Raw genomic sequence first — 121,896 nt, forward strand, 5'->3', positions numbered from 1 at the left:
ATGTTGGTTCAACTTGAGGTTGTTTGTCAAAACAGAGGTGGTTAGTAGAGACACAGCTCATCAACTCCTTGTAGACTTCCTTGATATTACTGGCAACATAGTAATCAGTATCCATTTCTTCAATGATTTTGGAGTCTAGTTCACCAGCTAGGTGGTTATACAGGACTCCAGCTCCCTCAACATGAAAAGAGTCCAAAAAGTTTCTATCAGAGAGCTGCACAGCAGCTGCTTGGAACACAGCCTGATTTCTTAGCTTCAAAGTACAGGTCACTGGCTGTGGTTGAAGTGGAGGTAATTTGGGGTGCTGAAGGTCCTTCTGCTCAGAGACTTCTTCCTCCTGGAGTCTCTTCAACATTTTCTGCAGTTCTGTCATGCGATGTCCAGCAGCTGGGTGGCAGGTCACAGCCCCCAGGAGTCGAGGCAGACCTGAGTCCAATGGTGAGTAGTGAGTCCACTCCCATATCATGTTCTTCATCTTCTGCTTCAGATCTTCAGCCACAAAGTCTCTAGTCAGCTCTGTTTTCCTCTCTGGAACCAAAACTAATGGGGTCAAGGGGCGAGCAGAGAGTGGAGGAAGGCCCAGCTCATCTGCTAGCATCCAGCCTTCACGAAGAGAAGGCATGGACTGGCCCCTCTTGAGCTGAGAGCACAGACGGAAGGAGAGAGGGAAAGCTGCACTGGTGGGCGTCACAGAGTGACAGGGTAGTGACACCATCTGTGAGGGACTCAAGTCGACTTCTCTCTCCTTTCTTATGGAGGGCAGCCAGTAAAGATGCTTTTTACTCTTCAGCTCAGGGATGGACTTTAATTCTTTCATTGGATCCAGTTCAGGCTCCCTGAAAAACTCTGTTGGGCGGCTAAGTTGGATGAGGTAGTTCAGATTGAGGTTAGAGCATGGCACTTGGCCGAAGCCAGTGCTGTGAGGCCAGGGGATGGGACACAACTTGAAGGTCCCAGCGGGGCAGACAGGGCGTAGCATGCTTACATTGCCAGGGTCTTGTTTTATCTTCAGCAGGGCCTGGAAATCCTGGAGCAGGTAACGGTAGACATTGGGACTAGTGAGAAAGACCGTGCAGTCCCTAGCAAGGCTGGCAGCCAACCGGGTGAGGGTGGCCGACTCTGTGAAGACCCCCCGGAGGGTCGACATGGTCACCAGCAGATGCAGGTAGCGTAAGAAGAGCTGCTCGCTGCTGAGCAGGACGTAGGTCTCAAGCCGCTTTCGCAGCTTCACATTGTTCCCATAGCTAAGACTAGGTTCGGCAGGAGGCTCCTGCCAACTGCACTTCAGCTCGTTCAGGATGACTTCGGTGAGACGCAGTCGTTCTTTGGGAGACACCTGCGCCGTCAGCCCGCTACTAGCCAGTTGCTTGGCCACTTGGTTGCACAGCGAAGCCACCCTCAGCTTAGCGAGCTTCATGGTCTGCCATCTCGCCTCCTTTTCTGGGCGGCGCTTTTGAGGCTCTGGGGATGTAGCCTTGCGCCGGAAAAGAGACAGCGGACTCAGCAACTGATGGTAAAACTTTTGAAGCTCAGGCCCAGCCTTCTGACCCTCCATCTTGTCGCGCTCGACGCCCGCCCTTTGGGCAAAGGACGCCAAACAGTTGCTAAGGCAACTAGGGCCCGGTGGCCCGAGTGCGCTTGCGCAACCCTGGCCGGTCGGCCAGTAAAAGTCCTCCTAAGACCAGGCTTATGTGTGCGCACGCGCCGGGGGGCGGGGCAAAAGGTGGCTTCGGAAGCTCAGTCTCCCCAGCGTTTGGTCGCTGGGTTGTCCTCTGGACTCTTGTAGAGTTCAGCGTGCTGGTGACTTGGACTAGGATGGCTTCGGATTCGGGGGAGCGCGGGGCCCTGTGCACGGTGAGAATAGAAGTTTCGTGTGGAGCCTCGCCAGGCACAGCCCCGGCCCTTGGGGTGATGTTATCTTGGGAAGAAGCAGGCACCTAGGGAGGGGCCACGAACAGCCGGGTGAAATTGAAGGGCTCAAGCAGCAGGATTCTTGGTGTGAAAGTGGAGAGTAAATGGGAATGAAACTACGGTCCCAGAGTAATCATGAGCGATAATGAAGGGGCTTGAAGAGGGACCTTGTGGCAAGACCCAGGCATTAAAGTGATCGCATCAGACAAGATCCCAGCCCTAAATAGCCGTCTCTACCTCCCTTGCAGCTGGAGTTTGCCGTGCAGATGACCTGTCAGAGCTGCGTGGACGCGGTGCTCAAGTCCCTACAAGGGGTGACAGGTGAGAGCAGAATTAATCTTTCTGCGGCCTGTTCAGAGACCTCTAGGAAGGACTATGGCAGTCTCAGTCTAGCCCTACATCCACTTTCTACACGCAGAAACCGATACCCATAGGGTGAAAGGAATGTTCTTAGGTTTTCACAGAGACTTAGAAGCAAGGCCTAGAGTGGGGGTCTCAGGCTTGCCCAGCTAAGAGCCCTCTGCTGGTTCTGCCTGTTCCTTTGTAGGCCTGAGCCACAGGAACCTTGGAGAGTGAGGAGCTGGTCAGAGTAAAATTCCTGTGGAACACACACAATGCTCTTGATTAGGAAACAGCACAATCTCGACAAAGCAAACAACACTGGCTCTGATTCATGTTAGGTAGCTTCAGGTTCTTAAAAGACCCGCAGGTGTGCAGGGACCTGGCACAATCAGAAAGATCTGAAAGGTAGAGCCATTGGCATGGCACTGAGAACTGTTTACTTCAATATTGCTACATGTTCATCCAGTCATTCAGCAGATATGGGCCAGAACTGGGGACTTTTTTAGGAAAAAGGTTTACCCTTGTGCTCAGGAAAAGATAGGCATGCAAGTATCATCCAGCTGGCATTCATAGAACACTTCATGCAGTTAGAAACATGTAGTGGCTAGACATCTGCACCCTGGAATGAGATCGGTTGGCATTCAAACCACTTACTGGCACAAAGATTGTATGGAAATTACCTTTTGTGCCTGTGCTTCTGCAGTTTAAATTTTGTTTGTTTTTGATATAGGTATCACCAGGGCCTCCTGCTTGCAAGGCAGGCACCCTACTATTGAGCTACCTCTCTGGACCTTGTTTTTTGAGACAGAGTTTCATAATTGTAGCCCAGGACTCACTATGTAAGCCCTGGATGCATAGCAATCCTCTTGTCTCAGGCAGGCAAGATCCTCCGTGCACCACAGGTTCCTGGCAGTTTTTTTCCGTGTAAATGGAGATGATAATAGCTTCCCTGGAGTCATATAGAGACTTGGAGAATAAATTAGTTAATATGCATAAAGTACTTTAGCAAAGTCTTGGGCATGCAGTGAGAGCCCAGTACATCTCAGGGAAAGAATAGAAGAAGGGCTTATAGGAGATCTGCTTGAAAGATGTGAGGGGACAGATCCTGAAGTTGGATTTGTTTAGACAATGTGTTTTAGACTGGTGGGTAGGGGCTGGATGAAGATTGAACCATTCTACTTAGAGTGAAGTGTTCTAATTAAAGCTTTTCTGGTAAAACATTTCTGCTGGGACAGCAGACAGTTGCACTTTTTGTTGGATGCAAGACAGTTTTCAGTCCTCAGCAGGTTTCCTCACCAGAAAGAGACTTCTGGTGACTCTGTTTTGGGTCTGGGTCACTGGAACCAGCTTGGCTTTGTCATGGGCTGGGCAAGGAAGTCACAGTTTCTAGAAGGCACAGAGAGTGAGAATTGCCTGGAGCCTTGGGAAAAAGTTCTTTAATCTTCCTGGAGTGAATTAGAAGAGCTTCCGGATCCAGGTTCCCTCCCTTGTACCCTTGTTACTCACCCTGCAGTTCCTTTGGCCTCTTTTCTTACCAGGCCCTGAGCTAACCAAATCCTGCCCTAGTCACAGTCAGAGGTTCACCAGCTGCACTGAACATCTGCTTCACTAAGGAACCTCTGGCTGAGATGCAGGTTAGGAATTAAGGCTGGGCATAGTTACAAAGTGCTTCCTGCTACAAACCTTCCCACTTCAGGAACAGAGAATCAACGCCTTCTTGCTAAACCCCAGGGACCAGAAACCCACCTTGGCTAAGGGTAGGCCATCTGGAAGCTTTATCTGGTATGTGTGTAAAACATACTCAGACTTGCTCTCTCACCTCTTCCTAGCCTGTCAAAGACCTTATCTGTGGGCTCCCTATTGCCTCAGTTTCCCATCTAATAGTTTTTTCATGTAAAAGTCTTTTTGTTGTTGTTCTTTAAAACCATACCTCAGGTGACATGGCATTAGTAATGTGAGATTTTTGTAAAATTTTTTTGTACTGGGAATTGAACTTAGGACCTTGCCCTTGCCAGGCAAGTTATATGAGATTTAAAAAATTTTTTTTAACTCTGGGGATTTTTTTTTTAAAACTCTGGCCTCAGTTCCAGGCCCTTGGTACTGAGCTACATCCCTCTTTCTCTATTTTTTTGAGACAGAGTCTTACTAAGTACCTTGGCTGACCTTGAACTTTCAGTCCTCTTGGCTCAGCCTTCCAGAGTGCTGAGATTACACTAGCCCTAGCTCACTTTGAATTTGCTATGTAGCTAGGGCTAGCCTCAAACCCATGAATTTCCTGCCTCAGCCTCCTGAGTGCTAGGATTATAGGCACGCCCAGCTGAGAGTATTTCCATAAAAATATGTAAGAATCATCCCACAAGCTTGTGTAAATGGGGTGTTATGGACCACACAAAGCTTCTGCTGTCACAGAGCTATCAGCCTAGCTAGTGAAACAAAGGATTATACAGAGTAGGTCACTCAGAGGATGTGGGAGCTGTGATAGGATAAGTGTGTGTATGTAGAGTCCTAGCCCAGTCAGGAAGCAAGAGCTTGCTTCTTGGGGTGAGCAGAATGTCAGAATTAAGTGCTTACACTCTGGAGCTAGGATACCTGGGGTTTCTTGCTGTGCAACTTATTAAAATATGACTTGGAGCAAGTTTCTTAATTGCTCTGTGCCTCAGTTTTCCCACTTGTCAGATAGAAATAATAGCACCTAACTCACAGGTTTGTGGTATCAGATGAGTCAATACAGTAAAACACGTCAAAGAGGGCCTGGTCCATAGTACCTTTTTTTTTTTTTTAATTTTTTAAAATTAGTCAAGTGCAGTAGTGAGAAAGGAGGGAAAGAGAAGAACAAGGAGTTCAATCTGTACTGACTGTGAACAATCAATTGAGATAACTCACTACCTTCGGACCAGCCCATAGTATTTTTTTAGTTAATGTCAGTTCTCAGGATGATGACACTAACTACCCCCCAACCTGATCTACATAACAGCTTTATTGAGATACAATTTATGTACCGTAAAACTCATTTAAGCTCATGCAGAGGCAGAGGAGGAGGAAGGGGACATAAGATATGTTATGTAGGGCTGGGGATTTAGCTCAGTGGCATAAGCACCTGCCTTGCAAGCAGGTGGTTGTGAGTTCAATCCCTGGTACCGAAAAAAAAAAAAAAAAAAGATGTGTTATGTGCATGTACTTCCCCACAATGAAGGTAACTGTTATATACTGCAAGCATGTACTAATAAAAATAAAGTCTGCATGGCAGTTAGTGTACTCACAGAGTCTAACAGCCATCACCACTATGAATTTTATGTTTTTATCGTTTCTTAAATCCTTGCTGTGCGTGTTGATGTACACCTTTAATCTCAACACTTAGGAGGCTGAGGCAGAATAATTGTTGAGAGTTCGAGACCAGCCTGGGCTATACAGTGAATTCGAGGCCAGCTTGAACTGCATAGTGAGACCCTGTCCCCACCCGCTCCAAAAAAAAGAGATCCTATATCCTGTAGTTAGCACCTTCCTATTCCCCTACCCATACCCCTAATTTATTTTCTGTCTATAGATTTGCCTGTTTTGGACATTTCCTATAAATAGCTTCATATAATATTTGAGGTTTTTTTGTGACTGTTTTCATCTGACTGTCTTCAAGGTTCATCCATCCATGTTGTAGCACGTATCCATACTTCGTTCCTTTTTATGGCCAATACATCATCATATGGATACTACTTGTCTATTATCAGTTGATCAGCCTCCGGGTTGTTTTTACCTTTCAACTATTATCAGTGATGCTGCCACTGATAGCCTACTTTTCTCCTTCTCCTCCTCCTCCCAGGTTTAGTCCACTTTTGTTAAAGCATTTTAAGAAGAATTTTCAATATCTCAAAAGTTATAAATAAGTTAGGCTTGGTGGTGCACACCTGTAATCTTAGCACTCTGGGAGACTAAGTAAGGAGAATCATAAATTTGAGCTTAGCTCAAATGACTTAGTGATTCAGCAAGACCCTGTGTCAAAAAATAAAGGACTGAGGATGTAGTTCAGTATAAAAGTCATGGGTTCAATCTTCAATATTGGAAAAAGAAAAAAAAAAACTCACAGTTATAAATAATCTGTGGTATGTAACAAAAACTCACAAAACTCCTGAGAATGACCTAGCTATTATCCCCACTTTATATGTAAAGAAGCACAGGTTAAGAGGACTCAAGGTCCCACAGCTAGAAGGCAGCTTCCAAGCTTAACTCTGGGTGTAGTAAGATTAGTGTGAATGGGCTTTGGGAGCCACTCTGTCTTTCTTCCCTTTACCAGCACAGAATGCCAACCTTCTGCTGCCCTCTGCCTTTTCTGTCCTTTCAGGTGTCCAAGACGTAGAGGTGCAATTGGAAAATCAGATGGTCTTAGTGCACACTACTCTGCCTAGTCAGGAGGTACAGGCACTTCTGGAAGGCACTGGGCGGCAGGCTGTACTGAAGGGCATGGGCGGCAGCCAGTATCGTGAGTGACCGTCATAACCTTGGCCTTGACCTGTCTAGGAGGGATTAACCTAGAGCTGGTACAGATGTAACCATAAGATTCTTAGGCTCTGGTTTGGAACAGCTTTAGGAATGGGTGAAAGTTGTATAAGACTCTTGCATGGTTCTTCCCAAGGTGATAATAGGGTAGGGCTGGGTGAGGTGGCAAGCCAAACTAATTGTTCAGTACCTTGCAGAAAATCTGGGGGCAGCAGTGGCCATTCTGGGAGGCCCTGGTCCTGTGCAGGGGGTGGTGCGCTTCCTACAGCTGACCCCCGAGCGGTGCCTCATCGAGGGGACCATTGACGGCCTGCAGCCTGGCTTGCATGGGCTCCATGTCCATCAGTATGGGGACCTCACAAAGGACTGCAGCAGGTAAGTTATCTGTAGTCTTCCTTATAGCACCTTCAGCCACATGCTTCTACATGTGGTCCTCACAAGTACCTGGGAGGCAGCAACATAAGTCCAGTCTACACATGAGGAAACTGAGGCTCAAATAGGTCAGATGACTTATGAAAGGCTCCAGTAGATAAAAAGGTAGAGCTGAAATTCAAATTAAGATCTGACTCTGAGTCTCCTGCTTCTAAGCTAGGAGATACCTGGACATAGGAAGGGAAGGATCCCCTTGACAGCATTTCGTTCTGCTACGATATTAGTTGTTTACTCATCTGAGCCTCTCCCATACCAGAAACTCATTGAGGGCTTAACCCACATCCAGTCCAGCTTGGTGCCCTCTCCCCCGGGCCTGGCATAGAGTAGGGCTGTTGAATGAATGAATGAATGAATGAATAACACAGATACAAATAGAAAAGAGGGTGGACTGCCTGGCCTTTGAGCTGCTGTTTGGTTGCCTACCTGTTGCCTTTCCTCCTTAGCTGTGGGGACCACTTTAACCCTGATGGAACATCTCATGGGGGCCCTCAGGACCCTGACCGGGTAAGTGTTGGGCTGAGCTGGGGAGAGAGAGAACCCAGGTTCTCAGACAGGGCAGGCAGCTCTGAAGCCTTTTTTCACTTGCTCTTTCAGCTTGGGGATGTTTATTTATGTTTTCCTTAATCAAGGTGCTGGGAGACAACAATGCATAGCCCAGTGGTTTTCGCCAAGGGCTCACAGTAGGGAAGATCACCAAATCCTGTGGTTGTGGTACAGTATGAGAAGCCTGACATGAACCCTGAGAGCCCAAATTCGTACCTAATCCATTTTGAGGGTCAGAGGCAGAAGGAAAACACCTCCTGGAGATCTAAGGCAGTAGAAATGGAAGTTTTTTTGTTTTTTGAGTTTTTTTGGTACCAGGGGTTGAACTCACAACCTTGTGCTTGCCAGGCAGGCACTTACATCACTGAGTTAAATCCCCAGCAGAAGTGGAAGTTATTACTAAAAACGCCTTTCCAAACACTACTTCCCCAGCTTTGAAGTTCCATTTTTCACCAGAAAATTCTTACCCTATCTTCATGTGCCACCTTGATGATTTTTGTCTTATCTGAGTACAGCTAGTACTGTTCATCACTCAATCATTTAAGCTCGCTCATTTTTTTCTTAGATAAATTTATTTTTTATTGTTTTTAATTAATTGAGTTTATTGGTACTTTTTAGGTATGACCTTAAGTAAATTTAGTTGTTTTTTATTTATTTTTTAATCTGTCATGGAAAAGTTTCAAGCATATTCCAAAGTAGAGGAACAAGTATCATGAACTCCTATATCCTACTCATTTGGTTCAAGTTACAGTTCAAGATCAGTTTGGGTTCTTCTGTGTGGGAGACAACTCTAGTGACTCCCCTTGAATGCAAAACAGTTACTAAACCTTGGATTATTTGGAGACTTTTTTTTTTATACTGATGTGTAGAGAATTGGCTGTGGTATTTCCTTCTCTCTCCAGCTGGCTCTAAGCATTGTAAATAAGGCTTGCCCAGGTAGTGGTATGTAATCTCTAAAGTTGACAGTCTCCTGTTTCCTCACGTAGTGTTCTCCTGTAAAGGATATGAGCACAGCGGAATGTTAGAGCCAATAGCTCCGGGAATGTCAACTGGGTATGAACCTCAAGATAAAGAGGCTATGACTCCCCAGAGCACAAAAGTTTACATATAAAAAACTGAAGCAACAGCCTCCTAAAACAATTGAGTTGCTATCTTAATTGGATTATGTAAATTGCTTTTCTACATATCTTTATCTCTGCATTTTGCAGAGATGCTTTTTTCCCTACCTGGCCAGCCAGCTCAAGTTACTCAGGTAATTCCTGCCATCTTCACTGTCACTCATCCCTGAGCCACCCTTCTTCTTCACAAGATAATAAATTCTGGGAGAGGCCTAGGATTAGGGCTTTTGTCCGCACATCCTCACAGGGTTGGATTTTGGACCCCTTGTCTGCCCTTAACTTGGAATATGTCTTGGTGTCTTTACTCTTGCCGTGGGTTACTTTGGAGGTGATAGATTAAAATTAATTTGCTGAGATTCCAATAATGTCTCAATGGGATTACAAATACAACTTTTTGGATTGTGAGGAAAACCGAAAAAGTGATTACAATACTTGGATGATTGTACACAATATTTGGGATTACAATACTTCTGCATTACCCCTGCACTTGGATATACAGTCCCAGGGTAGGTTTTGATTCTTTTTTTTTTTGTTTTTTTTGTACCTTACTACCATGGGCTTGCAAGGCAGGAGCTTAGGCCACTGAGCTAAATCCCCGGCTAGGTTTTGATTCTTTTTTTTTTTTTTTTGTCTTTTTTCTTTTTATCGGTACCGGGGATTCAACTCATGACTGCCTGCTTGCAAGGCAGGCGCTTATGCCGCTGAGCTAAATCCCCAGCCTAGGTTTTGATTCTTGATGCTGGGCAACTGCCAGCTTCTTTGTATGTCCTCCCAGACCTTGTGTTTATTTTCTGTTTGACTATTTTCTATTTCATAACGGTACGAAATACACCAATGAAACTGTAGTTTCAGATGAGTATCTGAAAATTGTAATTTGAAAATTCAAACTCAGGGTGTTCCAGAATCTGAAATTTTGAATGGAATTCGCTTATAAGAGTTTAGATTTTCAGATTAAGGCTGATCAATCAGTAATGTGTATGCAAAAATTCAAAACACTGAAATCAAAACACTCTGCTTCCAAGCATTTCAGATAAACCATATTCAACCTATTCATGTTCGTTAATTCATGTAACTGATTTTTTCTTTTTAACTTTTGACAGCTCTATCCCATTTCTCATAGTAAAAAGTTTTTGCTCTGTGCTCTGGAAAGGGGTTTCTTTCTCATTCTTGGCACAATTGGGTATTTGTGATCTGTTGCCTCAAATTAAATGATTCCAATGTGAGCTGTATAAGACAACGAACACTCATTATCTCTTAGTTTTTATGGGGCAGGAATCTGGATACCTCTGGCTCACTGTCTCTTGGGGTCACAGTCATTTCAGGGCCCAACATGAGGAAGATTCTCTTCCCAGCTTGCTCATGTTGCTGTTGGCAGGCCTGGGGCTCTCCCTGGCTGTTGGCCAGGCATCATTCCTTTGCCACGTGGACCTTTCCCTAGAGCAGCTCCCCACATGGCAGCTGGCTTCTCTCAGAGTATGTGAGAGTGAGAGGGTGTTCCAGACTGAGGCCACAGTTTTATTGTAACCTAATCTGGGAAACCACACTTACTGCTGCCTACCTACCCTCAAGGGAGGTAAATCACACAGAGTGTGAGTGTGGGAGGTGCACCTGTGGGTTGCCTGCCTTGGGAACTTTGAGAAGTGATGGATGGGAACCAAGCAGGAGGGAAGGTGAGAGTGGGGATGGAAGACCCAGCACAGGGACCCGGCCAAGCAAACCTCGTGAGTTGGGGCGCACAGGAGTATTTCTGAAGGGCAAGAGATTGCCTTCTGATGTGTCTTTTCCCTGAAATGACCAGAGTCGGCAGTTATATTGAATGCAAGCTCTTAGGGATAGACAGAAAAAAATAAGGAAGAAATGAGTGGCCAAGGCCGCCATGATGTCTGGCAGGTTTTGTGAGGGTTTTGGGTACATGGTATTGCCCATGTGGAACTTCATCGAGTATGGGAATTTACAGCCAAGTCTGACCATCCCTTGCATATCTCCTGATGGTCTCTAAGCTTCCTTCTCTTTTCTCTCTATCCCGCTCCAGTCCTTCTTCCTCAAGTGTTACTAGAGAGATTGCTCTGAAACATAGAGGAACCAAGCCATTCCCTGCCTGAAATCCTTATTAGTCTCTTAGAGCCTAAGGGTGTAGATGTGATATTGAAGGCTTCCCTGCCTGTATGCTGAGGGCAGGGACTGAAAAGACTGCTTCCCCATGACCCCCTGCAGGGACATTGCCTCCTGCCATGGCCCTCAGCCTGCTCCCCAGCCCAGCCCAACCAAAGACACACTCCTCCAGGCTCCATCTTTCTATCACTGAAGTCCCCCAACATAGGGTGGCATAATGGAAGTGCAGGTGCCAGCAGCAGATGGCCATCTGGATAAGATAAAGCAGAACCGGTTCTCATTGCGGTTATCAAACCCAGCACACACTGATGTACTGTTATCTTGTAGCATGGGCATATGGATCAGCCCATGCTCGGGAACTTGCTTCTGCCTAAGTGTCAGGTTGGGTAGATTTATTTGCACAGAGCTAATTTCTGTGGCTTACCAGGTTCTGTCACCTAAAACTTTATCATCTGTTGTCATCATGTTATTTCATAATCACATCTGTTCCACATCTCAGGTGCTGGAGAGAGGAGACTGTATGTACTTCTGCCATGTCCGACAGAACGTCTGGCAGGAGGTGCCATAGCACTTTTTGTGAAAGAAGGTGGACAGAGCCAGTTTCTGGGCCTAGACAGGCCCTTTGTTCCCTTGTTTCTTTGTTCCTCGTTGCCAGGGTCAGAGAAGAGGTGCTAGCTGTTGGGATAATCAGGGAAGCCAAGCATGGCCAACTAAAGCCTGAGGAGTTAAGCCTGCCAAAGAGCCCCTAGGAGTCTGGGGAAGCAGGCTTGGAAAGAAGCAGGAGTGTGGCTAAGTAAAGGTTGGAAGTAGGGCCAGCAACAGGCTTATGAGGAGAAGGCTGGCTCTTTCTAGGACTCTGGCATTCTGCCCACTAATTTACTTTCAAGGTGAGAGTGTCCAGCAGCTGTCCTTAATCCAATCAGATTGTAGCCATAGGAAGAAGTTGGTAGTTTAGGGAGACAACAAGAGGATTTGGCTACCAGGAAGCCAGATGATAGCAGCTGTGCCTCATATGGTCCTTTTCTCTCTCTGGGTCTCATTCCAGCACCGTGGAGACCTGGGCAATGTCCATGCTGATGCTGATGGCCAAGCCATCTTCCGGATAGAGGATGAGCAGCTGAAGGTAAGGTAAAATGGAGGTGGGGACCCTTCCCCTGGACAGCAGGCTGAGGGTTGTTGTCTACCCTCCAAGGTATGGGATATAATTGGCCGCAGCCTGGTTATTGATGAGGGAGAAGATGACCTGGGCCGGGGAGGCCATCCCTTATCCAAGATCACAGGAAACTCTGGGGAGAGGTGAGCATTGCCAGCCAGCAGGAGGCTGTGCTCTGCCAGTGGTGCATGGGGAGCGCTGGGGGGAACCAGATGAGGGCCTACTCTGACCCCATATTCTTCCATAGGTTGGCCTGTGGTATCATCGCACGCTCTGCTGGCCTTTTCCAGAACCCCAAACAGATCTGCTCTTGTGATGGTCTCACCATCTGGGAGGAGCGAGGCCGGCCCATCGCTGGTGAGGGCCGGAAGAATTTGGGCCAGACCCCTGCCCACCTCTGAGCAGAGCCTCATCTCAGGTCTGTTCTTCCTCCCAGCTGAGTGCCTTCCTCCTCGCTTGTCCAGGCCTACAACAACAGGTTCAAGGAACACAGGAGTGGCTGTAATGATACCTTGCAAACTAAACTTTTATTTTCATATGGAACTTCGTGTTGTGTCTGTGTCTCGGTGTCTCTTAATGGGCATGGTGGACATACAGGTTTTCTGCCTCTGTTCTTTTCATCAAGGGCAACCCCTAATCCACACATTCCCCAAGGGACCCACTTCTTCCTCAGTGTCATGATATGGGACCATAGCAGCCATGCTTCTGTGTGTGGCCCTCCCCTTCCCTCTCATCATATCTGATTGGAATCAAATGGATCCCAGCTCATGCTGAACTCTACTTCCCTCCAAGAAATCAGGATGGACCCAGTTTTCCATGGTTGAACCCAAACTATGGGAATATGGGAACTTTATTTCCACTTGTTTCACCATCTGAATATCAGAAAAAGCCAGTCTGCAAAGGAGGAAGAGTAAAGCAGACATTCTGAGAGAACCTAAAAGTTGCTAGAGAAGCCAGACATGGTCACATCTATAATTCCAGCACTTGGGATGCTGAGGCAAGAAGATCACCGTTCATTTTAGGCCAGGACGGGCTACCTAGAAAGTTCAAGGCCAGCCTGAATCAGTACAGAGTGAAACTCTGTCTCAAAAAACAAAACAAAAAGACAAAAAACAAGCCAAACAAACAAGTTTGGAGAATTCCAGCTTCCCTGGAGTCCCCTGTCTGGATCCCTACTGAGGCCAGTTGCCTCTTGCCCTGGAATTCAAGAAACAAACCTGTATTCCTCTAATGTATGCTCCCCCATCTTAAAAATTTTAATCTGGCTCGAGTTGATTTATAAGTAAAAGACTAACTTAATTAACTCTCAATTAATAAGTAGGTGCTTGGCACAGGGCCTGGCACATAAAGAAGCAGTGGCTACAGTTCTGCTGCTGTACAGGGGGCCCTTAGAGGCAGTCCCAGCAAAGCACCCCTTGAAGCCAGTTGCTGCTAATCAGGGAATAGCATACTGCTCTGGTCCCCTCACCCTCCCCGACCACATCAGGCATGCCCATACTTGGCAAAGCTGATTTTACAGCAGGTGAGCTGTCAGACTACAACTGCTCCTATACTGCCTGCCTGGGACAAGGTGGTAGTGGCTTTACTGTTAGTTGGCCTCAGCTTTGAGGCTCTTGGCTCTGTTCCTATGCCCCAGGCCTTGTCCTTTCAAGGCTCCTGGCACCGCCTCCTGAGCTAGTCCCTGGACCCTGCTTAATCTGGCCAAACTTTGGGTTATTTCCCAGCTTCCCTTGACCTCTGGCAGCTAACTCCCTGAAGCCTAAAGCCCAGATGTCTTCCTCCACTTTCTGGTCCTTGCGGAAATTCCTGTATTCTGCCCCATAGCTCACCCCTGACATCTCAGCTCTAGTTTGGAATCATAGCCAGGCTAATGACCATTTTATGGCTAAATTGCTTACTGTTCTCTACCACTTTCTAGGAGGCTGGGGATGAGACCTGGGAAAAGGAAGGAAGGAAGGGAGCAAGGGAGGAAGGAAAGAAAGGAGGGAATTGTTCTAACATAGTGAAGGCCTATCTACAAGGCAGAAGTGGATCTGCAGCCACAGATGCTTAACCCTATCCCAGGGCTCCCTCAAAGCTCAAGAGCACAGTTTGAAAATCTTTGCCAAGCCAAGTGAAATAGTGCATACCTGTAATTCTAGGATTCAGGAGGCTGAGGCAGGAGGATCACAAGTTCAAAACCATGTCACAGAGAGACCCTGTTCTCTCAAAGAAAAGGACTTTTTATCAAATAAAGGCATTTTTGTGAAATATTTCAGCTTTTTCCATTTCCACAAATCATCTGTACTCTAGTTTACCAAATACTTTTCCTTAAATTGTTTCACTTTTAAACAATGGTGGCACACAGCTATATAATTTTAGCTGAGGCTGAGGCAAGAGAATCTCAAGGCCAGCCTGGGCTACATAGCAAGACCCTGTCTCAAAAAATAAAATTAAGTAAATCATTTTACTTCTAAACTTATTTTAGATTTTTTTTTTTTTTTTTTTTTTTTTTAGTGCCGGGGATTGAACTCATGACCTTGTACTTACCAGGCAGGCACTTATGCCACTGAGCTAAATCCACAGCTTCTAAACTTATTTTAAAAGAAAATCTTAATGCCTATTATATTAAGTTCCAGACTCTTCCATTTATTTATTTATTTTATTCATTTATAAATTGAACCCAGGGATTCAACCTAGGACCTTTGCATTGAACTATATAGCTTTTTTTTTTTTTTCTTTTTTGAGACAGGTCTTACTTTGCTCAACTAGGATTGAACTTTTGATTTTTTCAGCATCAGTCTTCAGATTTTTTTTTTTTTTTTTTGTCTTTTTCCTTTTTAACCGGTACCGGGATCGAACTCACGACTGCCTGCTTGCACGGCAGGCACTTACACCACTGAGCTAAATCCCCAGCCCCCCAGTCTCCAGGTTACAAGTATGTGACACCATGCCCAGCCAAGAAGAAATATATAACTTTTAAAGTAAAAATAATTTCCCCGGGGCTGGGGATTTAGCTCAGCGGCATAAGTGCCTGCCGTACAAGCAGGCAGTCGTGAGTTCAATCCCCGGTACCGATAAATAGGAAAAAGACAAAAAAAAAAAAAAAAAAAATTTCCCCGAAGTGCCCTAAATCATGTGTAGCTCTAGTAGTTTCTGGGCAATTGTTTCCTTAGTGGTTCTGACAATCAGGCTCATAAACAACCCCAACTCCCTTATTTTGGAGGCAGAGTCTTGCCATATCCTGGGCTGGCCTCAAACTCATGATCTTCCTGTTTCAGCCTTCTAAGAACTGAAATTACAGACCTGTGCCAGCATACCTGGCTTAATTTCCCATTTATTAGGATCCTGCTGGTCTTTTCTGCTCCCTTCTCCCTGGTGTCTTTTCCATGTTTAGTTCTGCCTGATTCCACACTGTGGGCTTGTAAAGCTGTGAATATTTAAAGAGCCTTCTATTTTCCCAAGAAGGAAGCCTTCCCGTGGGCAAATCCTAGCCGAGGGGTGCAGTCAGAGTTCACCCTTTTTTTTTTTTGAGAGTTCAGGCTGGCCTTGAGCTTACTTTGTAGCCCAGGCTGGTTTCGAACTTGAAACGATCCACCTGCCTCAGCCTTCCGAGTGCTAGGATTACAGGCGTGAACCACCAGGCCTGATTTCAGAGTTTACCTTTAAGAGCAGTGGCAGAGCCTTTGTCCAAGGAATGCTGGCTACCAGTGGGTCCTGGGAAGACGTGGGGCTTTTTTTTGTGTGTGTGTGTCTTTTTCGTTTTTCTATTGGTACCAGGGATCGAACTCACGACTGCCTGCTTGCAAGGCAGGCGCTTATGCCGCTGAGCTAAATCCCCAGCCCCTTGTGGGGCTGTTTCTGAAGAGCCTGTGTAAAGCTGACTTATGAAAACACTTCCTTTTTCTTCTTTCTGCCTTTCCTAACCTTTCCATTGCAAGTGGCTCTCCAAATGTGTCCCTTGTGGTCCTTGGGCCACAGCATGAGCATTTCCTGGAAACTTACTTGAAATATGAATTCTGGCACTTCAGATCAACTGAATTGGAAACTCTGGGTTAGGCCAGGCATGGTGGTTCATGCCTGTAATCCCAGTACTCTGGAGGCTGAGGCAGGAGGACAGCTGCAAGTTTGAGGCCAGCCTGAGCTATAGAGTTCAAAGCCAGCCTGAACTGCATAGTGAAACCCTGTCACAAAAAGACCAAAACAAAATAGAAACTAGGTAGAAGTCCACTTCCTTTTAAAATCATTCTTGTGATTTTAAAGCACATTAATGTTCAAGAAGTACCAATTTCAATTTAAGTAAAAAATTTTATGAATTAAGTAAAAATTACAGGGGTGGGAGTGTCGCTCAGTGGTCAGAATGTACTTAGTATGTGCAAGACCCTGGGTCCAATCCTTAGTGTCAAAAGAGAAATCACAAAGCCGGGCATGGTGGCACATGCCTGTAATCCCAGCACTTGGGAGGCTGAGGCAGGATGATCCTTGTAAATTCATGACCAGCCTGGGCTACAAAGTAAGCTCAAGGCCAGTCTGAATGGTGTTAGGGAGACCCTGTCTCAAAAAGATAACACAACAACAAAAGAAATCACAGATCACCTTTATCAGTGATGTGAGCATAGCTTAGTGGTACAGTGTTTTGTCCATTGTGCTGGAGGCCTTGGGCCCTGCAAAGGAATAGGGTTCAAGATCAGTCTCCAGCATCCTCCAAACTTCCCTTCCAATTCTTTTTTCCAGTCCTGGAAATTGAACCCAACATCTCTCACCTGCTAGGCAAGCCTTCTGCCTTACACCTCCAGCTCTTCCCCTCTAATTTAAATACTTCTATCATGTAATTCCAAAAAGGATGTGCTGTATCACAGCTAGACACAGAAGGGGGTTGACACCTACAAACCTAGGTGAGAGAAGCCTTGTAACAGAGAAGACTCAGCAGTTACTGGAGAAAGGAAGTGCCCTTGCATCTCATTGCCTGATAATACAGCCAGCAATTTCAGCAGGAAAGGGCCCTGTCAATATATGTGTTTCTGATGTGCACAGAAAACATGATAAAGATGATTTTTAATTTCTTTTTTGGTGCTGGCATTGAACCCAGGGCCTTGCATAGATCAATTCTCTGCCACTGAGCAATACCCCCAGCCCTATCAATAGACTTTTAATTTAATTTGCAAACTTTCCTATTAGCACAATTTTTTGTTTGTTTGTTTTTTTGAGACAGGGTCTCACTATGCAGTTCAGGCTGGCCTTGAACTTGCAGTGATCCTCCTGCCTCAGCCTCCCAAGTGCTGGAATTTACAGGCATGTGCCACCACACCCGGCTCTATTAACAGAATGTACTGAGTTTAAACCGGGCGTGGTGGCTCACACCTGTAATCCCAGCACTCCGGAGGCTGAAGTGGGAGGATTGTTGTGAGTTTGAGACCAGCCTAGGTTACAAAGTGAGCTCAAAGCCAGCCTGAACTGCATTGTGAGACCCCGTCTCAAAAAAGACAAAAAAAAAAAAAAAAAAAGAAAAAAAAAAAGAAAAAGAATTTACTGAGCTTCTATGTGTTTTACATAATAGTCATGCTTTATAGTATCTTATTGCTCAAAATGACCTTGTGCTTTGTAAATATTTGCCAAAAGATATTATTTGCACAAATACCTATATGCAAACTTTTGTCATAACCTCCAAAAACTGCAAACGATTCAGATGTCCTTCAACTGTGGAAAGGGAAAACAAATGGTAGTGCACTGACACTGAGTCAATCATTGATTAAAAAAAAAAAAAGAGTTGGGGCTGGGGATTTAGCTCAGCAAGCATGAGGGTATAAGTTTGATTTTCAGTTTAAAAAAAAGTTAACTACTGATATAAGCAATCACATTGGTGAATATCAGATGCTTTATGTAATCTAAAAAACACTAGACTCAGCTACTTACTGTATAATTCCACTACATGACATTTTATAAAGGCAGAACTATAATGAAAGAAGATGAGTGTTATTTTATTTTACTTTATTTTTAAAAACCAGTCAAACTTAGCAGTGGGGGGGGTGGTATACCAACTTTAGTGACACTAATGTTAATAAGTTCTGATAACCCATTGCCATTGGACCAGCCAAGATGAGTGTTTTACCAGTTGTAGTGGTGGTTACAGAACTGTATTTGTCAAAACTCCAGGGAATTTTGAGTAGACTAAAACTCAAAAGACTTTTGGGTAGACTAAAAAGGGTGACTATCACTATATAAATTATATATATATATAATTTTGTCTTTTTCCTTTTTATCAGTACTGGGGAACGAACTCACGACTCCCTGCTTGTAAGGCAGGCGCTTATGCCACTGAGCTAAATCCCCAGCCCCTATAAATTATATTTCAATTAAACAAAATTCTGGAATTCCACTCAGGTATACACGCACGATAAGTGAAAGCAGGGACTTAGACATTACTCATATACCCATTTTCATAGCATTATCCTTAATAACCAAAAAGTGGAAGTGACCCAAGTATTGCTATTGCATGAATGGCAAACAAACTATGATGGAATTTTATTTAGCCTTGAAGAAAGGAAATTTGGATACATGCAGCATGGATGAATAGTGAAGACATTATACTAGTGAAATAAAGGACAAATACTTGTATGATTCCATTATATGAAGTGTCTAGAGTAACCAAATTCATAAAGAAAGTAACATAGGGGGCTGGGGATTTAGCTCAGCGGCATAAGCGCCTGCCTTGGAAGCAGGCAGTCATGAGTTCGATCTCTGGTACTGATAAAAAAAAAAAAAAAAAAAAAAAAACTGAAAGTAACAGTGGTTTCTAGAGGCTAGGGAGAGGAAAAAAAGAGTTAATGAGTAAGTTTCAGCTGGGGAAGGTAGAATTTTTCTGGAGATGGTAATGTTTGGATAACAATGTGAATATCACTGAACTATATACTTAGTTTCGGCAAATTTTAAAAAAATCATTACAAATAAATTATAATTTCATATATATTATATATAATTTTATTATTTTTGTTTTTGATTTTTGAGACAGGGTCTTACTATGTAGCTCAGGCTGGCCTCAAACTCACTGATCTTCTTCCCACAGCCTCCCAAATGCTAGGTTTACAGGCTTGTGCTACCATGTTTGGCTGTTGTATATATCTTTTTTTTTTTTTTTTTGTCTTTTTCATTTTTTATCGGTACTGGGGATCGAACTCATGACCGCCTGCTTGCAAGGCAGGTGCTTATGCTGCTGAGCTAAATCCCCAGCCCCTGTATATATCTTTTACTACCTATAGTGGTTGATTATGTCAATTTGAGACATTTAGAAGCTTAACTAAATGGGTTTAGCAACTCTACTCCCTAGGGTATAGAAGACCCATTGTAGGGTGGTTCACCATCTAGAAGTATAAAAGGGAAGGAGCAAAGAATAATGCATTCCATTCTTTGGAGACGCTCCAATCTTTGCCTTTGGTTTGGATGTCATCTCCTGGCTTTCAGTGTAGACTCTTCAGCCTTTCATTGTAGAGCCTTTGGCCTTCTGTCGCAGACCCATCAGCCTACTGGCTGGACTCCAGACTTTGGATTGAATCCTTCGGCCTCCAGCCTCTGCACGCTTCCTCATCCGACTCTGTGGCTCACGAACGTAAGCGAGCTTGTCATTTCTTATACATCTGTATATATCGTGTTATATGTTTTCTCTAGTAAAACCCTAATACACTACCATGAATAACATAATTAAAAAACTGATAAGATGCATTATTTTATAGGTAAGGAAGGTTACACACTCGTTGGTGTTAGGAATTTTGCCAAAGTTCATGTGGTGTGGTCCCTAAAGGCCCAAGCACTGTTGAATTTAATCCCTAGATTCACCCATAATGATTTTTGGATGCGGTACCTTTGGGATTAGAGGTCATGAGTACAATCCATGGTGGGACTAGTGGCTTTGTAAGAAGAGGAAGAGAGATTTCCCCTAGCACACTCGCTCTGTCTCACTACCCATGCCCTGTGCCATGCTAGGATGCAATGAAAAGGCATTATTACATGCCCTGCAGATTCAGAGCAGGTGCTGACACTCTACTTTTGGACTTTCCCGTCTCTAGAACCAGGGACCAAATAACTTCTTTTCTTTATAAAATTACCTAGTGTGTGATATTGTGATAGCAACAGAAAATAGACTAGGACACATTTACTCTTTGAGCCAGGGTAACTGAAAGACTAATTGAATTCGACCAGTTCTATCACCAGCTTAATAGTCTGGGTGGGCACATACTTTCCCTTTATCAGTGCAAAGTGTCTCATCTGTGAAATAACCAGCCTGGCCTGGCTTAGGTGATCTTGAAGAACCTGTTACAGCACTGATATTATTAGATAATTCTGAGTTTGCTATGTGTGGAAGCACATGCCTACAATCCTAGCTACTTAGGAGACTGAGGCAGGAGGATTTCATGGTTGAGGCTAGCCTGAGCAATTTAGCAAGTCCCTGTCTCAAAAAAGAAACAAAAAAAAAAAAAAAAAAAAAAAGAAGGCTGGGGATGGCGGCAGTGCCTATCATCCCAGCATGTAGGAGACTGAGGCAGGAGGATTGCTACCAGTCTGAGGCCATACATACTGGACTACATACTGAGTTTAAGCCCAGTCTGAACTGCGTAATGAAGCCCTGTCTCAAAAAATAAAAAGAAAAAAAGATGACTGCCGGGTGTGGTGGCGTACTCCTGTAATCCCAGAATTTGGGAGGCTGACGCAAGTGGATTGTGGCAAATTCGAGACCAGTCTGGGCTACAAAGTGAGCTCAAGGCCAGCCTGAACTGCATAGCGAGACCGTCTCAAAAAGACAAAAAAAACAAAAAACAAAAAACAACCCATGAACTGCATAGTGAGACCCTGTCTCAAAAAGCCAAACAAAAAAACAAGAGGAACTAGGGATGTAGCTCAATGGTAGGGCTCTTAGCTGGTGTGCATGAGGCCATAGATTCAACCCCAATAGCACATACATAGGCGCATGTGCACACACACACACACACACACACACACACATACACACACAAGAATGTATAATTTACACTTTCAAGTAGTATGTGGCAGTACTTTTCATACTTTCTAGCAATAGAGGTTCTAAATTTTTATTTTTTGGAAATCTTTTTTTTTTTTTTTTTTTTTTTTTGTCTTTTTGAGACAGGGTCTAAAGAGACTCTGTCTCTATGCAGTTCAGGCTGGTCTTGAGCTCACTTTGTAGCATAGGCTGGTCTGGAACTTGCAACAATCCTCCTGCCTCAGCCTCCCAAGTGCCTGGCTATTTTTTGGAAATCTTAAGGATAAAAGATATTTCTCAGGAAACCACATTTCCCTGACTAGGGATGAAGTTTCATATTTATTGGCCAACTGTATCTCTTTTCCTTTAAAACTGCCGATTTATCTCATCTTTTTTCCCCTCAGGACACTCAGATTTATTCTTTCAGCCCAGACCTCTTCCCTGAGTGCCAAACACATACCCAATTGCCTAGTGCTATCTCCACTTAGATGATTTAGAGACCTCTCAAATTTATCATATCTATCATTCTTCTATAACAAAATACCATAGACTAGGAAATTTATGAATAACAGAGATTTACTTCTCACAGTTCTGAGAGTTGCAAGTGGAAGTGCTGGCAGATTTAGTGTCTGGTTAAACATGTTCTGCTTTTTGGTTCATAAATGATGTCTTTCTCTCCTGTCCTGGCTTGGTGGGAGGGGCAAGGCTACCTTTCAGAACATCTTTTAAAAGGGCAGGAACCCTTTTCTTTCTTTTCTTTTTTCTTTGTTTTTTTTTTTTTAAAGACAGGGTCTCGCTATGCAGTTCAGGATGGTCTTGAGCTCACTGGGTAGCCCAGGCTGGTCTCGAACTCCCAACGATCCTCCTGCCTCAGCCTCCCAAGTGCTGGGATTACAGGCATGAGCCACCACGCCAGGCAGGGATAGATTTCAATTGAGGAAGTTGGTCATGATGTTGCACCTCCATAATCCCAGCACTTGGGAGGTTAAGGTGGAAGGATCACATGGACTAGATAGAGTTCAAGCCCAGTCTGAACTGCACAGTGAGACCCTGTCTCAAATGAAAACCAAAAATGATAACAAAAAAACAAAACAAAAAAACCAGAAAAGATTTCAACCTAGGAACTTGCCAGGGAGGGGGGCAGGCACAGATGGACACACATTCAGAACACCAATCTCCAAAGCTCAATTTCAGATCTTCATAGAAAAGTATCAGGAGGGCATGGGGTAGTGCACGCTGTAATCCCAGCACTCTGGAGGTGAAGAAGGAGGATTGCTTTGAATTCAAGGCCAGCCTGGGCCTCAAAGTGAGTTCAAGGCTAGCCTGACCTGCATAGCAAAACTATCTCAAAAAAACAAAAAGAAAAAAAATTTTTCTCTTTTAACATTCCCCATCTTAGTATATGGCAACTCCATGATTTCATTTACTCTGTATTATTTGTAACTCTTTTCTCAGCTCACCTCCAATCACATATGGTGATAACTCTAATATTAAACTACATCCAAACCTGCCCAGTTCTCCTTAATTTTACTATGGCAACCCTATCACATCATTATTATCACTCTTCTGGACTTTCTGCAGTAGTACTATTGTGAACAAACAACTACTTTCACTTGTTTGTACTTACTTATCTCAAGGGCAGCCATAGTGGGGAGGGGAAGAAAGTGAATTGCATAATTTTATAATTATGAAATAAATATGAAATAATATAATAATTATAAAATTATGAAATTGGGTCAGTGAGTTCGATCCTTGGTACAAAAAAGCAAACAAAAAAACCCAAAATAAAATTATGAAACAAACAAAATATTAGAAAACATAGATCAACCTTTTTTGTCCCCTCATCCCTTCTAGCATCAGAAAGTTGAACCCATTTCAATGGCTCACAAAATGGGGCCCCCTTTATTCTTTCCAAGCTCCAGGAGTAGTGGCTTTCTGCTCTTCCTTAAACTGGACAGACCTGCTTCCTGACCCAAGACTTTTTTCTTTTTGGGTGGGAAACATTTTTCCCCAGAGTATTCTTTAGTTACCGTAAGTCATTCATCACTATTTCAGATGTAGTACATTTTACCTATTTATTGTCTGTCTTCCTACCACAATGCCAAGAAGTTTGGAATTTTTGTCACTTTTTGTTGGGAGTTTGTCATATGACCACGCTTTAGTGACTCCTGTCATTCACAAATCTTTTACTTATTTTTGTCTTTTTTGAGATGGAACTCACTATTCCGTTCAGGCTGGCCTCAAACTGGCAGCAATCTTCCTTCCCATCTCAGCCTCCCGAGCGCTGAGATTGCAGGCCTGTGCCACCATGCCTGGCTTCAAATCTTTTAAATTACATAAAATAGTGAAACTTTTTTCACTCTAGATTTTTTTCTTTTTGTGGCACTGGGGATTGAATCCAGGGCCATCTCACTGAACTACCGTCTCAATCCTTTAAAAATTTTTTATTTTGACACAGCATCTCACTAAGTCCATCTGTGCTAGAACTTTCCTTCCTCCTGCTTCAGCCTCCTAGAGTGCTGGATTTATAGGCATGCATCAGCACGCCAGGCTAGGAGTGGTTTTAATTTTAATGTTGTTAAGCTTTTTATTGTGGAAAACTTCAAATATAAAGCAGTTATCTTTATTTCTGGACTGGAAATTCATCACCATAGAGGCGGATTTTCATGTCTTTCACTATCTGCAGTGTTTGCCAGGCCCTCCGCATCCCCAGGGAAAGTGCTTGCAAAGAACGAATTAATGGCACGCGGTCTTCTCGGGGCAGATGTCCTTTAGGTCCCGCAGGTCGTCCCAGCACAGTCCTCGGAGCCCTTCGCTGCCTGAAGGCGTTTGTCTCGGTTTCTCGCGCCAGGCCTGATCTTCCCGCGGGCACTCATGCTGCACCTTCCAGCGCGGATTTGGACAAGAATTTCAGAAGGAAGGAAGGAAGCCCTGACTTCTGACAGAACAAAGTTTTCCTTGGGGCCTGTGGGGCTCAGTTCCACCCGGGTCAGAATCTGCTTCACCGACTAGGCCTCTACAGCCGGCAGAGACGGCGCGCTCACTCGCTCCTCCGCGTCCCTCCTTCCACCTCCCCCCTGGCAGCGGCGGTTGGTCGCGCGCCGTCGTCTTTCTCCCACCCACTCCGCTAACGAACGGGCTCCAGACCCTTTAGGATTGGCTGCGCCTGAGCGCATCTTCTCTCAGCCTCTCTTATTGGCTATTGTCCCAAGGGATGCGGACTCTGATTGGCTTGGTCAGGGCGCCTGCGCGGCGGGGTTCTCAGTAGCCAGCCATTCCTGAGGAGGACTGCCGGTCGGTCGGACGTCTCGCCAGTCGCTGGAGCAGAGGTCCCGGATCTCCGGGAAGGCGGCGGCTGAGGCGGCAAAATGAAGATATTCGTTGGTAACGTCGACGGGGCGGATACAACGCCGGAGGAGCTGGCAGCTCTATTCGCGCCCTATGGCACGGTCATGAGCTGCGCCGTCATGAAACAGTTCGCCTTCGTGCACATGCGCGAGAACGCAGGCGCGCTGCGCGCCATCGAGGCCTTGCACGGCCATGAGCTGCGGCCCGGGCGCGCGCTTGTGGTGGAGATGTCGCGCCCAAGGCCTCTGAACACTTGGAAGATTTTCGTGGGCAATGTCTCGGCTGCTTGCACGAGCCAGGAATTGCGCAGCCTCTTCGAGCGCCGCGGACGCGTCATCGAGTGTGACGTGGTGAAAGGTAACGCGGGGGCGCGCTCGGGGCGGGGGCGCGCTCGGGGCACTCTGCCTGTTAGCCACGCCCCTAACCCGAGGGTCGGTCACTGCGCGGTTGGGAAGGGTGGGGAAGTGCGCGGGAGCGAGCCAGAGGTGTTGGGGACGCGTTGGGTAGAGTCACCCCCTCTCCTGCGGTCCAAGCACTGTTCACCTTGTGGGAGGAAGCCGCTCAGGGTGGGTGCGGCCGCCACTGTGAGCCGAGCCTTAGGACTAGGGACACGCCAAAGCCTTGCGAGTGTACCGGGGGCGCGCCTTCTCCTAGTCTCCTGGGCCTGGCACCGAGCGGAAATTGGGAAGTGACGGCTCAAGCCCGATCGTGGAGCGGGGAAGATTTCGCTACTTCCCCACTTACTCTCCAGACGTCGGTCAGAGCAAGGGGAGAGGGAAAAGGTGGGGGCTGAAGCCCCAAGGCCGCCCTCGTGTTCTCTCCTGATGAATACTCTCGAGTGGAAGGTAACGGGGCCCTTGGACGTTTCTCGGGCTGGGATCTTTTAGTATTGTCTGGCCTGGGTCTACTTGTGGGTACAGGAGGGGCCCCTTCCGAACCACTTTGGCCTTTTCAGTATTTGGTGGGTTACACGTGGTAGGTTTGCTTTTCAGCTCTTTCATACCTGAGTTTTTAATTGTTTCACTGGAAACCTGAACCTTCGGTATGTGGAAGGAGGCCTGTTTTATGAAGGTCGTCTTCTGCGTTGACTTTTGGTGACAAATCAGTGTTCCAGGCTAGTGTCATTCTTTTATAAGTTGGTGACTTTGCAAGGGAGCATACTGTGGCTGAGAGGGAGATGGGCAGGGGTGTTTGAAGTCTTCCATTAAACATTGGCTAAACATGACTTACTTAGTAGTCATTGTTTGAATGTAGTAGTCTTAATTCCCAGAACAGATCCTTAGTCTTTTCTTTGAGAAAAATGTGTCACCATTTTGTTTTTTTCAGTCTGAGTTCTTTCTCCTTAAGCTATTTTTTTTTATACAGACAAGATTTTATGAGAAAGCCCTTATGTGGCCATTTGGTGATCTACTTGGGAATAGATCAGAGTTGACTTTGCTCTTAATCATCTTTCAAGGATGCAACATGGGAGTATCTGGGAGCATGTCCTATACCTGCTTTTGTATCATACTTGATTGTATGCTGTGTGAGGAGTTTTGAGGGCAGAAAATAAATAAATATGGGTGCAAGTACCTGTTTTCACCAAAGATGCTTCATTTGCTATCCTCAGAAGGCATGTCTTTGAGCCATTTCTTGTCCTTTCTATGTGGGGGAAGTGGGTCATAGTGTCCATTATTGAGAACAAGTCGTTGTTCTACATTAATACTATGTTGTATTTTCCTTAACTCAGGTTGTGCCAGTCCATGACTACTCGGAATCAGGCTTTCCTGCTGGGTGCTGTGAGGCAGGCTGTATGGTGCATGAAAAGAAAACGAGGTTTTAAAGTTAGGAATGTAGAAGAAGAGACTGGCTCTGGCTTTGTAATAACGTACTCATTTCTTAAGCTGAGAATGGGCGTTTAATTGACTCCTGGTGTTGGCTGTCAGGTATTTGACTTTTTTTGGTGCGGGGGAATTGAACCAAAAACCTTGTATGTTATGAGTGAGCATTCTACTTCTGAGCTACTTCCTTAGCCCTGCCAGGTTTTTGAAAAGCATTGAAGTTTTATAGTACACAGGACAGCCAGCTCTGTATAATTTCACATGGAAAACTCTCTCTCTCTCCCTCCCTCTCTCTCTCTCTCTCTCTCTCTCTCTCTCTCTCTCTCTCTCCTGTCTCTTTCACAAAAAAACATAGTTGCTTGGTTACTCCAAGAGCTTAGATATGATTTGTAGAACAAAAGTCTCCATAGCAACAGTGGTAACCACTCTCCCCAGCTATATCCTATTGGGTATTGAAAGATGAACAGTTTCAGGAACCACTTACAGACTTGAGGGGAGGTCTGAGAGTGAGAAGAGGAAAATAACATTTTTTTGGTGCGTAGTCATTCTGTACAGAGCTCTAGTTTCAGATTAAATATTTTTAGTTTTCACAGAATGGAAAAATTCATTTTTCTTGATTATCTTTAGCTTTGGTACTGCAGGATTTTTGATGGCACCAGACCATTTGGAGATGTTTGCAAAATACTTGTTGCTGGGTTAATGCAGTGATTTCCATCAGAAAAGTTTCTCTGAACCAGCTCTCTAGGCAAGGGTTCCCTAGAGTTCTTCAGATCTCTGGTTCTTCATTGTCTGAGAGTAGTAGGATTTTTAGGCATCTTTGACAAGGCTGGGTCTGGGTCTGGGATGAGCTTCTGGATATAATTGAGTCAGCTGAGCAACCTAATCACAATTCCAACATTAAGTTTAGAAACTTCTGTTATAATTTAGCTATAATTTTATTATGTTCTCCTACTCCATCAATTACACAACACATCCAAATGGTCAGTTGAATAGTACACGTGAAATTTTAAAAAAATCATCTTGTTTTTCCTTCCCTCCCTGTCTTCTTCCTGTATCTGTGATTGAATTTAGGGTGTTTATTTCTTTCTGTCTGTCTTTCTTTTATTTTTTTGAAGCAGGTCTCCCTGTGTATGTAGTTTAGGCTGGCCTTCAACTTACTATATAGCTCAGGCTGGTTATGAACTCTGATCTTCCTGCCTCAGCCTGTCAAGTTCTGGGATTACAGGTGTGTGCCACCATGCCCAGCTCTTTTATTTTTATGGAGACAGGTTCTCAGTTGCCCAGGCTAGCCTTGGATTTCTAATCTTCCTGGCTCAGCTTCCCAAAGTGCTGTAATTACAGATATTCACTACCATGCCTGGCTTTAGTTTTCTTAGTATTCCAGGCTGACCTCAAACGTACTGTTTATTCCATGTGGGATTCAAATTTTGGCAGTCCTTCTGCCTCAGCCTCCCAAATGAGGCCTTGGAATTATAGGCATGAGCCACCATAGTCGGCTTTTAATTTTCTGTTTTAGTCTTTCCTTGTAATGCTGAGAATCCATTTTCTACTGCTGAGCTACATCCCCAGGCCTGAAATCTGAATTTTCAAGTTTTACCACCTTATCTCTAAATAAAACCCTGTTAGGTAGGCATTAGACTGTGGAATATCCAGCTGCTCGTGTAAACTCATGAGATTATTGTTCCGTGTTTTTCAGAGCTCATTCTGGTTTTAGGAATTTATGGACAAAATGGTCAGGAATATGGTATAGTATGGTTTCCTTAATATCTCATAGTACCTGGAGATTGTCCCCCTTCAATCTTCCTTCCATCTGTACACCAGCTCCAACAGATTTTTTTTACTTTTGAGTGGACTTTTCTGCTTGCTGTTGTTCTCCAGTCAATTTTTGACATTCTGGGGATCATCTCAGCCTTCACTTTTATGTTAGACCACTTGTTATTTTAGTTAGCCTTTCCCAAAGGAGAGAAAAAAAGATCAGAGGACAATTCTAGTACTCTGTGGCTAGATGGAAAGTAGAATGTAGATTTCACAGTTAATAAATAAGGACTTCGACTTCAGCTGTGAAGATGTTGAAGACTGAGATTTGTGATAGTTTATTTTTTTAGCATCTCTAGTAGGTTCCAGTTTTGCATGTATGGATGGTGGTGTGTATTAAAGATGAAAGGTAATACGCTGTAAGGAAATAAACCTCTGGGTGTTCTTGGACTTGAAAAATCATAATTCTCTGTCATTCTGTAGCTGTTTATATCTTAATTGGCACTTTTGTCTTCTCATTTGAATCTTCTAACTTAGGTTAGGATAGAATTTGTCAGATGGGGAAATACACAGTGAATTCCTTAAAATCTTGTAGCAGTCTGTGATACTTGCAATTAGCACTGAATTCTTAAAGTTCCTAGCCTGGGATCCCACATGCTATACCACACTTTTGTCCACTATGTATTGATTATTGTAAGGTTAGTAGCATTGTCCAGAAATCCAAGGAAATTACTTGTTCTATAGGAACAGCTAGAGAGGGCATCCTAGAATGAATGAAAGTTTCTAAAATTTAGGACACTTGTTTGGCCATTGAAGCCATTGAAAGGATTTATTTTGGAGACTGGAGTCTTAGTAATTTCATTCAGGTAACTTTTTTTTCTTAAACTGCTGTGATGGATTGGATCCTGGTGCGTAGATTACTGTTAGAAGTACTCACAAGTTCAAAATGGGGTGAAGTACAGGACATTAGTTCTTATGAGCAGGATGTTTAGATCTTGCTTGCAGTATTGTGGTTTATAAGAATGGACATGAATTTCTTTCTACTTTCCTTAAGTTGTGGTGGATGAGTAGAGCTTTAAGAGATCTTTTCTGTAAGCAGTCTGCTTTATGAACAGAAACCCAAGGGAGTAAAGGTGTATCTATCTCCTTTTAAAGAGGAAATGGTGAAGGATGTAATGTGGTCTGGGTAGTTTCCATTTTCATACTGATCAAGTTTCTTCCCTTCTAAGCCTAAATTTTTATTCACAGTATATAGTCTTGCATTATACATTGACTTCACTGGTAGACTGACTTTGCAAAGGGAGCATAAGAGCTGAGACTAGTTCTAGCATTAATATGCTTTAGTTCGGGGGAACAAGTTACGCAGCAACTCTAGCATGTTTTTCCACTTACACATGGAGATGGTGATACTTTGTCCTGCTGCTTCAGGGGATTGTTGTGAGGTCCTGTGCTTCATGGAAGTGCTTTAAATGCTGGAAAGAAAGTGAATAAAGGGAGATTATATTGGAGGAATTTTGTGAACTGCTTGTTTATTGCAGTATCTCTTTTGCCTTATTTGGACCTAGGCTGAGAGATGGGTCATGCAAAATGTGAGTGCTCATTTTCAGTGTGAAAGAGCTCAAAGATGAATAGTAGAGTTTGGTAAGCTTGGGCTGAGAACAGTGAATAATTTAGTCCTCCAGGAACTTTTGTGTATTTTGTCTGCTGATTTATACTTAAAAGGAGGTGTGAAGATTATTATTTTGCATTGCAGTACATCTTTGCTCTTTCTCTCTCACCAGGGAGTTGAGAGAAGTGGCAGCACTTAAGGGGAGAATGGGGAAACAGCCATAGTGAAGGTGATTGCTTGGGACAGTCAGAAGCTGTCTTACAATGGGAGCCACATTTTATGATATGCTCCTGGAGAGGAGGGTTTGGAGGCCTGGAGGTAGCTGGCAACAGCTGGGTGCTGTTGTGTGTCCAGTTTGGGAACCCTCTGATAGCGTGCCCTGCCCCCCTAATTGCTAACCCTCTGTCTGCTGCTTTATCAGACTACGCGTTTGTTCACATGGAGAAGGAAGCAGATGCCAAAGCCGCCATCGCGCAGCTCAACGGCAAAGAAGTGAAGGGCAAGCGCATCAACGTGGAACTCTCAACCAAGGGTCAGAAGAAGGGGCCTGGCCTGGCTGTCCAGTCTGGGGACAAGACCAAGAAACCAGGGGCTGGGGATACGGCATTCCCTGGAACTGGTGGCTTCTCTGCCACCTTCGACTACCAGCAGGCTTTTGGCAACAGCACTGGTGGCTTTGATGGGCAAGCCCGTCAGCCCACACCACCCTTCTTTGGTCGCGACCGCAGTCCCCTGCGCCGTTCACCTCCCCGAGCCTCTTATGTGGCTCCTCTGACGGCCCAGCCAGCCACCTACCGGGCCCAGCCCTCAGTGTCATTGGGAGCTGCCTACAGGGCCCAGCCTTCTGCCTCATTGGGTGTCGGTTATCGGACTCAGCCCATGGCAGCCCAGGCAGCCTCATACCGCGCTCAGCCCTCTGTCTCCCTTGGGGCCCCATACAGGGGCCAGCTGGCTAGCCCTAGCTCCCAATCTGCTGCAGCTTCCTCACTTGGCCCATATGGTGGAGCCCAGCCCTCGGCCTCAGCCCTTTCTTCCTATGGGGGCCAGGCAGCTGCGGCTTCTTCGCTCAACTCCTACGGGGCTCAGGGCTCCTCCCTTGCCTCCTATGGTAATCAGCCATCCTCTTATGGCGCCCAGGCTGCCTCTTCCTATGGGGTTCGTGCAGCTGCTTCCTCCTACAACACCCAGGGAGCAGCTTCCTCCCTAGGCTCCTATGGGGCTCAGGCAGCCTCCTACGGGGCCCAGTCTGCAGCCTCCTCACTAGCTTATGGAGCCCAGGCAGCTTCTTATAATGCCCAGCCTTCGGCTTCTTACAACGCCCAATCTGCCCCATATGCTGCACAACAGGCTGCTTCTTACTCTTCCCAGCCTGCTGCCTATGTGGCACAGCCAGCCGCAGCTGCTGCCTATGCCAGCCAGCCAGCTGCCTACGCTGCACAAGCCACTACCCCAATGGCTGGCTCCTATGGGGCTCAGCCAGTTGTTCAGACCCAGCTGAATAGTTATGGGGCTCAAGCATCAATGGGCCTGTCAGGCTCCTATGGGGCTCAGTCGGCTGCTGCAGCCACTGGCTCTTACGGCGCTGCAGCTGCCTATGGGGCCCAGCCTTCTGCCACTCTGGCAGCTCCTTACCGCACTCAGTCGTCAGCCTCATTGGCTGCTTCCTATGCTGCCCAGCAGCACCCTCAGGCTGCTGCCTCCTACCGTGGCCAGCCGGGCAATGCCTACGATGGGGCAGGTCAGCCGTCTGCAGCCTACCTGTCCATGTCCCAGGGGGCCGTTGCCAACGCCAACAGTACCCCACCGCCCTATGAGCGTACCCGCCTCTCCCCACCCCGGGCCAGCTACGACGATCCCTACAAAAAGGCTGTCGCCATGTCGAAAAGGTACTGTATGCCCCCCCCGCCTCTGCCCCCAGCTGGGGCTTAGGGCAAGGGGCTGAGGTTGGCATGGGAGGGAAACTGGAGCCATTGGCCCCTCCCTCGGTCTTCTCTACTTTACTCCTGTGGGATGTAAAGAGGCCGAGATGGGTGGTATTTGTGTACTTCTGATCACCAGGGTTCAGGTGGAGCATAATGCTCAGCCTGGGGTGGTACCAGTCAGGCTGGGATAAGTGTCACCAGTCTAGGCTAGTCCAAGTGCCATTGGAGACACTGCCAGTAGGATTGTGGCCCATATCGTTTCCCACTGTCTGAAGGATCCTTAAGCCTCTTACCTGGTTGTCCTGGCTTTGAGGGTGGGCGTGAAAGAGTAGTCCCTTTGGCATTCACTGGCTGAAGGCAAGTTTATGAGGTGCGTCCACTCTGGGAAGTTGGGACCTTGCTTTCGTCCGCCGTTCTGTTGATAAACAACCAAATCTTTCTGTACAGGGCCCAGGGATGAGAATAGTTCGTTTGTGGTTTGGGAATATAGACCAAAATTCACCTTGGCCAGGTCAGACTTCAGTGGAGCCTTGGTTTCCCACTGAGTTGAACCCAGGCTTGATTTCTTGGCCTGGATAGAGTGATGAACCTTCTGACAAAAGGAAACCAAACTGTTGGAGACCAATGTGATCACACCCTCCCTTATCCCCATGGCATCTCCCCCAAGCCCACCTGGAGCCCTCCCCTCAATTGTCTCATTCACCAACTGTCTTCTTCTCTTGACTAGGTATGGTTCCGACCGGCGTTTAGCCGAGCTCTCTGATTACCGCCGTTTATCAGAGTCGCAGCTTTCGTTCCGCCGCTCGCCGACAAAGTCCTCGCTGGATTACCGTCGCCTGCCCGATGCCCATTCCGATTACGCACGCTATTCGGGCTCCTATAATGATTACCTGCGGGCAGCTCAGATGCACTCTGGCTACCAGCGCCGCATGTAGGGCCATCCTGGGGATGGGGTACCACAGGGAGGGAGGGAGAGGAGATAGGGCACAGACCCAGGTTATAAGCACTCTGGCCCATACCTCTCCTGGTTGCGGTTTTTCACCCCCTCCCTCTACCATGTGGGCCTTCCCCAGGAGATAATCCTATTGAGTGTTTGGCAGTAACCTACTTTGTTCTTTCGCCTCAGCAGTACATCTTGCTATTGGCTTTAGATCTGCGGTTTCCCCTGTACCATGCCTCCCATCTCTTCAGAATGGGAATTTCTTTTGTTTTTTTTCCCCCTGGCTCCCTTTTATTTTTGTGCGCGATATTTAAGGTCATCTGGATGGGGAAACAGCCTTCAACTGAGGTCGGCGGCGCCTTTTTCTTTTTAGATGTGAGGGAGGCCAGGAAAGGGTTAGTTTAACCATTTCCTATGCGCCAGGCTATGCCAGCAGTCCAGGGGGCCCCTGGTTGTCCCTTTTGTAAGACTGTTGAGACTGAGATCCTGTTGGGACAGTCGGTATGTGTCCAAATCCCTGCTCACCGCTGATGTTTTAGCTGATGGTGAGTGGCACGGTCCCAATTCCCCATCTCCCTAAGTAGGTGGTGTTAGAAAACTTTAATTTTTTTTTCCTTTTGTATGGACTACAAATAAAACTTGGGGCAATTTGCAGTTTGGAAACCTGGTTGTCATTGTCTTGATTGCACTCAGTGTCAGAGAAGCCAGTTTGACATCCAGGAAGACAACAGCTAAAGGGAAGGCAGGCTTGAGAAACCTAGGGTGGGTGTGTGGAAGGGGTTTGAATGTGGGGATTAGAGTTGACTAATCTCTGGTGCCCAATGGGATTTAGGTCATCGGCATCCGACTAGTATGCCATCTTTAGGACTGGAGAGTCCAGGCCAAGTGATTGGATGTCCTCAGTCCTCAATTTGAATTGATCACACCAAAATATAGTAAATAATGCCCATTTTCTGCTGCCTATGTTACACCATTTTCCCTTTCTCTAGTTTAGAAATAACCTGTGCTCCAGTAGGGTGGTTCTGAGGTGTGGCTTTATACAAGTGGGAAATGGGCTGTTGTATTTATAAGGCTAGTGGATCCTTCAGGCAGTAGGCTCTAGTGATTTCTGGGGCTGGGATCTGGAAGGGAGCTATTGTGGGTGGGGGTAATGTCACTGCCTGGTAATGCCCTGTGGTTGCAAGAGGGCAGCAGGGAAAATTTGGAGCAGTTCTGGGGCATTCTGGCTAAGAGTCCTGGTAACCTCGCCTGTTGAACTTCACCATGGAGTGTCCTTCCTGTGTCCTGCCATCACAGCATCTGAGACTCCTTTATCCCATCTGTTAACACTTTTCAGATGTGTTTTTGCTGGGTTTATATTTGAAGGTGTGATGACAGACTATGGGAAGGGGTGGGGTACAAACATCACCAAGTGAGGGTGCTGGGATTGGGTGAGAATTGAGGATTGTTTTTATACATTTGTTCCAGAGCTGGGAGTTGAGGACCTGGGCAAAAAATATGGCAGTTCCAACCAAGGACAAGATGGAGGCTTGGACTTAATGATGGGTGAATGAAAGAAGATTGGTTGATTGGAGAACAGAAAAATGATGCTCCTTTGGGAAAGGATACTTTAGAGATGATTTGGCAGCCTGGTAGAGCAAGGTGACTTGGGTGTGTGTGTGTATGTATATATCAGTCAAATACAGTCCAGGTGGGTTGTCTGCCTCCATTTGCTTCATGGGAAGTTGGCCGGCAACAGAGTAGTTTGCCCCCATGTCCTCTTCCTTTGCCAAGAGTGAAAAAAGTGATCTTACAACAGTGACCTCTGTGGATGCTAACTGGGATAATCTCAGGGAGGATTGGGGCCATAGCTCTTTACTTTGCTTCCCTTTCTGCTCATTGCTTTGCTTTCAAAGGTGCTTTGCTGTTCTCTTTCTTTGCGGGATTGGGGAAGAATGGGAAGAGGAGTTTAATAGATTTCCTGTTACTTTTTTGTGTGATAGTGGGATAATCTGAGGGCCAAGTTAACAAGCTAAACTGTGATTATTACCCTGGAAAATTGGGTTGATTGTAAAGCCATGATTATGGCCTGTGTATTTTGCAATATTTCTTTCTTTGTGTGGCTTTCTGTATTTTTCTTTCTTTCCAGTGAGGGTTCTGCTACTGCCCAATCTTAAGGTTCTTACAAAAACTGCTTAATGTGCTCTTGGGCTGGTGTTGATGTTCTTTATTGCAACCCTAATTCTTCTGAGAAATCTGGCCCATATGCCCAGTCTTGCTATCATCTTTAGTTCCTGATGTCCTTGCTGCCTCAGCCCTGAGATTTCTTGTTCAAATCAGGAGCTACAAAGCTAAATCATTTTCATTTTTTCTTTTTCTAAAGTCTCCCCTTTATAATTTAAATTACACCATCTGTGTTGATCCTGTAATCCATTCATACTTTGCTTTTTGTCAATTTCTGATTTCCAAAGCCTTATATTTTGGGGAAAGTTGAGTTCAGTGAATGGGAAGACAAATATATAGTATATGCTTTGGGGAAGTAGGCTGAAGGCCCACCTTTGGGTCATTCAGCTTTTATATCATCTCTACAACCTGTCCATTATTTCATTGGAGAAGTTTTTTAGTTGGTTTATTCCATGAACAAAACCACATAGGAGGTGTCTTCCCTTGTTAGCCTGCTGTCTTTTGAGGGTTTGGACCTTGTTTTAAATTTTGTCTATAGGGCAGTGTCTTTTTACTAGAAGTAATGGGACTGTCACTGTTGAGATAGGCTACCTTCCCCGTCAGACTCTATAGATAAGCTCACTAAAAGTCCTTGCACAGCTGTAGGTTCTTCAGACAGTCTGTACTGTCAAACCAAGTCAGGGGACTATAACATGAATGTTGAAGAAATAATTAAAATAGTAGGGCTGGATGTGGTGGTACATGCCTATAATCCTAGCACTCAAAAGGGTGAGGCAGGAGGATTGCAGTGTGTTTTTGAGGCCAGCCTGTGCTACATAGTTCAAGGCCTGGACTACATAGCAAGGCCCTGTCTAAAAACAAGACAAATTTAATAGGTTATGAATTAGTATGCTAGGTAATGGAGAAAATAAGATGGATAGAACATGGAAAATTTATACTTAAATTTTATAGCTGCCTTGAAAAAGTAATAAAGGGTTGGAGTCTAGAGTTTTCCAGAAAAAGATTCTTAAAGTTCAGTTTCAGACTACCTCTAAATCATTTAAAATGTGTATTCATATGCTTGAATGCAGTGCTCAGGAAGGAAGCTAAACTCTGACTGACTCAGGGAAACTGCTAAGTTTGGAAGTCAGAACTACCTCAGTGAAATAGATAACAGTTATAAATATTGTTAGGCCTGAGTGGTAGGTTAGAAGGGAAAGGTAGCAGTCCCAGGAGAGAATATTTTCTAGAGATAGGATTTGATTTAAAAACTGCCTTGTTACTGAGAATAGCTAAGACTTGTCTTGGATTTTTTAGTTTAAATTCTGATTTCCTCTTTTAGCTGTGTGATATTGTATATATCAGGAACTCTGCGCTCCCATTGGTCATCCAGTATTTATCATAGTGATAATACAAGCTCTATACAAGATCCTGTCTCAAAAACAAGTTTTTCATCTATTTTCATAGTGCTGAAATTCATTAGATACTCACTGGGATGACTGGGGCTGTAGGTAAGTAACTTTTTTTTTTTTTTTTTGATACCAGGGATCAAATGCAAGACCTTGTGCTTACCAGGCAAGCACTTGAGCTGCTGAGCTAAGTCCCTGGCCCGGAAAGTAACTTTTCTTAGGGTCACATGTGGGTTTAGTCTATAGCCTGCCCACTGTCTTGAAAAACATCACAAAGTTAACAAAATGGTGGATCAAGGAATTGTACCAGTCATTTGAATCACCCAGGGCTTCATTTGTAATCCTGCTCTTCTAGTGTTGAGAAGGTTAAATGAGAACTTCTGATTAAATGCTGGCTATCTTGTAGAAATGAGGAGTTAGAACCTTCTGAGAAGATTGGGGTGCCTTAGCGGAAGACAGACCTGAGCAAAAGACTGAATGAGGGGGTTGGGGATTTAGCTCAGCAGCAGAAGCACCTGCCTTGCAAGCGCATGGTCGAGAGTTTGATTGCCGGTACCAATAGAAAAAAAAAAAAGACTGACTGAGGGCTGGGGCTATAACTCTGAAGCAACGTCCCTGCCTGGCAAGTGCAAGATTGAGAGTTCAATCCCTGGCACCAAAAAAACAAAAACACCCTCTTCCCACAAAAAAAGACTTTGGATGTAGATGTGCTACACATAGGAAGTTACTGTGTAGGCAGTCAATTTTTGCAGTGAGTGGTGCTGTGTAGAAGTCTTGCTGCCACTACCAGTCTGGCAACTGTGTTCTGTGTTCTGGGATCACATTCTTTTGGGGATGGTAAGGAAAAGTTACTGTATGAGGGATAGGACATTGAGGCTAATTAAGTAGGGGGGTGTGGCTGGCAGTGGGATTGGAAGTCTTACAGGTTGGCCTACTGGCTCTGTGAGCAACCATGGATAACAGTGACTTTGAGACTTCATCAGACCTGTAATTCAATTCTGACCCTGGAGCCAAAGTTACTAGAAGTGTAAGTTATTGAAACTGGGGATCTAGCTCAGTGGCACAGTGCCTGCCTAGCAAGTGCGAGGTCATGAGTTTGATTCTTGGTACCAAAAAAAGAAGTGTAAGTTATCCCTAAAGAGTTTGGGACTAATGCAGATTATTTAATAATCTTAAGTCTTAAGTAGTTTTGATTGACCCTTTTTACCCCTAAATTTGGATTCATCCCTTATTTCTCTGTCTATGCTATCTCATTTCTTGATCTTTTTTTTTTTTTTTTTTTTCTTTTTCCTTTTTATCGGTACCAGGGATCGAACTCACTACTGCTTGCTTTGCAAGGCAGGCGTTTATGCCGCTGAGCTAAATGCCCAGCCCCGATCTTTTTTTTTTTTTTGAGGGAGGGTCTCAACGGTATATAGTTCAGGGTACTCTGGAACTCAGTGATCCTCCTGCCTTAGCTTCCTGAGTGCTTGAATTACAGATGTGTACCACCATACCTGGCCTTCATTTCTTTTTTTTTTTCCTTTTTTTTTTTCTGTTACCAGGGATCGAACTCATGACCGCCTGCTTGCAAGGCAGGTGCTTATGCTGCTGAGCTAAATCCCCAGCCCCTGGCCTTCATTTCTTAATTATATGCATGTAATACTTTTCCATTTTGTGGAAGATTTATACCCAGAATATATCTTTATCCTTGGCTCCAATAAAATGTTAGCTTTCTGGATGACTTTATATGAACTTAAGAGACCGGTCAGCAACTTTTAAAAATCACCAGAATGGCCAGGTCTGGAGGCTTGCACCTGTGGTCCCAGTGTTCAGGAAACAGATGGAGAGTTCCTTGAAATCAGGAATTTGAGGTCTTCCTGGGCAATACAGAGCGACCTTTTCTAAAAAAGAAAAAAAAAAAAAAAAAAAAAAGCCAGATATGGTGCACACCCAGAATCCCAACAGTCTAGGAGGGTGAGGCAGGAGGATCTAAAGTTTGAGCCCAGCCGGGCATGGTGGCTCATGCCTGTAATCCCAGCACTTGGGAGGCTGAGGCAGGATGATCGTTGCGAGTTTGAGACCAGCCTGGGCTACAAAGTGAGCTCAAGGCCACCCTGAACTGCATGGCACGACACCCTGTCTCAAAAAACGACAAAAAAAAAAAAAAAAAAAGTTTGAGCCCAGCTTGGGCAATTTAGTGGTTTAGTAGAACTGTCTCAAAAAGTGTGAAGGGTCAGGGGAAGTACATTAGTACAAATGTCCTGGCTTCAGTTCTCAGGACTACTGAATCATTAACTCATCAAAATGGCACCTACAACATTCAGACAAAATGTATTTCTCTAGTGTCATTTTATTGAGGGCCTTATTTCATTCTAGCAATTTTTCGAGTGTCATTCTCTGTAGGGCAATTATTTAAAAGGACTGGATCCAGATATCTTATTTTTTAAAAAACAGTCTTTAGTTCTCAGTAAAATATATTTGGGTAAATAGATGATTATGAAGCTACTGCAATTATAAACTATAAACTGCTCAGGGTTCATTTTGCTGCATTTATCAAAAATAGTGATCAAAAGGTGTTGGTATAGATTGCCTTTGGCTTTTGGGTACCTGCTCTTCACTTGAAGGAGCCTGGAAAGTTGCAGGTGATATGAATAAGTGTCCAATTCACCTCCAGTTCCTAAGAACTTGCTGGGCATGCACTCTACTGCTGAACTACATTCCGCCTAGCTCTGAGTCCATGTTCTTAACCTAATACTCAAAAAATCGAAAGTCAGTTTTCTTCTTCTTTTTTTTTTTTTTTTTTTTTTTTGGTCTTTTTCCTTTTTATCGGTACCAGGGATCGAACTCACGACTGCCTGCTTGCAAGGCAGGCACTTATGCCGCTGAGCTAAATCCCCAGCCCCCAGTTTTCTTCTTTTGGTTGTGAAGAAATTTACTCATGTATTCCTTCGTTAACTTGGTCAACAAAATATTGGGTATCTTCCACATGCTAGGTACAACTAATGTTGGGGATACAGCATGAAATAAGTATTTGGTAGAGCAGGAAAAGGACAGAAAATAAACAAATAGAATTTCAAATGAGGCCAGGGATTTAGCTTGGCGGTATAAGTGCCTGCCTTCACGTGCATGCCTTGCAAGTGCATGGTTGTGAGTTTGATTCCTGGTATAAAAAAAAAAAAAAAAAAAAGCAAAAAAAGAATTTCAAATGGTAGTATTCTAAAAAGTAATATGCACATATGGGATACAGTTGCAAGGTGGTGTTGGGAGTAGGAGGATCTTTAGGCCAATCAATGAAGGGCCTAAAGAATATACCAATTTGAATGAGCTTGGAACAATATGGCCAATGTGTCTGGAGGGATAGTAACAATTAAACAGATTGGGAGTTTCTAGCAAGAACCAGATTGGGTAGGGTATTATAGCCAAGGGAGAGAAACTTGAAATCTTTCAAATTGTAATGGGTTTTAAAGAGCCAAAGACAGGTATAGTTGTACTGTGCCTGTAAGCTCAGCACTTGGGAGGCTGAGGCTGGAGGATTGCTATGAGAGACCAACGGGCTACGGAAGAGAGTTCAAAGGCAGCCTGCACTATATAGTGAGACTTTACCTACAAAACAAAACAAAAAGCAAGAGATGATTTCATGTGGTGTATTCAATTTGACTGATGGCTTGTAAGCAGATAAAACTACATCTACTGGGTTTTCAGAAGGGAAATAAAGTAATTAGGTTGGGAGGGCGTAAGAAGTCGGTAGTCTTGATCTTCACACAGTGGCATTGACTGATTTTCTAAGATGTATATTACTAGTGTCCCCTGTGGATCTGTAGAGATGCTAGTTTCTTTCTTTTTTTTTTTTTTTTTGAGATGCTAGTTTCACAGAGTAAGTTTTCATGATATCTGGGGGACTTTGGGATCCAAAAAATTGATGAAAAGGTTTTTGGTAGGGATTGAGTTATGATTTCCTGCGAGCCCCTTAGAAAGGGCATGTGCTAACAAAATTAGTTTTCTTCATACTTGCTGTGGCTTTTACTCAATCTTAGAGATGTATGAGTCCACAATGAAGTGGACCACATCTGAGGATGTGTTGGACTTGGACTTTTTATTGATCTTAGTTTTTCACTCAAAACTTCTTGACCAGTTTTCTACCATTGGATCCCTGAATCACGTGAGTTTTGAAACTCCCTCTTTCTAGTGCTCTGACTTTTTACCTTTCTCTTTATAAAACTCCTCTCTCCTTTTTTCCCTTTTGTTCTTTAGTGGCTGCTTTGGGTGGTAGTATGTTCTATTTGTGTCATCTACATTCCTGATGGTTCCTGCTCTCATCAACGGTTCACTGCTTTTTAGCCTGTTTGCTCCTGTTTTAAGTTCTTCCATCCAGCACTTGCACCCTTGCCATTGCCTTTTCACTCTTCAAAAGCTGCTTTGCAAAAGGTCTTGAGGATGAAGTTGTTTTCTCTGAATAGGGGATTACAAGAAGCAGCCAAAGGGTGAGAAGGAGAATGTGAGGGAGTTGAACCCTATGCAGAATGTTCTCTGTATTTGTTTAAAGTTGATTGTGACAATGCCTTTCCCCCTCTAAGGTCGGTTTTAGAGGGTTTAAACCTACAGCTCTGGTTTGATGGCGCCCAATAAAATAAAATAAAACCAAAAAATCTTTGCTGCTCCCGTTTTTTTCTCATGGCAGGGTGGTGGGGGTGGGGTCTGTTTTCAGTCTCCATGATTACACAGAAGTTATTTCAAGTTGGAACCAGAAGGGAAGGAGCCTGGTTCCTGGAGGAAGGGAGGATGGTTTCAGGAGGGAACTTTGCCTCAGTGGCTTCTGGGCCAGTGCATCTTCCAAGGTGTGCCCACTGACAGTTTCAGAGGTGTTTTGTTTTTGTTTTTTGATGCACGCGTTGGGGGTGGGGGGCTTTGAGGCTTTCAGGGCTATAGTACGACCTGGCCAAAAGAGAAAATTGTTCTTTTCCGTTTGGAGGGTCTGGATATTTTTTACATAGCATCTGTGTCTATGTAAACTATTGTCCACAGCATCCAGGTTGCAAGGGTGTGGCATTTAGGAATGTAGAATGAAAAATTTGAAATAGATGGTAAAATGGAGCTCAGAATACTGTCAAGGCGAGCACGTGAAGTGGCGAAATGTGGAAGGTTAACACATTTAGCGCCACGAAGCTAAACACTGCCACCCCAGAGTCCTGGCTAGCCAAATAATGGCGGGCCGCACCTCGTCTGGAAGCCTACGTTTGTAGTTCCTCCCTCACGCGGACCTTTTACCCAATCAGTGGGTCCGGCTTCTATAGGTTGGTGCTTATTGGCTTCTGTATGAAAGCTCCGGGGTTACTGACGTTTCCCCCTCTTCCAGGCCTCTTAGGTAATTGGCGTTCGCGATAGCCAATCAGGAAGAGGATCTTCGGGAACGCCTGCCTTTGACTTTGTTGAGCAGCCAATCCTGTGGTAGGCTCGCCTCCCCCTCTACCCAGAGTCACAGCTGCGGTCGCCGCCATTTTAGCGTTTTGTCGGAAGCGTCCGCGCCGCGAGGAAGAGGCCCTGCAGATATCCGTGCGGTGAGAGACTCCGATCCTTTCTACTGTTTTTCTTTTGTTTTGCTAAACCTTGTCTCATTCCTTTGGGCGTCTGGGGTGTCCTGGTGGGGCCACGGCCTGCGCACCTTCTCTGAGGGCCTCCCTCAGGTCTCCGACATTGCGCGGTAAGCCTGAAAAGCCCTTCCCCCACCACCTCGAGAATTGCTTTCTTTCCACCTAGTCCTCTGCCCCCCTTCACTTTGGCTTTCCGCGGAGCCAACCCCCACTTCTGTCGAACTTAGTTAGCTTTTACAAGCCTGTCTTAAGAATTTCTCAGGCCATGGAACGTTACTGATAAGTGCATCTGAAATCTTCGGTATGCATTTCTCCATTCTACAGGAGCACCCCTAGAGAAGCGTTCCCCACTCCAACGTTTTCTGTGGTCTCCACGCCTAGCAATCTGGCGCGGGTCTCGCGGCCTTAGCTTCAGAAGAAAAAACTTAACCGTAGCTATTAAAAGACCCATTTCTCCGGAAACGGTGTCTTCTAGGGGTTATTACTAGAGGAAGAGTCCGTTCGTATACAATAGTTTAGGCCACCAGAGAGCCCAGTACAGTTAAAACTTTAGAGTTTTGATTGCTCTCAAAGCTCAATAATCCTCAGGTCTTGTATTATACTTTTCCTTTTGGTACCGCGAATCAGGCTCAAGAACTCCCACTTGCCAGGCAGCGCTTGTGCCGCTGAGCTATATCCCCTATAACTTAACATTTATTCATGTTTCTTTTTTGAGGTATCCAGCTCGAACCCTTTGTCTGCTGACAGCCTCCCATAGAACCTCCCGTTAGAAGTTCTGTGACCGTATTTTTACAGATCTCATTTTACACCTTTCGATTCGAATGAACAAGACACAAGTGGAAAAACATTTTAGAGTAAAGGGAGATAGTATTAGTGATTTTAAATAAAAACTTATATGAGACCAAGGTCTTTTGTTAGAAATTTTGTTCCTTTTCTCTCAGGCTGGGTCGAGATGGTGAAGCTGTTCATTGGAAACCTGCCTCGGGAGGCCACAGAGCAAGAGATCCGCTCACTCTTTGAGCAGTATGGGAAGGTGCTGGAATGTGACATCATTAAGAACTATGGCTTTGTGCACATAGAGGACAAGACAGCGGCAGAGGATGCCATCCGTAACCTGCACCACTACAAGCTGCACGGGGTGAATATCAACGTGGAAGCCAGCAAGAACAAGAGCAAAGCTTCAACCAAGTTACATGTGGGCAACATCAGCCCCACCTGTACCAACAAAGAGCTTCGGGCCAAGTTTGAGGAATATGGTCCAGTCATCGAATGTGACATCGTGAAAGATTATGCCTTTGTACACATGGAGCGGGCTGAAGATGCAGTGGAGGCCATCAGGGGCCTTGATAATACTGAGTTTCAAGGTGAACCACTCTCTTTGGATAGAGAACCAAATACAAGGAAGGTTTTGTACAGAAAAAAGTTGGTTAAGTAAGGGCACTTGGTAGAGAAATGTTGGCTGGTGGTGGTGAAAGATTAACTGGGTGATGGGCTAGTTGAAGGATGGATGGGATTTAGAGGTTTTTACTTAGGGCAATTTAAGTCTCTTGAGGAAAAAAGACTACCTGTTTTCATTTGGTCTTTCAGTTTAAAAATTCTTTGCTCTTAGGCCAGTTGTGATGCACACCTGTAATTCCAGCACTTGCATTCAGGAGGCTGAGGCAGGAGGATTGCTGTGAGTTCCATGCCAGCCTGAACTACACAGTGAGATACTGTCTCAAAAAATCAAGAAAAAATGCTATGCTCTTGAAAACTTTAAATCATTTTTTTTTCTTTTGGTAGTAGGGTACATTGTGTTTCACTGTGAGTTTAATTCCTTAGCACAGTGTCTGATATGCGAAGAACCAATTAACACTTCAGTAGTGGAATTCCTGTGAAGCTGTTCAACTTCAGTCAGCTCTTAGCTTTTCAGTAAAGATAACTGGTCTTTAAAAGGGCATATCTCTATAATTTATTTTGCATAGAGCTGTACCAAAAGGTTATATTTTGAAAGCCAGTGTAAAAGAAAGAGTTTGATTTCAGGAGTATGGGGAGAGGCATTGAAATTTAGGGCAGTAATGGTGTATTTTAAAATGGTGTTGGCTGGGTTTGGTGGTTAGGGTTAGGTGATTTCAGCACTTGGGAGGCTTAGACAGGAGGATTATCACAAGTTTGAGGCTAGCCTGGTCTGCATAGTAAGTTCAAGGCCTGCCTAAACCTCATAGTGTGGCCCTCCCTCAAAAAAACAAAACCAAAAACAAATGGTTTTAGGGTTATGCTGACATTAACATCTTTGAATAATTTGGAGGGCATTGTTATCTTGGAGCTTTGATTAGATGAATTGTTTTTTATGCCCTCAGGGGTAGCATATTGTGATGATGTGGATTGTCACTTTAATTTTTTTCTTTTTAAGATTTTAAACTTCCTTGGCAAGAGGTGGTAATTGAGAGTGAGTTGCCAGCTAAACTCTCAATTCTGTTTCCACCCACTGAGTCCCCAGTGTCCAAAAGAGTCTTTTCCCTTTGGTTGTAATTAACTTCTAAATTACAGTGTATCCTTATGACTTAGGAGTAAATTTCAAACCTGTGTTCTGACCATGTTAAGAAGAACAAGAGAGTACCCCTAGACTCCCCTTGTGTTTATAAAGTGCCATCTTTGTTGTTCATTTATCTTAAATAGACTCTATTATGGTCTGGAGGTCTGATCATTTCACCATATAATGGATGCTCTGCGTGTCATGGACATTGCTGTGTGTTACTTTCTTTGAAAGAGTGTCACAGGTCTCTCAGGTCTTAGTTGTTTTCTTTTTAATTGGCAAGTTGATTATTTTGTCTACAACTTAATTGGGAACAACTTAATTGTGGAGGGTTATAGATAGATACTATATCTAATTTTTGGACACTTCCACCTCTTAACCTATGTCGTGGAAGTAATATCTGCTAGTAGCAGTTATATGGGGGTGAGGAAGACAGTGTAGTCTGATTGTATGTTGAGACGGGTTCTCACTATGTAATTCAGACTGTTTTTGAATTCACTATGTAGCCCAAGCGGGCCTCAAAGTTGTGGCAATACTCCTGCCTCAGCATCCCTAGTGCTGGGATGATAGACATATGCCACCACGTCTAATGTACTTTATTTTTGACAGTGCTGGTAATTGAACTCAGGACTTACATCCCCAAACACTTTAATTTTGAGATGAGTTTTGCTGAATTTCCCAGGCAGGATTTAAATTTATGATCTGGATGTGCCACCATGCCCTACTTACAAGGATGTAATTTCCTAATATTGTAAAGTTGTATGTGTGTGTATTGAGCATTGATACATGTGAGACTGATTTTTTCCCCTTTCAGTTTCTCAATGTTGGGTAGAAAGTCTATGATTTGTCCACTTAAAATCTATTTCAGTTATTTTTTAAAGATTTACCATCTCGGGGCTGGAGATTTAGCTCAGCGGCATAAGCACCTACCTTGTAAGCAGGTGGTCGTGAGTTCGATCCCTGGTACCAATTAAAAAAAAAAAAAGATTTACCATCTCTTTCTGGCATTAAATTGACAAGTCCTTAGGCTTTTATTACAGCTTTTGTGCTTTGACTATGTGAAGTTAGTTTTTTGGTTGCACTTGTTTTTTTCTGGATTCATTATGTGCCTAAGTGGTCCCCTAGGCAAATGCCAGACATACGTTAGTCCTTTAAGGCAGTTATGTATTTAATTGCCTTAGTTCTTTTAATGACTTGCAACTTAAATTTACCACACGTGATGTTTAAGATGAGATTTTTTTTTTTTTTTTTTTTTTTGGTTTTTGGTTCTTCTGCTTCCTTTTCTGATTTCTTAGAACCTAACTTCAGTTTCACAGTGAAGTTTAGTACCACTTCTCTAATACTAAGAGAACCTACCTATTGACTCTCCCTTGGTGCTAGCCATCTCTTTGATATGCTAGGTATATTGGAGCTTAGTTTTAACTTCTGAAAAGGTTTCTGTTTTTAGAAGTAATATTTTTTCATTTTCAAAATGTAAACTTTGATTTTCCAAAAATATTAGATGCTTGTTAGAATTTCATATTCTTGAAGAAGAAAAGATGCTTTACTCTTGGTACATAGAGCATTTTTGGTTGACCGAGTGATAGTATCGATTATTCTCCACTTTCCACTCATCCCTTTTATTGAATTTAATTTTCTTTCAAAAAAGAAAAAGGTATTTTATGAGCAGCATTCCTTGTTTTCCTTTGACTTTACTGAATGGTCACTAAAATTAGCAGATTGTATTAGAGTAATTGTTAGAACCAGCTACTTAAAAGATCCAGCTAAGGGAGAAATGCTTGTTTCAACTTGTATTGTGTCCCCCCAGCTTTTCTACTTCATAAGTGTTTTTTCCAGAGACATAGATTGAAAGTTGCTTGCTACACCTTGCCTTGGCTCAAATCCTGATCACTCTTAAATGGTGGTAACTAAAGAGTTTTTTTATTTCATTGTCTTTGAGGTGGGGGAGATAAGACTGTCCTTTACATTTAATGAAGTCAGTTTTGATAGTGAAGACTGGAGATGTCAGAAATTTGTGGAGCATTCTTATTTTTTAATTCCTTTGATGTTGGGTTACCGTTGGGAGATTTTTGCTTAGTTATTTGGCAGTAGAGGAAATGTTTTGAAGCTAGTGTAGTTTTTTTGGTAAGCAGTAAAATGGTGTCATAGCCATAAAATTTCATCAAATTGATCTTTGCCTGAATGAGGTTGTTATGTTAGATCTGTATGTTGGGCTTTTAAAAATTTTCCAGTCTTTTTGGCATTGATGAATCCTGCATTAACAGTTGGTAGGTAAAGCCACTATTTTTACCAGTGACTGGGGTAAGGGGCTGGGCTATGACTAAGAGTGATAGCAACCCTTCTTGCGTCTGTTTCTTCAAGGCAAACGAATGCACGTGCAGTTGTCCACCAGCCGGCTTAGGACTGCGCCCGGGATGGGAGACCAGAGCGGCTGCTATCGGTGCGGGAAAGAGGGGCACTGGTCCAAAGAGTGTCCAATAGATCGTTCGGGCCGCGTGGCAGACTTGACCGAGCAATATAATGAGCAATATGGAGCAGTGCGTACACCTTACACCATGAGCTATGGGGATTCGTTGTATTACAACAACGCATACGGAGCGCTCGATGCCTACTACAAGCGCTGCCGTGCTGCCCGGTCCTATGAGGCAGTGGCAGCTGCAGCTGCTTCTGCGTATAATTACGCAGAGCAGACCCTGTCCCAGCTGCCACAAGTCCAGAACACAGCCATGGCCAGTCACCTCACCTCCACCTCTCTCGATCCCTACGATAGACACCTGTTGCCGACCTCAGGAGCTGCTGCTGCCACAGCTGCTGCTGCAGCAGCAGCCGCTGCTGCTGTTACTGCAGCTTCCACTTCATATTACGGGCGGGATCGGAGCCCCCTGCGTCGCGCTACAGGCCCAGTCCCCACTGTTGGAGAGGGCTACGGTTACGGGCATGAGAGTGAGTTGTCCCAAGCTTCTGCAGCCGCGCGGAATTCCCTGTACGACATGGCCCGGTATGAGCGGGAGCAGTATGCGGATCGGGCGCGGTACTCAGCCTTTTAAAGCTTGAGGTGAGAGTGGTGGGGTGTCCCCTGTTCTGGTTTTGCCATCCCTCCTGCATTCAAAGGGCTCCAATTAGGCTGCCCTGCTTGCTTGCTTTTGCAGGGTTAGGGTGAGGTTAGTAGCATGGTTCACAGTCCAGGGAGAAGTCCTAAATGCTTACTTTGAAGTAAGTAATATCCTTGACCCTCATGGCTATTTTTCTTGGGACTCTTGATAATGGGAGTCAATCTGATTGTGCCTGGAAGAACAAAGAATGATAAGCTGGTGAATCTTAGGTCACATTATATGCTATAATTGAACTGATCTGGGACCCAGACATTCTGTCTTAGATGTGCTGTTCCTCAGAGCCTTTGTTGAATTTCCTAGGGCTGTGACATTACTAAGGTCTTCAAGTTTCCTGTGTGCTTCATGCTGTGTAAAAAGTCTGCTGTGACCTCTAATGATACATTCTGTAACCACAGTTAACTGGTCATCACTGCTCAGGTCCCAATTACTATGAAGAACAACAGCATGGTGTCATCATAATCTTGGAGCGTGTTTCTGATACTCCTGGACAGTTCAACCTTTTTATGTTTTATAGAATTGGTAAGGTGTGGTAGAGAAAGGTACAATACGTCTCTTACAAAGTTCAGTAAGGAAGTCTGGGCATGGACTCCAAAATCCAACTTAGTTGCTTTCCTCAGATTCATTTCAGGGTAGTGTCCACTCTGTTACTATGCCGAATCTGTCCTGTGACAGCCTGTTTGTGTGTGTGTTTTTTTTTTGACTATTCACAGTGCTGTTTGACATACTTGACTTCCTCAAAATATGTACTAAGTGTATATACATATTAGTTTTACTTTGGTAGTGTTGGAATCCAGGGTTGGGAGCTTTGCCATAAGCAGATTACTCCCTTCATCTTTCCACTAGTTGTAGACATTTAATACTCTTGAGCTATCAGCTATACCTTGAGTCCTCTGGCATTTTCCTCTACCAAATGTTTTGAGCCTTGTAATCCTTTTGGCTCTATTTGAATAATAGACTCTATCTGTGCTTGCCAGCTTTGGGCTCTAGGTTTTTGAGGTTTACTTAGGTAATTCTCAAAGCCCTGAGAGTAACCTCCAGTGTGTCCTAGACTTTACCATTAATGGTTCCCTTAATCGTGTAGTAAAGAGTGAAAGTAATTCTTTGTCATCTTTTTAATTAGGGCAGGAATTACGTGACTTGCCTACGCCCTATGCAATAGGAAATGACAATGGGGCTGAAACTGAAACTTGAGTAACTTGCTGTACCTTATACCTGCCCTCCAGTACCTTCTTTCAAAAGTTAATTTCTTCTCTAGGCAGATTGGGGTGTCTTCAGGTCTTAACAATTTACTCATTTGGACAACTAGTTCAGCTGTTTTTGTCGAGACCTTGAATGGATTTTAACTTGGACCTTGGCTGTGACTCCCAGATTGAAACATACCATTGCCTTTTTACTCCCCAGAGTTAATTGGAACCTTTCCCTATCTTCTGTTTTCTGATGACAGTGTGATGTAGAATTACTTTTTCTGGGAAATGCTAGTATTAACACCAAGAGTAATGGAAGGTCTTTGCCTACTCTCATGAAAGATTTGGTACTTAATATAGAGGCCTGAATTTGATTGTTTAGCCTTCCTAGTTCTCTGGCCTTCAAACTTTTGAGAGTATGATGATACTGGGGAAGAGTACAGATAAATTTAAAAGAAGGATCAAATTATCAGGCTTTATTAAGATGTTCTTTTGAAGTTTTACATAGGAAAGCCCTTTTGAGCTTTGCTGTAAAGCCGCTTATTGTGCTCTCTTTCAGGTGGGATGTGTGTGGGCTGAAATTCCGAGCTGCGGTTGTGCATGAGAATACACCCTTCGTTGGTACCCTGTCTCCGGGACGTTTTTCGGCTCTGTGCATTCAGTCCCTCAGGAACCGTGGACCTTAATTTACCTTGCTAAGTTCAGACTCCTTTCCTTTCCTTTCCTTTCTCTAGTGCCCGTTACCCTGTTCTTGCTGTTGTTTAATACTTCTGTAGCTTCCCATTTATGTTCTGTTTTCCCAGCAGGCCTCATTGTATGCAGAAGCTGTGGTGGGGGCTACACTGTCTGCTCCCTGCCTCCTGCCTCCAGTGGGTGTTGGATTTGGGAATGACCTCAGTGAAAGAGTCACCACTGCTCTTGGGTTTCTTTTGGCCCAAAGGCTAGACCTAGAGGTGGATCACTTTTATCTTTCCAGTGAAATAAATGGTTTTTCAACTTAGGGTATGTGTGCTCTGAAAGAATTCTTGTTTGAGCTTGCTTCTGCGTTTTTTGGTGTCTTGAAAGGGGGAGGGTGGAAAGTTTAAGAATGTCAGCTTTGGGTGAATATCACTGCAGTTATTTTTCTTTATTGTAGATAAGATTTGTAATTTCCAAAGCAAAAAGATATGGAGAAAAACCTGGGCAAGGCAGCCTTACTCCAATGAAGGCTTCTTCCACTCGCTGGTACATGTTTTTTTTTTTCTTCCTTTTGAAACGGGGTTTCTAGGCCAGACCCAAACTCGTGGTGATCCTCCTGCTTCAGCCTCCTGAGTACTGGGATTACAGGTGTACACCACTGCATCCAGTTGGTCATACTTTTGATAGAAAACAAACTACAGCTTACTAACAGTTGAGAAACATAGGTCTTTTCTGTTAGAGGAAGTAATCATTGTCTGCTCCTACAACCAACATTCCAATCAACCAGTCAACCTATTTAGCCTAACGTACCCCTAGGGAAAAGGTGTAACAAAAGGAAAGGATTTGGAGAAAGGGAGGTCAGCATTCTCTCATGTTATAAGGAAAAATGAAGCTGTGGTTCCAACCAGAGAGGACATTTTACTGTTTTGTAGGAAATGTCTTGTGATTCCTTTTACCACCTGTTCCTATAGTTTTGCCAAAATCAACAAACAATTGAATGGTCCTGCCAGCATTTCTTAGCTTATCCTAGCCAAAAAAAGACTACTAAACAGTGAGGATGGGGGCTCCACATAAGGCACAAGGAAGAGTTCAGTGTATCAAAACTATGTGGTTGGGTTTGTTTTGGTTTGGTTCTGTACAGTGGATCTCTGAAATTTGTGGGGTTACATTCTTAGAGCACCTGTGAACTGAAAAACTGTTTCAGATAGGGTTAGAAAAAAGGCCTCTTTATAGTATAAACCCTAACTACGCTGTGTCTCCTGCAGTTAAGTAATTTAATAAAACTATATTGATATTGCATTAGTGAGGACATCTTGGTTCATCACTCTTAAGACTAATAATACTTTAGGTAGCTACATACTGCGTAGCAGTACCGCAAGCTGTTGTGATACAGGAATGCTAGTGCATCTGCTGGAAAATGGGTTATGAGACGGCAGCCAGTCAGTAGTGAGGGGAACAAATAACACTTTCATGTTGGCTACTTGCAAGTTTCCCATCAAGAAAGGTTAGGGAGAATACTTGGGGGTTTTGCAAACAGTTACTAAGTTCTAAGGAAAAATTTGCAAGCAGTTGAGGCCTGAGCTCTGAACTGCGACTTTGCAGGGATACTCTGGAGCTTGCACTTTTTTTGGTACCAGGGATTGAACTCTAGCTTGTGCTTACCAGGCAGGTGCTTATGCTGCTGAGCCAAATCCCTAGCCCATTTTTCATTTTCTGATCAGCAATTTTTGTTTTCCTTCTCTGAATGGTGGTGATGTTTTTAGAGAGAATTGTCTCACTTGGCCTCAAGCTTTGCCTCCCAAAGGCTTGGAGTATAGTGGTGAGAGAAAATACATGTCAAAAGTCAGGCATGGTGATGCATACCTGTAAACCCTTGCAAGGCAGAGGCAAGAGGATCATTTGCAAGTTCGAGGCCAGCCTGAAGTATATAGCAAGACTGTCAAAAAAAAAAAAAAAAAGCAAGTAGAAAAACTTGAACAGATGGAGATGGTTAAAATGAACTCTTGAGGCAGGGCTGTATAGTTCAGACTGGTCTTAAACTGGCTGTGTAGCCCAGGCTGCCCTCAAATGCTGAATAGTTCTCTTGTGGCACCCTCTCCCCCGTTACCAGGGATTAACTCCAGAGCCTTCACTGGGCGACATCATCCCTTTTTAAATTTTGAGGTAGGGAACTCAAATTTTCTAGGCTGAGTTGTACAGTATGCTGGGATTACAAGTATTTGCCACCATGCCTACTTAGTGAAGACATGAATTTTTTAAAATTCAAATTTTTGGGATTTATTTTGAGACGGGACTTAACTATGTAGTTGAAGCTGCCTTCAACTCAATATGTAGCCCAGGTTGGCCTCGAACTCCGCCATGCTGCTGTTTCAGCCTCCCCAGTGCTGGGATTACAGGTGTGAGCCACCATGCCTGGCCTGTGAAGGCCTATTTTAAGTTTACCAGAAAATACCCATTAGTGCATGAATGGATAAAGGAAATGTGGTATACACATACATGTGTTTGGGCATATCTGTCCAGCTATACATTGCTGCTTAAGCATTGGAATATTGCTCAGCTTTAGAAAAAGTAAATCCTGTCACTTGCGGCATGTATGAGTATAGGAGACATTGCTAAATGAGTCAATTTCAACAGCATGGTTTCAATTTATTTAGAGTCCAAAAAAGGTAGAAAATTGAATAATGTTTACCAGGAACAAAGCTGGTGTCTGGCCAATATAACCTTTTTAGATGAAGGGCAAGTTCAGTAGATACATTGTACAAGGTGGTGACTAATACATTGTTACGTAAAAGTTGCTAATAGATTTCAAGTATTCATATAAAAATGAGACTGTGTATATTTAACTTAAATATAGTTAATAGCAAATATACTATGCAGGGTATATAGTTTTTGTTATTTAGACAAGTTACTGAATTCAAAATATGTTTGAGAGCACATACTTCATGGGCTGGGGATATAGCTCAGCAGTGAAAGTGCCTTCCTGGCAAGCACAAGGTCCTGAGTTTTAATTCCTGGCAATAAAAGAAAAAATTTTTTTTAATCTTGCAAAACTGAAATTCTATGCCCGTTAAGTAATACTCTCTCCAGCACCTGGCAAGTACCAGTCTATATTTTTATAAGTTTTGACTATTCTGGGTACTATGTATCAGAATCAGTGTTTTCTTCGTAATTGCCTTATTTTAGAGATTGCAAAAGTATCTCAGAGATTCATTTATAGTATACCTGGCATTAGAATTTCTTTTGTAGATAATCCATTGTATACATTTTTTCCCTTGAAAAATTTTCACTTTTATTAGTTATTTAATGAGACTTCATTTTTGAAGATTTGTACATGTACTTTGTTAGCCTTCTCACCCACATCGTTTGAAGTGACACATTGTTAGTAGATGACCTGAGCATGGGCTCATTCAGTCCTCTTGACTCAGCTTCCCAGGTTGATAGAGCTACAGGTACACACCCCATGCTCGACAGTATTTTTGTATTCTAAAACAAGCTGGTAATTTTTTAATTGCTAGGTTCAAAGGAAGTCAATTCTGCTTTCTGCTTTGAAACCTGGTCTGCTTGTAACAGACTACCTTAGGGGCAGTTTTTTTCATGGCTCACTGCCTAGGCTGGATTAATGCTATATTCTGTGGGTTTTTTTTTTTTTTTTTTTTTTTTTTTTTTTTTTCTTTTTAGACTGGGTTTCACTGTATAGTTCAGGCATTCAGGCTGCTCTTGAATTCATGTGGCACAAGCTGCCTTTGAATGTATAGCAGTCATGCCTCAGTTTCCCAAGTTGCTGGGATTACAGGGATGTGCTACTTCACCTGGCTAGAGCTTTTTCTTCTAACAACTTACATACAGATTTGCTGAAAGGAAAATTAAGGATAGTGAGATGACAAGCATGGTGGTACATGCTTACAATTCCAGTTAATTAGGAGGCTAAGGCAGAAGGATCACAAGTTTGAGACCATCCTAGGCAACTTGTCTCAAATAGGGGCTGGGGAAGTAGCATGGTGGCTGATTACTTACCAGACATGTACACTGTTGATTATGTGAAGAATATACGTATGAACTGGGTGTGGTCCCACTTCACTTTGCTTCATAAGTTCATTCCTGTCTGAGTAATGGGTAGGCAAATAGTCGATGTCCTTGGAAGTCAGGTGGAGATGCATAGGATTTGTCCCAGCTTAGTCTTGAGTAGATCATAGGACCTACAGTGGTAATCTGGGAGTTTGATTTGGTGGTAGATCTTTTGTCTTTTTTTTTTTTTTTTTTTCCTTTGAGAAAGGGTCTTGCTGTGTATTTTAGTCTGGCCTTGAAACATGTACCCCTGGTTGGCTCTGAACTTGGGGTAGTCCTCTTACCTTCCAGAGTTGCTGGTATTTTAAGGGCTTGTACCACGCCAGACTTTTGAACTTGAGGCCTCACACAGGCTATGCACTAGACTCTGAGCTACACCCTTAGCCCTGGTGTTACTCTCCTTAGCTTTGACTTAAAAGGTTTTCAGGTATCCTCAAAGTTTGGGTGAATGGTAAATTGAACCTTACTTCTTACCCTAGAGCTGCATCATTACCAAGTATACTATAGGGGATTGAGTTACTGAGAGAGGCCCATTTGCACCAGAGGACATTAACACATTTTATGATGGGGCTGTAATTCCTATGTCTTGCTGCTGGGTTACTTGAACCACCAATGTTACGTACATGAACAGCCCATGCATGACTGTACTACTTTATCATCATGTGTGGGCCATCCAATAGGACAGTAAATGCAGGAATATGTTAAAAGTGCATTTCGAATTGGTGTTAGTTTGCTCAGTGCTTTCAGTCTCTAACACATGATGTCCTGCTGAAGATTTCCCAGGATGATGGTGATAGGAAGTCCTGAGGCTGCTTTATGTACATGTCTCAAAACAAAGGAACTAGGGCTATAGCTCAGTGATGGAGAGCTTGCTTAACCTGCATGAAGCCCTGGGTTTGTTCCCAATACTGAAAAGGGGTTGAGTGGGACTTTTTGTCATTGCGGATTACATTTCTTCCCTCCCCCGCCACCCCTTTCGGGATTGTGGAGAGAACCTGGGGTATTCATATTGAGCAACATCCCTCGCCCTTTTTTGAGGCAGGATCTTGTTAAATTACTAAATTGTCCTAGGCTGGGTTTGAACTTTCAATCCTGTTCAACCTCCTATAGTGCAGGGATTACAGATGTGTGCTGCCATGCCTGATTTAATTACTCTGTTCCGTGAAACAGTTTCTTTGACTTCCAGGACACAGCATTCTTAGTTTTCCCCTCTTTTCCTCTGGAACTCTGGGTATAAGAGACATCAGAACTGAGGTCTTGGTCTTCATTGTGGTTCCTCCCCTCTCAGCCCTCTCTTGGTGAACCACTGAATTCATGACATCTATATATAAAAATTGCAGTTTGTATCCCTGACCAAGATTTCTTTTCCTGAACTTCATGCTCATTCTATTGCTCATTTGACATACATGCTTGGTTGGCTGATTTTTCAAATACACCTCATAAAACTGAACATCTTAATACCACCCCTACCCCATTAGTTATTATTCAGTTATATCAGTTGATGGCAATTCCATCCTTCACTTAACTCTGAAGAACAACTTGGGGCTCACAACGACATCCAATCCATGAGAAAATCTTGGTCCTACTTCTCCACTTTTATCATTAATAACACAGAACCATCATTACCTCTCACCTGGACTGCTACAGTTTTTCCTGCTCCTAACTACCACTGTACTGTCTGTTTTAGAATACAGCAGCCCAAGATGATCCTTTTCAAATCTAAAGCTGGTAATGTCAACTCAGCTTAAAAGCTAGTAAGTTACTTCATTCAAAGCAAAAGTAAAATTTCAGCCAGGGCCAGTAACCCCTGTATAATTGTTAGCTCTTATCTCTGCCTTGATCCTGCTGTTTCAGTCATATAACACTAGACTTTTAACTCAGGAGGCTGAGGCAAGAGGATCACTGAGTTTGAGGCCAGCCTGGACTACATAGTGAGATCCTGTCTCCAAATGCCAAAAAACAGATTATACTGATCTTTTGAGTATATATTTGGTCCCTCTGGCATTTCCATCAGCTGGTCCCTTTAGATATCCCTAGTGAATGCTTGGGTGGTTTTTTGTTTTTTTTTTTTTTTTTGGTGGCGGGAGGGTGGTTTGTGGTACTGAAATTGCTGAACTACTTATCTGGGTCCTCCCACTCCATCCTTTTAAAGATTTAAGACACGGTGTTGTTTTGTTGCCCAGGCTGACCCAGAATTTATAACAATCCTGCCTCAGCCTCCTGAATAGTTGAGATTGTAGAAGTGCATCACCATGTTCAGTTAAAACTCTTAAATTTGTATCTCTAGCTTGCAAACCTCAAGATTCAGGAGTCCAACTAGGTGTGGTACCTGACTTAGTAAGACCTTGACTTAAAAAAGTCTTTGATGTAGCTTAGACTGTGGTGGTGTACTGTGAAGGCCTCAGTACCGGGAAGAAAAGATTCAGGAATCCAAAGTCCTGCTTGATACTTGGTTGTCTTTATACCCCTCATTCTAAGTATCCCCACTCCAAAACCACTTTTTTCCCCATCTCTTTAAATGGTTTACCATCCACTTACCCTTTTCTAGCTAGATTCTTGGTAGTCATCCTTGGTTCTGGTTCTGCAGTTTTTGTTTGATTTTTGAGCAAGGGTCTCCTTTACGTAGTTCAGACTGGTCTTGACCTCACTATATAGCCTAGGGTATCCTTAAACTCCAGGTGATCTTTCTGCCTCAGCCTCCTTAGTGTTGGGATTACAGGTGACTAGCACCATGCCAGGTTTCCCTCATCAGTTATTGAGAGTGTTTATGGTGGCACTGAAACCAGGGCCTTAACCCTGAACTATATCCCCAGCCCTTTTTAAAAGTTATTTTGAGACCAGCTCTCCATAAATAGCTTAATTGCCCAGGATGAGTTCAAATTTGTGATCCAGTCCTGCCTCATCCAACCTAAGTGCTGAAATTACAAGTGTATGCCACCACACTAGCTTTAGTATATATCAAGCCTGTGTCTTTGGCACTACCATGGTCCCTGCCTGACTAGCCTCTTTCTACTAGGACTACTGTAATTACTTTTTCCTTTTTTTTTTTTTTTAAAGCCAGTCAAATTTAGTAGTGGGGGGTGGTATACCAACTTTAGTGACACTAATGTTCATAAGTTCTGATAACCTACTGCCATCGGACCAGCCTTTTTTTCTTTTTCCTTTTTAACTCAGTCTCTGTTCAGCAGCCAGAATGATCTTGTCAGATATAAATTAGATGGCCCCTCTGTTCCTAAGAACCTTTTAGCAACTTCTGTTAGAAAGTTGCTCATCCTTGGGCCGGGGTTTAGCTCAGCAGCACCAGCACCTGCCTGGCAAGCATGAGGTCGTGAGTTCGATCCCCAGTACCAAAAAAAAAAAAAAAAAAGTTGCTCAGCCTTTACCTTGGCCTAAAAGGCTCTAAAGTACCCAGCCTCTCCCCCACACTCTCATCATCTCACCCTACACCCATGCTTTCCTAATAATGTCCCTCCTCTCAAAAGCACCTTACACTAAACTCTTCCCTGCTTCAGAGCTCCCCCCCCTTTTAACCTATAATGATTTACCTTTTCATCTAGATATTTTAGGGTGCACCCCCCATAAACTACATCCTCTAAAGTCCTTCAGATACTTGCTTTAAAAACAAGCATCAGAAGGCTGTCGCATACCACTCTTGCTAAGTAGAAGCAATATTCTTGCCATATTCATCACTGTTGTATCCATTTTGTATATTTTGTGGTACTCCAATTTCTTTATTACTCTTATTTTTTGAGACAGGGTCTTGCTGTTAGTACAAGCTCAGGCTGGTCTTGAACTACATGGTCCAGGCTGGCTTTCCACCCTGTGGCAATGGAGATTATAGATGTGCACCACCTTGTTCAGCCATATTTACACATTTTAAAAATATTCTCACAGAAGTAGTAGAGTAAGAAATTCCTTACCTTACTAATACATACCCTTGTATCTGGAAACAGTGCCTGAAACACATTTAATGGGTAGTGTACTGTGACCCTATCTCAGAAAGCTTGGTGTTGCTCAATAAGAGTGCTGGGTGAAGCCCTGGGTTCAATCCCTAGTACTGCAAAAGAAAGAAACTTGAGTTCAGCCCAGGGCCCGAGTGTGTAATGGGGACAGAGGTGCCATGGGTGCTCCATCAGTTCAGAGTTCAGCCATCTAGAACAAGAGAGATTATGGTAGTATCTCTGAGTTTAGAAAGGCCTATAGCATTGAGATGTCAAGCCCTCACAGTAGTTGGAAGTATTGGTAACTCTTCTTACCTGTTTTCAGTCCCACTAGGCCTGATGTTCCTCCTCCTTCATAGTTGTCAGCATGGATTAGTGTGTATTTGAGGGTCTGCCTTAGTCAGTGAGGGATGGAACACTGTCCTTAGCTTGTCATTGATAGCTTTGTAATGTACCAACATTTATGGACTGCTTTACTGCTCCAGATAGCCCAGAGGAAGGTGTGTCTCTTTCAACACAGGAAGAAGCTGGCTTAGAGAGGCTGTTAAATGCCCAAGACCATAAGAAGAATGGGTCCTAGCATCTCCTTGCAGAGCCCTGATTTAACTGTGAATAGGCTCAGGGCAGCTCCTTCCCAGGTCAGGTTGGGCTCTGGCTTTCAGGCAGGAACAAGACCATCACCAGGAACCCCAGTTCATCCGTAGGGAAAGAGCTCTCTGTTGGGCTAAGAGCTCTTCGTTGACATTCCCAAGGCCTAGAAAAGATGAGCACACATGGAATTTGCCTTGCCTGGCTGGTGGAGTTGTTGATCTAACTCCCTACCATTGATTGCAGTGTGGTTCAGATAGGAGTTAGGAACCTATACTTGGGAGTGTGGCTATACCCAGGTAAACTGACCCCAGATGGGACTCCTCACTGTGTAGCCAGGTATAATTATAAACATGGCCACTGAAGTGCACTGGCTATTCCCAAAGTGGAGTGGACAGTGTGCCAACAGAGCAAGAAATGGACTTTTTTTGGCCACTTGCCTGTCACAGCTACTGTCCTGGTTGACACTAGCTTCTGATGCTAGTGCCAAGGGTCAACTAGATCCTGGCAGCCTAGTTCACCTTGCTGTATGAAGAGTTTGAAAACTTTTTTCCTCCTTGGGTGGATATGGTCCCTTAGGGCTGTGGGTCTGTCCCTTTGCCAGCTATTTAAGTAGTTTTACCTGCAGTATCCTAGAGAACAAGTATCAGGAATCAGGGGTGTTTTATTTTTTACCACTGAAGGCACAGAACATGTAACCTCTCTAAACCTCAGTTACCTTAATTACTGGGAAGGCTAACCATGCTGCTTGCTGGGTTTTTGTAGTTAGTGGAAATGATGGATGTGCACTTTTTGACCTGGATCCTCACATTCTCTGCACTTTTTATTTTCGGGTTTTTGAGACCAGGTCTTTCTAGGTAGCTGATGCTGGTGAACTCACAGCAGTCCTCCTGTATCAGCCTCCTGAGGGCTGGGGTTACAGGTGTGTGCCACTATGCCTGGCTCCAGCATTATTGGTAGGATTCACTGCACCAAACCTTTTGATCTTCCTCTGTTCTTGGAGCTGATTCAGCCATTTCCTCTGCTTTGGTGGTTCTTGGCAGTAGAGCACACACCTCTCACTCAAACGTGCTAAGACTGATTCTGCTGACCTCTCTTCCCAGGAACATGTTTTACTTTTTCTTCCAAATCTCTAAAGACAAGCCAGGAAGTCCTCTTGGGAAAATTGCTTCCCTGAGCTAAACCATCTTGCAGGAATCCAACTATTTTCTGTAATCATGAGGGCCTACTATAGCTCCACTGTGGCTTGAAATGATAGTCACATCATGTAGGATGGAGGCTGCCTCAGGCCTGAAAGGTAGAGGCACAGGTTGTACAACTAGAGCTTTTGCCATGCCTCTCCCAGCAGTCTAGGGGAGGTGTGGCCCAAGTAACCATGGAATTCTCCCACATCACCTAGGTGAATCTGGCTTTCTCCCAGCAGTGATAGTTCAATCAGGCTAGGGTTTACTTTCCCTTGTACGTTTATTGCTGACCTTGCTTGGTTGGGGATGTGCCCAGAACTCTGCCCCAAATAGCTGCTCAGAAGGAAATTTATGAAGGTGAAGGGCTTGCTGTATAACCTCCCACCCCCAAACCAGGCTAGGAACATTTGTCTTCAACATCCTTCACAAACATTTACTGTTTCTCTGTAAGCTACTGATACAGTTCTGATGGGGGGAGTGCTAGATATTGCTAGATTTTGAATCTAGGGCCTTTGCACTGAGCTACATTCACCAGCACCCTCCTGTAATTTTTCTTGGTACTGGGAATTGAACTCATGACCTTGTGCTTGCCAGGCAGGTGCTTTGCCGCTGAACTATACCCCCAGCACTAAAATGAATTTTTGTTTTTAAACTGGGAATGGTGCTTGCCAAACAGATGCTTATGCCACTGAGCTAAATCCCTGGCCCTCCTCTGTAATTTTGAGGACTTACTAACTGCCAGGGTGGGCTCAAACTTACAATCCTTTTGCCTCGGCCTCCCGAAGTGCTGAGATTAACAGATATGTACCACTATACCCAGCTACTACAGTTTTAAGAAATATTTGTAAAGTTTCAATTTTAAGCCATGAAGAAACCCCCTACCCTTTTTTTTTTTTGTTTTTCAGTACTAGGAATTGAACCAGGGCTTTAAAAATGCTAGGCAAGGGCTGTCCAAACCCAAAGTGTTTTAGGATTGTATATATTGCCCATTTCTCTGAACTCTTAACATCAGGGTTTTTGTGGAATTGGAGATAAAATTAGGCTTTACACATGCTAGGCAAGCATTCTACCAGAGCTATAGCTTCAGTCTATTTTGTAAAGGGTCTTGCAAAATTGCCCAGGCTGTCCTTGAACTTGAGATCCTTGTCTTGCCTCCTATAGCTGAGCAGAACTTACAGGGTACATAGGGATTAAGTATCTGTTTTCTTAAAAAAAAAAAAAAAAAAAAAAAAAAATCTAGGAGACATACTTAATAATGTTCTCACTCCTAATCATTAACTGTAATTACTTTTCTGTGTTAAGTGTAACTTCCCTTTTTGAAATCTATAAAAACCATCTTATTCTTTTAGCCAGAATGTTTTAGTCTAGCAGAAGTTTTAACACCTAGGGAAAAAAGAACTTGCAATAGCTCCTAAATAAATTTAAATGATTGTGTTAACATATATAAAAGTACTTTTTGAGCATGCTGGGCACTTTTTGGAGGCGGGGTACCAAAATCAAACTTGGGACTTTGTGCTTGCCAGACAGGTACTGTGCCACTGCTGAGCTATATCCCTGACTTGGATGCTGGGCACTGAATCTAGGACTGTGTCTCTACAGCTAAGCTAGATGCCCTTGCCCCTTAATTATTTTAAAAGTTAAAAAAAAAAAAAAAAAAGATGAGGCTAGCCTTGGTGGGCCGAGGCAAGAATTGAGTTCCAGGCTATCCTGGGCTGCATGGTGAGTTTAGGCTACTTTCTCAAAGACAGACATTGGGGAAGGATGCAAAATAAGCCTCAAATGTATAGTTTATATTGGCCCACCAAACTATAAAGTCAAATTCAGTCAGCCTGGTAGGTCCTCAAGAAATGGTATGGTTCTGAGGCTACATGGCGATTCAGGTCAAGATCAGTCAAAACTATATCCTGAGGTACCCCCTTGCCCCACAACTTAAAAAAAAAAATGTGGTCCAGCCTTTTCCTGATCTTAGGCTTCTTGTGAGGTTTCTCTACTAACTAGGGTTTGCTGGCTTTACAGTGAAAGAACAGCCCTAGTTATTTAGAAAAAAGCCTGACCATCAGGTATAGTGTATCAAGATTCTGACCAGTTTCTTAGCCACTACAGTACTTCTTTCTGAAGCCTGCATTACTCACCTCACTGAATCCTTCCTTCTGTATCTAAATTTTAAGATGTCCATTCATTTGAATTTTGTAGCTTGAGCACGACTGGGAAAGAACTAGAAGATACTGGTGGTAAAAACAATCATGCACACAGAAGATAAAGTGTTAGAAATGTTTATTTGTCAAAAAAAAATTTTAAAAAAAAGTGGAAGCAGAGAAAACAAGGCTAAATTTCAGCTAATGCTGTATCACGATCACAGGTCAGACAAAAAACGAAATAAAACAAAACAACAACAAAACCCCCAATGGACCTAGCAATTTCAGAAAAGTAGCTTCAATGTTAGAGTCCAGAGCTAACAGAGAGAAGGCTGCTTGCCACTACATGGTCATTTTAAAGGGAAAGGAGATGCTGCAGGTAGGCAGGGAGAAGGGTTCAACTCCTACGGAAAAGCAAGATAAGAGGGATTCCACTGTACAGGAAAAGGGATGTCAGCATAATCCTTACCTAGGGCTGCTCAGAGGCTGAGAATATAAGGAACATATTGAAAGGCTATAGACACTAATATCAGAAGGAAAGAAAAGTCAACTTAGAAGAATTAAATTAAGAAAGAAAACATAGTTGGTCACAAACTCCTTTGTTTACTGAAACATGAAGCAATGGAAACATCCCGGCAAAAGGGACCGCGCGGAGCAAGTTCTCATATATGACCGCAGCCCGAGGGTTCAGTCCGCAATTATCCTACCTGAAAGAGAGCACAACACAAGAGGCTTACACAATGCCTGGAGAGCAGCCTGGCTCCGAGTACAAGGGCCCTGGTCCCGTCCTGTATTCCAGGGGGGAAGAAAAAGAACAGAACACCACCAAGTCAGACTACATCAAACTTACATCCCACAACATTACCTAAGTGTCTACTAATTGCTATATATATATATATATATAAAACACACACACACACACACACACAAATCTACTTATAGTCATATATAGGGCAAGATGTAATCTAGCTGGAAGACTGCTGTGTTGGTAATCAACTCTCTCATTTTCTTAACCCTTTTTAAAGTTTTTTTGTGGCCCTGGGAATTGAACCCAGGGTCTTAACAATGAACTACATCCCCAGCCCTTTTATTATTTTGAAACAGGATCTCACAAAGTTGCCTAGGGCTTGAATTTGCAATCCTCCTGGCCCAGCATCTCTTAGTGGCAGGATTACAGGCTTGTGCTATCATGTTTAGCTGACACTTATCTTTTAAGCAAAATAATCTGGGATTGAAAGGTGTTTCACCAAAAAAGGGCAGACACAACATCAAGATCTAAAATTTAATTTTTAGGTCTAGAAAAAACAGATTTCAAACTCATATGGCCAGTTGCTCTTTTATTTTTGATAAAGATGCCTAGGCTGACCCCAACTGGTGGGCTTAAGTGATCCATAAGCCTCCTGAATTAACTGGGACTAGAAGTATGCGCCACCATGCCCAGCCAAACTATTATCATTCTCAGTGTGTTTCATTTTAATCTTCCATATAAACAAACTTACAAAAATGATGGTCACAAAGGATACAGTCTCAAGGAGTGGTCAGTTACTCTTTTTTTTTGGTACTGGGGATCGAACTTGCGACCTCACACTTGCCAGGCAGGCTTAAGCTTAGGCCACTGAGCTAAATCCATGGCCCCATTCACTTATTTGTAATACATCATGTCACACTCGTCACAGATTTAGAACCACAGTTCCAATAGTTCCCTAAACTGACCAATGCTTTCTTGCCAACTGAAAGAAGAAATAAAGCACTGCTAGAATTCTCTAATTCTTCCATTGATGATGGAAACTCCAGACACCAATGGCTGGGGGAAAAAAAAAGTTAACTCACACCAAGTTCCTCTACTTATTACAGACAAAGGGCCAAATCTTGGTCTTGATCTGTGCCAATCGACTTCAAAAGTTGTGACGTTCTTGATCAGTTCTGCTAAGGTGAGACCCGAATTTGGATCCCCAACAGTTGTGTTGTATTTCATCCTGGCAGCCTCATTAACATCAGGCTCCTGGGACTGCAACCAACTCAGGGTTATTCAGTCCATTTGAGGTTCACACCTGGAAGGTAAGTTTCTTTAAAAGTCATCACTAAAAAGAGGTTAGTTGAACAACCACTTGCCTCCCAGTTAAAATTTATTTTTAAAATGCCCTAGCAAAACCCTTAAAAGACTATAAAGTTAATATTTAACTTAGAAACACTATTAAGGAAAACATTATTTAATAGACCGATACCCAACTTCAGAGGCATCCCACCTCATGGTAGATCCAGCTGTAAAAATTAATGGTTTTAGAATTATTTACTTAACACACATGAATACATATTGCTGTACAACGGTCTCAGAATATCTGAAGTCTTGTTGACATGGTCATGTAGGAAATAACTCATCAAAGGCTTACTTCACAAAAAGAGCAAATTCCTGTAGCTTTGTTCTACAAATATACCGGGGGGGGGGGGATCAGGAGCCTTAAAAGTTTAATGGTTGACTCAGGTTAATCTTATTCTTGGGGCTCCAATTTGAGTGATGCTCAGTTTCAATGTAAAGTTGTCATGATGCCATTTCTTACTCATGAAATTTCTGGATGCTAATTATTGCTGCCCTTCCAACATCTTTGATACACATTTCCTGACAAAGGGAAACTATATTTTCAGAGTCACTACCTATGAGTTTTTGATTTTTCTTTTTTTTTGTCTTTTTTCCTTTTTATCGGTACCGGGGATCGAACTCAGGACTGCCTGCTTGCAAGGCAGGCGCTTATGCCACTGAGCTAAATCTCCAGGCAGGCGCTTATGCTGCTGAGCTAAATCTCCAGTCCCTACCTATGAGTTTTTATGCACATCAAAAAAATTATCACTTTAGGGGCTGGGGATTTAGCTCAGCGGCATAAGCACCTGCCTTACAAGCAGGCGGTTGTGAGTTCGATCCCTGGTACCGATAAAAAGGAAAAAAGACCAAAAAAAAAAAAAAAAAAAACCCACTTTACATAATTCCGTAAGTGTTCCTCTCTAAAATACAAAAATTGCTGAAAGAAACACAGTATATTGCAGGCTACATGGGCTAAATGTCCATATAACACAAATGCTCTAGATCTGAATAAGTAAAGGACTATATGGGACAGCATCAAACCATTCATCATTCAAACAAGTATCTTATAACTTAATACTTAACATGTGTAGTACTTCACCTCGTTTGTCACTATGCCATTTGAAAAGCTTCATATATAATGAAGGCTTAATGACCCAATATTAGTTCTATTAGCAAACTGAAAGGCTTAAGTTAAATGTTCTCACTGTGCTATCCATTATGACTTCTGAACCAGTATCATTTCACCTTATCACAGCAACTTTGGAAGTGCAAAGAGCATTCATTTTGGATTCAGACAAGCTTGAATTCAAATTTTGATTTTACTTGTCATTTACTAAATAACTGGGAAAAATACTGAACCTTTAACCTCTGTAAGCCTTAGTTCACATCCCTGTATGAGAAAATACATCTTTTTAATACTTTTTTTTTTTTTTTTTTTGCGTACTGGGGATCAAACTCATGATCTCATGCTTACTAGGCAAGCACCTGACCTCCTGAGCTAAATCCCCAGCCTGAAAATACTTCTTAGACACAGGAGATATCTAATAAATATTAGTTCTCTTATGCTATTTTCTGTAACCCAAATTTATTTTCAACTTACTAAAGAATATTTTCTCTAGCAAAATGAGTTTGTTATGCTCTTAGAAGGACCATGTTGGAGCCACACACTAAAACCTCAAAAAGCCAAATGAATCCATGGCCCAAGGTAGAAAAATACTAAAACTTAACATGTAGTTTGTACTTTCTGGATACAATAGCAAACAGCTGGGCTCTAGCTTCTATGAAGCGAGGTCTCTTGCAAGGGAACTAAAGATAATCTCCTAGCCACATCCACCCCACTCTCACCTCCAGTTTTTAAAATGCTGAATAACGTGCTCGGTCCACATACTGCTCCCGTTCATATCGGGCCATGTCATACAGGGAATTCCGTGCAGCTGAAGCCTGAGACAGCTCACTCTCTGGCCCATAACCGTAGCCCTCTCCAACTGTGGGGAGCACTGCTGCAGCACGACGCAGAGGGCTCCTGTCCCTTCCATAGTAGGAGGAAGAAGTGGCGGCGGCAGCAGCCATAGCAGCTGAGGTGGCAGCAGCACCAGAGTTCGGTAACAGGTGTCTGTCATAGGGATCCACAGAAGTGGAGTTGAGGTGACTGGTCACAGCTGAGCTTTGGACTTGAGGCAGATGAGACATGGTCTGGTCTGCATAGTTGTATGCAGAAGCAGCAGCAGCTGCTGCCACCGCTTCATAAGAGCGGACCCGGTAGCGCTTATAGTAATCAAGGGCTCCATATGCATCATTGTAATACATGGATTCCCCGTAGCCCATGGTGTAAGGTGTGCGTACTGCTCCATACTGTTCATTGTACTGCTCAGTAAAGTCTGCCACGCGCCCTGTACGGTCTACTGGGCACTCTTTGGACCAGTGTCCCTCTTTGCCACACCGATAGCAGCCACTCTGATCTCCCATTCCAGGAGCAGTCCGAAGCCGGCTGGTGGACAACTGCACATGCATTCTTTTGCCTTAAGGAAATAGATTTGAGATGATTTGTTATAACTCATTGACATTCTTTTCTTTTTGGGGAAAAAGGGTTTTGGGACAGTCTCTCACTATATAGTCCAGGCTGGCCTTGAACTCACAATCCTCCTCCCTCAGCCTCTCGAATGGTGGGATTACAGGTGTGTACCACCACCCCTGGCTTCACTGACATTTTCCCCCAAATAAGGTAAACACAAGATACATAAAAATATACTCCTGTAACATTATTTCAGCAATCCCCTCCAAAATGTAGCTGAAATGAAGTTTCAATTCAGATCAGAGCTAGAAAAACCTACATCCTCAGAGACCCAACTTTTTTTTTTACTTTGGTTTTTGATTTTTTGAGACAGGATTTCACTATGTATTTCAGACTGGCCTGGAACTCATGATGAATCTCCTGCCTCAGCCTCCCAAATGCTAAGACTACAGGCATATGCCACCCTGCTCAGCTCCCACATACACTTTTCTGCAAAGAAAAACTACTTTTTTTTTGTCTTTTTCCTTTTTATCGGTACTGGGGATTGAACTCATGACTACCTGCTTGAAAGCCAGGCGCTTATGCTGCCGAGCTAAATCCCCAGTCCCGAAAAACTACTATTTGATCAATGTCTATTAATAAGAACTAGAAAGCTCTTGAAACAGTACCAGTTAGGGACAATATGTTCCCATGTAACAGAATCATCGCTGTTTCATCCTACCACATAGCATACAATTCTTTACAGAGGACTCTCTACTTAAGGCAGCATTCACCTAATGGCCTATCCATGCTTTTGAGAAATGACCAACACTAACAAACAGCAAAGAGAAGAAACAATCTCTGCTTAGGGCTTATGTAACCCCGGGACCCTGACTAGTGAAAGCATCCAAAATCTTTCAAAGCAGTTTAGGAAAAAGGAATAGTCTCGGTGGTAATTTAGTCCCAAACTACTAAAGACTTTGCAGATTAAGTCAATGCTGCTTTAGTGGTAGCCAAGAGGTAGCTGGTACAGACAGGGAGAACAAGGACTTGTCACCACTCTCTTAAAGGCTACTGAGAACAAATCCTCCACCCACCATTAGCAAGTTGCTCTTTTCAGCAGACCATTTACTAGCTGTGCAACAAAAGCCCCATGCTTCACCATCCTGTTGGAAGCAGCCCAGTTCAGGATGGCAGCAAACATACCACCATGCACTGATGGTCAGAGGACGGCAAGTTAGGGGGGTTATATTACTTTAGTCTAAGTCAGTTTTACTTAATGTCTAAATGCCTTACCTAGTTTTCAATACTTCTCACCTTCAGGGTTTTTTTTTTTTTCTTTTGATACAGCATTTTGACATGCAGTTCAGGATGGCCCTGAACTCACTACTATGTAGCTTAGGCTGGCCTTGAATTCATAAGGATCCTATGCTAGGATTACGTGAGTGAGCTACCACATCCAGCTCTGCCTTAGATTTAAAAGTCTTTAGCAGAAACAAAGATGCTCAAATTTTTCACTCAAATTTTTGATCCTGTATAGTATATACTATCACACCGATAAGCATCAAAAGCAAATAGCAATAACTGTTTGAAGACAGTCACCAATCCCACTGTTCTTAAGTATTTAAATACTCCCAATCCTCAGAAATTAGTTTTAGCCATGTGTGGCAGCACACGCCTATAACCCAGCACTCGGGGAACAAGGCAGGAAGATTGAAACTAGCCTGGGCTACAAAGTGAGCTCAAGGCTAGCTTGAACTGCCCGGCGAGACGCTGTCTCAAAAAGACAAAACAAAGCAAAAGCAATTAGCCTGGTCTGGAGTTAAATTCGTGGTGATCCTCCTGTCTCATCCTCCCAAGTGCGGGGATTACCATGCTCAGCTTCTGCCTACATTTATATCTCAAATGTAGTTTTCTGTAGACTAGAGAAGTACAAGCTACATGGCTTACAAACATGCATGATGACATTAAGATACGTGACAGCCAAGCAGGCATGGTGGCACACACCTGTAATCCCAGGACTCAGAAGGCTGAGATAGGAGTTCAAAGCAGCCTGGCTTACTAAGTTCAAGGCCAGCCTAAACTACATGCCAAGACCCTGCCTCAAAAAGAGAAAGAGAGGCAGAAAGAGAGAGAGAGAGAGAGGGAGAGAGAGAGAGAGAGAGAGAGAAAGGCAGGTAATAAGACAGAAACTGTGCTCCAATTCTGACAGTAACCATACTTTACTTTTATAGATTCTGGGTTCCTTTTTTAGAGAAACAAAATCTAGTGATTTTACCTTGATGTTTCTAATACTAAAAATCTTCATTCTTTTATTTAGATGGAGAAAAACTATAAATTTATAAATTACTAAATCTACCTCTGTATATAGTTATGAAAAGGATGCCACTAAAACCAAAAACAAAACCTTTTACCTATAACTAAAAACAACTGTTACAGAAGAAATGATAAGGTGTTTTTGTTAACAGTCATTCCAAAAGTTACAACCAGGCTTCTTTAAGTCCCCTAAGGTTTGGTTGAGACAGGGTCTCCCTGTGGAGCCCAAGCTGATCTTGAACTTGAGAGCCTCCAGCCTGAGCCTCTTGAGTGCTGAGATTACAAACATGCCACAACCAGCTCTCCTAAAGTTCTTATAATTGAAAAGTACTGCGTTCTTCTAGTACCTTTAGAAACCAGGGAAAAGAAAATTAAAAACTGATTAAATTTTAGCAAGCTACATGAAGACAAGCCAAAGCATTCAGTAACCTCCAAGTTATTAAAGTCTGCCAATTTTTTTTTTCCTGCCAATTTTCCAGAAAACTAGCCCACTAAAAAGTATTCTCTTTTGAAAGCTGGAACAGAAGAGAGCATTAAAACACTGAGAGGTGGCAAAACTTGGGATCTTAATTTCTTTGCTTCTATCATGTTTAGATCCTGAGAAGGCTAGAAATGAAGCTTAGACACAATGGCATTCTGACACTGAAGATATGTTCACCTATTATTTCTTTACCAGTTCAGCTCCCTAAATGGCTACCTGGTCCTAGAGTGTGGGGATTACAAGCATATACCATTACACTTGGCTTCTTCCTAAGTAATTACATCTGCTTGATTAAAGCACATTACTTAAGGCTGGAGGTGTAATTCAGTGGAGTGTGTGCTTAGCATATATAAGGCCATGTGTTCAATCCCCGGGATCAAAAACCAAAACTAGGCGCAGCAAGGCCTCTGGAGGCCTACAGGGTCTTAACTGGCCAGGGCTTGGAAGCAAACCCTAAAACTGAAACAAAAAAAAAACAATCACCCTAACCCAACTGCTCCTTGGTTAACTTACTTTCCTTACACATATTTTTGCCCCTTTGTTATTTTACTCAATATGCATTAAAAAGGTAAAGGCAGAGCCCAACATAGTATTAAACATCTACAATCCCAGGACTCTACGAGGCTGAGGCAAATGATCTCAAGTTTGACCTCAGCCTGGACTCACTGAGAAGGTTCTGAGTTCAATCCCCAGTACTGCAAAAAACAAAACAAAACAAAACCCACATACACACACCAAAGAACAAAAATAAAAAAATAACAAAAAAGGTAGAGAAGTATACTACTAGAGTATCTCTTCAGAGTCTGTAGCTGACTTACAATTTGTTACCTGTCAAGTACCTTCCTTTCTTACCCTCCACTATCCACCAATGATCTCCTTCCACATCAAATGAAAATAACACTTTTAAAGCTAGTGTATGCAGGCATTTCAAAATTATATTTAAAAACTAGAAATTTTAAAAGTAAGTAAAAAAAGCTTAATTATTATATTTTAAGTAACTTTCTAAACTGGGTGTGAACATGCATAGCTGTAATTCCAGGACTCTGGGAGGCTAAACCAGGAGGATCATAAATTCCATCTCTTCCTAGGCAACTTTGTGATTTAGTGAGACCATTTCTAAAGAAAAAAAGGTCTGGAGATATAGTACAGTGCAAAGGCCCATAACTCAATCCTCAGTACCCTTAAAAAACAAAACAAAACAGCCCAAGCAAGCAAAACTAAAACAAAAACACCCAATTTCCTAACCAGAACAGGAATAGTGGCCACAATAGCATTCTCCTTTCATCATATGTTGCTTTTATTTTCAAAACACTTTACCTTCTATTACTTCACTTGTTTTACTACCATCCTGTGAGGAAAGTATGGCAGGGATCACTAAGTCCATAGTGGGTAAAATGAAGCACTGAGAGGTTAAAACATGTGTCTACTTTCTAGTTAACAGCAGCACTTACCTACAACTTCTGTGATCTCTGCTTTAAAGAACAGCTAAAGACCAGAATATCACTGGCTAAAGGGATGGATACTTGATGGTGCTCTTCCATCAGTCTCCACTATTTATACATTTCCTTACCCTTCTCTGTTGAACTTTTTCCTTTTTCCCAATATTTCTTTGTATTCTGTTTTCTAGGCTTAGCAGAAGAAGGGCCTTTAAGTATTTTTTCCCTCCCTGGTAGTAGAGATTGAAGCTTGGGCATTCACACTAAGCTACACTCCCTTCCCCTTTTTTACTTTGAGACAAGGTCTTACCCTAAATTGCTAAGTTGCCAGGCTAGGCCCAAGCTTGCATTCTTCTCCCTCAGCCTACCAGAGTGCTAGGATTAGAAGTGTGTACTACCAAGGCTGATCTAAATTCTCGACAACTTTTTTAGTAGCAATCAGAACAAAAAAGAGTGTTGACTTAGGAAAGAGAAAGTGTGGTCTAACACATTGTTAATGTGCTATCCAACAGAACTTTCTATGATAATGGAAATGTTCTATGTGTGCTAAATAGTACCCATTACTTTTAGAACTGAGTGCTTGAAAAATTCACAGTACAAATGAAAATGTGAATTTTAAATTTTAATTTAAATTAATGTAAATTTAGTGGCTACCATATTAGCACAGTGCTAGTTTTCAACTTCCTATAGTATCATGAGAACACAGGTACCTTTATTATCAGTTTAAACAATATGATATGCTCTATGATGTCCTTAATGGAATCTCATCAGAAGACCATCATTCCTATGCAATCTTGAATTTTTAGAAATTTTTCTTTTTCCCCTGCCTCACAAATAACAACAGTTGTTAGAGAATAGTCCATGACATTTTTTTCTTTTTTGGCTCTACTTGTACCCTTCAAAGACTTGAACAAATTTGAGCACCCAAAAGGTACTCCCCCAAATCCAGGTTTACCATCCAGATTTATAATACCCATGGCTTCCTCCAGGTATCTTTTTTCCTGCCACTACCCATTCCCCAAGGGAACAGACCATAAATTCTAAGCATTTAAAACATCAAATAAAAGGCTTTGTTGGGAAGCCACAGATGTTTGACTGCCCTTTTCCCCCGAAATATCCATCTATCTGGGCAAGTTAGCCTTCCAGCAGCACTCAGATCAATGAATGAAGATCACAGGATAAAGCAACCAAGTTTCTGATCCTGCACAGTCATTACATCTGAAATGGGAAATGTTTGCTTTCCCAAGAGTAAATTATACTTAGAATCGATAACAATCTGTTCTGAACTAAAAGAGAATGGAAGAGACTACCCTGGCAACCCCAAGGTCTTGTGTTCTTGCCTCTGTTTGGAGCTACACTCCCACTGAACTCTGCCACCCAGGCCCCAGAGCAGTTCACCTTGAAACTCTGTGTTGTCAAGGCCCCTGATGGCCTCCACTGCATCTTCAGCCCGCTCCATGTGTACAAAGGCATAATCTTTCACGATGTCACATTCGATGACTGGACCATATTCCTCAAACTTGGCCCGAAGCTCTTGGTTGGTACAGGTGGGGCTGATGTTGCCCACATGTAACTTGGTTGAAGCTTTGCTCTTGTTCTTGCTGGCTTCCACATTGATGTTCACCCCGTGCAGCTTGTAGTGGTGCAGGTTACGGATGGCATCCTCCGCCGCCGTCTTGTCCTCTATGTGCACAAAGCCATAGTTCTTAATGATGTCACATTCCAGCACCTTCCCATACTGCTCAAAGAGTGAGCGGATCTCTTGCTCTGTGGCCTCCCGGGGCAGGTTTCCAATGAACAGCTTCACCATTCTGACAAGAGCCTGAAAGAGAATAAACAAGACTTCCAAATTCAGGGTGAGGCAGGGGAAATTTCAATACACTTCATCATTTGAGCTTGAGCCTCCAAAGTTCCTGGCACCTTCAAAACCTTCCCACATACGTCCATTTCTCCCGACAGAGGAAGAGAGGTTTGTTCTTAAAGACTGTGGGGTGCTAACAGGAGGTCAGAGGTCAGCATGCACAACATGGTCAACATCTCCTTAAGATGAGGCGCACTTAAGTAACAAGGTTAGCTAGTTCATGTCTCTGAACAGAAAGGAAAAAGAAGAGCCCAAGCAGGAGGCAAGAAACCTCAGCGTGTACGTGGTAACGCAATTTTGGAGGGAAATCTGTGTACCTCTCCACGCTGCGGTATCACTTTCCAAAATACTCTGAAGAATAAAAACGCTTCTTTGGCCTCAAACCCGGTTCCCTCTCCTCCTCACGGATCAACCTTCGCTTCCTTCACCTCAACAAAGACTCAGCCCGACCCCTGCCCCGCCCCCTCTGGAGACCCGGTCCCGCCTCCTCTCGTCTTCTCCGGACCTTCACCAGCAGGATGAGCAACCAAGTACCTTGGCCATCCCCGTCTACGGGAAGCCCGGCTCAGCCCGCCCGCGGGCTCCCCGCACACCCCCAAGACAACCTCGTACCTCCGGGTAGCGGCGGTGTTGGCGGCGGCTCCCGCGTCAGAGAGAACCTTACAAAATGGCGACGGCCGCTCGAGCCTCGGCGCGACCGGTCCCGTTCTCGCGCGCCAGCTCACGCACGCGCGAGTGCGCACTACCCGGCTTCCCAACCCCTCGCGGGAGGCGACCGACCAATCCCGCGTCCGCACACAAATAGCTGCCCAACACCCAGGTGGGAGGGGGGAACTGGTGACGGCACTGCAGGGCGTATGTTTGCTCGCCCCCAGCCTCGGCCAGCCAATTACAGCCCTGGGAGGGGGTCGCGGTTTAAGCGTCAGAAAGGCTCAGGACGCAACCACTGTCTTGGTAAAATGGCAAGAGTCACTAACCCTCACAATGGGTCGTGCTATTGGGCCAGCCGGGGAAGGGGTGCGGATGACAAAGGGTTATCTCGCTGGGTCTCCTAAAGGACTTTTCTTTAGCAGGCGTGTCAGTTTCTATGGCAGCAGGGGCACTATTTCAGATATATAGGCGCGCCATATTTTAAGCGAACCTAGAGCCCCTCCCCCCCGTGGCTCTTTGAACAATTTTAATTTTTTCTTCATTATTGAAGAAACAAAATCAAGAAACATAAAGATGATTTGTAGCAGAGGTAGATCTAACAGGCATTTTTACCCAAGCTATATAACGGGGCTGGTTTTCTCTGTAGTAAGCGGGTAAGCTCTGATCATGTGTCCATCAAAGTTCCTAGATCGCGGGCCTTTGGGCAAGCCAAAAAAAAAAAAAAATACTTGGTTTATAGACCCAAAGAAAATCCTTGCTGGGGCGTGGGACAGTGTCTCCCCATCAGCACCAAGCTGCAACCACGTCTCGCGGCTCAACATTCATAATTCAGTTGTGGTCCGAGAGCACCTCCTGGTGGCAAAAGGAAGCTATTAGCAGATTATTCACTGTCGCCTATCGAACAGAAGCTTATGAAGATTGATGGGAGTTTACCTCCAAGTGGAGCTATCAGGGTGGTTGTCAGTCACTGTGCCGCCTTGAGATGATACTGTGAGTTTCACTGATACCATCGAGGCTCAGGTTCCTCAAACTTCTTGCCTCCCTCCGAGCTACTTGGCTATGTTGCACTGAATTCTTTTTGTTTCCCAGGCATTTCAGAAACTTCCAATTATAATAATGACATTCATACTTGTCTTCCAGTTAATTCTATTTACCTGTCCTCTGCCCTTCTAGGCATTTCTAGTTTTTCTTTGCACCCAGATAACCCAGACTTTTTACTTTCAGGCACCTCTAGAGACTTCCTTGACCATTTCTGAGATAACTTTCACTAACCTTCACTAACCTTTCATTAAGCTTCACTAGCAGCTTCATTTGATGCTCCAAGAGAGACTTCTCAAAGATGGTCTGCAGTTGCTATTACCTACCTTCGTACATTGTATTTTTAATTCTTATCTAATTCCCCAAATTTTCTGAAATCTCTAAAACTAATACCCCCTTATCAGTTTTCCTCCTTCTAAAACTTGCATTTCGTTCAGCATCCTTTTCTGTTTTTACACTATTTTGTTTTTTCTCTTAGCTAATTTGTGCCATTTTATCTCCTTCCCTCATCTATTTCTCCATTCTTTCATTTAATCCCTTTAATTTTCATTCTTCTTCCTTAATAGGTGTACATTCTAATGAGAATAATATACATTATTTGATTTGTCCATGTTTTTGTAAGTTATGTCTTTTAATGGGCACTTTTTCCTTTCTTTAACAACAAATTATCAACCAAAGAATGGATTAAAAGCATGTTGTATTTTTGGGGGCTGGGGATTTAGCTCAGTGGCATAAGTGCCTGCCTTGCAAGCAGGCAGTCATGAGTTCAATCCCTGGTACCGATAAAAAGGAAAAAGGCAAAAAAAAAAAAAAAAAGTTGTATTTTTATACAATGTAGTACTACTCAGCCATAAAGAAGAAGGAAGTTCAGGCTTTTATAGCTAAATGGATGCAGCTAGAGACTATATTCATAAGTGAAATAAATCAGACTCACATATATATTGTATTGTCTCCCTAGTGTGAGAGGCTGAAATATATATATATGATAATTATACTACTAATTTCTGTTAGTTCATTGAAAAGAAACATTTTTGCTAATATTGTTTGGATAATTAAATGCTGATATCTTGTACTTTGAATAACTAATTTAAAGATAACAATATGTAAGTATTAACCATTGTTATCCTCTAAATATCTTTTTTAAAATTTTTATTTTAAAGAGAATAAAACCAAACAAAATAAAACAGACTAAAGCCAGCAAAACAAAACAGTGTAAGTGATCTCAAGACTTCAAAACATAATAGAAAACCAACAATGGCTAACATAATGCTTCTTTTTATCTTCAAAATTGTTGCCCATACCATCAAATGCAATAAAATCCAACAAAACAGAACAGAATAAAACCAATCCAAACACAACATTGAATAAAACAAAAGCAATGAAAAGAAACAAAACAGAACAATATTGGATTTCAAAAACAAGGCAGATGGAAATTCCCCATATTTGCTACAGTGCATATTGTGACCTTCTTAATAAGTGTTCAAACTTTAGGCTATAGGTCTGCAAAGTCAATCAAACAATACAAATATTAAGTTGTTTTTGTACCTCACTTGCTAACACCAGAGAGGGTTGTGTGGGCAATGTTCTTGTCTCCCAGCCTGCATACAGGTTGGCTCACAGGAAGAGCGAATTGGCTTCTGTTTCTCCTCCTGGAGCCCACATGGCTTCAGCCGGCTCACCACCCTCTATCTTGTTTTGAATTTTTTTTGTCTCTTTAAAGTAAAAAAATAAATGAGAACTTAAGAAACAAATTATGGAAATTTTCACAAAAGGAAAAAGTACAGAGATACTATGATGAACTCCTCTGGGCTCTTTATCCAGTTTCAACATTATCAACATTTTGCTGATCTTATTTTCATCCAGCCTTTTTTTTTTCTTCTGGAGTATTTAAAAACTAACCTCATGCTTTTGAGTATTTCACTATCTGCTTTTTTTTTTTTTTTAACTTTTTATTGGTACCGGGGATCGAACTCACAACCACCTGCTTGCAAGGCAGGTACTTATGCCTCTGAGCTAAATCCCCAGCCCCCCACTATCTGCTTCTAATAAAAAGCATTGCTATGCTTTCTTTTCTTTTCAGTGCTGGGGTTCTAACCCAGGGCCTTATACATGCTAGACAAGCGCTCTACCATTGAGCCACATCTCCAGTCCATATGCTATTTTAATATCTAATATTTATGCTTCAACCTCCCATACATTGTCACAAATGTCTTTCCACAGTCAGACTTCTTCTAACCTGGACCTAAGAAAGGTCCAGCCATTGTGTGGTATTGTGTACAGCTCATTATTTCTTTTTCCCACTAAGTGTGACGTTTCTGTGTGGAATCTAACTCCTGAGTAATACTCCAGGCTGTGCAACTGCGTGTATTGTATGCCAATCTCTGGAAATAAGACATAGTCAAGGCTTAGCTTATGGGATGCTTCCATCATGATAAACAAGGTTGCGAGTAACATATGCATGTCCTAATTCTGTATGAGAATGTGGTGATGGTGGGGGCGTAAATCCAAGGGTGGGATTTCTGGTCACTGGGTCCTAGGGTACACATAAAACTAGCTTATCTAAGCTAAGCAGGCCATATTGTTCCCTGGAAAAGTTATACCAGCCTGCCCTTCCTCCTGCGGTGGGGCATAGGGGCGCTGTCATCACTACTTTTCCAGCTTGCTGGATATCTAGTTTCCTGATTTTTGCCTGCTACATAAGTATAAACTAGTATTTTCTTTTTGCTTTTTTGTATTTCTGGTTACTAGTGATTTTGAGTATGTCTTTGTTCTTGACTTTTTGAGTTACTTTTCTGTAATTTTCCTGTTTCTGTCTTTTGGGTCTTTTTTGTTGATTTGTAGAACTTTTTGTATATTCTAGGTATTACTCCTATTTTTTCAAATATCTTTTTCCATTTCACAAATTATTAATTTTGCCCATTGTGACCTTCATCGAGTGGGAATCCTTGTTTTGGTGCAGGCACATTAATCAATTTTGGTCTGAAAATTTATGCTTTTGAGGCTTCCCTCTTCTACCCCCAAGTCACAAAGATGTTTTGTGTTTTATTACTGTTACAGTTTTTATCTTTCACATTTAGATCTGTAGTCTCATTAGCATAGTGAGGCCCAACAGAAATGTAATGTGAGCCACACTATTATTTACAACAGGCTGGGGACATATAGCTCAGTGGTAGAACACTTGCCCAGCATCCCTGACATCTTGGATTTGACCCTCAGCACTGCAATCAATCAACTGATCAATCAAATAAAAACTTCCAACAGGGCTAAGAGTATAGCTCAGTAATGGAGCACTTGCCTAGCGTGCACAAAACCCCACAGTTAATCCCCAACACAACAAATAGAAATTTCCAGTAAGTACATCAAAAAGGTAGAACAAAAGTTTGAAATCCACTTTAATATTTTTGGCTTAATATCTCAATACATAATCAATATAAAAATGGAGATATTTAAAATTTTTTTCCCTCCGAAGTCCTTGAAATCCAATATTTTATACTTGCAACACATCTTGGTTTGGACTTGCCACACTTCCAGCATTCAGCAGCTTCACGTAGCCAGCAGCTACTATATGGGACAACACAGGCCTAGAGTCCACGCCTGAAGGTAGTGTGGTTGGTGAGTATAATAAACATGCCCCATGTGACTCATCCGTGTTCCCACACTGACCCGTGCGCCTGTGTTGATGGCGCTTTTGTGCCCTGCCTTGTGTTGTGTTCATCAGTGCCCTGTTCCATCCACTGGTATCTTCCCTGGAATTTTTCCTCTTTTCTATCCACATCTGAAAGTGTCTCTCCCAAGACCTTCTGACCCTACATCCATCCTCTTCTCCAGTCTGTCCTTAGGGAATCATGCCCTCAAGTAGTTTCAGTGGCCACGTGTGTGCAGAGACTCTTAAGACCATGTTGTCCATCTTACCTTTCCATTTTCAGTGGCTGTTCTGCAGGACTTGAACTGGCTGCTTTATTTACACGCACATTTTACATTACAGAAAACATGTTTCCAGAAATTTTTCTCCCTCTGTACATTTCTTTCTAAAATTCCCAGTGATTTGTCCTGAGCTCCCAGGCTTGCCACACTGGGCTGCGAACACCCATATTCCCTGAGCACTCTGCTGTGTGTGATTGCCATCATACAGAGGGGGTGTCACAGCCACATTTGAAGCACAAGTGAAGGTGTCTGTAGAACTGATGCATCATTCCGTGATGGGCTGGTGCAGTTCTATTCATCCATGCTTACTGTGGAATACTGAATCTGCCATCTCGAGGGAAAGGGGTAACTGTCCTGTGGCCTACCTGATCTCATGTCTGGAGCTCTTTCTGGGGCTGTGCTGTGCCAGGACCCTTACCCAATTATGCAAAGGACATGGCAGCTTGGCTGAAAAGGGAGTTGTTTATGTAGAGAAAACTGCAAGAACGCTTACTGCAGGTCACCAAGGAATGATCACTTCTCACAACACTTGGGGTCAAATACTATTGCCCCAAAACTTCTAATTGCAAGCCAGAGATGAGAAATAAAACACCTGCTTCTTTTTTAATACCTTGTTCAATCTAGAATATATCACCCAGTGTGCACTTGTGTTTCACATGCTTAGAATACATCTCATGGCTTCCTGAGGTGATACTATTCTGTTGGCCAAAGGATGGGCAACCTGCCATTGCTTTGATCTCTGTGTAAGCTCCCATAATTCTCCTGGGGAGGAGATAGCACATGGGGTTAAGTAATCATTCTCCATGTGTTCAGTTCTCCACTGTTGGCTCAGCACCAGCTGAAACTAGGTTGTGGCAGTGCTGCCTGTCTCCTGTCCCTGCTGATAGCTGAGAGAACACTGAGTGAAGAAGATACACAAGGCAGGGGAGCACCCACTGTCATTCAAGACACACTGCTTATTAACACCTTCTGACCCAGTGAGTGTCTTTGGTCTAAAAAGAGGCTTGGCATCAGTCAGCCCAGCATCCTGGAGGTCACTGCCACAAAGAAATGAGACCGAGCTAGGGGGGCTTTCACAACTACAAGGTTCTTTGAGGACATGGAAGCTGAGGGCAGGGTGGAAACCTGATACGCGAAGACCAGAGCCAAAGGAAAAACGTGGGCTCAGGTGGTGAGGCTGTGGTCAGGAAAGCAAAGACACCCAGAGGCAGTGAGAGAAGCTGAGTTGTTTAATCACCTCCTTGGCCAGACTCAAGGCTGAGGTTGCCCCTGAACAACTCACACCTGGAAGCCACCGGGAGTTGTTGGAGATGGAGCAGCCACTTGAGTCAGAAGACGAGGCAGGATGGGGAGGGAGGGCTTCAGCACCTCCGACTCCATCATCTGGCGCTCCTGTGCCCCCCTGCCCTGCCCTGCCCCGTCCTGCTTCAGCTCTCAGAGGTTTCTGGCTGGTCCTTGGGGGCAAGGGAGCTGGTGGCGGATGGCGTGCCCTGGCTGGGGTGGGAGAATGACCCTGAGGCCAGGGCAGTTCACTTCCCCGTGGCCTCTCAGGGTGTGGCACTGTCCGCACAGGGTGGAGGAAGAGGGAAAAGGGGGCAAGGGAGAGGAAGTGGGAGTTGCCTGGGTCCCACCATCAGTCTGGAATAAATAGCAGAAGAAAAGATTGCTCTTGGGAACACTGGCTTGTCCTGTGCTAGTTCCTGGTGATGGGCTGACCTCGGCAACAGACCCTAGCAGCAGGCAGTTGTCCTGAAGAGGGTGGTCCCTGTCAACAGTCCCTGGCAGTTTCCTGAACAGAGGGAGGGAGCTGGCCTGGGAGTCTGCCCACCCGCCACTATTTGTTCTTCTTGAAGAAACTGAAGCGTTTTTCTCGATCCCGCTCTCTGCCGTCCTTGCCGCGGAGCACGACGGACCCCTCGGTCCCAGCCTGTGATACTGGGGGCATGGTCATGGCCCGAGTCATGCCCCGAGTGCCACTGGGTATTGCTGGCTCTCCCAGCTCTCCAGAGTCTGAGGACGCAGAGGCAATGCCTGCATTCACCACCCGCAGCCACGAGCTCATCTCTGCCTGTGGGCGACAGGGAAACAGCTGCTCAGTGTCGGCACTCCTGCACTGGGGCAGCTGTTGGTGGACAGCAGGGCTATGAAAGGGGAGAGAAGGTTGGCCATTTCATTAGGAAGAAAAGGCCTTTTTTTTTGTAGTATGGAATATTGAATCCAGGACCTTTGAATTGGGCTACATTTCCAAATGAATTTATTCTTTTTTTATTTCAAGATGGGACAGTCTCACTAAATTGCCCAGGCTGGGTTCAAACATATGATCCTCCTGCCTCAGCCTCTCAAATAGGAAAAAGGCTCTCTTTAAGACAGGGGCATGTTTTGGTATGGCCTTCATACACATCCATTTGGAACATTGTGGGCTCTCTTATTACAAGAATGAGATATATAAGAGAAGGAAAAAGAGAGAGAGGAAAGGAGAATTTGCCACTGGAAGGTCCTAAGAATGGCATGGAGACAGAGGAACATGGAGGGTGAAGGGGACAGCTCACCTCATCCTTGGCCTGGAATAAATATTCTTTTCCATCCTGTAAGCTGTTGGGAGACAAGAAGCCACAAAGGCAGTGCTGAGAATCTGTCTGCCAGGTCAGCACGGGAGAGCTCTATTCTCACCCCGAGGCTGGCTGGGAGGACACTGGGGCGCCCTGGGAGCCAGGCCAGGCTTGCTTTGCACATCCTTCAAATTCCTAGGGTTTTGCAAATGTGCAAAATTAAACCCTTTCGGATTGGCTGTGGAGGGCCATGGTGAGCTCACTGGCATCCCAGGATACATGCTGCTGCTCGCTGGCAGGCAGAGGCAGACCCCTGGAGGTTCCTGGTGGCAGGGGAGTGGAGACACCCTGCCCCTACATTTCCTGCCCAGGAAAAATTTTCAGCTTGATATAATCAGTTACTCAGCTTGTTTCTTGATTTCCTCACTTCTTTTTTTGGTACAGGGGCTCGAACTCAGGACTACCGCTTGGCAGGCGCTTATGCTGCTGAGCTAAATCCCCAGCCCAGTTTCCTCACTTCCTGTGAGGACCCCCCAGCTCTCCCTCACTGCAGGTGTCCGTGGTACTGGGTTTGGCGGTTCCACCTGGGTATTCCTTACAGGCAACTGTGCCTACTGCCCTCATGTTAGCACTGACTCTTCCCATCCCAAGAGCACCGGCAGGTTCCTACCTCAGCTTGAAGACATGTTTGCGCTTTCGATAGTCAAAGGCCACACCACTCTGGGCCCTGGTCAGCCGGACGGGCACCTCTCCATGGTATGGCACACCCACACTGGCTGCCTTCGCATCCTTGTAAAAGCCGAGGGTCCCATTCCGCAGGACACAGTACACATTCTGCCAGGATCTGGGCAGGACACGGTGGGGTCAGGAGGCCAGATGGGTGGATGAATGGGTAGCCAAGCGGGGCCTCAGCCCTGGGGCTGCCTTGGACTTGTGGTTCCACTCTTGTCTTTAGGCCCTTCTGGCCCTTCCCAGGGGCCTGCACCAATCCTGAGTCCTACCCTTCCCAGAGGACACAGTAGTTTAGGGTGCCCCTTCTCTGTCTGGGAAGAGGCTCCAGAGAAGCCTCTGCAGGGGAAGCTTAGAGAAGACAGGCACTGCACAGCCAGTGTGAGTACCTGTTGGCTGCCTTCTTGAGAGTGGTCTCCATCTCTTGTTTGCGGCACAACATCCCCTCCATCTGCTCCTGGGCAGAGAGCTCAGGGCCTCGACCGGACAGGGCGGCAACGTGGGCTGACTCGGATGACCTGCTCTGGGGCATCACAGGAGAGGCTGGGCCCTGGGGTCGTGTCTGCCTCTCTCCCCGTGGCCCATTGGCCTCATCCCCTGCACCAGTTCCCTGTTAGGGAAAAACAATGTCATGTCAAAGAATGAGTTAGAGTCAAACATGATGGCATATCCCTGTAATAACAGGACCCTGGGAGGCTGAGGTGGAGGGATCACAAGTTTAAGCCCAGCCCGGGAAACTTAATGACTTAGTAAGACCTGGTCTCAAATAAAAAGGGTTCCTGGGAATGTAGCTCATTGCAAGGGTCCTGGGTTCTGCCCTCCTCCCCAAAAACGGTAAGTTAAGAAGTACTTTACCTGAAGACTGGAGAGCTCTGTGGCCAAGAGCTGTCTTCCAACCCCCATTTCTCTCTCCCTTTTTTTTGGTCCTGGGGATCCAACTCAGGACATGGCTGAACTAAAACCCCATCCCAGTTTCTCTTGAGCTCTTCCCTCCCTTATCCCTAGGATTCCCACCCAGTTTTGTTCTTTCATCTCCCAGGCATCCACACCCACACCTCCCGGGGCACTCACGGGTCCTTCAGAGAAACTGCTCTGCTCGAGTCTCTGCTGCTCCAAGAGAGGCTGCAAGCACAACAGACTGTGAGGGGTGGGTGTGGCAGGTGGTGCTGAAGGAGCTGCCCAGGGATGTGGCGCTACCTGTGAAGACTCCGAGTCCGTGCAGACCCCATTGACGCTGGGTGCCTGTGAGGACGCTGGCTGCCGTGGCTGGCTTCTGGAATGGCCAAAGGTGACACAGAATAAATACTCCCTGGCTTCCACGGGCTCAGCCTCATCCTCCTGGCCCAAGTGTCCCGGCTCTCACCCATCCCATCCCGCCTGGCCGTCTACCAGCTCCCCTGCAGGCAGGCCGGCTGTGGGCTCTGGAGCGGGAGGCTGTTTCCTCCGTTCCTCCTCCTCCCTCTTTCTCTTCCGCTCCTTCTCTCGTTCCTCCAGCTGTCAAGAAATGCGGAGGTTAGCCTGTAGAAGGCCTCAAGTAAGGAGCAGGGTATGGGGGAAGCTGAAAAGTCTCAGCTCTGGTCTGATGAAATAGGCAGGATAGATAGAGAGGGGAATCTGAAGAGAAGGTGTTGGACAAGAAGTCATGGGGAGATGGAGCCTCATGACCCCTAATGCAGTGAGAAAAGGACCCTCTCAGCTCACACTTTGGCGATGCCAGGGCCATGGGAAAGAATAAATGTCTTCTTCAAAAACAGAGTATGCAGGGCCAGGTAGGGTCGTGGCAAGCACCCTGGGGACCCACGGCCCTCACCGCAGTGAGTTTCTCCAGTGCGCTGAAACGCTCCTCCCAGGCAACAGCAGATTTCTGGAAGGCTTCGTGCCGCTTGATGAGGCTTTCTACTTCGTCCACCGTGCAGCCCAGCTCCGCACTCCGCACCAGCGGCTCCTGGCTGCACAGCCAGGCCTCTGCCATTCCTGCGTCTCTCCCAAACACAAGCACTTCCAAAACTGCCAGGATTGTGGGATGCAGAGAGATGGCAGGTCAGAAGGGGCACGGCAGGACAGTGCCCCTAGAAACAGGGATGGAAGAAGGCAGAGCCCCAGAGCAGTGGGTTCCTGGTCTCTCCTCCCCTGGAAACCACAGAAAGGGACCTAATAACCCTCCTCCCAGGACCTAGTATCCCCACAGTGGCTCACCAAGCTGGAGCCAGTCCATCTTCTCCTGCCATTTGTCAGCTGTCTCCTGGCGCCGGGCTTGTAGTTGAGACAGCTTCTCTGAGATCTGGGAGGCAGATACAAGTTAGCATTCAGGAGGGCTCTTCTAGTGAGTTACCAGTTCCAGCGAGTTGTGACTTTTTTTTTGGTACTGGGAATGGAACTCACAACCTCACACTTACCAGGCAGGTGCTGTGCCACTGAGCCATATCTCTGGCCCAGAACTTGTGATTTTAAGAAGTAGAAAGAACTGGGGAGATGAGAGCACACACCTGCCATCTAGTACCCAGGGAAGCCAGGACACGAGAATTACAAATTTAAACTTAGCCTGAGCAAATTAGTGAATTAGTGAGGCTCTGTCTCAAAATAAAAATAAATAAATAAATAAAGATCTGGGACGCGTCTGTGATCCCAGCACTGAGGGAGACTGAAGCAGGAGGACTGCAAGTTCAAGTCCCAGCTGGGCAACTTGGAGAGGGCTGGGGATATAGCATAGTGGTAGAGTGGCCCTAGGATTCATTCCTAGCACCACCAATAAATAAATAAATAAGTAAAATTTCAAAAGGGCCGGAGATGTAGCTGAATGTGAAGGCCCTGGGTTCAAACCTCAGTACCACATTAGGAGAAAAAGAAAAAGAAGAAGAAAAAAGGAAGAGGAGAACTTGAGAAAGAAGAGGTGGTAGTGGTCGTGGTAGTAGCAGACAGTTTGTAAGGATGGTAGGACATCTCTGAACAGCACTGAGGGGTTAAAAAGTGAAAGATTTCTTGCAAAGAAAGAATGAGAGGAAGCAGAAAGAAAGACTCAAGAAAACCCAGCATTGAGCCTGCTCTGTGAGGCTGGCCCAGCCTTACCCACCTCCTCAGCTGCATAATGGTTCCGTGCCAACAGCTCTTGCCCCATGTCAATGCAGGAAGAGAAGCAGTCTGCTCTGGCCTCTATCTCTGCTTTGATGCCTTGTTGGTTCTTGATGACGAGATCTGCAGAGGACACATCCCTGGAGGGATGCAGGGACAGTATCACTCATCGTCCCCAGGCCCATCACAGACACTTGCCCATGTGACCTTCAGAGGCTGTCAGGCACCATGAGTCTCACCGGGGCCGCTCCTGGGCATCCATCTGCAGGTTAATCCCATCCATCCATAGCATCAGCTCCCGGACAGCCTTGAAGAAGCGGAACTTGTCCGTGGTGTCCAGCAGCAGCTGGCGGCGAGCAGCAGAGCTTCCCTGAAGCTGGGCCCAGGCCTCAGCCACAGCCTGCATGTGGCGGCCAATCTCCTCAGCCTTGTCTCCAGCATAGGCCTTCTGGAGCCGATGGCCATCGTCCTGAACCTGCTGGACCTGTGGGGAACCCAGGCCAGAGACAGACTAAATAGGGAGACTCCAAGGAGCTGTAACCTCACTTGGTCCTGGCTGCTGCTGTCTACCTGCTGCCTGTTTCACCAGCCCAAGAGACAGGAAAAGGAACAGAGGGCCAGGGGTGGGGCTGGGTGGACAGGTGAAGACAGGTGCCTTGCTACACTGTGCCCTGTTGGTCTCATCTGGGGATGTGGGCTTAGCCCAGGGATGGGGCTTTTGGAGGCACTAGGCAGCTGAGCTTCCAGAGGCCTGCCTGGCACAAAGGAACCTCAGATTGCTAAAATTGAGACACGTAGCCTGCAGCAAAAACCTGAGTGTAAATGGGTAAAGGATTTACATTATTTTAACAAGGCCTAATCTCTAGCTTGGGTGTCACAAACAAGTAAATTTTAGTATATGAAGAATCTTCCAGCCACTAGGACCACTTGAAAATGTGTGGGTCCCTCATGTGTTGTCATTAAAAGGGAATCTTAGCTGGAGACATTTTCCTGGAATGATTCTTTGGATTGAACCCCAGGCCTCTGTATTGAACTACATCCCTGGGCCTTTTTATGTTTAATTTTGAGACAGGATCTTGCTGAGCCACTAAGTTTTCCACGCAAGGTTTAAACTTGTGATCCTCTGCCTCAGCTTCTCCTAATGGTGGGACTACAGGTATGCGTCACTGCACCCAACTCCTGGAACAATTCTAACCTCCTGGAGCAATTCTAACCTTTCTGAGTGACCTCCATGTTGTCGTCCTCCCAGCATTTCTGAGATTTGTCCCCTGGTTCCTTGGACATCCCACCCCATTTCCTACAGTCTCCTTTTAGCCTTTCCCACTCACTCCATGGGAGTCAGACCTGGGCGCTGAGGGCCTGAATGTCGTGCTCGTAGGCACAGTGCCGACGCTGCAAGGCCTCAGCGGCATTGAGGTCCCGGCCGGTACCATCAGGGAGCTGCTGCTGCTTGTGCTGCACCCGTGCTAGGGCTTGGCGGGCGCCATGCAGGAAACGCTGCAGTTCGTAGGCAGCAGCCAGCACCTGACCCCGCGTGTCCAGGAGCTCGAGCAGGTCAGCCCAGGCCTCATTGAGACTGTCCTTCCACTCGGCCACGGTGGCCCGTGCAGCATGGCCCCCTGCGATGAGCCCGTTGGCCAGAGTGTTGGCACTGTCTACACGCTCCTGACCGATGGTGCTTGTGTCCCTGGAGAACTCACGGAATTTGTCCCGGAGCATCTGGCAGAGGAAGAAGTTGTAAGGACAAAGATATGACATGGGGTCTCTGCCTGACAGAGTCCTCCTCCCGCAAAACTTAGGACTCATCTCTGAGTTAATGAGCATTGCAGCTGCTTCTCACCCCACAGTCATCTGCAATCTGACAAGAACACACACTGAGAAACGGATTTTCAAAGCAGTGTAGTCAGAGTGATTGCACATAGGTGGCTCAGGCATCACTAGGTGGTCTAATCGTAGGGGTCTACCATCGCATAAGCAGTCTGTTCTTAACCAAAATGTCATGATGCAGCTGTGACTAGCTTCAAGGCCTCCTAGCCCTAGCAAAGGCAGCGGAAGTGCTTGGAAACCTTCAGTCCTCAGACAAGGATTCTCTAACTCTGGCTTACATTTCTCCACTATCAAGGTCCAAACCCCCAATCTGTAGGGGGAAATCTGAAGTCCTATTTTATTAAATTCTGCTGAATAAGTGTGGTTGGTAATTAATTTATCTCCTGCCTTCTCCTATCCTCAGCCTGTGTCTCCCTTTCTGCATAATTCTTCAAATGATTCACCTCACAGTGCCTGCTCTGCCTGGTTTTGTGCTCCCAACCCACCATGCACTGCCCTGATAGAGGCCTTAGTCTCCCACGGGTCCTCAGTCCCTCAGCACAGGGTTCCTCCCTGTACTCACAGTCACATGCTCATAGTCCTGGCCCAGCTCATGGGAAGCGGCCACCACTTCGCGCTCCTGGATCCACTGCTCCAGGTCGTCCAGCTCTCGGCGCAGCTGGCACAGCCGGAGGTGCTCCTGCAGGCGCTCACGCCGCTCGCCTGCCAGCTCCTTCAGGCTGGCGTATAGCTTGTCCACCTGGGCCTGGCGGATTGATAGCCGTGTGCTGCAAAGAGGAGGCACTGCGGTGCTTAGGGTACATTGCATTGATGCCTGGCCTGTTCCCTGAGACCCTGTTCCTGTTTGGTTCCCGATTCTTCACCAAGTCCTTGCTTCTTCTGCTTTCTAGAATGTTCTCACAGGAAGTACTACATCCTTGCACCTCCCAGGAGCAGGTTTCCTTCCTTATCCCCTGGGGCCTGGGCTCTTTTGAGGTCTGTGAGCTCACCTCTCTGGATGGTCATGGTCAATCAGATCTTGGCTGCTGGCTGCCAGCTGGTGAATGGTCTGGGCATAGTCAGCCAGGGCTTGCTCCAATACCTGATGCTTCTTTACCTCTGCCTGGGCACTCAGCTCATCCTGGGAGAGGGGACAGAGGATGTTAAGAGAGCTGGGGAGGAAAGATCGGCCACACAGACTGGTTCTGCCCTGGCTCTCACCTTGGCTTTCTCCTGGCCCATCATGTGTAGCTCTTGTTCACCCATCCAGGCCTCAGCCTCGGCGGCATCACGGTAGAACTGCTGGGCCCGCAGGGCTTCCTCCAGTCGCTTCCCCCGGAGCTCCAGCTCGTGGCTGAGGCGTTTCCACATTCCCTGGAGCTCGGCCAGCTCAGGGCCTGCTGCTGCTGCACCCAGAGCACGCTGTCGCTCCGTGAGGTCTTCGATCCGAGGTTCGTGACCCTGGATCTCCTTCTGCAGGGTCTGACCCCACCCATAGAAAAGGATACACTAAAAGCCTTGCAAAGGACTGGAGGCCACATCCCCTTTCTAGGCCCAGAGATATGAGGACGATGCCCCTTCAATCCTCACAGTCCCCTCTCATGGTGAGGAAAGGTGAACCACCATCTCTGGGGATACGGAGCAGTGAGTGGGGTCAGGGAAAGTAGAGGAGGCTCCCAGGAACTTTTCCCCTTAGCCTCTGACTCACCTGGTTTTTCTTCATGAGGAGCTGGACACTGGGCAAGTCCTTGCCATGTTCCATAGAGCTGGCCATGGGCAGCCGCTCTGTCACCCACAACTGAATGAAAAAGAGGTGGGGGTTGTCAACGGAAGTGCAGAGGGCAAAGCCAGCCCTGGGGCTGCAGCCTGGGGATTCTTAGGGCTATGGATGTGTGCAGGGAAGTCATCCCTAGCTCTGGGGTAAAGGGATCTTACAGGGGAAGCCTCTCAGTGCCAAAGCGGGTGAGAGTGGAGTGCTGTTGGCACCTCCCCGTTGTCCAGGAAGGAGGCTTGAGAGCCCTGTGGCAGGGCGACTTGCCCACGAAGACTTTATCCCATGCCCATGGCCCAGGAACTCACAATCTCATCCGCCACATCCCGGTGGAACTGGTGCTGCTCTCGGGAGGCCTGCAGGCGCTGGCAGCGTTCCTTCATGGGCTGACACAGGGCCCTGAACTTCTCCTCCACGGCCCTCGAGGTCCTCTCCACCTCCCCTGCACCCTGGTCTTCCTGGGCCAGTGCCTTTGCCTGAGCCTGGATCGCCTCTACCTCCTTCTCTCTCACAGCCATCTCCCGTTCCAGCATCTGCAAACCAGAGAAGGGTGATGTTAGTGCCACACTGCCACATCCAAGCTCGGGACACACTAGTCTATCTCAAGCCAATTGTGATTTCTTTTGTTTTTGAGACTGTGTCTCCCTATGCTCCAGGCTGGTTACAGACATGTTATGTTGTCCAGGCTGGTTTCGAACTTTTTCTTCTCTTGTCCCAGCCTCCCAGAGTGCTAAGATTATAGGCATTAATGATTTCTTATCTCCAAGGCTCCCCTCAAAGCATCCCTTGATGCTGTGGATCAGTGGATCTTGAACTCTAATACATGTAAGAATCCAGGGTTGTATAATAACTATGCCTGTTATCAATTTACTGTTCTTTCAGTCCCTGTTATCTCTGCTCTGCTTTCAGATGTTGTAACTGGATCTTTTCAAAATCCTTGGGGAGCTGGTGCAATGTCGAATCTTGTCAATAGAGGGCACCAGAGGGCTAACACAACAGGAAGGGCTTCTAAAATTCCAGCATGCTTTTCTTCTTGTGCCAACAACAAAACTGTGTAGTGTGCAAGAGAGTCTGTGGCTCTTTCCCCCTACAGCAAGCTTTGCTGGTGCTCCAGGGGCAACATCCTGCAGGCCATCCTGGGCTTGCCAGCTGCAGGACTGCTGTGGCCCATGATACCCCAGCAAAAATGTTAGGCTCTTCAGTGGGCCTCTGCTTCTGCCAACTTCACTGTGAACTGAAACCTAGCCATCTCACCCCTTCCTTGGGTATTCTTCCTTGGTCCCTTGAGGTAAAGCAGCCCCTGCATTTGCTGTTCAAGAATTCTTAAAATCTTGGATCAGCAGATACAGCCCACTTCTTATTTTATGAAGTTTTATTGGAATATAGTCCCACTGCAGACACAACCCCCCCCCTTTTAATGTACTGCCTATCAAGGTTTTTGTACCCTACAAGGAAAGAGTTGAATAGTTTTGACAGAGACCATATGACTCAAAAATTCCAAAATACTTGTTTGGTCCCTTATATAAAAAGTTCTCTTTACACCTGCTATGGTTTGGATGTGATCTGACCCTCCAAAACATATGGTGAAGCCTGGTCCCCGATGTAACAGTGTAAAGGGGTGGTGGGACCTTTGAGATGTGAGTTTTTGTCTCTTGTGCATGCATTCATTTCCCTTCTTTTCTCCCATGTTATATCACAGCATGAAGCCCTCACCAAAAACCGAGAAGATGCTGACACCATGCTCTTGGACCTACAATGTCCAAAACTGAATTCTTTATAAATTACCTAGTGCCAGGCAGTCTGTTACAGCATCAGAAAACAGATTAAGACAGTATCTTTAATAGTTAGCCACCTTTCACTAATGAATAATCCTTTTAATATAATTTCCCTGTTCAAATTACCATTGTGATCTGCTTCCTGACTTTGCCCTGCCTGGTACACACCTCTGGAAATTCTGATGCCAGTGGCACATAGAAGTTATGCTGTTCACCCTCCCCACTAAAGGCCCACAGTGCACCTGCTGCTTCTTGAGCAGGATGTTGACGCTGGTGAGGTCTTTCCCATAATCATCAGAGTGCAGCTGGGCCTGCAGGCTCTCTAGCCAGCTCTCCAGGGCAGAGCAGCTTTGGGCAAACAGTTCAGCTCGGTTGGCATCAAAGAGGCTGCGGGCCTTGGCCTGGGTGGTGGTCTCCAGCTCGTCCCAGCGGTGGTGCAGGTCTGCCAGCTTCTCAGACACAAGGGCTTTCAGGTCTGGCTTCTCAAGAGACAGTTCCCGCCCTTCCTGGGTGGCAGGACAAAGAAGGTGTAAGTGCCAGAAAGAGACACCACTGAATCCTACAGTCTGATAGCACAGCAGGAGCTGAAAAGGCAGTAGAGACCTAAAGTGTAGGCAGTAATTCAAAGTTCCTGTGTGAGCTCATAACATACCCTTCCCAGAGCTTTTAAACTGCTTCTAAACACCTAGTGCTCTCTGCAGATTAAACTCTATTCTTCCTTCAAGGTGAGACTCAAATTGCACTTCAATTAAAAAACTTTTGTGCAGGTGATGGTTACATATGCCTGTAATTCCAGTACTCTGGGAGGCTAAGGCAGGACATTCACAAATTTAAGCTCAGCTTGGGCAACTTAGTGACTTAAACTGTCTCAAAATAAAAAAATAAAACAGGGCTGGAAGGTGGTTCAGTGTGAAGGTCCTGGGTTCAATCCCCAACACTGTTTTAAAAAAAAAAACCACTGCAACCTTTGTTCAGATGCGGTTCTAGGTCTAGTGTCTGTGCTTTCTAGTGTTCTGCTGCATATGGACTTACATTACTTGCTATCATTTTATGTTTTTCAAATCATCACTCCTCTCTTGAACTAAGGGAAGTGAGTCTGCTTGATCTCCCCACTTTAGTCTTTTGGAGGGAGGAGTCTTGTTTCTGGGGAGGTGGATGTAGAAAGCATGCATGGAAGGCAAGCTGGACACACCAGAGAACTGAGGCCTCAAGAGCAACTCTCAGCCAAGAGCAGAGCACAAAGTGACGGTGCACACATGGTGACTTTGTGCTTTGGCTGAGAGAATGCTGCTGCAGAGCTGCCTCACTGCCTCTTAATTCTTCTACATCATCTCCCAGAGTGCTCTGGTTGTTACCAGTGTAACTGACATGATGATGTACACTGTTCCACCCGTGTGTATATGTGTGTGTGTGTGTGTGTGTGTGTGTGTGTGTGTGCGCGTGTGCATGTGTGTACGTGCTAAGCATCTGGTCTACCATTAAGCTGGTTTCAGGTTCTGCTTCTGGGGCCAGAAATCTAGATACTGCCTCGAGGCCTTTTCCCTGGCTGTCAGGCTATACAATGTCCAAAGCTGTCACTGTCTGGTCACTTCCCAGCATTCTGCACGAGCCACACCACAAACCATTCTTCCTGTGGGCTTACTGGAGCTGTCCTTCAGCTGACCCTAAACATTTCCCCATCTTTGCTCCCCTTTGCACTGCTCCTGCCAGGTTGGCTTCCCTCTTGATCCTCAGAGGCATGAGGGGTGCTTTTCTGTTCATGCTCTTTTCTCCACCTAGAAACATCTCTTCTTGTCCCACATTCTGCTCATCCTGTGGGACTACACTGGATGTTCCTGCTTCCAGAATTCCATGTCTTCTCTGTGTAGCCCTCACTGGACTACACTGAGTCTTTACTGGACTTTTCTGAGAGCATCATGTTCTGCCCTGGATTTAAATTAGCTGTTTAGGGGCTGGGGATTTAGCTCAGCAGCATAAGCACCTGCCTTGCAAGCAGGCAGTCATGAGTTTGATCCCTGGTACCAATGAAAAGGAAAAAGACAAAAAAAAAAAAAATTAGCTGTTTATGCACATATCTCACGTCTTAGGCTCCAGCATTGTTCCTGGAGCGTGGAGCCCACAGTAGCATCACTTTCATTTTATACTCAGTGCTGAAAATAATGTTTTGCATATAGCAGCACCAAGTAAATACTTGCTAAGCAAATGGAAACTCTGAAAAAGTACTAGTGTCCCCTCTCCCCCTAGCCATCACACCCTTAATAGAAAGTGTTTTTATACACCACACAGCATCTGACTGTGCTCAGTACACTCAGAGGTCTCCAGGAATACTTGCTGAGTAAAGTTTCACCTGTCCTCAGCAATGCAGGGAGAGTGGATGGGAGACCAAGTCCAGGAATAGCAAGACAAAAATAAGAGCTGGCAGACTACGGTGGATGGGTTAAGTGTGGCCCACTTCCTGGTTTTATAAATAAAGTTTTATTGGAAGGTAACCATATTCATTTGTGTAAATGTTCTCTATGGCAGCTTTTGCACTACAATGGCAGAGACACAAAGTTGCAGCAGAAATCATATGACTTGCAAAGTCCAAAATATTTTTTCCCTAGTCCTTGATAGCATGTTTGTGGATCCTTGCTGCAGAGAGGCATCCTGCAGTGGATTCAGGAACAGTTAGGGTGTTAAACTAATGCTGAAGTTTGGCTCCCTAATAAGTTGTACCTTCTCAAAGTTCCAGAGTCACAAGGCCTCCACTTTACATCATGGCATTGTGGTCTCAGAGGTCCATGAACTCTAATCCTCAAAGAACCATGTCCTGGAAATAGGCCTCTTACAGCCAGCTTGTGCCCAGAACCCCGCCCAGAGGCAACACTAAAAACTCATTCTCCCTGCTCCTGTCACACTGCTCACCTTGTCCACCTTGTCCAGCCAGTCCTTGTTGGCTGCCAGCTCGGCCATGAATGCCTGGTGCTTCTGCCATTTGGTGTGTAAGTTGCGGGCCTCATCATAGGATACATCCTGGGCTGTCAGCATCTTCTCGTCGATCCAGAGTTTTAGCTGGAGCAAACAAAAGCAGAGATGGAGAAGGCAGAGGACATGTGAGAGGGACAAGAGAGTGGAAAATGAGAGGGGGAGAGCGGGACCAGTAGACATGGAAGATTCGAGAAGAAGCCATGACGTGGTTCACAGGCTTTGCTGATACCATGATGCACTTATTCTAGGTGCACAGCAAGGGCATGTGGGAAAGAGAAGGAAGCTAGAGGATGCCAAGGAATGCCAAGGAACTGAAGCTCACCTCATGAGAGTCCTGCAGGAAGTGCTGCTGCTCTCGGTTGTCCCGAAGACGGCCCAGAAGCTGCTGCACTGCCTCTTGATTCTTCCTGTGTCTGTAATGACAGCCTCTTGTGAAACCTTGAACTTGCTGTGAAAGGGTTTCACCCCTTTAGCTCATGGAGCGGCCTCAGTCTTCCTCTTTGGGGATAGCACCTCCAAGGAGCCCCACATGACTCCCCAGGCAACAGATTTCCAGGCCTTTTGCCCCAGCTGGAGGACAGTCCCTCCAAGACCCTGGCCCAGCTCCTCTTGACCATCTTATCTTTCCCCCTCTAATGTGGTTATCAAGCCCACCCTGTCAGTTCACCTGTGCCACATCTCCATCCTTAAGGCCACCTTATTTTTACTTATTCCTCCCTCTAGCTCCTCCAGCACCCTCCTCGCACCTCCTCTCAATGGAGTCCGCCTTCTCCTGGATCTTCTCAGCATGGATGTTGCCCTCTGACACCAGCTGGCGCCCAGCCTCCAGGAGCCCACGGATGCGTTCTCCATTGGCGTCCATGGTGCTCATGAAGTCTTCCAGCTTTTTAATGGCAGCGTCCGCGGCCTGGAGTGTCCCTGGCATCTCCGTGTGAGACAGGACATACTCCTATGTGGGAGGGTGGTAACAAGCTCACTCTTCAAAGCACAGAGGGTCCACCCCTTCAGAGGGGACCCACCAAAGGCACACGGAGAAGACAGTTCAGGGACTGGGGATTTAGCTCAGTGGCGTAAGTGCCTTCTTTGCAAGTATGCGGTCTTGAGTTCGATCCCTAGTACCGATTAAAAAAAACACACACACACAAAAACGGAGAAGACAGTTCACTGGACTATGAAGACAGAGCAGGAGAGGGTGTCTCATGTTGGGCTCCAAAGTTCCAAGGAAAGTTAGCTGGAGGACTTTTACCAGTCCAGTTCTTCTTCCAATGTATTTGTAGCTACTGACTTAATAGGTACATGACTAGCCAGAGTTTCTATTTCTTCTAGAGTCAGTTTTGTTATGTGTGTTACATTAAAACATTACTAGTACATGTTTGCAGTATATAATGTTTACATGAATCTTATGGGTAAGTGCATGTACTTATCATACCTCAATTCTCTTTATTCCCCTTCTCCTGCTTCCCTCCCCTCCCTCTGCCTCCCTCCATCTCTGGATCACTTTCTGTTTTAGATCTTTCAGATCTAAAAGATCTGTCTCTTGTGTTCCACTATCATTTATTTTTAAAGAATTGTTTATACTGGGGCTGGGGATTTAGCTCAGTGGCATAAGCGCCTGCCTTGCAAGCAGGCAGTCGTGAGTTCGATCCCTGGTATCCATAAAAACGAAAAAGACCAAAAAAAAAAAAAAAAGGTTTATACTTTGGGCTTCTCATATAGCAAAAGTTACGTGATATTTAAGCTTGTTTGTCTGATTTATTTCACTTAACATTATGGTCTCAAGGTGCATTCATTTTTCTACAAATGACTTAACTTTATCTTTATTTATGGCAGAGTAGTATTTTATTATATATAAATACCATATTTGCTTTATCCATTCATCTGTTGATGGGTACACAGGCCATTTCTTTTTTTTTTTTTTTTTAATCGGTACCAGGGATCGAACTCACAACCGCTTGCTTGCAAGGCAGGTGCTTATGCCGCTAAGATAAATCCCCAGCACCTAACATAGGCCATTTCTAAGTTTTAGCTTTTATGAGTTGTGCTGCTATAAATTTTTTTTTTAATTCCATGGTTTTAATATGTTCTTCCTGACCCTCTTGCTTTCTCAATTACTCTGGCCTCTAGTATGGTCTCCCCTGTCTTCCATGCTCCTTCAAACTTCCCCTGGTCCCCATTTTCTTTCTGATGTGCAGGGACCTTGCCCCTGACTCTCACCTGGCTGCTGAGGACACCTTCAGCCTGACGTGCATCCCGCAGGAACCCCTGGAAGCCATGGGCCTGGGCCAGGCGGCCTTGCCGGCTCTCCCACATGCGGCCCAGCTCTTCCCAGCCGGTGCCCAGGGCTTCTAGGCGCTGCCGCAGGAACAGGCACTGGGGGTCAGCCTGGTCTCGGGTCACCTCTTCGCCCAAGGCCCGCAGGCGGCTGTACTCGCTCTTGGCCCGCTCCACCTCTCCCCGCAGGGCTGCATGTTGGGCCAGGAGGGCTTCTGCTTCAGGCAGCGTGGCTGGCCCTTCTTCAGAGGCCACAGCGGTCTGTGTGCGGCCTAACCAGGCCTGGAAGTCATCCAAGCTGCGCAGGAAGTCCTGCAGTCGCCGTGCCTCACCCAGGGACTCCTCTCGACGCCGCATGGTGGCCCGCAGATCCTCCCAGCCGGTTTGTACCTCTCCAAGTCGGGCGTTGATGGCAGGGGCTTGAGCTGGATGGCTAGTGGCCAGGGTATTTGCTTCTCGGGTCAGTTCACCCACGCGGGCAGCAATGGCTTCCAGGTCACGCTCGGTACCGGCCAGCTTCCGCTGTAGGGCGAGCACCCCAGCCAGATCATTGCCCAGACCTTGGGTGGACTCAATGACCTTGGTCTTCTCTCTCATCCAAGCCTGGGTTTCTGTGCATTCTAGATGGTAGTTCTGGATGCTCAGGGCTGATGTCAGAGCCGCCTTCTTGCCATCAGCCAGGGACCTAAACTGCTGCCACCTACAAATAGGGGAGGGGCAGTCTGGAGTTTGGAGTTGCTCAGCTTCCCTGCCCCAGCTAGGTGTACTTGGAGGCTTCTTCCTAGCTTCTCTTGCTTGGTATTTACCCAGCTACATTCTCACCCCACTGGCTACTCCTTTTTTTGACCATTCCCCATCTAGTCACAAGCTTTCCTGGACCTCCTTGACCCTCTCTTTCATGTCATTCATCATTTCTCCACCCCAACATGTAGTCCTTATTTTTCTAGGCCTTAGCATACTCTCTCTCAATTCCCACTCCAGTTGCCTCATTTCTCTCTCCATCCCTGGTTCACCCTCAAGCATACCTCTGGTTGAGTTGCTTCTGTGTGTTAATAATTCGGTCCTTGCCTGGGGGGTTGGCCTTCAGCAACTGCTCAGCAATGTCATTCACAGCAGTAATTCTTGCTGCCAGGGCATTCATTTCGGGTTCCAGGGTCTCAAACCTAAGGGGGTGGAAGAGTGAGCATGAAGGGTGAGCAGCAGGGAGGCCACGGGAATGCTTGTCCTTCAGCCCAAGGCTTTTGTCTCTGTATCCCTGTACCTCTTAGCCCACAAGGTCCACAGTACCTGGGAGTTTGGGGAGGAGCCTCTAACTCCTCCTAAACAAGCATAAAAACTATCTTCTTTAGGGTTGTCCAAAAGATGGTGATGGTTGGAGGTCAGGCACAGTTGTACAAGTTAAACTCAACCCTGGCATGAACAGGACCCCACCTTTACTAAACCTCACTGTTCCTATTGGGGCTCAACCCTTAGCTGCCTATCCAGGCCTCACCCCACTAACATGAGCTAAAAAATGAAGTGGTAACCAAAAATGTGTCTAAGTGATAAAGATGTAAAACCTAATTTAAGTGTCCCAGAGACCTTTTATATTCTAGTAGGGCAGGATCTGTAAAGGGAAAAGGAATAAACAGATTGTGAGCCACAATCTGTGTCATAAATCCTCAGTTCTGTATTATGGCTGAACACAGCCACAAGCAATATATAACTGAGTGGGTATAGTTCTGTCCCAATAAAGTTTTATTTACAAAAAAGCAAAAACAAACAAACAAACAAATGGCAGCAGGGTCTATTTGCCCCAAGGGTTGTTGTTTGCTGGATCCTGTAATAGAACATTGGAAACAAAAGCAAAACCCACAAAAGTTGATTATGGTAGGTTTTATACTATGTGGTATCAAGGAATTGCTAATTTTATATTGTGTGATAATAGTTTTGATGCTCTATGAGAAAAATGTTTTTAAATAAATTTATTGCTTTGTGAATAAAGTTATTTCACAAGAGGTTAATCAGTGCCTCTGCCTAAAAGGCTGATAACTTTAAAGTCTCAGCTATTTGAAGTCCATACACAATTAGAAAGGGTGCTTTCTTATCTTTTCTAAAAGATGCACCCTGAAGAAAGTAGGAGCAGAAGGATAATGTTGGAGATCATTGTCATGGAAAGTATAAAAGAGCAAAATACTGACACTGGTGGAATCTGGCGATCGATATACTGGGGATTTGCTATGAAATGTTTAACATTTATATTAAACCTAAGCATAGATAATGACCATTAAGATTCAGAGGGAAGTAACTAAGGCACAGAGAGAAGTACCAGGCAGTTTGGTGGTGGTGGTGGGGGACCTGCCACCCTGCCACCCTACACCCAGTCCCTAGCTTGGAGGCCATCTGTCCCCAAGGGAGCTGCAAGTCCTACCTCTGCTGTACCACCTCCAGGTCCTCCAGGCGCTCAGGCAGAGCCAGCCCGTTCAGCCATTGCTCCTTCTCCTCCACCCAGAGACCACAGGCCCCGGCCTCACTGAGCATGGTGTAGAGCGCCAGCGCTGCCTCCAGGGCCTGTGCACGCTCGCCTGCCCGGGCCTGCAGCTCCTCGTAGTGCCTCTCCAGAGTGGGCACTCTGCCCTGCACCTCTGGCGTGTGGCTCAGTGCAGAAGGCAGGGCTGCAGCCTGCTCTCTCAAGGCATCCAGGGTGGGCCTGTGGCCTCGGATCTCCTCCTCCAGGGCCCGATGCTGCCGCGCCAGGGCCTGTGTGGAGAACTCATCGTGCCCTAGTTCAGGGCTGGACACAAGACGCAGTGCATCCACCAACCAGGCCTCCATGTCGTTTGCCTCTGCCTGGAACTGGTGGAGGCTAACAGCCTGCGTGAGCTGCTGGGTGCGCTCCTCTGCCAGGGCCTCCAGCCGCTCCCACTGGGCCTGGAGCTCTGCTGCACGTGCAGAGGCCTGGCTAGCTCCAGGATGGCCCTCAGCAACCAGCTGCTGGCCTTGCTCGAGGGTAAGCCTCAGGGGCCCCAGCCGGCCACTCATCTCATCCCGCAGGGCCGTATGCTTGTTGAGCAGGCGGAGGACGCCAGTCAGGTCCCGGCCTGTCTCAGCAGAGGCCAGGAGGTGCTGCTGCTCCCGTACCCAGGCCTCAGCCTCGCCCACTTCCCAGAGGAACCGCCAGAGGCGCCGAGACTCTTCCAGGCGAGCCCGCCGAGCAGCTGCCAACTCACACAGGGCCTCATAGCTCCGTTCCAGGTTGGCCACCCGCTCTGATACCAGCTGTGGGTCACATGGTCTGTACTCTGCAAAAGTCAAGTTGAGAGCACTACAGATCCCCAGCCCTGGCTATAAATCTCTCCATCCAATCCTGGCAGGCCTCTCTTCCAGCTCTAGCTCTGCCATCATCCAACCATCAGTTCTCCTGCTCCCAGGAGACTTCTGCCCCACATCTTAAAGATCCTCTACCTTACTCATCCATTTCCAGGGCTTCCCCAGTTTCTCACCTGTCCCTGGGTCACAGAAGCGCAGGGCAGAGGCACTGACAGCCCGCACCCTCTCAGCCTGCACAGCGATGTCTGCCTCCACCAGCTCATGCAGCTGCAGCAGGTCCTCCACACCGGCCAGGTGCTTGCCCAGGTCCTGGGACTGCAGCCGGCCCTGCCAGGCACATGCAGCACACCAGTCATTCTGAGCACTGCCTCATTCCCTGTTAGCTAGCTATATAAGCCAACCTTGCCCTGTCTTCCTCTAACTTCTCTGGGTGGCTCCAGGTGTCGCACACCTGGTCACTCCCACGCACTGGGACTCTCCAATTCTGTCCTGGCATCCCATTTCCTACCCTCAACTTCCTTCCTATGTAACAGCTTTCTTGCTGAATCCTGCTTCTAGAATCTTTGCTGTGACTCATCTTCTCAGCTCCAAAACCGGTGACACCCTCCTACCATCACAGCTCCGCCTCCAGCACCCAGCAACCTTCCACAGCTTTCCCAGACCTACCCTCCTGCCCACTTCTTAGAGACCACAATAGACTAACTCGTCTTTCTGCCCCCACTCCAGCTGCCCACGAGTCTTCTTCACATTGTAGCCCAAAAAGACCCTCTTAAAATGTTTGGCATAAGCACATTTTTTCCTATTTCAAAGTCTTTTAATCACTCTATTTTTTTTTTTTTTGGTAGCACTAGGGATAAAATCCCTTATTTGACAAGTGCTCTGCCACTGAGCTGTACCCTACCACTCCACACCCCAATCCCTAGCTTGGAGGCATCCCCAATCCCCAACCTTTTAAATTGTTTTATTTTGAGACAAGAGTCTTACTAAGTTGCCAAGGCTGGCCTTGAACTTCTGATCCTTCTGCTTCAATCACCCAAGTAGCTGGGTGCCACTGTGCCACTGTGTCCAGCTTCTCATTCTCCATATTACTTTGAATTAAACCCAAACTCCTTGACCAGGCCATAAAGCCCTAAGTGAGCTGGCCACTCCCTCCTTAATTGCTCCCATGAACCCCCTTCTCTTCACACAGCCCACTGGTCTTCCTTCTCATCCCAACATGTCTTACTTGCACAAGGACCCTTCAGCTGTCCCTTCTGCCTGAACTTTCTCTTCTCTGATCGCTCTGGACTTGGCCCAGTTCCAATGGCATTTTCTTAGAGAAGCCTTGCCCAACCACCCAGTTCCAGGGTCCCGAAAGGTCTAATGACCATCTGCTAGTGTCTCACTGGGTTTTATCAGAGTTCTTCCCACTAGACTGTGAGCTCCATGTGAAGAGGGGCCTGTTGGCTTTGTTCTTCTGAACTGGGGAGGGGCCCCAGCACTAGCACACACTCTACAAAGACGGGCTGATTGGGCAGAGGCAGTACCACAGCTGCACCCCACGACTGCTGACCGTTGGGCACCCCCGGTACCTTCATCTCTCCCATCCAGTCCATGAGGTAGAGCAGGTCCTGGAACACCTTCTGCAGTTCCAGGTTGAGGAGGAGCCGCTCCCGCCGGGCAGCCACCATCTGCCGCAGGAAGTCCCAGAGCCGTGCCACGTTGTGCTGCCGCGCCGAGATGCGCTTGATGTCGTGGTAGCGCTCAGCAGCCAGCTCTGCAGCCACAGCATCCACTGCCTGCACCCGGCCACTGTAGGCCACGATGTCTGTTTCAATGGCTTCGTGTTTCCGCACTGCTGCTTCAACTGCCGCCAGCTCTAGTCCAAAGTTGTCCTGGGGTAGAGGGCAGACAGAAGTTTGGAAACCAAAGAAGAGTGCCTCTGCTTTCCTTAGCTGTGCTCCGAAGTGCCCCAGCTGTAAGACACCAACTGCACAAGGCAGCTCTCAGTTTCTTCCCCATCCCACCCCGCCCCATGCCACCCCAACCCACCCTGCCCCCTCTCGCCTCACTATTCTCTCTCCTGCTCAAGTCTCTGCCTGCTGGCTCCTCGGTTTCTTGCTCTTCCTATCTGCATGCTGGGTTTCCTCTTCCATCATTTCCCCGCACTGCAGGGCTCCTTACTCACCCACCATGGCCTCTCTCCCACTTCTCCCCACCAGCCTGGATGTCCTCAGAGACCCCCACCTCCTGCCATGTCCTACCTGGGAAACCAGGCGCTGGTTCTCGCTGAGCCAGGTCTCCCGCATGGCGGCCTTGCGGTCAAAACGGGCAGCCAGCTGTTCCAGCTTCTCTTGGCGGATCAGCTCTGTGCGCAGGGCCAGCTCCCGCTCATGCTCGGCTTTCTCCAGCCGCTCCCAGGCCTGCGTGGTAGGTGCAGGGTTAGTGTGAGAGGCCAGGGCCGGCCAGGTCAGTGGGGCTGGGGTTCAGGGGAGCCCATGGAAACTTGGTCTAGCGTGGCTGTGGAACACCACGGGTGAGGCCACCTGCCTGTGCGTGGCTGCAAGAGAGACGGGAAGGTACAGGGACAGACTCTGGACAAGGGTGGAGGAAGGAAGATCAGTGGAAACCACTTGATGTGTTTGCAGTGGCAGGGTTGTGGGTGAACTTAATTTAACTAAACTTTAATTTTATTACTCTTCTAATGCTGTTTGTAAAAAACAAAGTAGAAGTAGAGATAGCGAGTAAGCAACATGCCGAACAAGATAACGAACTTAGGGCTGGGGATTTAGCTCAGCAGCATAAGCGCCTGCCTTGTAAGCAGGCAGTCGTGAGTTTGATCCCTGGTACTGATTAAAAAAAAAAATGAACTGAGGAATAATTTCTGAATGTGACCCTGTATGGAAAATAAGAAAAGGGGAACAGGAGTAACACACAGGAGAAGACACCAGAGTCACATCTGAGGGTGGGGCAGTGAGATGAAGTATTTAATTAAGGAAGCAGGGTTTGGTGTAGGTCAAGAAGGCCCTCGTGTGGCACATGGCCATTTTGTGTGACACAGGGGAGGACACACACCTTGTTGATGTCGGAGATGAGCCGGCCCTCACGCGGCGTGTAGACCTTCTGGTTGTTGGCCCTCAGTTTGCTCTGGATGGTGAAGAGCAGCACCTCTAAGTTCCCTTTCTCGGTGAACCTGAGACAGGGGCCCAGACAGAGTGAGAGGTGGAGTGTCCTGTGCTTTCTTTCTTACAAAAGCAATACAGGTTTTTTGTGTGAAAGCAAGAAAATGCTGACAAGTCAAAAGTCATTATTTTAAAGCATCCGAAAGCCACACAGAAACAATAAGCACTGTTACGCCTTAGCACAAAAGCATTAATTTCTTTTTTTTTTTTGTACGGGGGATCTAACTCTCGATCTTGCGCTTGCTAGGCAGGTGCTTGTGCCACTGAGCTAAATCCCTGGCAAGAGTTAGCTTTTGTTTCACACAAACAGAATCCTACTGCAACCATAGCTAACATGATCAAGGACTTACTCGTGCTGAGCTGGGCCAGCTCTCAGCATTCTGTATGCATTAACTCACCTGCTTTGCACCAGTGTCTACAGTCTCTCATTAACCCTCTCCCCCAGGTGACAAAAGTCTAAATAAATTGCTCAACTATCCCAACTGCTAAGTGGCAGAACCAGGATTTGAATTCGGACACTTTGTGCTTGGGAGTTCATGAAAAACTGGTAGCCCGCGTCTCCAAAGGTATTTCATGAACCTTTTCACGTCACTAAATGTATTTCTCTTGTACTATTTTCAGCAATTGCCTTGTGACTTATTTTTCTTTTACAAAGGTCATCATGGTGAACACTTTCAAAGGTGCATCTTTAATTGCCCAGTAAAGGACTTTCTAGGCAAAGGACATACCTCAAATCATTCCCTAGGCTTTATGGGAAGTTATTTTCTGAATAATATTAGCTTGGGAGCTGGCACATTAACTCCAAAAGATCTTGATGACTTTAAAAAGTCACACAAGTTTTAGTGCATATCATACAGAACTATCTAAGAGTATTTCTACACATGAAAACAGTGAACAAAAGTCAAGGACCTCAGCATGGTCATGCTATATCAGATCACAGTGTCGCTGCCTGCAAGTCTCTTTGTATTCTGAACTTTGAGACTGGGTCTCACCCAGTTGGCCTCAAATTTATAATCTTCCTGCCTCAGCCTCCTAGTAGCTGGAATTACAGGCATGTACCAACATGCACAGTCCAACCAGTAGTCTTATCTGATGGATCAAACTGATTCAACACTGCAATCATTTCCAAGGCATGATTTTGTCATTGTTGTTTTTCCTGAGACAGGGTCTCACTATGCTGTGCAAGCTGGCGTGGAATTCACTTGAATCTAAGGCAATTCTTCTGTCTCAGCCTCCCGAGTGCTGTGATTACTGGCATGCACCATCGAATCTGGCAGGAAGGCATGATTTTTTAAAAATGGCTAATTAGTTTTTTAAAACCTATTTGGAACAACTATGTTGTTTAGATGCTTCTGGCAGCTGGAGAAATGAACCTCTGCTGTGTGTATGTTTTGCCAAATGTCCCTCCCTAAAGGCTGCCCTGATGGAGGCTTCCAGGCAGGCATGCCCCAGCAAAGTGGAGCCTAAGGCACTTACTTGGGTGGCTTTTCCACAGTGCGGTACGAATTAAAGGACTGCAGCTGGTTCTGGACCCCACTCAGGGAGTTGGCTAGCTGCCGGTCATTGAGAGTGACAATGGTTTGCTCAATCCACTGCAGCAGTTCGGAGGCCAGAGACTCATACTTCTCCACTAGGCGCTCTGCCTCCATGGCATGGTCCAGCACCTGCATGACAGGAGGCAGACATGTGGGAGTCTTGCCTACAGGGTTCCCTTGCTCACTCTTACAGCTCTACTATGCCCTTGCTTTAGGGAAGTGAGACCCCTGATCAGGCCTCCTCTGACCATTCTGCCCACTATTTCATGGTGGGAGATACCTTGCCAATTCTTTTGCCTTCCACAGCCAGGGCCTTCATCTTGGAGAAGTAGTGGTAGTAGGTAGCCACATAGGTAATGATTGACTTCTCATCTGGTTGGTCCACATTCACATCTGAGAAAAAGGACCATTTGGGTCAGGCAGACATCAGAAACCTACTTCTCAGAAGCAGGCCTGAAGTCTGAATCACCCCATCCCTTCCAGCTCCCCAAGGCAAACATCTTTTTCAGCTCCTTTCAGAGTAAAGTGACAACATTTTACACTAAAAGGGCATGATAAAAGCTCATTGTTTTCTCCTCCTAGACATGGCACTGGCCCTCCAAGTAGAGCACAAAACTGGAAGCCTGGAAGCTCGAAGCCAGTGTGCCTTCTGGACACTAAAATTAGTTGTTTAGAGGAAGACAGAAAAAAAAGAAACGATGCCCATTTGGGAATGGATCATGGACCTGTAGGCTGGGAAGATTCCAAGCAGTCAACAGATTCAGGGATCATGGGACAGAAAGTACAAACTAAGGACGAAAAGTGCTGTAGGATAGAGGCCAGCTCCTGCCACCAAGGCCATGGCTGTTTCCAACCTTAGTCCCAAAACTTAGCCATGGGCCTACCCAAGGGGATAAGCATCTCTTGAGCCAAAACAAGTTCTACTACGTGACCTAGGAGGATGATGACTTGAGATCCCTTAATTAGGCCAGTTTTATCTGACCCACAGGTGAGACTATGAGCCTGGAAGGCCACTGGACCACTTGCGAAGACACCCAGGCAGCAGGAGCTGCAGAAGTCACCTCAGAACACTGGTTTACTCTAATGTTCCACACTATGCTTCTCAAATGCTCTCCAAGAAGCCATACATTCAACCTACTTCTGTCTCTAGGTAGCTGATGCCTGTCACTCTGGCCTGAGAGGGCACAGGAAATGGGACTACATGAGGGTTGGAAAACAGGGAAAAGTGACCAACACCAACCATGCCAGTCAGCTGAAGAAGGAGCTCTTCCAACAGGCCACCTCTTCATCTGGATTTATCCCCGCTCTGCAAAAGCAGCTGAGGAAACCAGCTCTGGAGTCAGGCTGTCTAGACTCAAGCTTCCGCTCCACCAGCTACATGACCTTGGGTATGTCGCTTAACTTTTATAGGCCTCATTTTCTCTGCCATAAACTGAAGATAATAATGGCACTGATTCCAAAAGGGTGTTGTGAGGATTCTATTAATTAAAGCATGCTGTGCCAGGTACAAAGTTAAGAGCTGAGCTGCCGTTACTGATCTCATTGGCGTTACAACCAGAAGCACAGGAGCAAGTCAGTAAAGCCAGCTGACCACGGCCAGTTCCTGGCCAGACCTCAAAGGATTTATTTATTTTTGGCGACCCTGGAGATTGAGACTGTGGTAGGCAAGCACTCCACCACTGAGCTGTATCCCTAGCTCTTTTTAAACTTTTATTTTGAAATAAGGCCTCGCTGGGTAGGCTAGGCTAGACTCCAACTTATGATTCTCCTGCCTCAGCCTTCCAAGATTGGAATTACAGACTTGTGCCACCCTGCCTGGGTGTAGCTTAATTAAGGACTCTAGAGTTTTAGAGGAAGGAGGGTTCTAGGAAACCACGTGGACCAGTCCTCTCAATTTAGAGATGAGGAAACTGAGTCAAGGGCAGCTTAAATGACTAGCTCTATGTCACAGAACTTCTCTGTGCTGGGCCAGCATTGAACCCAGAGTGACAAGGTCTTTCTAATACAGGGCTCCTGTTCTTTCTACAGATCTTTAAAAATTGGGATATAATTTTCATACCATGAAAACTACCCTCCTGAGGCACATATAGTTGGTGTTTTGTGTATTCACAAGGTCACACAACCATCATCACTGTCTTATTCCAGTATTTTAATCCTCTCCCCTCCAAAACCCAGAACTAATTGGCAGCTACTCCCAGGCATCCCTTCCCCCAGCCCCTGGTCATCTCCAGTTTGGTTCTGTCTGTGCCCTACAGCCTGTGTTATGGAGCTCTGTCCCACCTTCTGGATCCAGCAGCTTGGTTAGGCCCAGCTCCTTTTCAGCCAGATTGAAAGCATTCTGCAGATTGTAATGTGCATTACACTTCTTCAAGGACTCAAAATCCAACAAGTCTGGCCTGGGGTAGAAGGGTGGGAGACAGACACACATGAGATCCTAAAGAGGAAAAGTCAGCTCACTCCCATCTTTACCCCTAAGTCTCTGATTCAATTTTATCTGGAAGAGAGCACTCCAGACCCATTCTGTACCACCCTGTGGTTCTCATTACAAGTTCCTTGTGTGGCACCCCCACCTCCATTTCAATTCCTTTTATAGTTGTGATATTGCTTATCTCATCTCTTGGTATGTGTGTGTGTGTCTGTGTGTATATACATGCCCTGGTCATCAGCCTATGTACTCGCTATCCCTGCCTGCTCACCGGTGTTTGTGCACAATAGCATTGAAGGCCAAGCCATCTCTCCAGCTAGTGGTGAAGTTGTGCACGTTGACATTGGGATATCTGTAAATGGAGACCCAGAAAAGTGGTGAGTGGGATCCAGCCCTCGTCTGGAACAAAAAGACAGTCCTCAGGTCGAGATCCTGGAGCCCACCCTTCCCATACTGTGCAGCCTGGGAGTGGCCCCCTCTAGCCAGGGCCTTCTCACCCTGCAGTCTTCATCTGGCACCAGAGCAGCAGGGCGTCCTTGGCTGACTTCTTTTCTTTGTTGTCTTCCGTCTCCACACTGATGTCTTGGATCTAAGAAGAAAGCAAGCAGGGCCCTCACTCCCTGGTCAGAGACTCTTGATGTTATCAGAGACACTCAGAGAAATGACAAGAAAGGGCACTTTAGATCGCTGCCATACAGTGAATGGCCCATAACCTGAGTGACAGTGAGTGAAGATACCTGGAATCGAAGGATGATGGTCCACACTAACCCAAGGGTCAGACGGTGGTTCCCGTCCACAATGTCATGGGAGCCCATGTTTTCCAAGTGTACTTTTTGCTCCTTTAGGAACTGCAGTGCTTTATCCACATTTTCCAGGCAGTGGATCCGCATGCGGCCCTTCGTGGGTTTTGGCTGATAAAGAACAGAGGATATGATGTTGAGGGACCAAGTCTCCTCCTTTTTTCACCCAGGCTTCCCAGTGCCCTACTGTGTCGCAAGATCTCCCTCAGGAACACAGGGACAACCTCAAGGCCAGCCCAAAGGTCACAGAGCTGAAGCTGAGGTTACAGATGCAGCTTGGGCAGATTAAGATTCCCAAGGGAATTAATTGCACCCAGAGTAGGTGGGAAAGAAATGTTTTCAATGGGGCCACTGTTTCTGTCTCCATGTAATCCATGCAGCAAAGCCTCCCAGAATGAGACCATCCTCTGGGCAGAGAAGGCTACCAAGCTCCGCTCTGCCCTGTCAGTCTTTTCCCTGCGACATCTCCCCTTGGTCAGTTTCTGAGGCTCCCTTCCTGGTGCCCCCATGACGGCAGCTCACCAGCATCTCTCCTGAGAGCACCTCCAACAGCCGCAGCAGGTTGCGCCCATCCCGGAGGTCGCTGTATAAGTCCCCCACTCGGCACGTCACCCGGGCCAGATGGGAGTTCACCCACTTGGTGAAGGTTTTCTTCTGTACTGCTTCTCGCTCATCTGTGGTAGCAACGTGGGGTCATTTCCGTCCTTCAAGTACAGAATGCCTACTTCTCAACACCAGTTAGGGTGTGTGTGTGTGTATGTATGTGTGTGTGTGTGTGAGAGGAGAAGAAAGTTCTGGGGGGGAGGAGAGGTAGGAAGATGGCTGTGAGGGAAACCAAGAACGTAAACGGATGGAAAATGAAGAAACTGGAATGAGCTGATAAGCAAAGAAAAGAACAAAAAAAAGGAGAGACAGAAAACAGGTTTTCAGAAGGACGAATGAGAAAAACTGTCCAAGGAGGGGCTGGAACTGAACACCATTATGTAACAAGTACGAAACCTAAGTAGGTTTATTCCATCCATCACAGCCTCGGTTTTTTCTTCTGTAAAATGGGCACATTATTTTCCACTTCAACAGGTCATTGTGAAAATTAAATGGGATCCTGGACATGAGACACCTAGTCAGTGCCTGGTATAACATGGTTTCGACTGAGTTGCTATGGAAAGGCCTCTTCCCATCCTCTTTCAACTGTGGACAAAGGGTTGGGTGTGGCGTGAAATTATGGCAGCGGCTCTTCCAAGCAATCATCAAGAAGACTTAACAGTGGAGAGGCAAAGTCCTCTGAGTCAGTTCGCTGTCCTCAGGTTGTACCCAGAAAGAATGAGTTACTCTACCTCTGGGAAGGGTCACTCAGTTAAGCTGCAGGGAATCCAGTCCCAGGACACCAACATCCCCAGACTAAACACAGAAACAAGATTTTTCAAGTTGGGAGATTCAAGGAACCAAGCTGGAAGGCAGGCAGAGTCAGGGGCCAATTTAGGAAAAGATAGGAAAAGCCCAGCTGCCTATTTCCCAGGGGTAGCCCTGGAGGGGGGCATGCTGTTAAGTTGCACCGAAAAATAAAGATGAAAACCCGTGTGACTGGAAAAGCAAAGGAAAAGGCTCAGGCAACGGGAAGTTGCTCTGGTGACAACTCAGAAAGCCCAGCACGGGTACCCAACCCAAGTAGCCCGGCATGAAGAGTCACTTTTGTTTCCAGCTCAGTACCAGTATCTCAGAAACTCCCTTAATCTCACATTCCTGGGCACCTCGCCCGTTAAGAAGCAGCACGCCCATGTCCGGTCCTGTCTTTCTCATCCCCATGCTTGTAACACATCTGGGGTTCTGGTGACTCGATGGATGTTCTAGCACCTGTGGAATAGGCTGGCCCTCGTCTCCTTTTAGAGTCCACAGGCCCTGCCTGAGCTGGACATGGCTTGTGTCATCAGGAGGACTGTCCTGCTACCAGGCACACTGGAGCGAGGCCACACTGGCACATAGAATAAAGGGGAAGATGTGCAAATAGGGGTAGCTGGAAAAATGCGTAAAGCGAGGCACCAGGATGTAACGTCGGAAGACATGCACAGTATGCGCGCACGCGCACCCCACGTAGAGAGCAGGAAACTCAGTGACTGCCCGAAATATATTTAAATATTCATAGCAGGAGGGACACGCCTGTTCAGACGTGTATCTGACCTGTGCGCTCAGACTTCTCCTTTGCATGTTGTCCTTATTTTCCACACACGCCCCCTCACACACCTGCAGACACCCAGTGAGAAGCCCAAGGAAAGAGACACACTTGGGTCGCAGCTCCTGGCCCCTGACTTGGTCTCCCCTCACCAGATGAGCACTGTTAAACCCCACAGCGAGCCACGGATGAGGCTGCTAGGAGCTGCCGTGGGCCCACAAGATCCCAACATCCTCATGACCTTTGTACCCAGCGGGTTACCTCAAGGTCACACCCTCTCTCAGTGTCCCCAACTGTGAATCCAAACCTTTCCGGATTCCAACCACATCCCTACATTTTCCGGCCACTTGTAACAATTCCCTGGAAGTCCCCATCACAGTGTCTCACAACACAAATCTCACAAAGCTCTGGGTCACAGAGAGCGTTCAATTCTGGCTTCTGGGCCCTGGCAGCCCCTCCTGGTGAGGCCCCTCTGCAGGCACTTCGGGTTCCCCTGGCTGGGGACTCACCTTGAAGCTGTTTGAAGCGTCCCTCCAGCACGCTGGCATACTGCGCAGGGTTGATGAAGGCAGCCGGCGAGAGCAGGAGGCCCCCAGGGTTCTGAGATCCTTCCACCGCCTCATAGTAAAACTCACTGGCCCCATTCAGGCCGTTCCCATGCACCCTGCCCACTCCGTTCCCACTCATGGTGCCTGCTGTCTCCTACACAGCCCAAGGCCCACAGCCCATGCTCCCCGGAGCCAGGCAGGGCAGCAAGTGTCTGTCCCTCCCCAGAGCCTGTGCTAAGGGTCCCAAGAGACTGCAGTCTTGCCCGGTGCTGGAATTCAAGGATGCTGGGTTTCAAGGAGTGGGAAAAAAAGTTATAGGATGTCTGAGCTCCCGGAACAAGTGAACAGGAGCACACCTATCCCCGGCGAGAGAGGAGGCAGCTCCAGACAAACAGGTCGGACAGTGGCGGGGGAGGGGCGGGAGGCTCAGGAGGCGGAGCCGGGCTGGGGCAGGGCCAGGCCCTGTGGGGGCGGAGGAGGGAACTGCCAGCCCCGGGAGACCTGCCCATCAGGTCCCAGGTTGCCCAAGCCTACTGGAGACCCACAAAACGAGCCCCCAAAGCCAACTCCTTCCTGAAGGCCTGCGTACTGGCAAAGAGGCCCCTCTCTAGGCGACTCTGGGCAGTCCCGCTCCAGGACACAAGCTTTGATCTGGACTCAGAGGGCAAAGAAAGAGAAACCTGGAAACGAGATGATCCTGGAACAGGCGCAGCTAAGCGCTGGGCAAGGTTTTTACTTTTGTTGTTTTGTCTGGGGAGTAGGTATTGTTACTTCCTCTCCACTTGTTAGCATCACTGCTGGGGCCAGCCCCTTCCCTGCCGGCACCCCTGCCCTCAGGTCCATCCCACTGCTGCTCAGGTCCACCAGATTCTCCTCCTGCCTCTCCCTGGGCTTCGGCTTTTGTCACGTGCACTTCCTCCTCCCGCATCTTGATTCATTTAGTATTTATTTGCCAGGCAAAGCTCATACGCAGATGCTTAGTGGTGCAGACAAACACCTCACAAGAGCCCCAAGAGGCACACGTGTGTGCACAGACACACAACAGTCCTGGGTGGCACAGGTCTTGTGTGCAGAGATGTTGTGACAGTATTGGGTGGCATGTGGCATGAGTACAGGCACAGCAACAGTGCAGGGTGGCGCATATCACACAGAAGACCATGACAAGACTGGTTGGCATGTGTCCTGTGCACAGACACAGTGACAGGGCTGGGTGGTGCAGGCTGTGTGCAGATAGCTTAACAGTTCTAAAGGATACAAAATCTAAAACCTGGAAGGAACCCCGGAAACTCTCTCAAAAAGGTGACATTCTCCACATCCCACGGTCTTCTGTCTTCTGATAGCTGTAGAAGCACTGATGAGAGTATGTCACCAGCCATCCTGACGACCCAACCAAAAGGACTGGGAAGCCCAGGAAAAAAAATGACTTAGGTTCTCCAGAAGCTACTGCCACAATCTGGGGTATCAGATTGATGTTGGGCTGGCTGGGAATTACGTGGGGAGCTTTTAAAAACTAATCAGTTCTGAGCGTATGTCCAAAGATTCTAATTCCCTATACCCAGGGAGGGGCTCGGGAACCTGTATTTGTACAAGTTGTTGCTGTGTAAAATGTGTGACCTAGGGGCCACTACCTTTCCAGTGGGACAGAAATCTCTTACATGATGGGGCTGGGTTACTGGCACGTCAGTGGCAATGATGAGGGTGGGATGGAGGAGGGAAGCCACACTGGGTGGGTGGCCTTGGGGTATGTGGGTGACTCAGCTCCACACCAGCCGCCGGTGGTGTCAGGTGGCAGCCACTCTTTTGTTGCCGTGACAACGCCTCCCCCTGCATGCAGGGAGGCAGTTGGACGGGTTTGTTTGTGCTTAGAGCAGAGCAGCCAAAGGGGAGAGCCCTTGGCCGCAGGGGAGGGCAGGGGCAGAGGTGGGCGGAAAGTGAAGTCAGAGCATGGGTGGCAGCCACCAGCCTCTGGCAGAGAGAACCTGCTTCGCGGAACAGAAACAGGTAGATGACCTACTGGGAGGAATAGGTGACAGGTGGAAGGCACAGGGTGGGAGGGTGCAGAGAGGAGAATGGGCTGGGAGGGAGAACAGGTGTGGGAGATGACATGGAAATCAAAGGAAGATGGGGAGGGGATGAAGGTGAGGGAGGAGGTAGGTGGGGACAAGTGACAGCGAGAGTGCAGAAGGATGAATGGGCATGACTCAGGGCCCAGGCTGGGAAGGGAAGCTGTCTGATTCCAGGGGTCAGCATAGCTGGTATCTCCAGGCGTGGGGAGGAGGGAAACTGGGGAAGGTTCTGCATTGCATGAGGTTTGTTCTTAAGGCTGGGTTGGGGGGATGTCCAGGGTTTTCAGGGTGCTCTAGGCCTCTCCCTGTGTCCAGTGGCTTAGAAAATTGTCTTTCCCTAAAAGAAAAGGACTGTGGCAACCACCTGCCCTGGTCTCCCAGCACCACCCCTGACCTCACCTGCCAGGGCCTTAATTCTGGACCTCTCAAAGAGGCGGGCGGAGCTGCTGTCATTGTCCCAGTCTGAGTCAGGCAGGTCCCAGCGGTTGTTGATGTCACTGTACTGGCCCTGGATCTCCAAGCTGTCGAAGTCTGTGGGTGACAGAGTGCTGCTCATGGTGGTGGGTGGCTTCCTGCTCCTGCAAGGAGACATGGCTGGTGAAGGGCACCTCCAGGTTGCCAAGCTTGCCACTCACCATAGCTTTCTATCTTCCTGTCCTAACTCTGCTCTGCTGTCCTTGTGGCCAGAACGGGTGCTTATTGTTTTTTGTTTTTGTTGTGCGTGTTCTTTGGGGGAGTATAGTGGAGATTGAATCTGGGGAGCTCTGAATTATATTCTCAGTGCTTCCCCCACTTAATTATTTTTTCTTGAGGCTGGGTTTTGCCGTGTAGTTCAGGCTGGCCTTGAACCCACTAGTGTCCAAGGCTGGCTTCAAACTTATGGCAATCCTCCTGCCTCAGCCTCCTGAGTACTGGGGTTAGAGGTGTATGCCACCGTGCTTGGCTCCCCCCTCACTTAATTTTTGAGGCAGTGTCTCCCTAAATTGCCCAGGTGATCTTGAATTTATCATCCTTGTGCCTCAGCCTTCCAAGTAGCTGGGATTACAGCCATGTGCCACTTTCAAGCATTTTTTTTTTTTTCAGCAGAAATCAGTCCCAGTGGGATAGAGGGAGCCTCTACGGAGAAGCAGAGAGACAGGAACGTGACAGGTGCATGCAGAGGGAGAGTGGCAGGAGAACAGCATTAGTGTCTAAGAGCACAAGGTGGCCAGGAAGGCCGTCAAGGGGCCCAGGCCAGAAAGGAACAGGGCAGAGCCAAAGACTCAAAGTGGTGATGGCTTCTGTATACTTCAGAACAGCAGCAGGTCCACCACCACGGTGATGTAGGCAGCAGCTGTGGGCCCCTTCGGGCAATAATGAGTAGAAACTGGAGTGATCTCATCCCCTGGTCCCATTTCTGTTCCGAGCCTGTTATATCCCGTAGGCAAATGAAGATAAAGAAACCCAGATTCTGCTCTGCAGCTAACACACAGCCACGACAGACTTACAGGAAGACTAATGCACAGATAGGCAAGTGTGGACAATGTGCCCAGGAGTCCCAAGGAGGACATAGTATGGTTCTGTCCCTTTTCACTTTTGAGCATGCCACGGAGAATAGGTGCTCGGTAAACCTCAGCTGTCTGTGCATCCCTGCTGTTTATGCACAGCACCTCCTCACAGCACTCTTTTGGGACCAGGTCCATGGTCAGCACCATTTCACAGATGAGAAAGTTGTGCCATGGGTTAATTCACTGGTTCAGGGTCAAGCAGTAAGCAGGAAGGAGCTGCAATAGCTTGTCTCTTCCTCCCTCCCTCCCTCCTGCTTTCCCTCTCTCTTCTCTCCCTCTCTTCCTTCCTACCTTCCGTCTTTCCTTCCTGTCTCTCTTCTTTCTTTTTTCTTGTACTGATGATGAAAATGAGAGGCACTCTACCTAGTCCTTTTTAATTTATTTTTGTTTTGAGACAGGGTTATGGTAAATAGCTAAATTGACCAGGCTGGCTTAGAATTTGATTCCCCTACCTCCCAAGTAACTAGGATTACAGGTCCGGCATCATTAGGTGGTGGTTGTTGTTATTGGTGTGTTTCAGTACTGGAGATTGAACCCAAGCCTTCGCACAGAGCTACAACATCCTCACCCTCTTTTAGTTTTTTGTATCTTGAGACAGGATTTCACTAAACCCCTAAACTGCCTGCTGCCTCAGCTTCCTGAATGCTGGGATTATAGACGTGTTCCACCATACTTAGTTCAGCGCTAGTTTTGTTGTTGTTATTGTTTTTTGAGACAGGGTCTCACTTTGTAGTTCAGGCTAGCCTTGAACTCAGTATGTAGCTCAGGTTGACTTCAAACTCATGGCAATCCTCCTACCTCAGCCTCCTAAATGCTAGGATTATAGGAATGTGCCACCATGCCCCGAAGCACTAGGGTTTTGAAGCAAAATTCCTTCTAATTTTTAATCACTGCCTCTGGCATAGAAAGCATTTTACATGTTCCCTGACCATCCTTGGAGCTCTTTAGCACTGCCCCTGAAGGATCAGCACCCACTACAGCCTAAAGTGCAGGCCAGGAAGTATGTACGATGTGTACTTCCCAGGACTATTTATGGACTTCACTTATGCAAACACACTGTGTCCTCAGAGCTAACAAATGAGCTTCAGATTAGCTGCTAGGGATTTTTAAAAAACTCATCCCGTCCAAAGTTCTTGTGTAGAATAGCACTGAGTGACCATTCAAAGAAATGGGGGTAGGGTTGTAACTTTACTCTGGGTTTTGAAACAAAATTCCTTCTGATTTTTAATCATTGCCCCGGAAGGATCAGCACCCATTGTAGCCTAAGGTGCAGGCCAGGAAGTATGCACCATGGATGCTTCAGAATCCCAGATTTTACATTTCTGGTTTTTCTAATATCTCTTGAATCTGTAGATGTTTCAATCCTACTTCCTTGGGGCCAGGGCTGTGAACTTGGTTGTCTCTGGTTCTGGGAAGTAGGGAGGTGAGGAGAATGTCTCATGTGGTTTGGGGAAAGGAGGGATGGAGGTGAGGCTTGAGTGGGGAGAATGGTGTGTTCCCACAGCTGCACAAAGGCAGAAGTTGGCCTCTATTATTAACTGGTTCCATGAAGCTGAACCTGACCCGCTTGAAGGGCAGGGTTGTCCACTCCTCCCCTTTCCCCATATACAGATTTCCCTGGAGTCACATTAATGAGGTATCAGGGAACTGATGTCTAAGGTTCCTAGATTTGGGCTTTTCATTCCCTGTAGTAGCGCTGATTTCCACCAGTCCCAGGACTCCTTTCCTATTACCTCCCTCCACTTCTGTAAATATTTATAAAAAAATAAATTCTGGGGCAGAGTTGAATTGCCCTGAGCAAACAGCACTGTGGGCAAGGCATGATCTAAAACTAGTGGCTCAATACCGTGGCTAATGAGAGAGTAGTCCTCCTTAGGTTTGCATTACCCTCTACCCTTCAGATTAAGGCTTCCGAATCAGGGGCCACTCTCATGCTTAGCTCTGGGAAGGGCATTTCTGGCACTCAATCCCTGCACAAACCTCTCCACAAAAACACCCACATCCTATGCCTCCTGACCACCAGTTTCTATGACCATTTTCCTTTTACCAGGGAGCCCAAGCTTACTAAAGCCAGCCCCAGGAGTGTGTTGTTTGGCCAACAGCTGCTTTAAAATAACTGATTTTGGATTTCTTTAGGTGAGGCTGTGTTTTCCATTTCTCTGCAGATCCCACCATTCCCTTTTGTTTCCTATGCAAACATGACTTACTCACATATTAATGGCATCTGTGGGTTCTTGAAGGTCTCTGAAGTTTTCAAACCCTGTCTTGGGTCTTTGTACTCCGCAAACAGAAGACAATTAAAAAGCCAACTGTGACATGGTCTCCAAACAACTGTGTCCCCAAGTCTCATACAGGCTGCACAGAACTCAAGCATGCCTCCTTTCAGGGATCCAACTTGGTCCTCCCAAGGAGCTACAAGGGTCCAGGCATGAAATCTAGATTTTCCAGGGAGATGTGGCTGGTAGGGTCTTTCAGTAGAATGCTAAATTTTGGGGAGAAAGCCTGGAGTTAGAACTTCTTCCTCCCCCAAATAAAAATTCTGACATTTAAATGCTCCTTTTACTGAAAGCACATATGTGCTTTGTGATCTGAGTTCCCAGAAATATTATGAGATAGAGAAGGAAAAGATGGCACTTGTGTCCTTATGTCACAGATCCCCATAGGGCTACCATGCTGCTATTCTAGGGAATTTATTTATTTATTTTGTCTTTTTTCTTTTTATCGGTACCAGGAATCGAACTCACGACTGCCTGCTTGCAAGACAGGCGCTTATGCCAGTGAGCTAAATCCCCAGCCCCTTAAGGGATTTATTTCTATAAATTTTGTGAGAACTTCTGGTATTCTACACCATGGCCGTATCTATGTGCCAGGAAAGTTTTGGTTTCCATGCATTTCACCTCTGCAATGACTTCATCCTCTTCCCCTGGGCTTTAGACAATATGTTTTCCATCTATGTCCCTAGTTGCTATCTCCAGATTCCTATAGATTTATGTTTGAGTCTCTTCTACCCAGATCTCCTGCTCTGGTTACTTTTTACTGAGTAGATAATTTCTCACCTATGACCTGAAGTTTCCATGCTCAGACTTCCTTAGTCTGTTAGTGAGTACCCCAGCCTCATGATCTCTGTGTCTCCCTACAATGGAGAGTCCTCAACTTTATTCTCTGGAGATTCCTGAACTCTGAAAACCATGGGATGCGAGTACAGCAGCTGATCCAGATTACAGCTTCACTAGTCCCTTATTCTTAGCTCCTGACCTGAAGACTGGACCCAAGTATCTTACTTCATTAGTGCCAGAATAATGTCACCTCCTGCCAGCTGTGGGCTTGGGGTCTTTTTTTTTTTTTTTTTTTTTTGGGCTTGGGGTCTTGCTGGAACCTATACACAAGCACCGCTGGTGACAGACTCTGCTCAGCCTCCTGCCAGTCCACAAGGGCCCACTGCCCCTCCCCCTTTGTCCCATTTTAGTTGGCATGTAAAGCAAGAAATCCTATCCCCAGGCTAGTGGCTGTCTGGTACCCTAATTCCACCTCTCATCCTGTCTTGCTTCTGATTCTTTACCTTCCTCACAAAGAGTTGATGATTGCTCTGTGCTCTGTACAGTGTTTCGCAAGCAGTGAACTGTACTTATCACATTGTTAGTTGCCTGTGTGTCTCTCTGCCCCTGTCACTTTTAACTCATTGAGGACAAGGGCTGGGCTTACTCCTTTTTTGTGTTGCTGGGCATGGCACAATGGATATTCAATAAAGAGACACAGAATGAAAGGAGCATCATTTTTTGGCCATTGAATTAATGTCTTTGTTAAGGGTGGAGGAAAGAATAAAAGCTGAAAGAATGAAGATGCCATTGCAAAAGATCTACTCCTCAGCTGGAGTACCTTTAGGTTAATCCCTATAGTGCAGGAATTCTCAAGCTTGCATGACTCATGATTACCTGGAGTGGAAGGAAGATTATGAGCTCTGACCCCAGAGTTTCTGGTTCAGCAGTTCTGGCATAGGATCTGGGAATTTACATTTCTAACCCATTTGGGGTATGGGGAGCACACTTTGAGGGCCATTGGTGTCCACAGATGACAAACAGCCCGGATTGGTTGGAAGAGCTAAGAGGACTGAGAAGACAAGCGTTTCAGGAGTAGGATACTGGGTAGCCTGTAGGTGTCAGGCCCTATCCCATGCTAAACTCAAATATAACCTCCCCTATAGTGTCCTAGGGGATGGGACATGAAAATGAAGATAAGGAGGCTCTACAGATAATGAAAGAGAGATGTTGCCCTGACACAGCGAATCACAATGGAAGGAGGACAGGGCTGGATCAGCCAGGGAAGGATGAATAAATGACAACAGGATGAATAATAGATTAGAAGAGATGGGGACTTTGGCAAAGTAAAAATTTTATTTGACTCCAAAGTATAAATGAGTAGACTGGCAGAGTGAGGAAAAAAAAAAAAAAAAAAAAACGAAGTCACAGATAATAAACCCAGGACTGCTGGAAGAAGTCAAGAAAAAGATGCTCCCAGGGCAGAGAAAAGGAGAAAAGTGGAAAAAGCCCAAAGCCCAACCCTTTCCCCAGGCCATGTGCCTGATAAGCCTGAGGAACTCTGTCAGAGGAATTTAGGAACAGGGCTGGGGGGGTGGTGGTGGTGTGGTAATTCTCTTTTAGAATCCTGCACTTAGGACAGAATTATTCAGGCTCATTTTCATTCCCTACCCCCCTCCCTTCCTCAATTCTGGGCTTGCATCAGTGTTTCTAAGGAGCAAATCTAAGCTCCATTTTAGGTCTTTTTTCTTAAATTCTTTGCTCTTCTGAATATGCCAATAGCTTGCCCCAAACCTCAAACTAAGATACCTACTTGGAACTCACTCTGGCCACTTCACCTTTGAAAAAAACTGATTTGTGGATACCCTGACCATGCTTGAAACTACCAGACTGCTGAGAAACAACCCACAAACACAGCATGTAGCAGGTTAGGACAGGGTCAAGCCTGCATCTCTGCATTGACAAGCGTGCAATGTCATGAGGTTAATGGGTAAAGTCAATCCGAACCAGAGTGGCTGATGGTTATGGGCTGGAACAGGAGGTGTAACTGTCAGCCAGGAGGCCTTGCTGGGTAGATGCGTGCGCGGTAGTTAAATGTCCTGGCCTCTGAAACACCTTTCACGATGCTTTCCAGCACCTGGGGCTTCATTCTCCACTCTGTCAGAGCTATGATTACCACCGCCAACTGTGTCCCTCTCTCCTACGCACTGCGAGGGAGTCTAAAGGAGCGGATGGAGCTCGCTACCAAAGAGGCAAGGAGGAGCCCACGCGGCTCAACAAGCCCCCAGCAGGCTGTGGAGAATGGGAGCCAGGCGCTCGCAGACTCTGGGCAGAGCCGGCCAAGCGCAGCCCCAGTGCAGGGACCGGCATCTGCCAGCGAGCTGGAGGAGCCTCAGCGACGCAGACAGCCGGCGCTGTCATGCACGCTCAGAGCCCATCCGGCCCGGTCCATCAACGCATCTGTCAACCCCAACTCTTCCAGACTCTTCTTTCCGATCCAGAAAGGTCCGCGTGCCCCAAGCCTCGACCCCCACAGCCCTCACACTGGTACCTGGGTAGCTGGCACACACTGTATCCTGTCCCTGGCACTCCGGGGAAGGGAGGGCCAGGAGCGCACCCTACCACCTGGGCTCCCGGATCCGACCCCGACCCCGCTGTCCGCACGCGGTTGCACAAAGCGCGCAGCCTCGCTGGCCCGGACAAAGCGGGCCCGGGCGCCCGCACCTACCTGGGTGGCAGGCGGGAGCACGGCAGGCGGGGGCGCACCGGTCGTCACCGCGCCCGCAGCCCGGCCGCTAGCGGTGGAGGCGGGCGGCGTCGGTGGGCGGCGGTGCGGCCGCGGGGCGCACGGTGGGCGGCGGGCGGGCACTGTCACGGGGTGCGAGCCGCGCGGGGGGCGCGCGGGGCCGCGGGCAGCGGGGCGCGTGGCGGCGGTGCGCGGGCGCGAGCGGCGGGACTGCGGCGCCGCGGAAGGAGGACAATAGCCTCCCCCTGCCGCAGGCCGCCGGCTCCCGCGGGAGGCCCGGGACCATCTGGAGCCCGCGGCCCCGCGGGGCTCGGGGCGGGGCCCGAGTCACCCCCTCCCCGCCCGGCGCCATGGCAACCGCGGCCCCTTTCGGTCCTCCCCAGGCTCTCCGGCCCGGGTCGCTGACCTTCCCCAGAGCAAACGGCGGCAGCTCGGCTGCCGGCTCCCGACCCCCACCGCACTCTGTGTGGGTGTCCTTCTTAACCTGCGCCTTCCGGTCCTCGCTCCCCCGCGTCACCCCTCGGCCACTTGGCTACCCCGTATCCCCCACAGCTTAGCGCCCGAGGTCTCTGCAGTTTGGACACCTTTCTCAGCCCCTATTACCTATTGGTACCAAATCTGTATCCCCGAGCCGCGCAAGCCTCCTTTTCAATGAATGATACTCACCGGCGGCGGGGTGGTTTCCGAGATTCGACCTCTGTTTCCCTTGTCAGATTTTCTTCTTTGGGCACCTCCAGGCCATCTCCCTTAAGCGTTTCTCTCTGCCGTAACCCCCTTCTCTCTTCCTCCTTCAGGCAGGCAGGCTGGCCGGCTGTCCAAAAGCATCTCCATGGTGCTCGTGGAGATTCGCCTTCTCACAAATCAGATTCTCTGAACAGTCATCACGGCAGCTCCTGAGCTCCTCTCATTTATCAACCAGGAGAATTCTGGCCTAGTCACTGTCTTAAGGGGAATGGGGGCGGGGGTGGACATTTCTAGGCCCGGCAGAGGCTGGGTTTCTTCTTAGTTTATTAGGGGTCGAGTGGTCCAGGATCTAAGGTCATTAACCAAGGTGAACTGCTATCTGCTTAGGAGAGGAAAGAATTATGCCCAAAGGATAACACATGCACAGGGTGGGTGCTAGTGGTGGGTGCTAAGAAGTGCATGATGTCATGTGACACTCCCACCCCCTCTCCAGCTCTGAAGTAGGTACTGTTCTCCCAGGCTAGAAAACTAAACTAAGCTCAGAGATGAACTGGTAATTAACAGGGTGGGCTTTGTACAGAGCCAGTAGGTTGTGTCCTACCTCAGTAAGAGGTGGCTCATTTCTTCCTGGGAAATGCCTGAAATAACCAAATAAGGGCAACTCAAAGAATGGGCTTTTAGTGAATTATTGGGCTCAAGGTTTCTTCTTTTTGAGTTTGTTTTGTCTTGAGATGGTGGGGAGGTTCTCTGTGTTCTCAAGTTGGCCTCCGACTGCCCCAGTCTCAAGAGGAGGTAAGATTATAGGTGCTCACAAGTATATCACCAGCAGGATTTAAGGATTTATAATGACCTCACGAGTGAATGAATTTTAGGATTTTATTTCTTTCTGAAAAGGGGGGCATACTGTTACAAGTAAAAACAACTGAACTACTTTGCAGGTATGATTTTGACAAAGTGAAACTTGCGTTAAATGCGCTTGAAATATTTTCAAGGTACAATATGCTGCTATCACCCTTAACTAGCTGCATCATTAACCAGTTAGCCTTGGTTTTCCTAATCTATAAAATGTGTTGGAAGTGGACTGGTACTAAAAGAATATCCTGAAGTGATTCTGCCACTAAACTGGAACTCAGTTTTCTGGGGTACACTTTACTCAGATGTAATTCAGGCTATTTATGATTTTTTTTAACTGTCACTTGGTCTTTCAGGTAGTGAACTAAAAAACCAATGGCATAAACTGGCACTGTCCTCAGAAGTAAGAGTGAATATGTGTTGGAAGATTTAGGAAGAAGAAAGCCAAGGTGTGCATACGAAGCATTAAGGAGACTGTTAGGGACATAAAAGTTGATGGGGTGACAATTGGCTGACCTGTAAAAGGAAATGGAACTTCCACATTGCTGCTGCCATTCTGGCTTGGGGAACACCGGGGTCTCACCTACAGCCTATTAAACTGTGACCCAGTTAGAAGTCAAGGATAATAGGTCTTATTATTAGCATAATAATAGCTTTTGTAGGGTCATTTCCCACTTTCAGTCTTTCATAACCCTTCAAAAAGCCTTGTAGACTTAGCATTCTAATTTGCTCCTCATTTTATTGATGAACAAGCTGATACCCAAGATACCTAAGTTCACAGGATTAGTTCATCACAGTCCTCTGATTCCTAATATGTTCAGAAAGGGAGTACACCAGAGTGAGTAAAAGCATGCTGGAGTCAGGCTTTGCGGATTTACAACATAGTTTTGCCACTTACTCATTGTGTGACCTTGGACACATATCCCCTTCCTGGGATTCAGTTTCTTCACCCATAAAATATGGGGATCAAAGAAGTTATTGCTGGGATAATACTAAATAGTTTCTGGTCCATAGTAAGTACTCGATGAGTGTCAGGTATTAAAAAAAATTACTTTATCATACTGTTTCCCAATTTGGAAAGAAAGCCTGCTCAATAAAGAGAATACTGAGATAGCTTATTTTGGCTCTGCCACTGGGTTGCTTTGGAAACTTGTTATTTTGCTCTGTAGTGAATCAGTCAGTATCATCAATGATGAAGAAAATGTCTGCTTCCCTTTTGTGTGAGTTGCAAAAATGAAGAAAATGCTTTCCACCAAGTATGCCGAACTGCTCAGAGAATCCAGATTTGCTGCTTAAAATACCAAGATTCATGGAAAGGTCTTGACTGCTGCCACCGAATATGCTGATTGTAGGTGAATTCTCAGCTCTTGCTTTTGTATCGTGAAAGGGATGTCCTCCTTCTATCTGAGACTGATGCTTCTGGTTCCCATTCTAAGTCTCATCCCCTCTCACAACCTCACAAACCTCACTCCTGGTGAACTTTCCCTGCTGGCTCCTTCCCTTTAAACTATTTCAACATGCTTAAGTACGTGCTAGTTTAAAAAGTAAGAAACCCTGATGCCCTGCATGTCTGCAGTCTTCTTGAGTCATTTGCTTTCATTACCTCTACTTTTCTTGTTTGCCCATTCATTCAAAGATGATATGGATTATTAGGTGTCAGGCATTGGGGATATTTGGTGTCAGGCATTGTCAGGATCTGAGGATATAAGGATGAGGATAATGAACACTGTCTCTGTCCTCTTGAAGGATGCTCTGGCAGAGGTCACAACATTAATAAAATAACCCTCTTAGCTGTATAATCACAAAGTATGTGTGTTATGAATGAAAAGTTCAGGGTGCTATGAGATAATTTCACCTTGGTTAGGGAGTAAGGAGGGAAACTTTCTCCTGATCATTGGAGTTGAGTTCTGAAACTATGAGAAGCATTAACCAGAGAATGAGGAATAATAATATCAGTTACTAACATTAATTTGGGACTATATTTTTAGCACTTTGCACTTACCACTTTATTTAATTCTTACAACTTGGGAGAGGCAGGTACTAAGCCTGTTTCACTAGTTAGGACATCATGACATAGATTGAATACAACCCAATGCCATTAAACGTGGGAAGGGTAGAGTTAGATTTTGTATGTGCGTGTGCACACACTGAGTACTGAACCCAGGGCCTTGTGCATATTTGGCAAACGCTGAACTACATTACACGTGTGTAGAGCTAAAATTTTAACCCAATCTGACACTTGAATCCATAATATTAGCCACAGAATATGTGGATACCAGGCCTGATGCTGCAGGAAGGATAGCACATGTAAGAAATGAAGGGCCCATGCAAAGAAAAAACAAAGGCTAAGAAAGAATATGCAGTGAATCGTAGCTGGAGTGCTAGATCATGCAGCCCTTTATATTTTTGCCCAGAGAGACCATTAAAAGATTAAAGCAAGGAAATGAAATGGTTGGTTTTGTGTTTTGAAAAGGTTACTGTAGCTGCCTGTGAGGACTTGATGAAGGGGCTTTACAGATGGAAGCAAGGAAGCAATGAGGAGGCTACCAGTGAAGTTCAGGTGAGACAGAAGTTGGTAGCTGGGACTTAGGTGCTTGCGAGACAGAAGCGCATAGGAAGGAAAAATTAAGAAGTGGCATAAAGTATATATGGGAGTGGATTGTGGAACTGGAAGAATGGAGGTGCCATTCATTCAGATAATGAATACTGCAGTGTGATTAGGTTTGGGTGGGGAGACTGTTGGTTTTGGAATCTGAATTTGATGTATCTTTGAACCAATCAAATGGATACGATGAGTGGTCAAATGCATATAGATATGGATTTC

At 45.9% G+C, this 121,896-nt stretch overlaps 5 protein-coding genes across 22 annotated transcripts in view; 2 read left to right on the forward strand and 3 right to left on the reverse strand.

Annotated features, from left to right (window-relative positions):
- The window catches only part of Ccdc87 (coiled-coil domain containing 87), a 4,193-nt gene extending 2,566 nt beyond the window's left edge, over positions 1–1,627 (reverse strand). Inside the window, exon 1 of the mRNA XM_003468096.4 lies at positions 1–1,627. This exon is cut by the window's left edge and continues 2,566 nt beyond it. Within this exon, the coding sequence (XP_003468144.1) occupies positions 1–1,555 (1,555 nt within the window). The 5' untranslated portion in view covers positions 1,556–1,627.
- Positions 1,628–1,670: 43 nt separating this feature from the next.
- Ccs (copper chaperone for superoxide dismutase) lies at positions 1,671–12,642 on the forward strand. Its single transcript, XM_003468275.5, has 8 exons — positions 1,671–1,854; positions 2,160–2,232; positions 6,587–6,724; positions 6,939–7,116; positions 7,617–7,677; positions 11,992–12,069; positions 12,139–12,242; positions 12,347–12,642. Exons 1-8 carry the CDS (start codon positions 1,690–1,692, stop codon positions 12,498–12,500), a joined length of 951 nt encoding a protein of 316 aa, XP_003468323.2. The 5' UTR covers positions 1,671–1,689; the 3' UTR covers positions 12,501–12,642.
- An 11,676-nt stretch (positions 12,643–24,318) lies between these two features.
- On the forward strand, positions 24,319–49,394 carry Rbm14 (RNA binding motif protein 14). 8 transcript variants are annotated; one of them, XR_010040097.1, is made up of 4 exons: positions 24,320–24,772; positions 30,021–30,131; positions 41,348–41,549; positions 42,524–42,582. XR_010040097.1 is itself a non-coding variant. In XM_005003005.4 (4 exons), the coding sequence occupies exons 2-3, from the start codon at positions 42,535–42,537 to the stop codon at positions 47,142–47,144; spliced, it is 1,098 nt and encodes a 365-aa protein (XP_005003062.1). In that variant the 5' UTR covers positions 41,348–41,549; positions 42,524–42,534; the 3' UTR covers positions 47,145–47,152; positions 48,954–49,394. The 8 variants fall into 8 exon arrangements, 6 of the variants coding, with proteins under 6 accessions (XP_003468324.1, XP_005003064.1, XP_063083652.1 ...); XM_005003005.4 differs by lacking the exons at positions 24,320–24,772; positions 30,021–30,131 and adding exons at positions 46,459–47,152; positions 48,954–49,394 and having other exon boundaries at positions 42,524–42,946; XM_063227583.1 differs by lacking the exons at positions 24,320–24,772; positions 30,021–30,131 and adding exons at positions 46,459–46,537; positions 48,954–49,394 and having other exon boundaries at positions 42,524–42,946.
- An 11,713-nt stretch (positions 49,395–61,107) lies between these two features.
- On the reverse strand, positions 61,108–73,006 carry Rbm4b (RNA binding motif protein 4B). Of its 5 annotated transcripts, XR_001200908.3 has the most exons (5): positions 72,260–72,998; positions 71,185–71,608; positions 64,908–65,581; positions 62,816–63,036; positions 61,108–61,773 (listed from the first exon to the last, which is right to left on the reverse strand). XR_001200908.3 is itself a non-coding variant. In XM_003468279.5 (4 exons), the coding sequence occupies exons 2-3, from the start codon at positions 71,594–71,596 to the stop codon at positions 64,917–64,919; spliced, it is 1,077 nt and encodes a 358-aa protein (XP_003468327.1). In that variant the 5' UTR covers positions 71,597–71,608; positions 72,260–72,992; the 3' UTR covers positions 61,108–61,692; positions 64,908–64,916. The 5 variants fall into 5 exon arrangements, 4 of the variants coding, with proteins under 4 accessions (XP_003468327.1, XP_063083654.1, XP_063083655.1 ...); XM_003468279.5 differs by lacking the exon at positions 62,816–63,036 and having other exon boundaries at positions 61,108–61,692; positions 72,260–72,992; XM_063227584.1 differs by lacking the exons at positions 62,816–63,036; positions 72,260–72,998 and adding an exon at positions 71,965–72,191 and having other exon boundaries at positions 61,108–61,692.
- A 5,468-nt stretch (positions 73,007–78,474) lies between these two features.
- Sptbn2 (spectrin beta, non-erythrocytic 2) lies at positions 78,475–118,696 on the reverse strand. 7 transcript variants are annotated; one of them, XM_013150798.3, is made up of 38 exons: positions 118,203–118,696; positions 113,967–114,237; positions 110,608–110,786; positions 105,950–106,101; positions 105,365–105,538; positions 105,125–105,216; positions 104,899–104,979; positions 104,483–104,598; positions 102,483–102,595; positions 102,144–102,331; positions 100,561–100,678; positions 99,750–99,908; positions 99,078–99,380; positions 97,680–97,833; positions 96,608–97,478; positions 95,223–95,360; positions 94,141–94,897; positions 92,673–92,875; positions 92,249–92,339; positions 91,864–92,010; positions 89,202–89,465; positions 87,493–87,717; positions 87,122–87,211; positions 86,635–86,895; positions 86,424–86,554; positions 85,997–86,201; positions 84,952–85,326; positions 83,847–84,091; positions 83,609–83,747; positions 82,735–82,819; positions 82,349–82,545; positions 81,902–82,032; positions 81,736–81,811; positions 81,610–81,660; positions 80,928–81,148; positions 80,480–80,653; positions 79,810–79,852; positions 78,475–79,328 (listed from the first exon to the last, which is right to left on the reverse strand). In XM_013150798.3, coding segments are annotated over exons 2-38 (7,185 nt in total). In that variant the 5' UTR covers positions 113,969–114,237; positions 118,203–118,696; the 3' UTR covers positions 78,475–79,094. The 7 variants fall into 7 exon arrangements, with proteins under 7 accessions (XP_013006252.1, XP_013006254.1, XP_063083650.1 ...); XM_013150800.3 differs by lacking the exon at positions 113,967–114,237; XM_063227580.1 differs by lacking the exons at positions 113,967–114,237; positions 118,203–118,696 and adding an exon at positions 117,519–117,652.
- Between the last annotated feature and the right edge of the window lie 3,200 nt (positions 118,697–121,896).

This window comes from Cavia porcellus, unplaced genomic scaffold (genome assembly GCF_034190915.1).
Source record: "Cavia porcellus strain 051 isolate PalLab524CR breed Dunkin Hartley unplaced genomic scaffold, mCavPor4.1 scaffold_17, whole genome shotgun sequence".
Lineage (NCBI taxonomy): Eukaryota > Metazoa > Chordata > Mammalia > Rodentia > Caviidae > Cavia > Cavia porcellus.

Excerpts from the sequence above, each read along its gene's own strand:
- Ccs (XM_003468275.5), top strand. The coding sequence starts at position 1,690 with ATGTGTGCGCACGCGCCGGGGGGCGGGGCAAAAGGTGGCTTCGGAAGC. Across the intron at positions 1,855-2,159 it reads AGCGCGGGGCCCTGTGCACG|CTGGAGTTTGCCGTGCAGAT; the intron begins GTGAGAATAGAA and ends CCTCCCTTGCAG. Across the intron at positions 6,725-6,938 it reads CATGGGCGGCAGCCAGTATC|AAAATCTGGGGGCAGCAGTG; the intron begins GTGAGTGACCGT and ends AGTACCTTGCAG.
- Rbm14 (XM_003468276.5), top strand. The coding sequence starts at position 24,436 with ATGAAGATATTCGTTGGTAACGTCGACGGGGCGGATACAACGCCGGAG. Across the intron at positions 24,773-30,020 it reads CGAGTGTGACGTGGTGAAAG|ACTACGCGTTTGTTCACATG; the intron begins GTAACGCGGGGG and ends CTGCTTTATCAG. Across the intron at positions 31,486-32,248 it reads GCTGTCGCCATGTCGAAAAG|GTATGGTTCCGACCGGCGTT; the intron begins GTACTGTATGCC and ends TCTCTTGACTAG.
- Rbm4b (XM_003468279.5), bottom strand. The coding sequence starts at position 71,596 with ATGGTGAAGCTGTTCATTGGAAACCTGCCCCGGGAGGCCACAGAGCAA. Across the intron at positions 65,582-71,184 it reads TGACAACACAGAGTTTCAAG|GCAAAAGAATGCATGTGCAG; the intron begins GTGAACTGCTCT and ends TATTTCCTTAAG.
- Sptbn2 (XM_023564409.2), bottom strand. The coding sequence starts at position 110,800 with ATGTCTCCTTGCAGGAGCAGGAAGCCACCCACCACCATGAGCAGCACT. Across the intron at positions 87,212-87,492 it reads GGGATGTGGCGGATGAGATT|TTGTGGGTGACAGAGCGGCT; the intron begins GTGAGTTCCTGG and ends TTTTTCATTCAG. Across the intron at positions 80,654-80,927 it reads CTCAAGAAGGCAGCCAACAG|ATCCTGGCAGAATGTGTACT; the intron begins GTACTCACACTG and ends TGTCCTGCCCAG.